This window comes from Salmo salar, chromosome ssa24 (assembly GCF_905237065.1).
Source record: "Salmo salar chromosome ssa24, Ssal_v3.1, whole genome shotgun sequence".
Lineage (NCBI taxonomy): Eukaryota > Metazoa > Chordata > Actinopteri > Salmoniformes > Salmonidae > Salmo > Salmo salar.
This window is the reverse complement of record NC_059465.1, coordinates 39,500,031-39,633,061: the sequence shown is the minus strand read 5'-3', so window position 1 is coordinate 39,633,061 and position 133,031 is coordinate 39,500,031. Positions and strand designations below refer to the sequence as shown.

At 43.0% G+C, this 133,031-nt stretch overlaps 4 protein-coding genes across 10 annotated transcripts; 2 read left to right on the top strand and 2 right to left on the bottom strand.

Moving 5' to 3' along the window:
• Positions 1-5,468: 5,468 nt before the first annotated feature.
• LOC106585907 (zinc finger protein 771) lies at positions 5,469-7,348 on the bottom strand. Its single transcript, XM_014172645.2, has 2 exons — positions 7,035-7,348; positions 5,469-6,800 (listed from the first exon to the last, which is right to left on the bottom strand). The coding sequence occupies exons 1-2, from the start codon at positions 7,246-7,248 to the stop codon at positions 5,494-5,496; spliced, it is 1,521 nt and encodes a 506-aa protein (XP_014028120.1). The 5' UTR covers positions 7,249-7,348; the 3' UTR covers positions 5,469-5,493.
• A 13,011-nt stretch (positions 7,349-20,359) lies between these two features.
• On the top strand, positions 20,360-47,713 carry lifra (LIF receptor subunit alpha a). Its single transcript, XM_014172648.2, has 18 exons — positions 20,360-20,586; positions 25,319-25,470; positions 25,677-25,813; positions 26,042-26,195; positions 30,703-30,978; positions 31,183-31,312; positions 32,029-32,159; positions 32,309-32,454; positions 33,095-33,248; positions 33,854-33,918; positions 34,154-34,376; positions 35,102-35,287; positions 35,423-35,524; positions 40,811-40,960; positions 41,639-41,776; positions 42,900-42,993; positions 43,491-43,557; positions 43,687-47,713. The coding sequence occupies exons 2-18, from the start codon at positions 25,407-25,409 to the stop codon at positions 44,341-44,343; spliced, it is 2,874 nt and encodes a 957-aa protein (XP_014028123.1). The 5' UTR covers positions 20,360-20,586; positions 25,319-25,406; the 3' UTR covers positions 44,344-47,713.
• Positions 47,714-48,035: 322 nt separating this feature from the next.
• Positions 48,036-111,694, top strand: spef2 (sperm flagellar 2). 3 transcript variants are annotated; one of them, XM_045706893.1, is made up of 38 exons: positions 48,036-48,213; positions 48,802-48,904; positions 48,993-49,245; positions 49,819-49,989; positions 51,291-51,431; positions 56,089-56,171; positions 56,421-56,601; positions 56,988-57,176; positions 59,144-59,331; positions 60,626-60,794; positions 61,104-61,323; positions 62,043-62,125; positions 62,307-62,397; positions 62,662-62,711; positions 65,312-65,415; positions 65,543-65,793; positions 71,282-71,399; positions 71,891-72,045; positions 72,200-72,373; positions 72,576-72,650; positions 72,880-73,019; positions 84,653-84,780; positions 90,465-90,603; positions 90,803-90,940; positions 96,077-96,240; positions 96,743-96,811; positions 97,058-97,187; positions 97,314-97,473; positions 97,898-98,023; positions 98,686-98,824; positions 98,976-99,205; positions 100,899-101,005; positions 108,145-108,327; positions 108,725-108,817; positions 109,124-109,294; positions 109,971-110,165; positions 110,828-110,950; positions 111,273-111,694. In XM_045706893.1, exons 1-38 carry the CDS (start codon positions 48,156-48,158, stop codon positions 111,336-111,338), a joined length of 5,358 nt encoding a protein of 1,785 aa, XP_045562849.1. In that variant the 5' UTR covers positions 48,036-48,155; the 3' UTR covers positions 111,339-111,694. The 3 variants fall into 3 exon arrangements, with proteins under 3 accessions (XP_045562849.1, XP_045562848.1, XP_014028124.2); XM_045706892.1 differs by having other exon boundaries at positions 56,394-56,601; positions 72,576-72,626; XM_014172649.2 differs by having other exon boundaries at positions 56,394-56,601.
• A 1,858-nt stretch (positions 111,695-113,552) lies between these two features.
• LOC106585919 (G-protein coupled receptor-associated protein LMBRD2B) lies at positions 113,553-130,261 on the bottom strand. 5 transcript variants are annotated; one of them, XR_006761735.1, is made up of 18 exons: positions 130,115-130,261; positions 129,591-129,858; positions 129,165-129,265; positions 127,152-127,250; positions 126,862-127,029; positions 126,500-126,710; positions 125,981-126,055; positions 125,732-125,845; positions 125,390-125,573; positions 124,645-124,826; positions 124,212-124,345; positions 123,859-123,964; positions 119,353-119,450; positions 119,020-119,126; positions 118,577-118,778; positions 118,382-118,481; positions 117,701-117,797; positions 113,553-114,858 (listed from the first exon to the last, which is right to left on the bottom strand). XR_006761735.1 is itself a non-coding variant. In XM_045706706.1 (18 exons), the coding sequence occupies exons 2-17, from the start codon at positions 129,762-129,764 to the stop codon at positions 117,694-117,696; spliced, it is 2,004 nt and encodes a 667-aa protein (XP_045562662.1). In that variant the 5' UTR covers positions 129,765-129,858; positions 130,115-130,261; the 3' UTR covers positions 113,553-114,858; positions 117,669-117,693. The 5 variants fall into 5 exon arrangements, 2 of the variants coding, with proteins under 2 accessions (XP_045562662.1, XP_014028136.1); XM_045706706.1 differs by having other exon boundaries at positions 117,669-117,797; positions 118,732-118,778; XM_014172661.2 differs by having other exon boundaries at positions 118,732-118,778.
• Positions 130,262-133,031: the final 2,770 nt, after the last annotated feature.

The following is a 133,031-nucleotide window of genomic DNA, read 5'->3' as shown; positions in this document are numbered from 1 at the left end:
TCAGCGGTCAAACAACCTCCACTCATCACTGTCAAACGCTCCCTGAAACACTTCAGCGAGCAAGCCTTTCTAATCGACCTGGCCCGGGTATCCTGGAAGGATATTGACCTCATCCCGTCAGTAGAGGATGCCTGGTTATTTTTTTTAAATGCCTTCCTCACCATCTTAAATAAGCATGCCCCATTCAAGAAATGTAGAACCAGGAACAGATATAGCCCTTGTTTCTCTCCAGACCTGACTGCCCTTAACCAACACAAAAACAACCTGTGGCGTTCTGCATTAGCATCGAACAGCCCCCCGTGATATGCAACTTTTCAGGGAAGTTAGAAACCAATACCACAGGCAGTTAGAAAAGCCAGGGCTAGCTTTTTCAAGCAGAAATTTGCTTCCTGCAACACAAACTCAAAAAAGTTCTGGGACACTGTAATGTCCATGGAGAATAAGAACACCTCCTCCCAGCTGCCCACTGCACTGAGGATAGGAAACTCTGTCACCACCGATAAATCCACTATCATTGAGAATTTCAATAAGCATTTTTCTACGGCTGGCCTTGCTTTCCACCTGGCTACCCCTACCGCGGTCAACAGCACTGCACCCCCCACAGCTACTCGCCCAAGCCTTCCCCATTTCTCCTTCTCCCAAATCTAGTCAGCTGATGTTATGAAAGTGCTGCAAAATCTGGACCCCTACAAATCAGCCGGGCTAGTCAATCTGGACCCTTTCTTTCTAAAATGATCTGCCAAAATTGTTGCAACCCCTATTACTAGCCTGTTCAACCTCTCTTTCGTGTCGTCTGAGATTCCCAAAGATTGGAAAGCAGCTGCGGTCATCCCCCTCTTCAAAGGGGGGGACACTCTTGAACCAAACTGCTACAGACCTATATCTATCCTACCCTGCCTTTCTAAGGTCTTCGAAAACCAAGTCAACAAACAGATTACCGACCATTTCGAATCCCACTGCACCTTCTCCGCTATGCAGTCTGGTTTCAGAGCTGGTCATGGGTGCACCTCAGCCACGCTCAAGGTCCTAAACGATATCGTAACCGCCATCGATAAGAAACAATACTGTGCTGCCGTATTCATTGACCTGGCCAAGGCTTTTGACTCTGTCAATCACCACATCCTCATCGGCAGACTCAATAGCCTTGGTTTCTCAAATGATTGCCTCGCCTGGTTCACCAACTACTTCTATGATAGAGTTCAATGTGTCAAATCGGATGGCCTGTTGTCTGAGTGTCTGGCAGTCTCTATGGGGGTGCCACAGGGTTCAATTCTTGGGCCAACTCTTTTCTCTGTATACATCAATGATGTCGCTCTTGCTGCTGGTGAGTCTCTGATCCACCTCTACGCAGACGACACCATTCTGTATACTTCTGGCCCTTCTTTGGACACTGTTAACAACCCTCCAGAGGAGCTTCAATGCCATACAACTCTCCTTCCGTGGCCTCCAACTGCTCTTAAATACAAGTAAAACTAAATGCATGCTCTTCAACCGATTGCTGCCTGCCTGTCCAGCATCACTACTCTGGACGGTTCTGACTTAGAATATGTGGACAACTACAAATACCTAGGTGTCTGGTTAGACTGTAAACTCTCCTTCCAGACTCACATCAAACATCTCCAATCCAAAGTTAAATCTAGAATTGGCTTCCTATTTCGCAACAAAGCATCCTTCACTCATGCTGCCAAACATACCCTCGTAAAACTTACCATCCTACCGATCCTCGACTTCGGCGATGTCATTTACAAAATAGCCTCCAATACCCTTCTCAATAAACTGGATGCAGTCTATCACAGTGCCATCCGTTTTGTCACCAAAGCCCCATATACTACCCACCACTGCGACCTGTACGCTCTCTTTGGCTGGCCTTCGCTTCATAATCGTCGCCAAACACATTGGCTCCAGGTCATCTACAAGATCTCTGAAACTGGAAACACTTGTCTCCCTCACTAGCTTTAAGCACCAGCTGTCAGAGCAGCTCACAGATCACTGCACCTGTACATAGCCCATCTATAATTTAGCCCAAACTACTACCTCTTCCCTACTGTATTTATTTATTTTATTTATTTTGCTCCTTTGCACCATATTATTTATATTTTAACTTTGAACTTTCTTCAAATAACAAATCTACCATTCCAGTGTTTTACTTGCTGTACTGTATTTACTCTGCCACCATGGCCTTTTTTACCTTTACCTCCCTTATCTCACATCATTTGCTCACATTGTATATAGTCTTGTTTTTCTACTGTATCATTGATTGTATGTTGTTTTACTCCATGTGTAACTCTGTGTTTTTGTATGTTGTCGAACTGCTTTGCTTTATCTTGGCCAGGTCGCAATTGTAAATGAGAACTTGTTCTCAACTTGCCTACCTGGTTAAATAAAGGTGAAATAAAAATAAAAATAAATAAATAAAAAGAAACGTCATTGAAACCAGGTGATGTCATAGCATGTGTGGGTGGTGGAACTGAAAGGTTGGATAAGGTATAATGAGCAGGGCTAGATGCTCTACAGTGAAATAAGCCAATAAACACTAACCAGAACAGCAATGGACAAGGCATATTGACATTAAGGAGAGGCATGCTTAGCCGAGTGATCATAAGGGTCCAGTGAGATTCAGACAGCTAGCCGGGCCATAGGTAGCAAGCAGGCAGAAGATGGAGGGAGGTCTGTTTTTAGCCACCTCGTCCGTTTCCGTCGGTAGATTAGTGGGGTTCCGTGTGGTAGAGGGGACCAATCCAATAGTTATAGTTATAGTGGCCCTAGAAAATTGTCCGATAGACCTATTCAGATAGCAGCCGATAAGACAGCTAACGATTAGCGGGCCGCAGATGGGCGTTCAGGTTACGTCGCGACGGAGGGGCCAGTTGGATAACTCCCTAGGGCAGATAACGTCGGTAGTCCAGTCGTGAAGGCCCGGTGGGGCTCCGCATCGGCAGTAAAATGGGTCCGGATAGGTGATTGTAGGAGTGGCTGATGGAACTCTTCAGCTGGCTAGCTCCGGAATAATTGATGTTTGCTCTGGGACCGACGTTAGCCAATAGTCACTCGGATAGTAGCTAGCTAGCTGCAAGATCCAGGTGTAAATGTCCAGAGCTTGCGATAGAAATCCGGGGATATGGAGAGAAAAATAGGTTCGGTATGCTCTGGTCTGAGTCGCGTTGTACAAAACTGGTGATAGATATTTGAGCTAAGGGGTAGCTGATGACCGCCAACCGTGGTTAGCTGATAATGCTAGCTTCTGTTGTGGATTTCAGATTTGAGGTGAATAATACGTTGTTTTTTTTTATTGGTGAGGCGGGTTGCAGGAGAGTGCTTTGAAGTTGAGTTTTTAGAAAAAAATATATATAAAAAGATATGCGAAGAAAATAAGTAAAATATATATATATACACGGGACACGACAAGACGAGGACAAAGGACGTCTGACTGCTATGCCATCTTGGTAATAATAGTATCTGGAGCATCAGCATTTAATGGTTCCATTACAGGCTCAAAATGGCCAGAAACAAAGACCTTTCTTCTGAAACTCATCAGTCTATTCTTATTCTGAGAAATGAAGGCTATTCCATGCGAGAAATTGCCAAGAAACTGAACATCTCATACAACGCTGTGTACTACTCCCTTCACAGAACAGCGCAAACTGCCTCTAACCAGAATAGAAAGAGGAGTGGGAGGCCCCGGTGCACAACTGAGCAAGAGGACAAGTACATTAGAATCTAGTTTGAGAAACAGACGCCTCAGAAGTCCTCAAATGGCAGCTTCATTAAAATAGTACCCGCAAAACACCAGTCTCAACGTCAACAGTGAAGAGGCGACTCCAGGATGCTGGACTTCTAGGCAGAGTTGCAAAGAAGAAGCCATATCTCAGACTGGCCAATAAAAATAAAATATTAAGATGGGCAAAAGGACAATGACCCAAAGCTCAGCTCCAAACTAGGCAATAACTATTTATGGAAGTAGCAGTCAGCTGGTATTCTGTCTATAATGGAGTGGCCAGCACAGTCACCAGATCGCAACCCTATTGAGCTGTTGTGGGAGCAGCTTGACTGTATGGTACATAAGAAGTGCCCATCAAGCCAATCCAACTTGTGGGAGGTGCTTCAGGAAGCATGGGTTGAAATCTTTTCAGATTACCTCAACAAATTGACAACTAGAATGCCAAAGGTCTGCAAGGCTATAATTGCCCCCACCAAATGTTTTTCCAACCAAAATGGGGATAGGGAAATGTAACCCTCTTACATTCATAGACAGCACTCTAAATACAAAGACTGACAGCCCTAACATCCACATGATAGTTTAACATTTTGAAGATATTGTTTGTTTACATTCTAGTTGTTAGTAAACAACACAGTAATATATTATTTTCTGAGTTTCAATTGTGCATTACAAAGTTACATATTTGTCAGAAATCAATGGGTAGGCTGTATTAATTAAAATACCATTGAACAGATTCCAAGATTGCAGGCTGTTCTTTTAACCAAGAGCAGTGACCACCTACCTGATGGGTATGTCCTCTTGATAGTTGTCTCTTCTATCTTCGAACAAACACATTTTACACAAAGGGCATTGTTACGTGTTCTCAGACATTAACATTAGCAGACAGTCTTATCCAGAGTGCATTCGACTTAAAGCTAAAGTCCTTAGTTGCTACATCCATTTTTGGATTTATAAATTATTTAGAAATACCCATTGATTCTTGAAGAATATAACTATAAATACCTCATAAGGCTCCCGAGTGGTGCAGCGGTCTAAGGCACTGCATCTCAGTGCTAGAGGCGTCAGTCCAGACCCTGGTTCGATCCCGGCCTGTATCACAACCGGACGTGATCGGGAGTCCCATAGGGTGGCGCACAATTGGCCTAGCGTCGTCCGGGTTAATAGAGGGTTTGGCCGTCATTGTAAAATAAGATTTTTTCTTAACTGACTTGCCTAGTTAAATAAAGGTTAAATAAAACATTATTTAAAAAATTGGCTTAGTTCAACTGTCATACCACTTCAGAACCCAAAATATAAGCTTGTTTTACTCCAATGTTTGTAAACAACTTAAATATGAACACTGCATAGACTCAAAACATCCTTAAATATTAACACTGCATAGACTCAAATCATGGTTAAATATGAACACTGCATAGACTCAAAACATCCTTAAATATTAACACTGCATAGACTCAAAACATCCTTAAATATTAACACTGCATAGACTCAAATCATGGTTAAATATGAACACTGCATAGCTCGGTCTATGAATCTGACTGGTTACATTTCTCCAGGCCCTTCCCTTGTTTACCAAAACAGTGGTAGGGTGAGGCTTTGTTATTGTTTCAACTGCTGATTATAGCTTTAAGACAGCTCAGTGAGACAACCACATATCAGTCTTAGTAAGTACATTTTACCTCAAAGTAGTCAGCAAGGTCAGTGCTAGAAAAGACAAGTGCAAATGTTTTTGTTATTGTTTTTATTTGGGGGGGGGCTGTGGGATTTAATCAAGATACTTAGTGAAGAAGTAGGTTTTCAGTCATTTTCATTTGGGGGAAGCTTGTTCCACCATTTGGGTGCCAGGGAAGAGAAGAGCTTTGACTGGTATGAGCGGGAGCCAGCCCCTCATAGGGATGGGGGGGCCAAGAGACCAGAGGTGGCAGAATGGAGTGCTCGGATTGGGGTGTAGGGTTTGAGCACAGCCTGAAGGTAGGGAGGGGCAGTTCCCCTTGCTGCTCCGTAGGCAAGCACCAGGGTCTTGAAGAGGAGGTACGCGTCGACTGGGAACCAGGGGAGAGTGCGTTATTGTGAATATTCCCTCTGTGAGTTTGTAGATGTCTTTTCAGACTTGATGCTAATTTCAAGTGAGTTCCACACAGATGACATTGAACTCCCTCCCCTGTGTGAGTCCTCATATGCACTGTCAGGTTTCCCTTCAGACCGAAGCATCTGCCACATTTGTTGCAGCGGTGTGGTTTCTCCTCTGTGTGAGTCATCATATGCTTTGTCAGGGTTCCCTTCTCAACGAAGCATCTGCCACATTCTTTGCACCGAAATGGTTTCTCCCCAGTGTGAGTTCTCGTGTGCTTTATCAAGTCTGACTCACGGTAGAAGGCTTTGTCACATTCTTTGCATGGATGCGATTTCTCCCCAGTGTGAATTCGCCGATGCAGTTTCAGACTTGCTTTTGTCGTCACACATTTTCCACAAAAATCACATTTAAAAACTAGCCCTTTATGAGTATCCATGTGATTTCTCAGGCTTTTCTTGTGAAAAAAACGCTTGCCACATTCGGTGCAGCCATGTTGTCTCTCCTCCATGTGAATCTTCATGTGCCTCCTCAGGGAGCAGTTCATGGCAAAACAGTGTCCACATGTGTCGCACATGTATGGTCTGTCTTTACTGTGCCGGCTTTGCCGATGCCTTTTCAGACTACGTTCATTCGCCAAGCATTTCCCGCACACGTCACATATCAGATCAGGCAACTCACTGGTTTCTTTTCTTGGCCGTCCTCTTCCTCGCTTTGTTTTAGGAGGCTTTAACCCTGACAGTGATATTCTCTTCTCCACTCCATCCATTTCTCCTTTATGACTTCCACTGTTGTCACTGTCTGCATTTACTTCAGAGGGGGGCTCATAATCGCTGGTTGATTCGGACTCACCGTAGCTCTCGCCATCAGACTCTGTTTGGTTCTCTTGAGTTATGATGTTGAAAGAGTCCCATATAGACTCTTCTGCATCAGACTCCACTGGACCCAGACCAGGGCTCCATTCCTGCTGCTCTGGGTTAATCTCCTCTTCAGTGAGACTGAGCTGCTGGAGGACTGGAGGGAACAAGAAAGGATGACATTTGATTAAACCATAAACACTGAAGAGACAAGAAATAGGTCTAGTGACTTCCATTTCTGCTTTACTTCCGGTGTCCAGTACCACTGTTTTGAAAAGGCTTCAAAATATCATGAAATTCATGAATAACGCGGTCATTTAAGATGTATATCTAAAATGTAAATGACGACAATTAGGCTACATTGTATAATGAATGACAAATAGACACAAACCTGCTAATCTATGCAACTTTATCTCTGGTTTAAAAACCAAATCCAGCAGTTTTCGTAGACGTGAATTCGCCCGTTTCAAACGAGAGATTTCTTCTAGGTACTCTGCCATCGTTTTTTGGACTGCCACGGATATCTCCAATGGAACTGAGGTCAATTTTTCTTTGAGAAGCACATTAAGCAGCTGTAGTTTAGACATTTTGAGGGTGAAATGCATTGAAGGTGGAATAAGTTATAAATACTGGCGATACCGTTGTGAAGACTGATGAATCCAGATTGGATCAGCGTCTCGTCAGTAACACTTAAAAAGTACTTCCGGGTAACGGAATTTGGAAAATAGAGAAGTATCAATAACCTGTATTTATTCATGATATGAACAATAATTGTCTAAACATTAAAGGAAAAATCCACTCATTCCTATACTTTACAGTGTTACATAACACTAATATGTGAGAACAATATTTTTTGTGAACACATTTTTAATTTTGTCGTTATAATAAGGTTGGTAGCAACATGTGAAAATAGTTGCTGAAATATCTTGTAGCTGAAGTGTCGACAACAAAACCCATAATGCAATGTTCTCTCTATGGGCTGGTTGGCTTTTTAGGAGTCTACAATCTCATCACGTTCAACTTGCAGGTCGATGTGGCTCCAAGAGTGGAGTCTGACATTTGCGACGGCACTATGCAATGCACAAATATATGTTAGACCCTCTGTTAAGTTACACATTTCTAGAGGTAGGAATATCGCAAAAATATGATCAATGTGTCATTCGAGAGAAGACAACCTCCCGCGTTATGACATCGACCAGTATTGAAATCTGATGTGTTTGATAGACGTTTTCATATTCATTTCCAGTGTACTGAAGACATGACTCTGTCATTGTGCTGTAGAATTTGTGTATTTTGTCTCTTGTATAATACATTTTATAGATCGGTTTATAATGGATTAAGCGTACCTTTTCGTTAACTAATTGTGTTAGTTAACTTCCAACTCCCTCCAATCAGAGCAGAGCCCCACCTTTCTAGCTAGCTATAAAAACAAAAAACATGCCTGTTTTGCATGTTATTTTGGCGTTAATACGTGTCACATATCAGTTTGCAAAGAATGTAAAAAAAATATATATACAACAATTTAGTTAATAAAGCCGCATACAAACGAAGGTTTTTGCTTTCATGAGTAAGGCAGCTCCAAAATGCAGGTGTTTCAGCCTAGCTCAGTGCTTTCTGTGGTGGTGGGGCAGCCAGTGGAAATAAGGAGTGTAAGCGTTGGTAATGTTCTCTTGTTGCGTGGGGACACGACGTCACCACCAAATCTAAGGGTAGAGCTTGAAAATCAAATCAAATTTTATTAGTCACATACACATGGTTAGCAGATGTTAATGCGAGTGTAGCGAAATACTTGTGCTTCTAGTTCCAACAGTGCAGTAATCTAACAATTCCTCAACAACTACCTAATACACACAAATCTAAAGCGGTGAATGAGAATATGTACATAAAAGGATGAGCGATGGCCGAGCGGCATAGACAAGGTGCAGTAGATGGTATAAAATACGGTATATACATGTGATATGAGTAATGTAAGATATGTAAACATTAAAGTGGAATTATTGAAAATGTCCTTGTTTAAAGTGACTAGTGATCCATTTATTAAACTGTCCAGTGATTGGGTCTCAATGTAGGCAGCAGCCTCTCTGGGTTAGTGATTGCTGTTTAGCAGTTTGATGGCCTTGAGATGGAAGCTGTTTTTCAATCTCTCGGTCTCAGCTTTGATACACCTGTACTGACCTCGCCTTCTGGATGATAGCGGTGTGAAAAGGCAGTGGCTCGGTTGATTGTTGTCCTTGATGATGTTTTTGGCCTTCTTGTGACATCAAGTGCTGTAGGTGTCATGGAGGGCAGGTAGTTTGCCCCCGGTGATGCGTTGTGCAGACCGCACCACCCTCTGGAGAGCCTTGCGGTTGAAGTTGCGGGCGGTGCAAATAAAACGTAACTGAGCTAAATCACTACCACCCTGTAGCACTCACTTCCGTCATCATGAAGTGCTTTAAGAGACTAGTCAAGGACCGTATCACCTCCACCCTACCTGACACCCTAGACCCACTCCAATTTGCTTACCGCCACAATAGGTCCACAGACGACGCAATCGCCATCACACTGCACACTGCCCTGACCCATCTGGACAAGAGGAATACCTATGTAAGAATGCTGTTCATCGATTACAGCTCAGCATTTAACAACATAGTACCCTCCAAACTCGTCATTAAGCTCAAGACCCTGGGTCTCGACCCCGCCCTGTGCAACTGGGTCCTGGACTTCCTGACGGGCCGCCCCCCAGGTGGTGAGGGTAAGTAACAACATCTCCACCCCGCTGATCCTCAACACTGGGTCCCCACAAGGGTGCGTTCTCAGCCCTCTACTGTACTCCCTGTTCACCCATGACTGCATGGCCATGCACGCCTCCAACTCAATCATCAAGTTTGCAGACGACACTACTGTGGTAGGCTTGATTACCAACAACGACGAGACGGCCTACAGGGAGGAGGTGAGGGCCCTCGGAGTGTGGTGTCAGGAAAATAACCTCGCACTCAATGTCAACAAAACAAAGGAGATGAGGGAGCAGCCCCCTATCTACATTGACAGGACAGTAGTGGAGAGGGTGGAGAGTTTTAAGTTCCTCGGCGTACACATCACGGACAAACTGAAATGGTCCACCCACACAGACAGCGTGGTGAAGAAGGCGCAGCAGCGCCTCTTCAACCTCAGGAGGCTGAAGAAATTCGGCTTGTCACCAAAAACACTCACAAACTTTTACAGATGCACAATCGAGAGTATCCTGTCGGGCTGTATCACCGCCTGGTACGGCAGCTGGTCCGCCCATAACCGGAAGGCTCTCTAGAGGGTAGTGAGGTCTGCACAATGCATCACCGGGTGCAAACTACCTGCCCTCCAGGACATAACTTTACAGTGGGTCCTCCAATTTTGGGGGGGGATCTAAAGCTAATATCCTGCATTTCTACACTAATATGTAATATATACTGCTCAAAAAAATAAAGGGAACACTTAAACAACACATCCTAGATCTGAATGAAATAAATAATCTTATTAAATACTTTTTTCTTTACATAGTTGAATGTGCTGACAACAAAATCACACAAAAATAATCAATGGAAATCCAATTTATCAACCCATGGAGGTCTGGATTTGGAGTCACACTCAAAATTAAAGTGGAAAACCACACTACAGGCTGATCCAAATTTGATGTAATGTCCTTAAAACAAGTCAAAATGAGGCTCAGTAGTGTGTGTGGCCTCCACGTGCCGGTATGACCTCCCTACAACGCCTGGGCATGCTCCTGATGAGGTGGCGGATGGTCTCCTGAGGGATCTCCTCCCAGACCTGGACTAAAGCATCCGCCAACTCCTGGACAGTCTGTGGTGCAACGTGGCATTGGTGGATGGAGTGAGACATGATGTCCCAGATGTGCTCAATTGGATTCAGGTCTGGGGAACGGGCGGGCCAGTCCATAGCATCAATGCCTTCCTCTTGCAGGAACTGCTGACACACTCCAGCCACATGAGGTCTAGAATTGTCTTGCATTAGGAGGAACCCAAGGCCAACCGCACCAGCATATGGTCTCACAAGGGGTCTGAGGATCTCATCTCGGTACCTAATGGCAGTCAGGCTACCTCTGGCGAGCACATGGAGGGCTGTGCGGCCCCCAAAGAAATGCCACCCCACACCATGACTGACCCACCGCCAAACCGGTCATGCTGGAGGATGTTGCAGGCAGCAGAACGTTCTCCACGGCGTCTCCAGACTCTGTCACGTCTGTCACGTGCTCAGTGTGAACCTGCTTTCATCTGTGAAGAGCACAGGGCGCCAGTGGCGAATTTGCCAATCTTGGTGTTCTCTGGCAAATGCCAAATGTCCTGCACGGTGTTGGGCTGTAAGCACAACCCCCACCTGTGGACGTCGGGCCCTCATACCACCCTCATGGAGTCTGTTTCTGACCGTTTGAGCAGACACATGCACATTTGTGGCCTGCTGGAGGTCATTTTGCAGGGCTCTGGCAGTGCTCCTCCTGCTCCTCATTGCACAATGGCGGAGGTAGCGGTCCTGCTGCTGTGTTGTTGCCCTCCTACGGCCTCCTCCACGTCTCCTGATGTACTGACCAGTCTCCTGGTAGCGCCTCCATGCTCTGGACACTAAACTGACAGACACAGCAAACCTTCTTGCCACAGCTCGCATTGATGTGCCATCCTGGATGAGCTGCACTACCTGAGCCACTTGTGTGGGTTGTAGACTCCTTCTCATGCTACCACTAGAGTGAAAGCACCGCCAGCATTCAAAAGTGACCAAAACATCAGCCAGGAAGCATAGGAACTGAGAAGTGGTCTGTGGTCCCCACCTGCAGAACCACTCCTTATTGGGGGTGTCTTGCTAATTGCCTATAATTTCCACCTGTTGTCTATTCCATTTGCACAACAGCATGTGAAATTTATTGTCAATCAGTGTTGCTTCCTAAGTGGACAGTTTGATTTCACAGAAGTGTGATTGACTTGGAGTTACATTGTGTTGTTTAAGTGTTCCCTTTATTTTTTTGAGCAGTGTATATGTAATACTAATATATTATTTCTAATATGACCCATTTAGAAGTCTCTATTTAGAACAAGAAAAAAGTAAGAAAAAAGGCCCACAGTCAGCAAGCTAGGTAAGAGATCATTATTAAATATGTTTAAGTGATTGAATTCAATAATCCTTGCCAAACTGAGCAATCGGTCAAGAAGGGCCTTGGTCAGGGAGGTGACCAAGGACCTGATGGTCACTTTGACAGAGCTCCAGAGTTCCTCTGTGAAGATGGGAGAATCTTCCAGAAGGGCAACCATCTCTGCAACACTCCACCAATCAGGCCTTTATGGTAGAGTGGCAAGATGGAAGCCACTCCTCAGTAAAATTTACATGACAGCCCGTTTGCGGTTTGCCAAAAGGCATGGAAAGGACTCTCAGACCATGAGAAACAAGATTATCTGGTCTAATGAATCCAAGATTGAACTTGCCCTGAATGCCAAGCGTCGTCTGGAGGAAACCAGTCACCGCTCATCGCCTGGCCAATACCATCACTACGGTGAAGCATGGTGGTGGCAGCATCATGCTGTGAGGATGTTTTTCAGCGGCAGGGACTGGGGGACTAGTCAGGATCGAGGGAAAGATGAACAGAGCAAAGTACAGACATATCCTTGATGAAAACCTGCTCCAGAGCGCTCAGGACCTCAGACTGGGGCAAAGCTTTACCTTCCAACAGGACAATAACCCTAAGCACATAGCCAAGACAATGCAGAAGGGCTTCGGGACAAGTCTCTGAAGGTCCTTGAGTGGCCCAGCCAAAGGCCAGACTTGAACCCGATTGAACATCTCTGGAAAGACCTGAAAATAGCTGTGCAGCCACGCCCCCCCACCCAAACTGATAGAGCTTGAGAGGATCTGCATAGAAGAATGGGAGAAACTCCCCAAATACAGGTGTGCCAAGCTTGTAGCGTCATACCCAAGAAGACTCGAGGCTGTAATTGCTGCTAAAGGTGCTTCAACAAAGTTCTGAGTAAAGGGTCTGAATTCTTATGTCAATGTGGTATTTCATTTTCAATACATTTGCAACAATTTTTACACCTGTTTTTGCTTTGTCATTATGGGGTATTGTGTGTAGATTGATGAGGAAAAATGATTTAATACATTTTAGAATAAGGCTGTAACAAAACATGGAAAAAGTGAAGGGGTGTGAATACTTTCCGAATACACTGTATTTCATAGCATAAGCCTAATAGTACTGTAGAGCTCTTTTAACTTGATAACAGTCCCCAGTATCAACATTTCCAAGCAAACAAAAACAGGGTGAAGGGAGAATCTGTAGACATGCTGAGATAAAAGATCATACTCTTTGCCAGAATTCAGCCAGCCTTCACAAATGTAGGCAATATGTCCCCTTTTGTGTTTTACACCTCCAGCAGCAGAATTAAATGATATTCAGTTTCACTGGCATATAGTACATTCTATGGGTGGTCTTAAACTGCAGTAATTTATGTGAGATTATATGAACTTGACTGGACATTCTAACATATCTGTATCCATTCTTCATCATCTTCCAGGTCTTTTTGATACAGTTTGGAAATCAACTTTGGAGGTTTGTCAGACTGCCTTAAAATAGTTGCAAACATTGGTGCGCTCGCTAGATAGCTAACTTAAGACAACTTTCGGCTAGCTCTTGCTAATGGTACAGTGGTACATCATTAAATGTACTTCTGTTGAAATGGGACAAAACAAAGGCTACAAAACATTTTCATATACACAACATCTGTTTGGTACTACTACCTGACAGATAGCTAGCTAGAGCTGAACTGGGTGTGGTAGCTACTAGCTAGCTAACTACCTGCTAGTAGTTAATTCACTTCAGTTGAGAGGGGATGAAACATTAACTAACATAACATGTCAGTTACACTACTAGCTCAGCACTGTGAATATTTTTTTATTTTTCTGTCAAACAGCTGTTACCTTGTCAGCTAGATCAGTCAACTAAAGAGTAGCCAGTTTCTGCTCTGCTTTCTTTTACAACTCATAGTAAATGTGCAACACAGACAGCAGCTGCCTCTAACCTCTGCTGTGCTGGTCCTAAACTCCAGCCTTTCAGCCTCTTTGCCTTCACACAGCCTGTCTGCATGCTCTGTGGTGTCCGTGTAGTTGCAGTCCTTAATCCAGCCAGCTGAAACTGGAAAACAGCCTACCCAACTGTTCTGAGGCATCCACATGGTCCTAAAGCACACAGGCGCTGCGTTTTGTATCACAGTGCAATGATAAAATTGGGGGGGGGGGACAAAAATGCTATTTCAGAATGTGGGGGGGTCATGTCCCCCCCGCCCCCAGTGAAAGTTGCGACCCTGTGTGCGAATATCAGTTATTTTTAAGTCTTGGTTCCAATAGTTTATATTTTTTTCTAAGAGATTGTCAGTTGGATAGACAAGGTTTTGTGTATCTTAACAATCATATGAATATCCTTTTATGACTCAAATAGGATTACCTCAAGATTGCTCTGATGTCCAAAAGATTTAAAATCAAGATTTCGTGATATGAACATTTTTAATTGCATGTATTTGAAAATACCTGCATTGGTTTGTCCAAAATTGCTTTTAATTCTGTCATGGAAATTAATGTATTTCATATTAACAAGTAATTTACGGTTTCTTTGCCTTTAGTTTTTCATGTGTGCCAATTTATTTGTTCATTCTGAAAATCTATCCATGGATTGTTCCATAGGGTTGTGTTTTAGGGAGTGATATTGGTTCTTGTAGAATCCGTTTCATTTTATTCCATATTGTTATAGTGTTCTTAACTATGAATTTATTAATGTTCTTAGCTTTATCCTTTCAAATAAACATGTGAAAAGATTTTTAGGGGTGAGCATGTACATCTTCAATAATTACTCATTGTTGTCACGTCCTGACCAGTAAAGGGGTTATTTGTTATTGTAGTTTGGTCAGGACGTGGCAGGGGGTGTTTGTTTTATGTGGTTCGGGGTTTGTTGGGCTATGTGTTTATATAGAGGGGTGTTTGTTTAGAGTGTTCCGGTTTTTTTGTTAATGTTCTATGTTCGTATATTTCTATGTGCTAGTCTAGTCTTTCTATTTCTATGTTTAGGGTTTTTGATTGACCTTCAATTGGAGGCAGCTGTTCCTCGTTGCCTCTGATTGAAGGTCCTATGTATAGGGATGTTTTGCTATTGCGGTTTGTGGGTAGTTGTTTCCTGTTTTGTGTCTGTGCACCTGACAGGACTGTTGTATGTCGTTTGTTGTTTTTGTATACGTGATTTGTTTGTTTTTCCTTCTTTTAAACTTAATGAAGAAGATGAGTATACACGTTCCCGCTGCACCTTGGTCCAATCCTTACGACGCCCGTTACAATTGTTCCTCTTTAGTGCATTAAACTATATGTCTCAAGTAAAAGCCTTGGGTGGCGAGTTGATACAATTCCAAGTCTGGGAGGCTAAAAAGCTTTCCTTTTTATTCTATGAATTCTATGTGCCCATATAAAGTCTGTTATGGTCGAGAACGTCTTTGGTGGGGTAATTGGTATTATCAATGTGTATTTTTCACCATGTAAGTTACAATTCAACATTGGAAAATGTCCTTCTTGATCTGTGTGCTGCGATATTAAGGGAAATGTGTATTCTTATTCATCAAAACGCCTACACCTCTGCAGTTACAGTAGGTGGCAGCATAGGCCTCACCAACCCAGCTCCTCTTTAAATATTCCATTTCTCCTTTTTTTAAATGTAATTTTTGCAGGAAAGCCACATCTGCTGACAATCTCTTGAAGCTTTCAAGAAACTTGTGTTCTTTTTTTTTTTTTTGGGCATTCCATGTAAGGAGTTGAATTTTGTTGGTCTTTACTTGTATAGAATCAAAGTCAACCTTGTCTGTTTTGTTAATCATTGAAGAACCAGATAAAACATTTTAGCAGACATGTCATATGAGGACGGTGAACATTCCATGGAATGGGAGAATCATAGTATGAATACATAATTATAATATTCATTACCTATATAGAGCGTGTGAGCAAGCCAATATGTAATTCATAAGCCTACAATGTATTGCATTCTACCCCCAAGCTAATAGACTGCTGTAAAATTAATCAAATGGCCACCGGACTATTTACATTGAACCCCCAACCCCCACACACTTTTTTTTGTTTTTAAACTGCTGCTACTCGCTGTTTATTATCTATGCATAGTCATTTTACCCCTACCTACATGTACAAATGACCTCGCTTAACCTGTACCCACACATATTGACTCTATTGACCCCGCATATTGACCCGCATTCTTAACTCTATTTCTTGAACTGCATTGTTGGTTAAGGGCTTGTAAGTAAGCATTTCACGGTAAGGTTGTATTCCTGTTGTATTCGGCGCATGTGACAAATCAAATTTGATTAGATATATAGATTCTACAGACCCTACTGAGTAATTCTAACCCCACTGTTACATCGGCACATAGAATATATGTTTTTCTCTATAAACCAATATGACATTTTAAAGGCCTACAATACAGTGGTGTTCCATTGGGACCAATGGAATGGGTGGAGTAAAAAGTGTTGCTGGGTATTTAGACCACAGTCCCCCATGATATAACACCATATATAGATTCTAGTGCTAGATCAATAGGGTCTGTAGAATATTATGTTATTTACATTCATTTTCTTAAGCTCCAACCATTTCTCATGGAATATATGCTGTCACTGCAGCTTCAGAATGGGTGGAAGATTAATTGTCAATTTCATTGTTGTCGTGATCTCACAACAGGTAGTTTTATCTTTTTGTAAATATTATAAGCACATTGTGAATATGAAATACATGTTGTTTTAAATGTTATACTCTATCCATGGATTTGGAAGTTAGAGGTGCTCCTGAGTAGAATGTATCAGATCTCCTAAGCCTGTGTTAACCTCAGACCTTATTTTCGGCGTTTATCCCAAAACCCTATTCGTTCCCCATGAATTTTCCACATAGGAATGGCTGAACGAACCAGAGGTAACTCATTTCCAGGTTTTAGGACTACAAACTGGCGAGCTCTATTCTTGCTAGGTCTTGCTTATTCTTGCTGGCATAATGGAGGTCAGATTGGCACTACTGCTGCAAAGCCAGCAAAATAATTAGGGACTTCTGAGTCACAGATTTTTGGAATCCTTCAGAATAAGAGTCCTGTCTCATGTTTTTTTTTTTTGTGTGTGTATGTACCTGGGTCTATGATCTAGATCAGGGGGTATTCAACTCTTACCGTACGAGGTCCGGAGCGTGCTGATTTACTGTTCTAACCTGTCATTTATTGCACTCACCTGGTGTCCCAGGTCTAAATTAGAGGGGAACAATGAAAAAATGCAGTGGAACTGTCTTCGAGGTCCAGAGGTGAGTTTGAGGAACTTAAATATTTGTTCAAAACTGGATACTGTGGACTCTAATGAGTAGACTGAACCTTGGATTTATAGACCCACAATCAATATATTTTCCTGTAGTGCAATATTTGTATCACATTTATATTTGTATTTATTTATTAGAGATCCCCATTAGCTGCTGCCAAGGCAACGGGGAAAATCGGAGTGTGGTGGAGTGTGGTGTCAGGAAAATAACCTCATACTCAAAGCCAACAAAACAAAAGAGATGATCGTGGACTTCAAGAAACAGCAGAGGGAGCAGCCCCCTATCTACATTGACGGAACAGTAGTGGAGAGGGTGGAGAGTTTTAAGTTCCTCGGCGTACACATCATGGACAAACTGAAATGGTCCACCCACACAGACAGCGTGGTGAAGAAGGCGCAGCAGCGCCTCTTCAACCTCAGGAGGTTGAAGAAATTCGGCTTGTCACCAAAAACACTCACAAACTTTTACAGATGCACAATCAAGAGCATCCTGTCGGGCTGTATCACCGCCTGGTACGGCAGCTGCTCCGCCCACAACCGCAGGGCTCTCCTGAGGGTAGTGAGGTCTGCACAACGCATCACCGGGTGCAAACTACCTGCCCTCCAGGACACCCACACCACCCGATGTCACAGGAAGGCCAAAAAGATCATCAAGGACAGAAACCACCCGAGCCACTGCCTGTTCACCCCGCTATCATCCAGAAGGCGAGGTCAGTACAGGTACATCAAAGCTGGAACTGAGAGACCGAAAAACAGTTTCTATCTCAAGGCCATCAGACTGTTAAACAGCCATCACTAACATTGAGTGGCTGCTGCCAACATACTGACTCAGCTCAAGCCACTTTAATAATGGGAAAATTGATGTAATCAATTCATCACTTGCCACTTTATATTATGTATATTAGATAATGTTTACATAACCTACATTATTCATCTGATATAATGTACGCTATACCATCTACTGCATCTTGCCATCTTGATGCATCACTAGCCACTTTAAACAATGCCACTTTATATAATGTTTTCATAACCTACATTACTCACCTCATATGCATATGTATATACTGTACTCTATGCCATCCTGATGTAATGTGTACGAATATGAACATAAGCCACCTTAAACAATGCCGCTTTATATGTTTTCATACATTACTCTACTCATATGTATATACTGTACTCCATACCATCTATTACATCTTGCTTACGCTGTTCAGCCATCAGTCATTTATATATTTTTATGTAGATATTCGTATTCATTCCTTTACACTTGTGTGTACAAGGTAGTTGTTGTGGAATTGGTAGATTACTTGTTAGATACTACTGCATGGTCGGAACTAGAAGCACAAGCATTTCGCTACACTTGCATTAACACCTGCTAACCATGTATACAGTGCAAGTGTGACAAATAAATTTGATTTGATTTTGACCTACACTAGCCAAACCCAGATGACACTGGGCCAATTGTGCTCTGCCCTATGCAACTCCCAATCACGACCGGATGTGATGCAGTCTGGATTTGAACCAGCGACCACAGTGATTCCTCTTGCACTGAGATACAGTCGGGAGCCAAACAAATAAAATAAAATTGTATTTCCGACATCACAACTAGGAAATAGAGCTCTGACAAGCAAGTGAAGCGTTTAGTTTGTGTACACAGGAAGCGTAGTTCTGATATTTTGCCAAATTATAGTCAAAAGACCAGTTAGTAGCAAACAATCAAAATTGTGCCGCATTCAAATGCTAGTCGGAGCTATGAAACTCTGACATTTCGACTTGCTAACTCGATTTATAAAGATGATCCCGAGTTTACCACTTGGAAAGTATCAGAATCAACCAATATGAAGCTCTAAGCAAATAGCTTATTTTCATTTTTACTCGGAGGTTCCGAGTTTCCGGTAGCAAGTAAACATGGCATTGGACTGCCTGTGTAAACGAAGCGGAAGGTCTGAAGAATGCAAAAAATAACTTGCACTGTATTAATTTAACGAGAATTATCTCTGTAATTTGGTCTGATAAAGCAGTGAAAGCCCTAGTCGCGCGGGACTAGTATTACTGGAGAACGTTGGTTATGTAATTATTACTACATAATGCCCATTATTCCAAAATTAATATTGATATGTAATACCCCTCCCTGTCTGTTAGGTTTTGTACTCTTGTTTGTATATTCCAGTCGACGATTCTTTTTTTCTTTTTTTAAAAATTGCCTCCTGTAATAAGTAATAATAATAATTAAAAAAATGGACAGTTCTGACTGAAGCCTGGACGTTTTTATCTAGACATTAATATATTTCAACATGTCTAAATCATAACAGGCAACACTGATAACTCCAGTTTGGCTCCCAAGTTTCTAAACCACACCAAAGCATCCACGGTATAGTGTCGCCATAATATGTGGATTGAGGAAGTGTAATCATTAGGATAGTTTAGCGCTCTGCAGTACAGGACTTCCTAAATGGCCCCAGCCTGCAGATGTGAGCTAAACAGCGCACTTGCACTTGAGATGCATTTTTAGGCTGTGAATGAGAAAGTGCACTTGATACATAGGCTTTTCATATATTGGCTATGCGCAGCACTTCGTTTTAAGTAGCAAATGATTGAATCAGTTACTGTTTTCTTGCTGAAACCGCGAGAAACACATGAGAGAAATGTAAAGCTCAGACATTTCAGTCAAAACACATGGATGTCGATTTGCACGGGACAAGTATTATCTGAGGACCGAGGTGGAGTTAGTCGATAAACTGTTGTTTTTTCCGGCTGCAATTATTACTCTCCTGCTATGTAAAAATGACCGACATTACAGATAAGGACGACATTTAAATGACAGATGTGGTGATTTGTGCTCGTGCACATAATTCCATAACCTATATCCATCAGTAATAACCAATCCCGTGCGACTCGTGCTTTCCTTGACCTGCATGGCACAGCAGGGGTCCTTGAGAGGGAGCTGTGTTTCTTTTTACACTTCCTTACATAAAGCTCTCTGAATTCTTTCAAACATATACAAATATATTTGTACTTCTTTGCAAATATATTTATTGGCCACTGTGAAATACTACGGCAAAGGGAAATGATCTAACGTCAGCAAAGTGGATGGTCAATAACATTTTTCAATACAGGCGAGACCGGAAATGTTGTCCAGTTGTTGCCAATTTGACGTTTTCAGGCCCAGTTCCAATTCAGTCTCTAGTCTCTTATACTTCAATCCCTTTGATGCACTGGACATGAAAGCTCTTAATACATCAAATTAATTCGATGGCCTATCAAGATAATGTATGTATCCATCACCATATTGATCTTACCTTTCAAATAGCTTCAGATTTGCAAACAGCTAAGGAATAAAGCAGTAGGGAAGGGAGGCTCGTTACCGAAATGGAATGGGACGTGTATCGTACGCCTTTTCCAGTAAATCCGACATTCTGGAATTCTGAATTCTCTATACTCACGGCGGACCAACGACCAGACAGTTAGCTCGTTGAAACTCACATTTCAACTCTCTTTAGATTTGTTTTATATCTAATATCCACCGGTTGTTGATCATTAAAAGGTTAATTGTTATAAAATACGATCTACTACGTGATCCCAGGTCGGCGTAAGGTAATTTCGGATATTTTTTTATTATTGGGTTAACTGAAGCGCTCTCCAAAACATGAAACAACATCATGTCTGCGTGTAACGGAGTTAGCTAGAAAGACAAATATAGCTTGCTGGCAAGTAGCCTAGTAGAATTTGGTTAAACTATAAACTAGTTAGCTAACGTTATAGTGAGGTTGTTATTATTATGGTATTGGTCTAGATACATTTTTGTACAGAATCATTGGTGTGTAGGTAGCATCAAGGCCTAACGTTAGCTACTTATCTAAAATCAACCAAATTATAAAACGTTAACGTTAGCTAAAGTAAAGGCCATGGCATGTTTTGAAATACAATGTGCATTATAATCATAACTAACCTTACTGGCTATCATGAGTTTGATAACTATTTACTTCTATTCATTTATGGTTAGCTATTTGAATATGAACATAGCTAACGTTAACTAACGTTAGTTTAGTAAACCAGGTATCAAAAACAGATTTTGCTAATTTTAATAGGCAGGTAACGTTAGATGGCTAGGTAGCCCCCCCACCATACAATTGCATTAATGTCCTTAATACCTAATATTCAACCATTATTTATATTTTAAAAATCTCCAGAAATTACATTTATTTTAACTAAACTAAGTTACGAAATACATTGTTAACAGTACTCACTGGTGTTTTGGATTGTCAATGGAATGGCCCGTTACTACCTCTCTGTACATGAACACATGCTAGCTACCTCAATATGTGTTGATTTACAATAGTTATTTATCACTGAATAGTGTCAACTAACAAGCTAGTGCATGTAGGCTACATAATAATATTAAGTGGATCTAGAATGGGAGGTACGGATCACTTGACTCAAAAACAATCTTTTGGTATCTTGTTCAATGGTACATTTTGCATTTTAGCACAGTTTTCAAGATGGAGTACTTTCAGTACACAGCTTAAACTGTGATCATAAGGCTTTCCTCTAGCATCCCAGCTCTGACTCAACATGACTTAAAATGCATCAAAAGGATGCGGTGTGAATTGTTCGACTTGTGTATATAAAAATGCAATGACCATGTTCCTTTTCTCACTCGGCTGATTATTTACACAAGTGGAAGAATAGTTCTGTGTTCAAGTGAGGTGCTGCTGCAAGCTTTTGAAGTTATAGCCCTTTTCATTTAGGATACGTGCTAGCCTTATTATTCTGTCTGTCTCTCATTGTACTGTATATTTTGATAGTGAGTTGTATTTTCCCCAGAAAGAGAACAGATAGAAAGACAGTGTTAATCTCTAATTAGTTGGTTATGTTCCTAAGACTGCCAAGGACTCGATCTGCGCCTTCCAGTAAAACAGAAGCATACTGCTTCACATCCTTGGTTCCACAGAAATGCATTACTGACCATGTTTTTTATCGAAAGCAATCAGTTGTGGTGTTTGTGGTCTCTAGGGATTTGATGCTGTAGACATAGTAGACATAGCAGCCAATATTGGTTCCTCTACTCTGGATTTGTACTTCCTTCTCCTTATGGGACTTTGCACTTGTGTGTTTTATCACTTCTGTCTTCAGTGTGAATTCTGAGGTTGTTTGGATGTGAAGGGTCACTTTATTATACACATCATTTCTGGGGGATGTGTGGAGCCAAACCATGCAATGCATGAAACAACTGTCTTTTTTTTTTCACCTTCATTTAACTAGGCAAGTCAGTTAAGAACAGATTCTTATTGTCAATGTTAACTGCCTTGTTCAGGGACAGAACAACAGATTTTTATCTTGTCAGCTCAGTGATTTGATCTTGCAACCTTTCGTTTACTAGTCCAACGCTCTAACCACTAGGCTACCTGCTGCCCCATGTCTTTCTCATTTTTTTTTTTGTCATTTTAGCAGACGCTCTTATCCAGAGCGACTTACAGTAGTGAATGCATCCATTTCATGCATTTTTTTTGTTGTACTGCCCCCCCGTGGGAATCAAACCCACAACACTGGCATTGCAAACACCATGCTCTACCAACTGAAGGGAGATCTGCTTTAGGGCTGGGCTCTATTTTTCCTCACCTGTAGACTCTTTTATTTTCTCATAATAGCAAACCCAGTTAACTGCCTACAATGTTCCTTTAATGGGTTTGGTAGAGATGGACACTCCTTTAAGTTACGGTTGTGTTATCATTGTAATGCAGGTTGATAGGCCTGCTCAAGCTTGTCCCAGGGAACTGGACCGACTGGAGTGGCGTCATGACAACATCACAACACGATGTTACATCTAATTTGATTTAACCCCAAATCTCGAGCACATAGATGTGTCACACCTAAGGGCATTTTATAGCCTGCTCCCAGAACTGTTTCTGCTATCATGTCAACTCCTTGTATGTTTGGTATGACAGTGAATTGACATGATAGGACCAACAGATCTGGGACCAGGCTACATTTAACAGCAGTCGGATCTTAATTTGAGCCAGTTTGCTACAGCATGAAAATAATCCTGGAGCAATAGGAAATGTGAATTAATATGTGGATTATAATTAATGGCAATTTTTGGGGGGATGGGTTGATACATTTTTTTTATTTATTTGGGGTCATTCCACCTCAAAGTACAAAAACCATGATTCTGACACCCACCATCTCAGATTGTTCTGAAATTGTTTCCCTTGTTAGAAACAGATAAGATTAACATTCCTGCAACATTATTTGTGGAAATATAATTTGATCTCTGAGAAATTAAGCTAATTGATGCACCCAAATTGGCCCTTTTAAATTGATAGGATTCATATAATATTCAATAAATAAAGTACCTAACATCCGATTTGGATCAAACCTTTTTATAACAATGAGTTAGACACGAGGAATCCAAAAAACTGGTCAAAAGCCACCCACGGACACACCACGCCAATTAGTAATTGAAGCTGTTGGGTTTACAATGCCTTCAGAAAGTATTCACACCCCTTTACTTCTTCCACATGTTGTTGTGTTACACCCTGAATTTAATATGTATTAAATTGAAACAAAATACCCCATAATGTTTAAGTGGAATTATGTTTTTAGACATTTCTACAAATTAATTAAAAACGAAAGACTGAAATGTCTTGAGTCAATAACTATTCAACCCCTTTGTTACGGCAAGGCTAAATAAGTTCAGGAGTAAAAATGTGCTTAACAAGTCACATAATATGTTGCATGGACTCTCTGTGTCCAATAATAGTCTTTAACATGATTTTTTGAATGACTACCTAGTCTCTGTACCCCACACACACATACAATTATCTGTAAGACCCCTCAGTCGAGCAATGAATTTCAAACACAGATTCAACCATAAAGATCAGGAAAGTCCACCTATTGGTAGATGGGTATATATTAAAAGAAATAAAAAAATAAGACATTGGTTATTCCTTTGATCATGGTGAAGTTATTAATTACACTTTGGATGGTGTATCAATACACCCAGTCACTACAAAGATACAGGCGTCCTTCCGAACTCCGTTGCCGGAGAGGAAAGAAACCGCTCAGGGATTTCACCATGAGGCCAATGGTGACTTTCAAACAGTTACAGAGTTTAATGGCAGTGATAGGAGAACTGAGGATAGATCAATAACATTGTAGTTACTCCACAATACTAACCTAATTGGGAGTGAAAAGAAGGAAGCCTGTACAGAATAAAACATATCCCAAAACATGCATCCTGTTTGCAACAAGGCACTAAAGTAATACTACAAAAAATGTGACAAAGCAATTCACTTTTTGTCCAGAATACAACGTGTTATATTTGGGGCAAATCTAATATGACACATTACTGAGTACCATTCTCCCTATTTTCAAGAATAGTGGTGGCAACACCTCTATACTTGAAAATATGGAGAGTGGTACTCGGGCACACACTTTCTGAAGACACTGTATGTCCCATTCAACATCCTGATAATACCAGGTTCTGACCACTAGATGGTGGTGTTCCAGAGAAATAAAATAATTATCACATGGAAAAGCATCATCTAGTGCTCAGAACCTGGTAATATCACGATGTAGGCTGGGGCATAAACCTAACAACTTAATAAGATTCTACATATGTACCACTGCACTAAACACATCTGGCTATGTTCATGTGTAATGGAATAATGAAGAATCTGATCTTCATAGGCCTATCACTGTCTACTAAAAGCTCACTTCAACTTATTCACATGCATGTAATTACAGTCTGACGTTTCTCAAAACAAATATAGCAATTGAATGACATTTTAAGCAGAAGCAAGTCAAGTCATCCAAAATGTTGTGGCTCCATGTAGGAGGCTAATCATAACATCTTGTACCTTGTTAATTATTAGGCTATAGCAAGCGCTTACGAGTTCCCTCTGCTCTCTTTGTAAAGGGATGTGCACTAAGGCCTTGTGCCAGAGTTAGGCTACTGCAGGCAAATCTACTTTAGGGGAAATGGGAACAATTTGTCCGTGACATTTTTTTACTAGTGCAGCTGCTCGTTGTATATTTATGCCAGTCACAGCATTTTTTTGTAGACTTTAAATAAAACATTACATTCTCTTGTACATAGTAGTCTAGTATTTGTTGCTACTCTTTCTCGAAATTGAAGTGGCTCTGCTGAATTCAAGTCGGAACAACCACGCCGACTTGTGTCACGTCATTATAGGGTGTCTGTAACTGGCATTGTAATTTTAGGGTCTCAGGTAAATCACATGATAAATTACGTGATGGAGAGACTAAGGCTCTTTTATTCATATTTTAATTTAGTCTAATATTATCTTATTGTGTGTGTCGACAGGGAGTGCTGTTGTCTCCCATTGCCATGTATCAACTGCTGTTGCAGTAAACCACAGACTGCATCACCTGGAAGGATCTAACTAACCACCATGCCAAGTCTGTACTTCTGCATTCTGCTCCTGGGCCTGAGGGTCACAGAGAGCCAGGCCAGTGGTAAGTCTATCCAGTGAGATGGGATTAGTGTTTATAACATATTATATAAGCCTTCTAATAAGACTTTATAAAAGGTTACATGCACATAACAAGTAATAAAGCAGCATAACGTTTTATTATCAGATAATATTGATGCTCAGGACTTGATAGAGTCACTAACTGAACCGTTCTGTATTTGGGTTTTGAAACTGTCGATGGGTCTGCAGGACTCGCACCTCCACAGCAAGTGAGGCTGGATGCAGACAAGGAAACACAAAAGCTGTCGGTCACGTGGGAGGACGGCCACGCCTCCACCTTTGACGTGGAGATTCTACGCACTGAACTCATGGAGATTGTGTTGAATGTAAGTGAAGTATTACGTTTGATCAAGACTGTGTTTTAATTGAAAAGTATATTGTAACAGATCCTTATGCTTTCTTAGCGTCGGTAGGCTACATGTTCACTTGTAGTGTCTTGCTCTTCAGTCGTGTCTCTTGACTGGAGCACGTGCTATTGTCGTTGGTGGGATCTGAACCCTGGTCTCCCGCTCAGGAAACCAACGTCTTAACAATTCCACTATTTGTTTTGGTAGGAGACAGTGGGTGTAACAGAAGACCAGAGCACAGGGAAGCACCAATGGAACTGGACCTCTCCAGTACCCCTGGAGTGTACCTCTCTGTCGGTCAAAGTGCGCTCCAGAGACGGCCAAGATGTCAGCGAATGGAGTTCTCAACAGATACTTCCAGGTTGGTCTCTCTCTGCACACAGGGGGGGCTTGCAACACTCTCTATATGTTGTTCTTCCTAGAGGAGGGTAAGATTCACACAATCAGACGGGAATGAGCACATATCCGGAATCCTCCAATCAGAATTTCTGGAAAACCTGGGGATTTTGGGGAAAGTTCCTGGAATTTTGCAAAAAAAACCAGGAATATCACATTTTCACCATTATGCATTATGTACTCAGAAAACAATAGGTGTGGTGAGCTGTACATGTCCTTTGTATGGAGAGAATTGTTTTGATGCCTTTTTAGATGCCAGTAATGTCTGGTGGTTTAGGAGGATTTGATGACGATGTGAGTGGATGGGTGTGGTATGGTGTTGTGGTTGTTGCAGACCTACTGAAACTAATTGTCCCTCTGGAATAAATAAAGTCTTTTTACAGTGGGGCAGGCCTATGCCGCCAAAGTCAGGGTTTCTTCTGCATAGAAAAGTATTGGGCGTGTCGCCTAAGTGTTTTTTTTGTGGCCGCCTATGTCCAAACAGTAAAAAAAACATTCAGTGTGTGTGTGTGTGTGTGTGTGTGTGTGTGTGTGTGTGTGTGTGTGTGTGTGTGTGTGTACACACACATATATACAGTGGGGGGGAAAAGTATTTCATCCCCTGCTGATTTTGTACGTTTGCCCACTTACAAAGAAATGATCAGTCTATAATTTTAATGGTAGGTTTATTTGAACAGTGAGAGACAGAATAACAACAAAAAATCCAGAAAAACGCATGTCAAAAATGTTATAAAATTATTTGCATTTTAATGAGGGAAATAAGTATTTGACCCCTCTGCAAAACATGACTTAGTACTTGGTGGCAAAACCCTTGTTGGCAATCACAGAGGTCAGACGTTTCTTGTAGTTGGCCACCAGGTTTGCACACATCTCAGGAGGGATTTTGTCCCACTCCTCTTTGCAGATCTTCTCCAAGTCATTAAGGTTTCGAGGCTGACGTTTGGCAACTCGAACCTTCAGCTCCCTCCACAGATTTTCTATGGGATTAAGGTCTGGAGACTGGCTAGGCCACTCCAGGACCTTAATGTGCTTCTTCTTGAGCCACTCCTTTGTTGCCTTGGCTGTGTGTTTTGGGTCATTGTCATGCTGGAATACCCATCCACGACCCATTTTCAATGCCCTGGCTGAGGGAAGGAGGTTCTCACCCAAGATTTGACGGTACATGGCCCCGTCCATCGTCCCTTTGATGCGGTGAAGTTGTCCTGTCCCCTTAGCAGAAAAACACCCCCAAAGCATAATGTTTCCACCTCCATGTTTGATGGTGGAGATGGTGTTCTTGGGGTCATAGGCAGCATTCCTCCTCCTCCAAACACGGTGAGTTGAGTTGATGTCAAAGAGCTCCATTTTGGTCTCATCTGACCACAACACTTTCACCAGTTGTCCTCTGAGTCATTCAGATGTTCATTGGCAAACTTCAGACGGGCATGTATATGTATTCTTGAGCAGGGGGACCTTGCGGGCGCTGCAGGATTTCATACCTTCATGGCGTAGTGTGTTACCAATTGTTTTCTTGGTGACTATGGTCCCAGCTGCCTTGAGATCATTGACAAGATCCTCCCGTGTAGTTCTGGGCTGATTCCTCACCGTTCTCATGATCATTGCAACTCCATGAGGTGAGATCTTGCATAGAGCCCCAGGCCGAGGGATATTGACAGTTCTTTTGTGTTTCTTCCATTTGCGAATAATCGCACCAAATGTTGTCACCTTCTCACCAAGCTGCTTGGCGATGGTCTTGTAGCCCATTCCAGCCTTGTGTAGGTCCACAATCTTGTCCCTGACATCCTTGGAGAGCTCTTTGGTCTTGGCGGAGAGTTTGGAATCTGATTGATTGATTGCTTCTGTGGACAGGTGTCTTTTTTACAGGTAACAAGCTGCGGTTAGGAGCACTCCCTTTAAGAGTGTGCTCCTAATCTCAGCTCGTTACCTGTATAAAAGACACCTGGGAGCCAGAAATCTTTCTGATTGCGAGGGGGTCAAATACTTATTTCCCTCATTAAAATGCAAATCAATTTATAACATTTCTGAAATGCGTTTTTCTGGATATTTTTGTTGTTATTCTGTCTCTCACTGTTCAAATAAACCTACCATTAAAATTATAGACTGATCCTTTCTTTGTCAGTGGACAAACGTACAAAATCAGCATGGGATCAAATACTTTTTTCCCCCACTGTATATATATATATATATGTATGTATGTATGTATGTATGTATGTATGTATATATACATATATGTATGTATATATGTATGTATGTATGTATGTATGTATGTATGTAACCGATGTGAAATGGCTAGCTAGTTAGTGGGGTGCACGCTAATAGCGTTTCAATCGGTGACGTCACTCGCTCTGAGACCTTGAAATAGTTGATCCCCTTGCTCGGCAAGGGCCGTGGCTTTGGGTAGCGAGGCTTCGTGGGTGTCAGTTGTTGATGTGTGCAGAGGGTCCCTGGTTTGAGCCCAGGTAGGGGCGTGGAGAGGGACCGAAGCTATGCTGTTACATATATATATATATATATATATATATATGTATGTATGTACAGTTGAATGTGTGTGTGTGTGTTATATATATATATATATATATATATGTGTGTGTATGTACAGTTGAAGTCGGAAGTTTAGAATGATTTATTTCAGCTTTTATTTCTTTCATCACATTCCCAGTGGGTCAGAAGTTTACATACATTCAATTAGTATTTGGTAGCATTGTCTTTAAAATTTTTAACTTGGGTCAAACATTTTCGGTAGCCTTCCACAAGCTTCCGACAATAAGTTGTGTGAATTTTGGCCCATTCCTCCTGACAGAGCTGGTGTAACTGAGTCAGGTTTGTAGGCCTCTTTGCTTGCTTACACACCTCTTCAGTTCTGCCCACACATTTTCTATAGGATTGAGGTCAGGGCTTTGTGATAGCCACTTCAATACATTGACTTTGTTGTCCTTATGCCATTTTGCCACAACTTTGGAAGTGTGCTTGAGGTCAATGTCCATTTGGAAGACATATTTGCGACCAAGCTTTAACTTCCTGACTGATGTCTTCAGATGTTGCTTCAATATATCCACATAATTTTCCTACCTCATGATGCCATCTATTTTGTGAAGTGCACCAGTCCCTCCTGCAGCAAAGCACCCCCACAACATGATGCTGCCACCCCCGTGTTTCATGGTTGGGATGGTGTTCTTCGGCTTGCAAGCTTCCCCCTTTTTTCTCCAAACATAACGATGGTCATTATGGCCAAACAGTTCTATTTTTGTTTCATTAGACCAGAGGACATTTCTCCAAAAAGTATGATCTTTTGTCCCCATGTACAGTTGCAAACCGTAGTCTGGCTTTTTTTATGGCGGTTTTGGAGCAGTGGCTTCTTCCTTGCTGAGCGGCCTTTCAGGTTATTTCAATATAGGACTCGTTTTACTGTGGATATAGATCCTTTTGTACCTGTTTCCTCCAGCATCTTCACAAGGTCCTTTGCTGCTGTTCTTGGATTGATTTGCACTTTTCGCACCAATGTACGTTCATCTCTAGGAGACAGAACGCGTCTCCTTTCTGAGCGGTATGATGGCTGTGTGGTCCCATGGTGTTTATGCTGATGAACGTGGTACCTTCAGGCATTTGGAAATTGCTCCCAAGGATGAACCAGACTTGTGGAGGACTCTAATTTTTTTCTGAGGTCTTGGCTGATTTCTTTTGATTTTCCCATGATGTCAAGCAAAGAGGCACTGAGTTTGAAGGTAGGCCTTGAAATACATCCACAGGTAAACCTCCAAATGACTCAAATGATGTCAATTAGCCTATCAGAAGCTTCTAAAGCTATGACATAATTTTCTGGAATATTCCAAGCTGTTTAAAGGCACAGTCAATTTAGTGTATGTAAACTTCTGACCCACTGGAATTGTGATACAGTGAATTATAAGTGAAAAAATCTGTCTGTAAACAGTTGTTGGAAAATTACTTGTCATGCACCAAGTAGATATCCTAACTGACTTGCCAAACTATAGTTTGTTAGTTTTCATGACTCCAACCTAAGTATATGTGTGTGTATGTATGTGTGTGTGTGTGTGTGTGTGTGTGTGTGTGTGTGTGTGCGTGCGTGCGTGTGTGTGTGTGTGTGTGTGTGTGTGTGTGTGTGTGTGTGTGTGTGTGTGTGTGTGTGTGTGTGTGTGTGTGTGTGTGTGTGTGTGTAGGAAAGATAAAAGCTCGACAGGCAGGAGTATTTTTTTTGTCATGGCTTGGTGCCCATATTGATTTTGTTATGTTCAAGTCATTCAGATACCATGGCAAAAGGTGTAGAATTGCAGGTAGGCCTAATTTGCTTTAAAACAGCTATATGTTATTTCCACCGCATGGCAAAATGTGTAGAATTGCAGGAAATTTGCATTAAAACAGCTAAATAAGAGGGCCTCTTCAGTGTTCAGTCAGCGACCGTACCATTGGTGATGCCCACCACTCCATTTTGATCTCCATTTTTTTTCTTCTCCCAGGGTTTGACCTCCCGGACAACACAGACTCACAAATGTACCCAGAGGGGAAAACAGTTCCCGTGGGCAGCAACATGACGTTCTGCTGCATCGTGGAAGAGGGTCAACAGTTTGGAAGCCTGTGTTACAAAGACACATGTGTGAAAGAGAACATGCTGAGTAGGCGGACCTACGCTATCACGATGACCAATCAGGGCCCGTCCAACCCCTCCGGGACCAATGTGGTCTGCAGCAACGAGAAGAAAATGATTATCACCGGCGCTGTTGTGTTTGTGGGGTGTAAGTCCACTTTGTAGTGTTGCTTCTACTTTCTCGTACTGTCGTGTTCAATGTAGAATTCTCTACATGCAAACCCTCAAACTTTCACTAGTAGTGAATCAATCGCGGCTAAGCTGCATTGTATGTCTTATCTATTCTATGTGAATGTCTATTGGGTAAACATGTTAAGATTGTCCTTGACCATATCCCCCCCACCATCTCTAGACCCCCCTCTGCCCAGTGACTTGGTGTGTGAAACCCATGACCTGATCTCTGTGGACTGTCAGTGGTCAAAGGGCCGAGATACCTACCTGTTTGGAAAGACCCGTCAGACGTACTACACCCTGAATGGAAGGTACAGTCTTACAAGCATTCACATTTCATCCTCTATGTTTCCTGAAGGTGCAATTTTCAGAAATCACTCTGCCATTTCCTGGTTGCTAAAATTGGAATAATTCCCCTAATTTCAGTTTATGTGAGAAAACAAGCACTCGGAGTGTAGAGAATCATTGTATCATCTAAACCGCTGTGAAATATATTTTCAATAACCAAAATATTTTATTTTCAGCTGTTTGAAACTGGTGTACAAAACTGAAAGTAAAAGACGCAAAAACTAAACTTAAGCATGGGAAGCAGAGAAATAGTGCACATAGATTCTTAGACTTGTTTTCAATGTGAATAACAGATCTATAACTCACATTTCTATGTGAATTTGGTTGGGTCGCCCAAAAAAGTTACATATTGCAGCTTTAGATATGTCTGTGTTGCAAATGGCCTCTAGTCAAAAGTAGTACACTGTATAGGGAATAGGATGTATTTTAGGACTTGTACCTATTGCATAACTTGGCTATTAGAGGGGGGGGAAAAAATTACATTTACATTTTAGCAGATGCTCTTATCCAGAGCGACTTACAGTAGAGTGCATACATTTTTATTACATTTTAAATACTGGCCCCCCGTGGGAATCGAACCCACAACCCTGGCGTTGCAAGCGCCATGCTCTACCAACTGAGCTACATACTTCCAATAATGTCTACTTTCATCCCTTTTCATTGCCATTGGAATGTTCAGGAACTGCCCAAAAGCCAGGAACAGCAACATGCGTTGTGGTTTGGAGCAGTGGGATGGGAACTGGACCCTAGTCGCACGCAACCTTCTGGGCGAGTTCAGGCTTACAGACGCAGCCGAGCTGGGTCACAGAGGTCAGTGCTGCTGTTCGATACAGTCTCATTATTACTAAATATTATTAATATTAGATGACTATGTAAACCTCAATACAACAAGTCCACAGCATCAGCAGTGCTGCAGAGCAAGGTTTTATACACTCTTTTGAATGTGATGTTTTTGCCAGTCCGCCCAGTAGCCCCTGTGAATTTGACCACCCCAGAGGTCTATAGCTGGAATGCCAGTGTGGGTTGGCTCTGGAAGTATAATGGTTACGAGAGGCTGTCCCTTATCTGCCAGGTGCAACGGACCAGCCACTTGAACAGCAGCACGGTGAGTGGACTTAAAGGGGATTATTTATCCAATATACATGTTTGGGTTACATTAAAGGACAAGTTTGTTGGTTTCTTTTTTTGCGAATTCACTTGGTTTTGAGAAACTTACCCCACCAGCTAAGTGAAATCACAAAACAGGTGTCTGTCTGGGCACTTTTATAACATGCCATTTACATCAAATGAAGATTTGGTTGAAAAAAGCAAACAGGTCCTTTTAATCTTACCTTGAGTTGTGTCTGTAAGCCAGTAGTGACAGCATCCACAATAATATGTTGTTTACCTTTGCTACAGGCAGTATCTAGCATGATTTAGCATCATCCTCAAAAATGGATGTAATCCAATATCCCTGATGTTACCAAACGTCCTCACAAATGTGTGTGATCCATTTTTGGAATGTTATTTAAATGATAAGGGAGTACAGAGAGTAAGGAAGTTAAGAGTTAGACATTTAAGGGGGAAATTGGAACATCTCAAACGATTCGACCACTACCGCCTTTATTCAGTTCTATTTGAACAAGGCAGTGACCATGAAAACATGTAGGAAAGGATCATGTGAATAGGTATATGACATTTAAATAATTTATTGTATGCTTATGGCTTTGTGTTGTCTTAAAAAAAAAAACATAAAACGAATCTAGCAAACCTACACTGGTTACGGACTGAACACAGTGGTACTGAAGGACCTGCAGCCCGATGAAAAGTACAGCGTTAAGGTTCGCTGTGGATCCCAGAAGAACTTCTGGAAATGGGGAGAGTGGAGTTTGCCGCTGAGTTTCCATACCAAAATGGACCGTAAGCACACACCCCTGTCATTGGAGATATTTTTGTGAACATTATTTTATTTAAATATAAATAGTGGTATTGAGATGAAATGCTATACAGAGGTATACACTGACAGAGATTATATATAAATCATACAAAACATCTATAAGAAATGCAACAATCGCAGTAACATTTAACTCTGAAATGAGACTTGACATTCCATTGACTAGGAGCTGCCTTTGACCTAGTCATGACGCATTGATATGTTTGGTTACATGGCATTGCTGTTTCCACACATACTGCTTTCATTAGACAATAAGGAAAACACTGAAATACAGAACTAAACACTTTTTTTAAAGATGGAATTCTGCAGTGGGGGAAACGACGCCACTAGTGGCTCCACTACCGTTGTTATTGTTTTTGTTTTGTTGAGGAAGCAGAGCTGGGGAGCATGGTGCATCATGGTAAAACATGTTGCAGTACATATACTGCTGTTCTGTCACGCATGTCAGAGGGGAAAAAACAGTGTTCATTATTTGCAGTAACTTCTGTGTTGTAATGTCGCCAACGGCCGTGGCAGTTTCACCATTAAGGATTACCAGCTTTAAAGCTCTGTTTGTTTTCTCCTGCGCCAGGCCCGGTGGCTCCTGACATATGGCTGTGGATGGACAGCGACAACCTAGGCCGTGTTTTGTGGAAAGTGAGTACTACCTAGCTGCTTATCATAATATTCTGGGTTTCTGTGTGTGTGAGTGGTCATGTGAGAAAGTAGCTACAATACTAAGGGCCTTTTTCTAGACTAGTCCTGGATTTAAAAGTACTTTCAATAGAAATACTCCATTAAGCATATTGTTTTTGTCTAGCACGAGCCTTAATCTGTGTCTGCAAAACTGTTCCTAAATGTACTTCTCACCGGCTATGCATTTCTCCTTAAGCCTCTAACAAAGAGCGAGAGCCACGGCCAGATCAGCGATTATGAAGTGATCCTGTGGAGCCCCGAGGAGAACAGCCAACAGACTCTCACCCTCCCCCAGAGCGTGTATAGTCTCCCCATCAACGTGACTGACCGCGGGAGTAAAGTCACGGTCACGGTCACCGCTCGGAATCCTGCAGGAGTCTCCCCCCCAGCGAACATTGTCATCCCCAGACACTTGCCAGGTAAGAATGGGGGGGGAAACGGGTCGTCATCCCCAGACACTTACCAGGTAAGAATGGGGGAAAACGGGTCGTCATCCCCAGACACTTACCAGGTAAGAATGGGGGGAAACGGGTCGTCATCCCCAGACACTTACCAGGTAAGAATGGGGGGGGGAAACGGGTCGTCATCCCCAGACACTTACCAGGTAAGAATGGGGGGAAACGGGTCGTCATCCCCAGACACTTACCAGGTAAGAATGGGGGGGGGAAACGGGTCGTCATCCCCAGACACTTACCAGGTAAGAATGGGGGAAAACGGGTTGTCATCCCCAGACACTTACCAGGTAAGAATGGGGGGGAAACGGGTCGTCATCCCCAGACACTTACCAGGTAAGAATGTGGGAAAAGGGTCGTCATCCCCAGACACTTACCAGGTAAGAATGGGGGGGGAAACGGGTCGTCATCCCCAGACACTTACCAGGTAAGAATGGGGGAAAACGGGTCGTCATCCCCAGACACTTACCAGGTAAGAATGTGGGAAAAGGGGGGCCGAATTCAGCGTCTCAGAATAGGACTCCGGATCTACGATCAGTTTGGCTTTTGAAATCATCAATGATAGGGCACTCGTGCTCTGAGCCGCTTTATGAATACTTACCTTGGCTCCTTTACACATGTAACTTTAAAAGTGATGCATGTTGGGAAAACTAGGGCTCTTGGACTGAGACTGAACTCTGACTATCTTTTAGATGCAGAGGACACCACCATCTCCAAGGTCGCATTCAATGGCAGTGGGTTTCCCCTGTCCTGGGTGGCCCATGCTAACGCTAGCTGTGGCTACGTGGTGGACTGGTACAACACTAGCTGCACACAGGACTGCAACGTGGAGTGGACCAGGGTGGCAGCGGACAACACCAACACCATGGTTCAATCCGGTGAGTCTGGGATGAGAACCTTTTTTTTTTCAAGTTTACATAATCGATGTAGTGTGTGACTGGCCCATCTGCATTTGCCAGAAAGCCAGTGTATCACGGAGTGTGTCTCAATAAATACTTTTTTCTCCTTCGCAGGTAACTTTTTTGCAGGAGTGAGATACACGTTTTCTTTGTATGCCTGTTCATCGGAGTCCACTGTGTTGCTAGAGAGGTGGCATGGGTACATGCAGGAACTGGGTAGGTTGGCTGGCAATTGAATGACTGCAATTGAGCATATTGTATTTGTCTTTTCTGGGAAATTTTACTCCAAAAAACACATTTCAGTATTTTGTTCGTTAATACACTATGCTTGGTTAAAACCTCTTTGCGCTAGACGTGTCTCAAGCGCCCCACCTCGACAACATCCGGTGAAATTGCAGAGCGCCAAATTCAAATGACAGAAATTGTAATATTAAACTTTCATGAAAATACAAGGGTCATACATCAATTAAAAGATAAACTTCTTGTTATTCCAGCCGTGTTGTCAGATTTCAAAAAGGCTTTACGGCGAAAGCACACCATGCGATTATCTGAGGGCAGCGCCCCGCATACAAAAGTATTAAAAACATTTTCCAACCAAGCAGATGCATCGCAAAAGTCAGAAATAGCAATAAAATAAATCCCTTACCTTTGAAGATCTTCATCTGGTTGCAATCACAAGGGTCCCTGTTACATAACAAATGGTCCTTTTGTTCGATAAAGTCCTTCTTTATATCCCAAAAAGGTATGTTTATTTGGCGCGCTTCATTCAATAATCCACCGGTTTCCCCTCGTTCAAAATGCATACAAAATGAATCCCAAACGTGACCAATAAACTTGGTCCAAACTAGATGTCGACCGATTAATCGGAATGGCCGATTAATTAGGGCCGATTTCAAGTTTTCATAACAATCTGTAATCGGCATTTTCGACACCGATCATGGCCGATTACATTGCACTCCACGAGGAGACTGAGTGGCAGGCTGACTACCTGTTATGCGAGTGCAGCAAGGAGCCAAGGTAAGGTGTTAGCTAGCATTAAACGTATCTAATAAAAAACTACCAATCTTAACATAATCACTAGTTAACTACACATGGTTGATGATATTACTAGTTTATATAGCTTGTCCTGCGTTGCATATAATTGATGCGGTGCCTGTTAATTTATCATTGAATCACAGCCTACTTCGACAAACGGGTGATGATTTAACAAGCGTATTCGCGAAAAAAAAGCGCTGTCGTTGCACCAATGTGTACCTAACCATAAACATCAACGCCTTTCTTAAAATCAATACACAAGTATATATTTTTAAACCTGCATATTTAGTTAATATTGCCTGCTAACATGAATTTATTTTAACTAGGGAAATTGTGTCACTTCTCTTGCATTCTGTGCAACAGAGTCAGGGTATATGCAGCAGTTTGGGCTGCCTGGCTCATTGCGAACTGTGAAGACTATTTCTTCCTAACAAAGACAGCCAACTTCGCCAAACGGGGGATGATTTAACAAAAGCGCATTTGCGGAAAAAGCATTATCGTTGCACGAATGTACCTAACCATAAACATCAATGCCTTTCTTAAAATCAATACACAGAAGTATATATTTTTGAACCTGCATATTTAGTTAAAAGAAATTCATGTTAGCAGGCAATATTAAACTAGAGAAATTGTGTCACTTCTCTTGCGTTCATTGCACGCAGACTCAGGGTATATGCAACAGTTTGGGCCGCCTGGCTCATTGCGAAGTAATTTGCCAGAATTTTACGTAATTATGACATAACATTGAAGGTTGTGCAATGGGACAGGAATATTTAGATTTATGAATGCCACCCGTTAGATAAAATACGGAACGGTTCCGTATTTGAATGAAAGAATAAACGTTTTATTTTCGAAATGATAGTATCCGGATTTGACCATATTAATGACCTAAGGCTCGTATTTCTGTGTGTTATTATGTTATAATTAAGTCTATGATTTGATATTTGATAGAGCAGTCTGACTGAGCGGTGGTAGGCAGCAGCAGGCTCGTAAGCATTCATTCAAACAGCACTTTCGTGCGTTTGCCAGCAGCTCTTCATTGCGCTGTTTATGACTTCAAGCCTAATCAACCTCCGAGATTAGGCTGGTGTAACCGATGTGAAATGGCTAGCTAGTTAGCGGGGTGCGCGCTAATAGCGTTTCAAACATCACTCGCTCTGAGACTTGGAGTAGTTGTTCCCCTTGCTCTGCAAGGGCCGCGGCTTTTGTGGAGTGATGGGTAACGATGCTTCGAGGGTGGCTGTTGTCGATGTGTTCCTGGTTCGGGGCGAGGAGAGGGACGGAAGCTATACTGTTACACTGGCAATACTAAAGTGCCTATAAGAACATCCAATAGTCAAAGGTATATGAAATACAAATGGTATAGAGAGAAATAGTCTTATAATTCCTATAATAACCTCAACCTAAAACCTCTTACCTGGGAATATTGAAGACTCATGTTTAAAGGAACCACCAGCTTTCATATGTTCTGAGCAAGGAACTTAAACGTTAGCTTTCTTACATGGCACATATTGCACTTTTACTTCTCCAAAACTTTTTTGCATTATTTAAACCAAATTGAACATGTTTCATTATTTATTTGAGGCTAAATTGATTTGGTTGATGTATTATATTAAGTTAAAATAAAAATGTTTATTCAGTATTGTTGTAATTGTCATTATTACAAATAAATAACTAAAATGGGGGAAAAAATTGGCCGATTAATCGGTACCATCCTGTTTTGGTCCTCCAATAATCGGTATCGGTATCGGCGTTGAAAAATCATAATCGGTCGACCTCTAGTCCAAACATGTCAAACAACATTCGTAATCAATCCTCAGGTACCCCAATATGTAAATAAACAAAATTTAAGACGGAAAATAGTATATTCAATTCCGGAGATAAATAACCAAGTGCGCGCCCTCACCGGAGTGCTTCACAATCATTTTCCAACCAAGCAGATGCATCACGAAAGTCAGAAATCGCTTACCATTGAAGATCTTCATCTTTTTTGCAATCCCAAATGTCCCAGTTACACAATGAATGGTGGTTTTGTTCGATAAAGTGCTTCTTTATATCCCAAAGATGTCAGTTTATTTGGCGCGTTTGATTCAGAAATACACCTGTTCTAACTCGCCCAACATGCCTGCAAAGGAATGTAAAAAGTAACCTGTAAACTTGGTCCAAACATTTCAAACCGTTTCTAATCCAACCTCAGGTACCCTAATATGTAAATAATTGATCAAATTTAAGACGGAATAAACTGTTTCCAATACCGGAGAAAAACACATTCACGTGCACCAAAATACTAGAGTCCTTCTGAGTGACACTTAGAAAGAATACGAATACTTCTTCATTTAAAAAAAATAAACATTGAACAATTTCTAAAGACTGTTGACATCTAGTGGAAGCCATAGGAACTGCAATCTGGGTCCTAATAATTCTGCTTTCTTATAGAAAAGCATTGGAAAGTCGAATGACCTCAACAACAACAAAAATCTAGGATGTATTGTCCTCGGGGTTTCGCCTGCCAAATCAGTTCTGTTATACTCACAGACATTATTTTAACAGTTTTAGAAACTTTTGAGTTTTCTATCCAATACTACCATGCATATGCATATCCTAGCTTCTGGGCCTGAGTAACAGGCACTTTACTTTGGGCACCTCAGCCATCCAAACTTCCGAATACTGCCCCCTATCCCTAAAAAGTTTAATTATATATTAAATTGCTTAGATCATAGGAATCACTGTGCTGCCATATTTATATACCTATCCAAGGCCTTAGATACTGTCGACCATCCCCTACTCATTCAACGGTTGTCTAAAATGGGCCTCGACCAGTCGTCTTGCAAGTGGTTTGGGAACTATCTGTCAGACAGGAGACCATGTGTGCTTTCTGATGGTGTCAAGTTACCTCGATATTACTAAAGGTGTCCCGCAGGGGTCGATTTTGGGACCTGACCTCTTTACTATTTATTTAAATAATATTGGGCTATTTGCAAAGACCTGTAACATTCCTCAGTATGCAGATCACACTTATGTACTCTATTGTCCCTACGGCTGACTAGGCTATGTTGAAGCTGCACTCAGATTTCGTCTCTTGTTGATTTAAAATTGTTACTTAATGCGGGAAAAATGAAATGTTATGTTTTTTCATACGAATGAGCTAGTTAAGAAGCAGAGATTTAAAGTAGGCTTCTTTTATAGAAATAGATCGTGCCTCTCCCTAAACAGCAGGAAGCAGATTGTACAGTCAACTTTCCTGCCTGTTCTTGACTATATGGTGACACTATTTATTGGAATGCAGAAGCCACTACTCTTAAACCTTTGGATGCCGTCTACCATAGTGCCCTTCGTTTTATCACAGGAGACAGTTTTAATATGCATCACTGCATCCTGTATCAAAAGATTGACTGGTCATCATTAATGTCCCGTAGAGCGTTCCATTACTCCATTTTTGTTTACAAAGCTCTACTACCCAAGTTTCCAACCTACCTCACTTCACTGTTAAAATATAAAAACATGAGTTATCAAACACGTTCACAGGGATGGTTAACTCTCAAGGTTCCACTAGTTAGTATTGATCTACAGTGGCAAGAAAAAGTATGTGAACCCTTTGGAATTACCTGGATTTCTGCATAAATTTGACATAAAATGGTGTTCATGGGAGGACACCATGGAAAAAGCCACTGCTGTCCAAAAATAACATTGCTGCACGTCTGAAGTTCGCAAAAGAGCACCTGCTGGCAAAATATTCTGCGGACAGATGAAACTAAAGTGGAGTTGTTTGGAAGGAACACACACCACTATGTGTGGAGAAAAAAATGTACAGCACACCAACATCAAAACCTCGTCCCAACTGTAAAGTATGGTGGAGGTAGCACCATGGTTGGGGCTGCTTTGCTGCCTTAGGGCCATGACAGCTTGCTATCATCGACGGAAAAATGAATTCCCAAGGTTATCAAGACATTTTGCAGAAGAATGTAAGGCTGTCTGCCAATTGAAGCTCAACAGAAGTTGGGTGATGAAACAGGACAGTTTGGGCAGTTTAGGACTTCGATGTTGAGTGGATTTAATGAGAATTCATTGTATTTGTGGTGTTTGAAGTTGTAGTATTGATTCTGTATGTCATTTTTATGGATAATTTAGAATTTGTGGAATTGATCTCCTCAGGGTAGCATTGTAAATGAGACCCTGGTCTCAATGGGTTCCCCTGAATAAATAAAAATAAAATAAAAAACACATATGGTCTCAACAGTTTAAGATTAATTAAAAAGTGTGCTGATGAAGGGTTTTGCGTCATATGATGCATTTTCTATTACCACACTTTCCTTCTATGTACTAAAAGTGCTCTATCTACCGTAGCAAACCTGACGGCTGACATGTACAAGTGGACTAATGAACAAAATACTCAAATATGTTTTGAGTGAACTATTCCTTTAAATATCTCCTTGTCACATCTGACCCTCCCTCTCCCCTCCTTTGCAGTCCCATCTCGGACCGTCCCCAGGCTGTCACCCAACCAGGAGGGCTCTGACGTCCAGCTGACCTGGGATCAGATTCCACTGGAGCATCAGAGAGGCTTCATCCTGGGATATACCGTCTACCTGACCAATGCATCCCACCTCACACTACTGGGTAACCCTTCAGACTTACCCTACTGGGTAATTCTTCGAAATAGCCCCAGGGCCTGGATTTATAAACGTCTCAGAGTAGGAGTGCTGATCTAGGATCAGACCCCCCCCGTCTAATGTTATTCATTACGATATAAATCAAATAAATATAAAAGGCTAAACTGATCCTAGATCAGCTCTCCTACTGTAGGACACTTTAGGAATTTGTGTCATTCAGTTAAATCATTGACAGAATGCTGGTCTGAGCTAGCTAGGTCCCAAGGCTGTAATCAGAAAAACTCTGCCTCACACTATGGATTACAGAGCTGGGCCATATGGACAAAATCGATATCGCGATAAATTGACACATTTATGGCGATAAGGATAAATCTGCGATAAATCTGCGAGCAAATAGAATGGCATCAAACCATGTGTTTGATTCCGCTCTAGTCCAGTCCTCCCCAATTAAGGTGCCACCAACCTCCTGTGACATACATACATACATACATACATACATACATACATACATACATACATACATACATACATACATACATACATACATACATACATACATACATACATACATACATCTCTCCCTCAACAAGGACATATCAGTGGGCTGTGTTTAAGCCTCTCATCTAGAGGAACTCACCAGTGTTAACCATGGACAACATCTATGTTTCCTCTCTCTGATTGACAGCCAACATCACAGATCCACAGCTCACCAACCACACAGTCAGGAACCTGGTCCTAGGTTCCTACAAGTTCACTGTCAAGGCCTACACCGCAGCAGGGGAGGACGGAGGCGCCATAGTGTCCATCTCACTGGAGCCCTACAGTATGTTCTGTCAACATTCTCTCACAGTTCTCACAGCCGTTTTAAGGCTTCACTGTATGTTCTGTCAATGTTCTCACAGCCGTTTTTAGGCCTCACAGTTTTACAGTATGTTCTGTCAATGTTCTCACAGCTGTTTCTATGCCTCAGTTTTTTACAGTATGTTCTGTCAATGTTCTCACAGCTGTTTCTATGCCTCAGTTTTTTACAGTATGCTGTCAATGTTCTCACAGCTGTTTCTATGCCTCAGTTTTTTACAGTATGCTGTCAATGTTCTCACAGCTGTTTCTATGCCTCAGTTTTTTACAGTATGTTCTGTCAATGTTCTCACAGCTGTTTCTATGCCTCAGTTTTTTACAGTATGCTGTCAATGTTCTCACAGCTGTTTCTATGCCTCAGTTTTTTACAGTATGCTGTCAATGTTCTCACAGCTGTTTCTATGCCTCAGTTTTTTACAGTATGCTGTCAATGTTCTCACAGCTGTTTCTATGCCTCAGTTTTTTACAGTATGCTGTCAATGTTCTCACAGCTGTTTCTATGCCTCAGTTTTTTACAGTATGCTGTCAATGTTCTCACAGCTGTTTCTATGCCTCAGTTTTTTACAGTATGCTGTCAATGTTCTCACAGCTGTTTCTATGCCTCAGTTTTTTACAGTATGCTGTCAATGTTCTCACAGCTGTTTCTATGCCTCAGTTTTTTACAGTATGCTGTCAATGTTCTCACAGCTGTTTCTATGCCTCAGTTTTTTACAGTATGCTGTCAATGTTCTCACAGCTGTTTCTATGCCTCAGTTTTTTACAGTATGCTGTCAATGTTCTCACAGCTGTTTCTATGCCTCAGTTTTTTACAGTATGCTGTCAATGTTCTCACAGCTGTGTCTATGTCTCACTGTTCTACAGTATGTTCTCTCACATTTGTTTGTTGTACTCTTGGATTAGAATTGATCAGTGCTGTAAGTAATGTGTTATTATTTGACTGCTAGTATGTGTAGCAGTCATTCTGTGAGTTTCATGGCAGTGGTTTTAGTCTGCTCCGATTGAACCAGGATGCAAAGATATGTAAAAAGAGTTTTATTTCTCCAGCACAGCACCATGGCATCTCTAATATTTCCCTTTCTTTCCTGTAGCCTATTGGCTGATCATGGAGATCCTGGTTGCTCTGGGCGCCATGACCTGTCTCCTCATCGTCATCACCATCGCTTGCTACAGGAAGAGGAAATGGTAGGCTCGTGTTTCTCACTGCTTTGGCAGAGTCAAAAGGAGTAAGTTGAAGTTGCCCATAGAGACGCTGATCTTGGGTCACCTTTGCATTTACCGGCCATTAATGGTTATAAAGCCATCGGATTGTGGGAGGGGAAGCTGATCCCATATCTGAACCTAGAGGGAACTTCACCCCGGAGCCAGTAAAAACTAAATCACCAACACCAGATTGTCTGTTATAATTAAGCAATAAGTCCCGAGGAGGTGTGGTATATGGTCAATATACCACGGCTAAGGGCTGTTCTTATGCACGGCGCAAAGCAGAGTGCCTGGGTACAGCGCTTAGCTGTGGTATATTGGCCATATCACAAACCCCCGAGCAGTAAAAATAAATGTTTTACATACCCATGGTATACGGTCTGATATACCACGGCTTTCAGCCAAATCAGCATTCAGGGCTCGAACAACCCAGTTTATAAACAGAGAATAACGTTCTGTTTTTTGTTTTTCATGAAAAGGGTGAAGAAGGCCTTCTACCCTGAGATTCCAGAACCCAAGCTACCAGGAGAATGGGGGATAACACAGGTAAGCTCTCTGTTCTTATCCTATCAGTGTGGCCTAATCCCTTCTAGTCACTGGGTTCTCTTTCTCCATCTTCACCATCTTGTGGAAAACATGATGCCAGGCACAGGACTAATGTGTGTTTGTTTCCAGGGGACGTTGGACGTGAAGCCCTCGCCCCACAGCATGGTGCACATCGTGGAGGACTCTGTGTGGGACTCCAGCAAGGAAGCTCTAGTGACCGTTCCCGAGGAGGATGAGGAGGGTACAGGCGACGAGGCGGCCGACACCGACGAGCCCGCCTCGCTTCGCTACTACAACCAGGTGGTGGAGGAAGGCTCCTCCTCCCAGCGTCGTCCTCATGCTTCCGACTCCTCAGCCTCCTCCACCGGCTCCATGGATTCAGGACACACCGACGTTACCTACACCGGCATCCAGACCTCGGCCTGCTCCCTGGCCCCGATGGCCCATTTCCAGCCTCAGCCTGATGCATCCCAAGGCGTTGGCGGTGGAGGTTACCGGCCCCAAATGCAGTCTGCATCATGCCCCGAGGAGCCCCAAACTGGCCCTGAGGAGCACCTTCAGCCCCCTGAGGGCTCTTTTGGAGGGTACCAGCCCCAGTGCTCCTGGAAACAGGACTCTCCCGAGGCTGATGGCGACGGCGGCGGCTTGGACCAAGCCTGCCTGGGCAGCCCTACCTCTGTCACCTCCTCCCAGTTCCTGCTCCCTTATGATACCTCAGAGGAGGGCAAGGAGCACCCGTCATCAGCAAGCACCTGGTTCCACAATCTCCTGACGGGCAAACCCTGAGGCAGCCCAGTGTCATGACGACGAGTCATGAGCTTCACGCCCAATTCGCCACTGCCTTCTCTCACCTTCCCAACCGGCATTTGTTGATGTTACAATACACATTTCAATGTTATGTTTCTAAGCTCATGTTGGTGTGAATTTACAAATGGACACTTAAGAGAACACTAATTACACTAATCCTAGTTTTGCTGGACTGCATTTGTGGAGATTGAGCAGTTTGTGCTACTGAAAGGCATTATCGTTCAAAGAAAGTTGACAGCATTTTCTAAAACATATGCCCTGAAAATCACCGTGACGTCTGCTACACATACTAGCAGTTAGATTCTAACATTATTAATGAAAAGGTCTGAATTACTTATTGTTGTCCTCTGGAACTTTCTGGAAATAGCAAATATTCACTGAAATAAGCTAGTAGTATATGGAAAAATGTACTATCGTGTTATATTTTGTTGTGTATTTTTGTGTTTTCGTTCCAAGCCAGGGGCATCAGAAGGTGCCCTTGCTAAATGTGGAAGATAAGTTAGTTCCCCCCCATTGTTTTAAGTATGCATTTGAAAAACACCACTTTTCACTTGCACATTCTAAGATATAACACAATTTTTTCTGTGTTTTGCATGGTTGTATTGTTAGATATATTCCAGATCTGTTGGGCCTCCACCATTGAACTGTTGATTGTTCTACAGCCCTTTACCAAATCACGTCTTGACAGTTTAAACAAACATAAGTGTTGCCTTGAAAATGTTGTGCTTCCAATCATTTTGGCCTGTTTCGACAAACCTTTTTTGCCTTGTAAATAGATAGATATGGGGTATCAAAACAACTGAACACATTATGCAGAATTGCATCATGGGATCTGGAGTTTACCCTCCAATGGAGTGGGATATGGATATAGAGGTAGTCCTCCATAATAGTGCATTGCAGGCTTGGGGTCAATTTCAATGTAGTCAATTCAGGAAGTAAACTCAAATTGCAATTAAAACATTTCCTCAATGCTTTTCAACAAAAAGGAATTGGACTTTTCTGTTTACTTCCTGAATTAAAGCGGAATTGACCCCAAGCCTAGCGCAGTTTAAAAATGGATTATTGGCCAACGGTTTTACTTTGAAATAGTGATTAACACTATTTTTGGCATTATTCAGACATACTACATATGCCTATGGAATTGTTACTGTGAAGTGAAGACACATGCCCTACGTAAATACAGGCTTGGGAGTTATTGTTGGTAGAGGAACAGCTGTTCTAAGTTAGCCTGGATCGCTAGTTGAAGTGGTTGCAGTGGATTTGCTGTGAGTGCCTGTTGATGTGTTTCAGGGAGATCCAGATGAACGTGTGTATAGTGTATTATAAACTGGGTGGTTCGAGCACTGAATGCTGATTGGCTGAAAGCCGTGGCATATCAGGTTATGACAAAACATTACTTTTCACTGCTCTAATTACGTTGGTAACCAGTTTATAATAGCAATAAGGCAGCTCGGAGGTTTGTGGTATATGACCAATATACCACGGCTAAGGGCTGTGTGCAGGCACTCCGCGTTGCGTCGTGCGAAGAACAGCCCTTAGCCGTGGTACATTAGCTACCCCCTGGGGCCTTATTGCTTATAGTATAGTATTTCCTGGGTTGTTGTCAGAGAATACAGGACAATCTGGGAGCTGGTGTCAAACTTTCCAGCGAACATTGATATCTTGTCGTAGCCTGGTCCCAGATCTGTTTATGCACTTGCCAGCTCCATTGACAAGGAGCTTGGCATGATGTCACTCTTCCATTTTCTGAGCACCTCCAGCAACAAAGCTTTGAGTACTACTGTGACATATGTAGAAGGTTAATAGATTAACCATAATGAATGGTTTTAATAGACACGCTCCTCTGAAGTTGTCTTCAGTGTTAGAGACTAACCTAATGCTATGCGTTAACATTTTGTTGATTTTGTTTAACTCTGCACTTTTCCTCTTTCTCGGAAGTTAGTTACTTTTCTTTTTATATATCGTAAATTGTGTATTTCCTATCTTCTGTCTCGACTCTGTTCTGGAGTTCTAGAAGTCTAGGTTTTTGTTGGGGGGGGTCAACAGACAATGTATCCATCTTGTTAGGTCTGTTACGTTACAGGGTTTGAATCAAGCCATATCACTCACTCTGATGCAAGATATGTATTTGTCCAAACAGTCCTTGTAATGGCATTACTGACAGCTTCAGCTTGCTTGGGTTGTGTTGTAGGGATTTATAGTGATAGGAATGGTGATGTCTGCTAATGGCTTCTTGTTTTGCCTGTAAGTTTGTGCATGTTGTATAAGCTATTAACCATTTAAGAGTGGAATTTCCTTCAACATCAATATAAGGAAGATATATACTAAATATGTACACACTAATAATGACATTGTGCTTGACTCATGTCTTTCAGAAAAGGATGCAGCTCTTATTCTTAACACTGAAAATGCTTGGTTTGGTTATGCCCCAAATGGTACCCAATTCACTATATAGTACACTGCTCTACATAGGGAGTAGAGGCACACAGTGGAGGTTTCATAATACCCATAAAACCTAGCAGTAAAACAGGGAAATAGTTCTAATCGTTTTTCCACCATTCATTTTTCCCGTAGTGGATTTTAGAAACAATTAAAATAAGGGCTGTGTTTAACGTAGGCTTACCCTGGTGTGACGTTTTAATAACCATGCAAATCTCTGTCGGACAAGGTGACTCATCAATATATTCGTCAAAATGTACTCTCAGATTTCGAAAATACTAATTAGCATCAAAGTAGATATCATACAAAACTACAAATCCCTGCAAGCTCTTGCATGTCGTCTCTATAAAAGTGGCACAAGACAGTTCACAGAATTTACCATTTAAAGAAATGTAGCAAATTTATTCATTACTACATTTGGCTTAATCCAGAGATTCTTAACTTTGCCTCGATTCGGCGGTCTCGTCCAGATCATCATGGCATTTGTAGTTAGCCACATTAGCAGCTAATTAGCATTTCATTTTGGGTGGGTGAATATGTTGATAAAAGTCACCTTGTCCTAAAGAGATTTACACAGTTATCAAAACGTCCCACAAGGGTAAGCCTACACGAAACACAGCCCTTATTTTAAGTGTTTCTAAAATCTACCATGGGAAAAATTAATGGTGTAAACATGTTTGGAACCATTTCCCTGTTTTGACCGCCAGGTTTTATGGGTATTATGACTCATAATGTGGTACTCTATAGGGTCCCATTTTGGGAAGCAGCCTTGGTTTATTGGAGAAAAACACTGAACATTTCTTCAGGAAGATTATCAACTGATCAAAATTAGAACACTACTTGTAAACACTGCTAAGTGCTAACACTGCAATGTAACCTGTTTTTAAGGCAATAAAGAAATTAAAACCTCTCTTACTGTCAATTATTTTACAACAAGAAACTCAGACATATATATTGTATTTCAGAAAGGTACAATTGGGTGTAATACTGAAGTATGTATCAAAGGTCACCGTTTCTACCTGTTGATTTATCAGTTTAAATGGCTTCCTTTTGCAAATGTTTACCTGTATGTTACATGCATGGCTACATATTGCTATTGGTGCAATCAATCACTACAGGGCAGCTTTGGCAGGCTATTTTTTGTGAACAAAACAATGATTACTCAAGGAGCTGCTGATTCAGTCACAAGCACAACCCACAAAAACCCTGCTTTTAGTTGGTATATCACTATGGCAACGACACACCTTGTGGTTGTTGTCAATTCTCCCCTAGCTAGCCAGAACAAGTTAAGAGCTATCATGTAGTTTAATACTTATAATACTTAGCTACACAACAATAACGAAAACGTCAAAATGTCGGATATATTATGCAGGTGGCTAAACGTAGAGCTCCGGCTATCAAAAACCGTTGGTAAGTGTGAACAGCTAACGTTAACGTTAGCAACTGTAGCTAGGTAATGTATTAACTTTAAATTAACAATTTATCTAGCCAGCCTGTAGACAATTATATTTTGATGCAATAAGTCCAACTTGTGGTTTGCATTGTACGTTTTGTGTATTGTGTTGTGTAGTATTTATAGTTAACAACAACAAAAACAGAATTAAAGCCATAACGTCAGTCTGCAATATTTCCTGCTGTTCAATAATGATAAATTATAATGTCACTCCGGGATAAACGTACTTTTAAATGAATTATATATAGTCATTGATTCTTGAAGAATATAACTAAGAAATGCCTCGTGAGCATAGTTCAACAGTCTTACCCCATCAAAAGCACAAATATAAGCTTATTTTACTCTTTTGTTTGTAAACAATGTAATACTTAGCACAGGGTATTGAAATTGCAACATGTGACTTTAATAAGCTAGTTTGTTGGTTAGCTTTTTTTCCTTCCTTCTCATCTCAAAATCAAGTGTAGCTATAGGAGTTCCAGTTGTTGGTAGCCTAGATGCCTATTGCCTAGGGTGGCCCTAAATGTTACACTCTTGTCTTTTTGCAGACCCCAGGTCCATCTCTAAAGATTTTGCAAATGGCTATCTTATTGGAGAGGTCCTGCATAAATATCAACTGCAGGGGGATTTTGACCTGTTCTTAAAGAGCAAGTAAGTTAATCAATTGATATTTCTTTAATCAACAATGTTCCACTATCTTATTATTTTGCCTAGGTTACAAAACAATTGTCTCTCCTAGCACTGCAAACTCAAAGCTGAATAACTTCACACTCATGGAACCCACATTGCAACTGCTCGGAGTTTCCTTCGACCTGAGCATGGCCCAAGCAGTGATGCGGGAGCAGCACGGTGCTGCCACGCGGCTGCTTTATCAGCTCTTCATACTGCTGCAGAAGAAGAGGAAAGCCGGCCTGACAGGCACAGCTATGGAGGCTATGCAGCCAGCTGCCACAGCTTGCCTCCACCGTGTGGAGAATGACATCTACTCTGAGGTAAGTGGAATAAGGCTCCCTCAACCCCTCACATCTTCTTCATTCATTTGTTGTCGCCTGGGTGGTCTAGCGTTGTAATTTTTTTTATTAAACCTTTATTTTGACAGGGTTATATTCAGTTATACTGAGACTAAGGTCTCTTTTTCAGATTATCCCTGCATCACTACATGAAACATATATACAATATACAAAATTACAAAACATTAAGAAAAACAGACATTTATCAACATAGAGATCTCTAATTATTTTTCTGAACTGACCAAGGATGACCAGAACATCTGATTTCAGAGATCTCTGTGAGTTGTTCCACATAAAGGGTGCAAAAAAATGTGATTTGATTTGAAAACTAAGAGCAGCTTTACCCAACTCTGTGGAGATCGAAGGGACCTCCAGCGTTATCCAAGCCTGTGACCAGGTTTGCCTACAGTACACGTTTGCCAGTGTCGACGTGGCTTTGAATCTGACCCACTGCCTTTGTGACAAATACTGTCTATATTTTCCACAATCTCTCCTTTGACCAATAAGAATACGTTTTTTATTTAAAAAAAATGGTATCTGTCTTTATTATCCCAGCGCCTGAGGACAGTCGTCAAGAGAGAGGCTGATCTGAAACTCCAAAAAATCGCTCTGAAGTACGAAATGAAAGGTCGAGAGATATATGACAAGTCTGTCATGGCCCACTTTGTGGAGGAGCAGAAACGGCAGAAAGTGCAGGAAGAGATGAGACTCCAGGACATTGAAAAGGTATCAGAAAGAATCCATGTTCACACTACATTTAGTCCTGGGCTAACAGCCTCCTAACCAGTGATGTGTATAAACCCAGGATGACGGGGTGCTGTATTATAGCGCAGCCATCTTGTTACTCCTCCTCCGTTTAAAAAAAAGAGGGAAGCTATAGTAATACATTTATTAATGTCTACATTTGTTTTTGACACTTGTATTCTATTACAGACACCTTAATGCATAATTTTACATTATATTATGTGAGCTAAACATAAAAATGAAAAAAAATATATATTTTTTTAAATCATTAAAATATATTTTTTTAGAGCCTGCCAATGTTACTGCCCCACTAACAACAAAATACTCAAATATAACACATACGGTGCCTTGCAAAATTATTCACCCCCCTTGGCTTCTTTCCTATTTTGTTGCATTACAACCTGTAATTTAAATAGATTTTTATTTGGATTTCATGTAATGGACACACACAAAATAGTCCAAATTGGTGAAGTAAAATGAAAAAAATAACTTAAAATAACTTAATAAATGTTTTTATTAAAAACGGAAAAGTGGTGCGTGCATATGTATTCCCCCCTTTGCTATGAAGCCCCTAGATAAGATCTGGTGCAACCTTCATAGGTTACATAATTAGTTAAATAAAGTTCACCTGTGTTCAATCTAAGTGTCAACTGATCTGTCACATGATCTCAGTATATATACACCTGTTATGAAAGGCCCCAGTGTCTGCAACACCACTAAGCAAGCGGCACTACGAAGACTAAGGAGATCTCCAAACATGTCAGGGACAAAGCTGTGGAGAAGTACAGATCAGGGTTGGGTTCTAAAAAAATATCTGAAACTTTGAACATCCCACGGAGCACCATTAAATCCATTATTAAAAAATGGAAAGAAAATGTGCATCACAACAAACCTGCCAAGACAGGGCCACCCACCAAAACACACAGACCAGGCAAGGAGGGCATTAATCAGAGAGGCAACAAAGAGACCAAAGATAACCCTGAAGGAGTTGCAAAACTCCACAGCGGAGACTGGAGTATCTGTCCATAGGACCACTTTAATCCGTACACTCCACAGAGCTGGGCTTTACGGAAGACTGGCTAGAAAAAAGCCATTGCTTAAAGAAAAAAATGAAAAGCTGCTCCTGTCCAATGTCAAACGGTGCTTACTGCATACTGAACTGCTCTGGTCACATACATATAGTAAAGTGAATGAATGATGTGAGACGTTTTGATACTCAATGTGCTACTTGATGCCTAGCTACTATGCATATTAACTACATTGACATAATATTGTCGTTGCAGCACCGACATGTACGCAGAAAGCAGCATGAGATGATGACTCGAATTCAGACTGCCATCATCCAAATTCCCAAACCCCCGCCCAACCGGACATTAAAGGCCCTGGAAAAACAACAACAGAACCGGAAGCAGCAGGAGGCTCAGGTGAAAGAAGAATGTCTATATTGTAAAGTGTCAGGCTATGTAAAAAAGGGTTTGGAGTGTAAGGCAATGAGAGGATAATTTAACATATTAACACTCCAGGGTGAAGTTTCCCCTAGCTACAGATCTAGGATTAGCTTCCCCTCCCCAAACCATTAGTGGGGGAAATGGAAAACTGACCCAAGATCAGCGTCTAGGGGTAACTTCACCCTACCTCCACTATGTTTTGGCTTCAGTGGGGTAGGGTCAGGTAACGGGCCAGATCTGCGGAGCCGCGGGAACTCTATGTAACTTGAATACCGCCCCACCATGCTCGAGTATAATTTGTTGATGTGGGTCTATCACGTTTACAATTTAACAAGAAAGTCTTTCTTTAATTTATGCTATATGATCAATGATTCAAATGATGGTTTCACCAACAATATGTTTTTTTGCCACTACATAAGTCAGCATTATATTTTAGTGTATTGATGACAATAAATCGAATTAATTTGCAAAATAAATCATATTATTCAATAGTTTCAATATCATGTTAAGATAATGAAATGCATTCTGGGATTTATTGTGCAAATACTCTCCAAAGCGTTGTTTCTGTCATTGTTTTAAGCAACAGTTGAGCTAGCTATCAAGAGACAACGGCCAAAAAATAAATAGAGAAAGTCGAGATTAGAAAAGTACAGATTTAAAAATCAGCAATGTATCAACACAAAAGTGGAGCCCAAAAGAGGAAGGCCAAAAATGAGAAAGCAAAGGAGGTATCAAAATGTGTTAAATTAGATTCATTTTTCAATGCAGTTCAAGTGCAGCCATTGCTAGCACAAGCAATGTAGTGGGACCAGAAGAGGATGTAGGAATTATCATCGCCAGCAGCAGCTTTTAGCGGGTCAAGTGAGCCAAGGCCAAGCTGTTCCATCGTGCCAGAAGAAGCAACTTTGACATGTTGTCAGGTATCGGCGGATACGACCCCTGACAAGCCAGGCTGGACAAGCTATCTATCCCCTGGGAGGAAGAGGAGCAGGGCGAGGCTAGAATCGTGGCGTCTGAGGAAACAGACGGCCGTTTTACTTATCCTTTGTCTATTATGCAACAAATGTGTATGCAAAAGTTAAACGGCACGTTATTGCGTTAGGCTCGTGTATGCCTGCCGGCCCATTCCCATGAGATAACGAAGGGCGGTGTTTTTCCGAGTCGTGTTACACATTTACATTTACATTTACGGAATTTAGCAGACGCTCTTATCCAGAGCGACTTACAAATTGGTGCATTCATCTTATGATATCCAGTGGAACAACCACTTTACAATAGTACATCTATATCTTTTTTGGGGGGGGAAGGGGTTAGAAGGATTACTTTATCCTGTCCCAGGTATTCCTTAAAGAGGTGGGGTTTCAGGTGTCTCCGGAAGGTGGTGATTGACTCCGCTGTCCTGGCGTCGTGAGGGAGCTTGTTCCAACATTGGGGTGCCAGAGCAGCGAACAGTTTTGACTGGGCTGAGCGGGAACTGTGCTTCCGCAGAGGTAGGGAGGCGAGCAGGCCAGAGGTGGATGAACGCAGTGCCCTTCTTTGGGTGTAGGGACTGATCAGAGCCTGAAGGTACGGAGGTGCCGTTACCCTCACAGCTCCGTAGGCAAGCACCATGGTCTTGTAGCAGATGCGAGCTTCAACTGGAAGCCAGTGGAGTGTGCGGAGGAGCGGGGTGACGTGAGAGAACTTGGGAAGGTTGAACACCAGACGGGCTGCGGCGTTCTGGATGAGTTGTAGGGGTTTAATGGCACAGGCAGGGAGGCACAGGCAGGGAGCCCCGCAAACAGCGAGTTGCAGTAATCCAGACGGGAGATGACAAGTGCCTGGATTAGGACCTTTACACCACTACAACCAAGGCTGGAATCAAATTACCACCTACATGGCTATGTTATTCGGCCAAGCTGGATTGCGCGTATTGTGAGCCTTGCTGGTGAGCCTTGCTGCTTGTTCGGAGATCGGAGTTCCCCTTTCTTATCTGATGCGTGAGTGAATGGGGTGAGAGATTGGCGCCATCTAACATCCAAAATAGCATGTTATGAGACATCCCAGATTCACATGGGTGACTGTTTGGTATATGAGCAATGGAAGCTCAATGGCACTATTGACGCAGAAATGGAGAGAGGCGTGCTTAACGCAGCACATTTCTGGCGACAGGTGTTGGAGCGCATAGTTAATGTTATTCTCACACTTGCATCATGTCATTTGGCGTTCAGAGAGCACCGTGAAAAGCTGGGGCAGGCCAACAGTGGGAATTTTCTCAGTATAATTGAACATTTTACGACCCAGTTCTTAAATAACTTTTAGGACGCCCCGCAGGATCCGTTAACTATCTTAGTCCTCAAATCCAAAATGAGCTGATTTATATCTTAGCCGAGCGAGTGAAGTGTGACATTCAGGGAGAGATGCAGGAAGCCCCATTTAAAAAATATTTATTATGGACACCGGATGTATCCAAAGTAGACCAGTTAAGCCAAGTTTATTGCTATGTGAGAGTGATAAGGGATGCAAATAATGTCGCCACAAATCTGACCATCACAGAGTCGTTTTGGGGATTTCTGGAGCTTCAACATAAAATCCTGGGCAGCATAGAGGATAAGGGGCTGGATATTTCAAAATGTCGTGGGCAGGGGTATGATGAAGCTGCTAACATGTGCGGGGTCTATTCGGGTGTGCAGGCCAGAATATACGAAAAATAGCCGCTTGCTGTTTATGTGCATTGCGCAGCGCACAATCTTAACCTGGCTCTCAACGACTCTGTCAAACATGTGCCAGAGATGAAACAGTTTTATAATACTGTTGAACTGTTATACACCTTCTTCGGGCATAGCATAAATAGATGGTTAATGTTGAGTGGTATATTTGATTTTGCATCAGAAAAATTAAATATAACTCTAAAACGACTGTGTCCCACCCGCTGGTCATCTAGATATGAGTCCCTTGCCGCCCTGAGATACAGATATGTGGACGTAATGAAGGCCCTCACCAAGATTGTGCTTTTAAGTGACAAGAAGGACGAGAGGGATGATGCAGCAGCACTGAAAAAGAAAATTGATTTAATTTTTTTTTTTTTATCGTTCTGCAGACTTAGGTTTTAGAAAATGTGAACATCGTCTCCAAAATGCTCCGTATTCCGACAGGATTTTGAGAAGGCCAAAGTCACTGCAAAGACCCTTGCCGACAAATGGGGAACTCAGAACGCATTTGAAGACACTCGGAGAAGGAAAACGAGGCGTCATTTTTTATGAGCTATGTGAGGACGAGCGACTGTCTGATGGGGAGAGTAGTTTTAAAGTCAACGTCTTTAATGCAAACCTTGACATCGTTATTCACCAGCTGTCAAACAGATTTAAAAGTCTGCGGGCAACATCGAGTCTGTTTGACTCCATCCATCCCACTACCCTGGCCAACTCAGATGATGATGCGCTCTGCGAGACCGCTAGCCGGCTGGCAGAACATTACAGCAAAGATATATCAGCTACCTTCCCTGACAATTACTCTCTTTCAGGGCCTGTTTTAAGAAGGAAATAGCAAAGCGCACTACAATGGGAGACCTGGACAAGATGCTCATTGTGGATTACAATTCAGTCACTGCTACATTTGGGGAAGTAGTTACAGCGATGCTCCTTTTCCAAACTGAAAATAATGAAATCATACCTGAGGAGCAGCATGGGACAGGAGAGACTGAGTGTGTTGGCCGTTCTGTCCATTGAAAACACCAGGGCCAGGACCATGGATTTGAATGCCTTAGTCAACGACTTAGCAGAGCGCAAGGCCCGTCGAATACCAATCAAAAGACTGAGTAAGCTTATATTTTTACAGGGCAGGCTACCCAGACAGCCTATATAAATCAAGCTTTATTGAGATTAATTGACATTGCTTGTCAATCTACGAGTATGCTCAATCTGTCTTTGGAAACCATGTTCTGGCAGCTGAGCCATTTCATTGTCATCATTGTCATCATAGCCAATACGTTTAACTAGGCTATAAGAATAATAGTAAGCACATACACATCATATACTGTTAAAAGGCATGCTGCCATTTAAGCAATCTGTTTGAATAGTCCACTTGATTGATTTGCTGGTGTTTTTGCTATAGGCCTCTGCGGGAGGCAGATCATTTGAAAAAGCGGTATGTCAGTTTTGCCGCCGTGCATAACTTCAGCGATCATGTACTGGGTCATTAGCTGTGTTTCTGTCAAGATATTGATCTATATATTTATGTTTTATAATATTGGCTATTGTCTATTATTTGCAGATAAAATAGGGTGTTTTTTGACCGCTTTATTCTTTCGTGGTGCTGATCGACTTACATGTATACGGGTTCATTTCTGACCGTCGTCCATGGTGCTGAATGTATTGGCTATATTGCTTCTCTGGTAACAGCTTCAAATGTGCCCTTAGATTAGGTTCTGCTCTGCTGTTACAATGCTTAGTAATATTAACACACAGCCTTACCAACAAAATTATTTACATTTGAAGGGAAATATGGGTGGTGACAGGGGCATGTCATTTTTTGGGGCACTTGGGCCCATCAACTGGTTGGCTTCACATCATACCCCTCCGCTGTGGATTATTTCCATAGAACTTCACAGGCCCTTTTTGACATGACCAAACTCTCCATTGTGGTTTCCTTACAGAAGGTTCACATGGAAATCGCCCAGTTTGAGAAGAACAGGAAGAAGTTGTCACCTGCTGGCGCCTTTGGCACCTCTTCTTTGAGGTACGTGTTGGAAAAATCCCAACCACAAATCTTCCCAAATAGTTCCCCTAAAAATGAGTGTCAACTGTTTCAGAGTAGGGGTGCTGATCTAGGATCAGATTCCCCCTTTCCATTTGCTTGTATTCATTATGATCTAAAAGGCAAAGCTGATCCTAGATCATCACTCCTACTCTAAGAAGCTTGATATATGCAGCCCTTGACTACCATCCATCCTCCCCACAGTGCCCAGCAGATGTCCTCTTTCCACAGTGAGGCCCCCAGAAGCCATGGCTCCCAGTTGCAGAGGCCTGAGGAGCTGGCTCAGGCCAACAGCGAGTACATCCAGAAAATCCGCCAGAGGCTGGAGGAGGATGCAGCAGCTCGTCAGCAGAGGGAGAAACGCCGCCGCCGCGTCTTAGTGGAACAACTGAAAGCCCACGAGGCCCAAGAGGTGAGCAGCAACCCACAGACAGTGTATGACCTCTCATATTACATGATGATGATGTTATTAATGATGATCCATGTTCAGCACTGGTAACAAGTCACATAGTCATTTGTGAACAGGTGTAAAACCTACACATGTCATTTCAGCTAAGACATTGGTAGCTACTTCCACGATTATAAACAAATAAAATGTAAATTTTGACCTGTTCGATCGTCCCGTCATTGGTCATTGTGTCGCTCCGTGGTGATGTTTCCCCTAGGTACAGATTTGGGATCAGTTTCTCCTCTCCCAATACCTAACCTTAACCACTAGTGGGGTAATTAAAAACAGACCCAAGATCAGCGTCTAGAGCCAACTTCACCCTACACAAATTGTGTCCTTTTGCGGTGCAGGAGGCCCTTCGAGAGGAGCAGCTGGTGGAGCGTCTGACCCGTCAGTCCCAGCTGGAGAGACGCCTGGCCGTCCAGCTCATGCAGCTCCGCCAGCAGAAGGACGTTCTCCGACAGAACCGAGTGTTCCGCGAGAGACAGTACCAAGAGCAAAGGCTGAGGGATTTCCAAGAGGCCTTGGAGAGGGAGGCGGTGAGATCCATGTAGTCCATCGCTCCATAGGATGGACCATAGATAGACTATAGACCAGCGTTTCCCAAACTCTGTCCTTGGGACCCCAAGGGGTGCAAGTTTTGTTTTTTGCCCTAACACTACACATGATTAGTTGATTATTTGAATCAGCTGTGTAGTGCTAGGACAAAAACTAAACCGTGCACCCCTTGGAGTCCAGAGGATAGACCATAGATAGACCATAGAAAGGCCATAGATAGACCGTAGGCCATAGATAGACCATAGATGGACCATAAATAGATCATAGATGGACCATAGACGGACCATAGATGGACCGTAAATAGACCATAGATGGACCGTAAATAGACCATAGATGGACCGTAAATAGACCATAGATGGACCGTAAATAGACCATAGATGGACCGTAAATAGACCATAGATGGACCATAGACCATAGATGGACCGTAAATAGACCATAGATGGACCGTAAATAGACCATAGATGGACCGTAAATAGAGCATAGATGGACCATAGCCCATAGATGGACCGTAAATAGACCATAGATGGACCGTAAATAGATCATAGATGGACCATAGACAATAGATGGACCATAGACAATAGATGGATCATAAACAATAGATGGATCATAGACCATAGACAGACCATAGGTCAGCAGCATACCACCCTGCATCCCACTACTGGCTTGCTTCTGAAGCTAAGCAGGGTTGGTCCTGGTCAGTCCCTGGATGGGAGACCAGATGCTGCTGGAAGTGGTGTTGGAGGGACAGTAGGAAGCACTCTTTCCTCTGGTCTAAAATAAAATATCCCAATGCCCCAGGGCAGTAATTGGGGACATTGCCCTGTGTAGGGTGCCGTCTTTCAGATGGGACGTTAAACGGGTGTCCTGACTCTCTGAGGTCATTAAAGATCCCATGTCACTTATCGTAAGAGTAGGGGTGTTAACCCCAGTGTCCTGGCTAAATTCCCAGTCTGGCCCTCAAACCATCATGGTCACCTAATAATCCCCAGTTTACAATTGGCTCATTCATCTCCTCTCCCCTGTAACTATTCCCCAGGTTGTTGCTGCAAATGAGAACGTGTTCTCAGTCAACTTACCTGGTAAAATAATGGATAAAGTAAAAATAGAAGGATCATAGATGGACTATAGACAGACAAATAGATCATAGATGGACCATAAATAGACCATAGATGGACCATAGACCAATGTGTGACCATAGATGGACCATAGGCCATAGACAGACAAATAGATCATAGATGGACCATAGACAGACAAATAGACCATAGATGGACCATAAATATAGATGGACCATAGATGGACCATAAATAGACCATAGGCCATAGACAGACAAATAGACCATAGATGGACCATAAATAGACCATAGACAGACAAATAGATCATAGATGGACCATAGACCATAGATGATCTGCTTGAGCAATGCCCTGCTTTAGTCAGTCATCAGCAGCCAACATGTCAGAAGAAGTAGTGTGTAGGATTTCCACTTCAGTGAGACCCTGACCTCGGCAAGTAGAGGATGTATTGCACCTGCACATTGTACATATATACCTAGAATCAGCATATCATCATGCATGGAAAGTAAAGCCTCATCTAGTTAAGCTACTTAGTTGTTCAAAATTGTAATGATATTATTATTAACAAACAAAAGGTTTGCATTTGTTTCATGTACAGCCATGCTTCAAAAGAAATACAGTGTAAAGCCAAGTATAGTTTTGGGTGCTTTCAGGAGAATATGACTATTTTCAATTTCTTAGTGTTACTAACAATATGTTTTTGGAGTGGCTGGATTCTGGTCACGAGGGGCGATTGAACTAAGGTTCTTACTATCCGATAAAGGTAGGGGTTATGGTTAGGGTTTAGTTTAGGATGTCCCAAGGATCCCGGATAGCACTAACTATTCAACTAAAAGCTGATGTGAGGTTTGACCTTTGACCTGCCACTGGTGTAACAGGCTCTAGCACGCCAGGCCAGTTTGGATCACGCCGAGGAAACTCGGAAGGAGATTGAGGTACATGACAGGATAGCGACGGAGCGCGCCCAGGCTCGCTACAAGAAGCACTCTGACAGCTGCCGAGAAATACTGGAGCAGATAGTGGACCTGGCCACGAAAGCTGGAGAGTACCGCCTCCTCACTGGAAAGTACGTGCCACCGTTCGAGAGTGTTATTCATTTCTACAAATTGAAAGTTTGATGTTTTTATGTCATTGACATTTGGAGCTATTGAAATGTTTGAATATTGTCCCATGTACATTATGTAATTTACTGATGTCCCAAACTAGCCCCATACGGATAACCAAAGTCAAACCAAATTGACCATGGTCAGTGTGATGGGCGTTACAATCTGGTCACGTGCAACTGTGCTCCGAATTGATGATGGCTTGGGTGCTGCCAGCTGTGGGCATGTGGGCAGGATTGAAATGAACCCAATCCAAGGAAAACTGTTATGTACCCTTCATTACTTGACATACCCTTTTGTCCTAATAATCTCGCACATCTCTGTTCTGGACAAGACTGACTTAATGACCAAAATTATCCTATTTACACTTTGTAAGTCAATTGTGACTGTAGAATAAATGTTTCTGACTCACATCGATGCCACATAGGCTGTTTTCAACCAGATCCATTTTTATTTTATTCAGTAGTACAGTTTACATGACGTTCTGTACAAATGTTTGATAGAATCGGAAAGACAAGGGTGTTTGTAGTTTGTTGAGATATAAAATAATGAAAGTGAAAAGGCTGCTATATCCATTTAATAATACTAAAAGCACTCACAATATCATAAGCCAGCTATAGATTTTGAGGAGCTAAGACAATCTAAGAGTGTTAACCCACGTAGAAATTAACAATGTGTCAGAATGTGAGTATTTCACTACCCACTGGGCACACACTGGTTGAATCAACGTTGTTTCCACGTCATTTCAATGACATTATGTTGAACCAACGTGGAATAGACGTTGAATTGACGTCTGTTCCCAGTGGGAAGTTGTTTACTCATACCGTTATAGCTTTGCTTGTGGAAAATCGTTAGGTTAGCTCAAGGCACGACATGACGGAATCATGTATTATTTTGCTTGTCAAATGACTTGACCAACAAAATCAAATAAAGAAAACAACCTAAAATTCTGTCTCATTCTTCTCGTAAAAGTTTTAATGTAACTTGTTCACTTGTACTGGTTCAAACAACAATTAGAATGTACTTGGAGGGAAGAGAATTAGAAATGATATGTAAAGGCAAAGCAGAAGACAAGTAGACACGGGTGGGAGAGCAACCTTCCCTTTTTGGGACTGTTTTTGTAAAAAAAAAAATATCTTCAAGACCTTAATCATTAATTCAGTAGAGTGATACTCCAGCAGGACTGGCACAGTATTCTAACGGCATCATTTTAGATGCAACACAGCTCTGAGTGTACTTTGCTACTCTGTCCTGCAGTCTTATCCCTGGGAAGTTGATGCGGGAATGGAAGGAGCTCATGTTTTGCGGGAAGCTCCTGTATGACAGTGGCAGTCTGGAGGAGCTACCTGCCGACCCCACCCCAGAGCAGTTCATTGAGGTTGAGAAACAGGAGATCCTTAACAACCAGGACTATGATGAGTATATGGTGAGTCCATTAGTGTGAGGTCATGCCCAAGAAATCCTGTTCAGAATTGTCCATGAAATGCTGTTCGGTGTGTAACTGGAATTCAGTGGTTCTCAAATTGTCTTGAAATGGTGTCGCAAGTCAAGAATATGACTTCACTGATATGTTGAATTTCACAATGGTGCAGGTTTATAGCCTGGTCCCAGATTTGTTTGTGCTATCATGATCATTCTTTGTATGCCTGGTACCCAGGCTAGCAGGTTCAGCGTTATTGTTGGCAGTAATCCCAGTGTCTTTAGGTGTGTTCTATGTGTTGATTCTGTGTGTTAGAGCATGACTGGTGAGTGGACCTGGCCAGAGGAGGGGGAGACAAAGCCCCCCCCATCCAACAACAATATCCTGGGACATGTGGTGCTCCGCCTGCAGACTATTGTGAACCCCCCCAAACCAGACACCCTTCCTCCCTCCTTCCCTCGGTTCACACTGAAAGCCTGTGTGCTGGGGAAGCTTTTCTCCGGGAAGACCACATGCTTAACCAGGATTTACAAAGGTATCCCTCCAACCATATGATGCAGTATTGTGCATTACCATGCTACTTCATTTCTGGCAAAAGATTAGGTAACAGATTAGGTGTTGTCGTGTGTCTTGCCTCGTGAGAGTCGTCTATGTTCTTTGGCTAAAACATCCATAGAATAACATACAGGTAACTGCCAAAATAAAGGAAACACTAAATGAGGGATACAAACTATATTGAATGCTGGTGCTTCCACACAGGTATGGTTTCTGAGTTAATTAAGCAGTTAACTTCCCATCACGCTAAAATGCTGACCAGGTGAATCCAGGTGAAAGTTATGATCACTTATTGATGTCACTTGTTAAATCCACTTCAACCATTTTTAAGCCTTGAGACAATTGAGACATGGATTGTGTATGTGTGCCATTCAGAGGGTGAATTTAAGTGCCTTTGAACGGGGTATGGTTGTAGGTGCCAGGCGCACTGGTTTGTGTGAAGAACTGCAACGCTGCTGGGTTTTTCCACACTCAACAGTTTCACGCTTTCGACACCTTGTAGAGTCCATGCCCCGACAGACTGAGGCTGTTCTGAGGGCAAAAGCGGGGATGTGCAACTCTATATTAGGAATTTGTTCTTAATGTTTTGTACAGTCAGTGTAGGTATACAATATATATGAATATATATATATATATATATATATATGAAAATGGGACCTCTCTGCAAACCACCATCTATTCTCTCGTCTTCTAACCTAGCCCATCACATCCACATCCTGTCAGCTAATGTTCTGATCCAGGAGGCCCTGGCTGCACATCAGCTTGGAAAGCTTGGACGTGAGGTCAGAAAACCGGTTTAAAATAAAATCTAAAACGTGTCTGAAAGGTTTTGAAGTGAGTGAATTGGAATAACACATATATAAAACTGTCATAAGAATGGATGAATGACAGCTGTATGCAGTTGTATATTCCCTTTTTTATCTGTATTTAAATAAAAACATGAACCTTTTTATACTGTATAAGAGCCCAGAGAGCTGTGAAACATTGCCCGCTAAAGACATCGACCAGGTGGAGACGGATACTGAGATGGAGGAGGAGTCGTCACAGGATTCAGGTGAAGTTGCCCCTAGACGCTGATCTTGGGTCGTTTTTTTTCTTCATTTTCCCCACTAATGGTTAAGGTGACGATTGGGGGAGGGCAAGCTGATTCTAGATCTGTACCTAGGGGAAACATCACGCCAGAGCGCAATATTAGGAGAATCAGCAGCACATGTTTAAGCCAATGAGAAATGTAACTTGTGAATTCCAGGTATTTTCTTACTTCATTTGCCCGTCTGTAAACAAGCGTTTTGTCTGATTTGGTCTTATTGTTTGGTAGGTCCACTCGCTCAGGAGCCTCAGCAGCAAGGAGCTAAGAAAAAACCCAAGGCAAGTACAGTACAGAGGTATTTTAACATGACCATATATCTCTTATACCTACAAACTGACACAGAGAAACACATACAGTGTATTCAGAAAGTATTCAGACCCTTTGACTTTTTCCACATTTTGTTATGTTACAGCATTATTCTAAAATGGATAAACAAATAATCATCATCATCAAGCTACACACAATAACCCATAATGACAAAGAAAAAACAGTTTTATTTGAATTTTTTTTAAATAAAAAACTGAAATATAACATTTACATAAGTATTCAGACCCTTACTCAGTACTTTGTTGAAGCACCTTTGGCAGCGATTACAGCCTCGTCTTCTTTGGTATGACGCTACAAGCTTGGCACACCTCTATTTGGGTAGTTTCTCCTATTCTTCTCTGCAGATCCTCTCAAGCAATGTCAGGTTGGATGGGAAGCATCGCCGCACAGCTATTTTCAGGTCTCTCCAGAGATGTTCGATCGGGTTCAAGTCCGGGCTCTGGCTGGGCCACTCGAGGACATTCAGAGACTTATCACGAAGCCACTCCTGCGTTGTCTTGGCTATGTGCTTAGGGTCGTTGTCCTGTTAGAAGGTGAACCTTCACCCCAGTCTGAGGTCCTGAGCGCTTTGGAGCAGGATTTTCATCAAGGATCTGTCTGTACTTTGCTCTGTTCATATTTCCCTCGATCCTGACTAGTCTCCCAGTCCCTGCTGCTGAAAAACATCACCACCGCATGATGCTGCTACCACCATGCTTCACCGTAGGGATGGTGCCAGGTTTCCTCCAGACATGACACTTGGCATTCAAGCCAAAGAGTTCAATCTTGGTTTCATCAGACCAGAGAATCTTGTTACTCATGGTCTGAGAATCCTTAAGGTGCCTCTTGGCAAATTACAAGCAGGCTGTCCTGTGCCTTTTACTGAGGAGTGGCTTCCGTTTGGCCACTCTACCATAAAGACCCGAGTGCTGCAGAGATGGTTGTCCTTCTGGAAGGTTCTCCCATCTCCACAGAGGAACTCCAGAGCTCTGTCAGAGTGACGATTGGCTCCCTGACCAAGGCCCTTCTTTCCCGATTGCTCAGTTTGTCCGGCCAGCCAGCCCTAGGAAGGGTCTTGGTGGTTCCAAACTTCTTCCATTTAAGAATGATGGAGGCCACTGTGTTCTTGGGGACCTTCAATGCTGCAGAAATGTTTCGGTACCCTTCCCCAGATCTGTGCCTCGACACAATCCTGTCTCTGAGCTCTACTTTCAATTCCTTCGACCTCGTGGCTTGGTTTCTGCTCTAACATGCACTGTCAACTGTGGGATCTTATATGGTGTAACAGCTGTCTTTAGGAATGGACCAAGGCGCAGCGGGAATGTGGATACTCATAGTTTTTTAATAAACAAAAGTAAAGCATCCACAGGGAAACAACAATAACTGATACTCACGACAGGAACAGTCTTGCAGGCACACAAAACGCAATGCAAGAACAACTACCCACAACCCCAAAGAAAAACACACACTACTATATAGGACTCCCAATCAAAGGCAACTAAACACACCTGCCTTCAATTGGGAGTCCAATCACCAACACAACACTTAACACACACAAAAACCCTGCCACATCCTGACCAAAACTAACACAATTACGCCCTCTGCTGGTCAGGACGTGACATATGGACAGGTGTGTGCCTTTCCAAATCATGTCCAATCAATTGAATTTACCACATGTGGACTCCAATCAAGTTGTAGAAACATCTCAAGGATGATCAATGGAAACAGGATGCAGCTGAGCTCAATTTTGAGTCTCATAATAAAGGGTCGGAATACTTATGTAAATAAGGTAGTTCTGTTTTTTATTTGTAATAATTTTGCAAAAATTTCAAAAACCCTGTTTTGCTTTGTTATTGTGTGTAGATTGATAAAAATAAACATTTTTAATCAATTTTAGAATAAGGCTGTAATATAACAAAATGTTAAAAAAGTCAAGGGGTCTGAATACTTTCCAAATGCACTGTAGGTGCATAGGTGTTCTATTTTAGCAGTAAGGCCTGAGGAGGTGTGGTATTTGGCCAATATACCACGGCTAAGGGCTGTTCTTAGGCACGATGCAACGTAATCAGAACAGTAAAAATAAATGTTTTGTCAACCAGTTTATATTTCTACTTAATACCTAATACTGTATATACAGTACCAGTCAAAGGTTTGGACATACCTACTCATTCCAGGGTTTTTCTTAGTTTTTTACTATTTTCTACATAATAGAATAATAGTGAAGACATCAAACTATTAAATAACACATATTTCCATGTATTAATCAATTAAGTGTTAAACAAATCAAAATATATTTTATATTTCAGATTCTTCAAAGTAGCCACCCTTTGCCTTGATGAAAGCTTTGCACACTCTTAAATATATTTTGATGAGTTAATTTTTTGGGGGGTTACTACATGATTCCATATGTGTTATTTCATAGTTTTGATGCCTTCACTATTATTCTACAATGTAGAAAATAGTAAAAATAAAGAAAAACCCTTGAATGAGTAGCTGTGTCCAAACTTTTGACTGGTACTGTATATATTACTTGGATACTTGTAATGGGAATAACAAAGAACATCCTTCCCAGCTCTCTGTGAGGGCCCAGCATGGAGCAGCAGTGGAAAAGTTTCTCAGAAAAGGGAAATCCGTCCCAGACGAGCTGCTTGTGGACATTGTAGTCGAAGCTATCAGGTTTAAACACAAACAAAATCCTATTCTGTTCTATAGAAGTAATAAATCGAATCGAATGCTAAATTAAACTAATAGCCCTTTCGTGTTGAACGTGTATTGACCCTAATCTCTTTACTCTTTATCCCAGGGCAATCCCAGCAGACTCAGGCTGGATTCTGGATGGCTTCCCGGTCGATCTGACCCAGGCCAAGCTTCTGGAGAAGGCCCTGGGGGGCTCGGACACAGGGAAGGAGAAGAAGAGGAGGAACAAGCGGTCCAACCTGTCTGTGGATAGCAACGCGCCTAAGGAGGCCCCTCCTCCCTCTCCTGTGCTGGACCTAGCTCTGCTGCTTGACGTGTCTGATGACCACGTTTTGGACAGGGCGGCCAAGCAGGCCTGTGAGTTTCATAGCCCCGGTCCCAGATCTGTTTGTGTTGTCTTGCCAACTCCTATGGTGATTGTCACGCAGCGTTACCTTGACCATAGGGGTCGGCATGACAACACAAACAGTAGTAGGTATCCAGGCTGTATGTTTCAAGTTTTCATGTTTATTCACCACAACAGTACAGGATACAACAGGTGTATAACAGTACAGGATACAACAGGTGTATAACAGTACAGGATATAACAGGTGTATAACAGTACAGGATACAACAGGTGTATAACAGTACAGGATACAACAGGTGTATAACAGTACAGGATATAACAGGTGTATAACAGTACAGGATATAACAGGTGTATAACAGTACAGGATATAACAGGTGTATAACAGTACAGGATACAACAGGTGTATAACAGTACAGGATACAACAGGTGTATAACAGTACAGGATACAACAGGTGTATAACAGTACAGGATACAACAGGTGTATAACAGTACAGGATATAACAGGTGTATAACAGTACAGGATACAACAGGTGTATAACAGTACAGGATACAACAGGTGTATAACAGTACAGGATACAAAGGTGTATAATAGTACAGGATACAACAGGTGTATAATAGTACAGGATACAACAGGTGTATAACAGTACAGGATACAACAGGTGTATAACAGTACAGGATACAACAGGTGTATAACAGTACAGGATATAACGTGTATAACAGTACAGGATACAACAGGTGTATAACAGTACAGGATATAACAGGTGTATAACAGTACAGGATACAACAGGTGTATAACAGTAAAGGATATAACAGTACAGGATACAACAGGTGTATAACAGTACAGGATACAACAGGTGTATAACAGTACAGGATATAACAGGTGTATAACAGTACAGGATATAACAGGTGTATAACAGTACAGGATACAACAGGTGTATAACAGTACAGGATACAACAGGTGTATAACAGTACAGGATACAACAGGTGTATAACAGTACAGGATACAACAGGTGTATAACAGTACAGGATACAACAGGTGTATAACAGTACAGGATACAACAGGTGTATAACAGTACAGGATACAACAGGTGTATAACAGTACAGGATACAACAGGTGTATAACAGTACAGGATACAACAGGTGTATAACAGTACAGGATACAACAGGTGTATAACAGTACAGGATACAACAGGTGTATAACAGTACAGGATACAACAGGTGTATAACAGTACAGGATACAACAGGTGTATAACAGTACAGGATACAACAGGTGTATAACAGTACAGGATACAACAGGTGTATAACAGTACAGGATACAACAGGTGTATAACAGTACAGGATACAACAGGTGTATAACAGTACAGGATACAACAGGTGTATAACAGTACAGGATATAACAGTACAGGATACAACAGGTGTATAACAGTACAGGATATAACAGGTGTATAACAGTACAGGATATAACAGTACAGGATACAACAGGTGTATAACAGTACAGGATACAACAGGTGTATAACAGTACAGGATATAACAGGTGTATAACAGTACAGGATACAACAGGTGTATAACAGTACAGTGAAATGTTTATCTTGGGATCTCTTTCCCAACAATGCAGTGATAGTAATAATATAGATAGTAATAATATAGATAGTAATAATATAGATAATACTATAGATAGTAATAATGCAGATAATAGTAATAATATAGATAATAATATAATATTTTTATAGTCAGAACACACTGAACAAAAATATAAGCGCAACATGTAAAGTGTTTGTCCCATGTTTCATGAGCTGAAAAAAAAATCACAGCCATTTTCCATAAGCACAAAAAGCTTATTAAAATGGTGTACACAAATTTGTTTACATCCTTGTCATTTTTCCTTTTCTAAGATAATGGATCCACCTGACAGGTGTGGCATATCAAGAAGCTGATTAAACAGTATGATCATTACACAGGTGCACCTTGTGCTGGGGATAATTAAAGGCCAATCTAAAATGTTCAGCCCAGGACCTCCACATATGGCTTCTTCATCTGCAGGATCGTCTGAGACCAGCCACCCGGACAGCTGATGAAACTGTGGGTTTGCACAACCGAAACATTTCTGCAATAACTGTCAGAAACCATCTCAGGGAAGCTCATCGGCGTGCTCGTCGTCCTCACCAACGTCTTGACCTGAATGCAGTTGGGCGTTGTAACTGACTTCAGCGAGCAGATACTCACCTTCGATGGCCACTGGCACACTGGACAAGTGTGCTCTTCACGGATGAATCCCGGTTTCACCTGTACCGGGCAGATTGCAGACAGCGTGTATGGCGTTATGTGGGCGAGCGGTTTGCTGATGTCAACGTTGTGAACAGAGTGCCCCATGGTGGCGGTGGGGTTATGGTATGAGCAGGCATAAGCTATGGAGAATGAACACAATTGCATTTTATTGATGGAAATTTGAATGCACAGAGATACCGTAACGAGATCCTGAGGCCCCTTGTGGTGCCATTTATCTGCCGCCATCACCTCATGTTTCAGCAAGATAATGCACATGTCACAAGGATCAGTACACAATTCCTGGAAGCTGAAAATGGTCCGGTTCTTCCATGACATGTATACTCACCAGACATGTCACCCATTGAGCATGTTTGGGATGCTCTGAATAGACATGTATGACAGCGTGTTCCATTTCCCGCCAATATCCAGCAACTTCACACAGCCAAGAGGGGTTTGACAACATTCCACAGGCCACAATCAACAGCTTGATCAACTCTATGCGAAGATGTGTCACACTGCATGAGGCAAATGGTGGTCACACCAGATACTGACTGGTTTTCTGATACACACCCCTACCTTTTTTTAAGGTATCTGTGACCAACAGATGCATATCTGTATTCCAAGTCATGTGAAACCCATAGATTTAGGCCTCATTTATTTATTTCAATTGACTGATTTGCTTATATGAACTGTAACTCAGTAAAATCTCTGAAATTGTTGCGTTCATATTTTTGTTCAGTGTCAATCTAAACATGAGTAATAGTGACCAGTAGCAGGATAAGTAGATAGATACTAATGGTAATATATAAATGTAAACAGGAGTAATCGTGACCAGTAGCAGGATAAATAGATAGATACTAATGGTAATGGCAATCAATAATCAATGGACAGCAGTTTAGAGGAGTAACACATTGAATCAATAATCATTTTAGCTGCAGCGTAGGTTGTGTCTGAGTGGGTAGAGACCTGGGGATGGGCATAGGGTCAGTATGGATAGTCTGTGGGAGAGGGAGAGCACTAGTTGTTAGCCATTTAACAGTCTTATGTTCAGGGCATTGAAGCTGTTTAGGAGTCTGTTTTGCTGTTTAGGAGTCTGTTGGTCTGAGCCCTGATGCACCAGTACCGCCTGCTGGACGTGAGCATGGAGAACAGTCCATGTCTTGGGTGGCTGGAGTCCTTGGCATTTTTTCAGTCCTTTCTCAGACACCGCCTGGCATGTACAGTGCATTCGGAAAGTATTCAGACCCCTTTGACTTTTTACACATTTTGTTGCTTTACAGCTTTGTTCTAAAATTGATTAAAAAGAATCCCTTATAAATCTACACACAATACCCCATAATGACATCACAATACCCCATAATGACAAAGCGAACAAACAGGTTATTAGAAAAAAATAGCACATTTATGAAAAATAAAAAACAGAAATACCTTTACACAAGTATTCAGACCCTTTGCTATGAGACTCGATATTGAACTCAGGTGAAACCCGTTTCCATTGATCATCCTTGAGCTGTTTCTACAACTTGATTGGAGTCCACCTGTGGTAAATTCAATTGATTGGACATAATTTGGAAAGGCACACACCTGTCTATTTAAGGTCCCACAGTTGACAGTGCATGTCAGAGCAAAAACCAAGCCATGAGGTCAAAGGAATTGCTCGTAGAGCTCCGTGACAGGATTGTGTCGAGGCACAGATCTGGGGAAGGGTACCAAAAAGTTTCTGCAGCATAGAAGGTCCCCAAGAACACAGTGGCGTCCATCATTCTTAAATGGAAGAAGTTTGGAACCACCAAGACTCTTCCTAGAGCTGGCTGTCTGACCAAACTGAGTAATCAGGGGAGAAAGCCCTTGGTCAGGGAGGTGACCAAGAACCCAATGGTCACTCAGACAGAGCTCCAGAGTTCCTCTGTGGAGATAGGAGAAGCTTAGAAGGACAACAATCTCTGCAGCACTTAGGCCTTTATAGTAGAGTGGCCAAACGGAAGCCACTCCTCAGTAAAAGGCACATGACAGCCCACTTGGAGTTTTCCAAAAGGCACCAGAAGGATTCTCAGACCATGAGAAACAAGATTCTCTGGTCTGATGAAACCAAGATTGAACTCTTTGGCCTGAATGTCAAGCGTCACGTCTGGAGGAAACCTGGCACCATCCCTACAGTGAAATGTGGTGGCAGCATCATGCTGTGGGGATGTTTTTCAGTGGCAGGGACTGGGATGCTAGTTAGGATCGAGGGAGATATGAACGGAGCAAAGTGCATAGAGATCCTTGATGAAAACCTGCTCCAAAGCACTCAGGACATCAGACTGGGGTGAAGGTTCACTTTCCAACAGGACAACGACCCTAAGCAGAATGAGAAACTCCCCAAAAATAGGTGTGCCAAGCTTGTAGCGTCACAGCCGAGAAGACTCGAGGCTATAATCGCTGCTAAAGGTGCTTCAACAAAGTACTGAGTAAAGGGTCTGAAAATGTATGTAAATGTCATATTTCAGGTTTTTATTTTGAATAAATTTGTACAAATGTCAAAACCTGTTTTTGCTTCATCATTATGGGGTATTGTGTGTAGATTGACGAGGGGAATAAACTATTTAATCAATTTTAGAACAATGCTGTAACGTAACAAAATGTGGAAAAAGTCAAGGGTGTGGTGAGTGTGGTGTACTTTCCGAATGCACTGTATGTCCTGGATGGCAGGGACCTCGCCCCGAGTGATGCGCTGGGCCATCCGCACCACACTCTGTAGAGCCTTCTGGTCATGGGCATTGCAGTTACCATACCAGATGGCGATACAACCAGTCAGGATGCTGTCGATAGTGCAACTGTAAAAGTTCCTGAGGATACCAAATCGTTTCAGCCTCCTGAGGGAGAAGAGGCGTTGCCGTGCCTTCACGACTGTTCTGGTGTGAGAGGACCATGTTAAATCCTCAGTGATGTGGACACCGAAGAACTTGAAGCCTTTGACCAGGGATGGGCAATTCCAGTCCTTGAGCGCTTGATTGGTGTCACAGTTTTGCCCCAGCCCCAGCTAACACACCTGACTCCAATAATCACCTAATCATGATCTTCAGTTTAGAATGTAATGTGATTAATCAGCTGTGTTTGCTAGGGATGGAGAAAAAGTGTGACACCAATCAGGCCCTCGAGGACTGGAGTTGTCCACCCCTGCTCTCAACACTCTCCACATGTCAAATGAGTTGCATGTTTATAATGAATGACACAGACGTACTGTGTTTGTAGATGAGGAGGAGAGCTCTGGCCCGGCTGGGGCTGGTGAGGAGTGCTGTGCCCCAGGTAGAGAGCACAATGTTGTCATCGCCAGGGACAAGAGCCTGGAGAAGAGACAGATCCAGCACAGGTACAGTTAGTACGATGACCACAAGATGCAGATCTGGGTTCAAATAGTATTTGTTTTCCTTCGAATAATTTGAGCCTTCGATCGAGACTGCCTTAGGTGACAAAGTGGGTGAGCATTACACTTTTGGGACGACTCCGTTGGTGCCATTGTGCCAGTCAAGAACAATCGAATAGAGCTAACTGGTTTGAAAGAAAAATAAATACTATTTGAACCCAGGTCTTATTATTGAGTACATCATCTCATCTAACATTGTTGTAAGTGATTTTCAGGGCTCTGAGTGTGTCTTTGAACTTTTAAACTAGCCCACTGACACACCATTGTTCTCTTCACACATTGAGTGTATTCACTAGGAACCAAACAGAAGCAAAACAGGCCAAAACGGGGAGGGACCCACCTTAATTTGTCCAATAACAAACACTATTTTTTTCCATTGCAAAACATTTAGCTATGGTGTGCGCTAATGAATAGTGCCTTTGTTATTATCACTGCAGGATCACAGCCTTCCAGGATACCTGGCCCAAGCTGGAGAAGTGGTTCTCTGGTAAACAGAACATTCTGATGAGACTGAATGCTGAGATGTCGGAGGACATGCTCTTTAGAAAAGTGGAATCCATCCTGTACCAGGCCATGATGCAGTCAGAAAAAGGTACAGACCACTAAGGGAATGGTTGATTTTAAGATAAGATATTAATTCTCCAAAATGGGAGATTTGACTTAATGCTACTTTGACTCTAAAATTGCCCAGTGAGATGCCTACTGTATCTAAAGTTGTTCTATGTGTAATTATTTTGACCCACCAGGTGAGGAAGTTGTTTTGGACAGTGGGAAGGCACCAGCGGTCTCAACTGCTCTCGTCCAGGTAACTCCGGTTGCAGTCCCAGCTCCCACTGAGTCCACCTCCACCCTCACCCAGGAGGGCCTGACTCCAGCTGTGAAATGCTCCAGCTCCAAGTCCAACTCTCGTTCCCCCAAAGGTCGGCTAACAACCACGTAGTGTATTAAATGGCACCCTATTCCCTACATTGTGCACTACTTTTGACCAGAGTCCTATGGGCCCTGGTAAAAAAAAAAAAGAAAGTTGTTCACTATATAAGGCATAGGGTACCATTTGGGACAGATTGAAACAAACTAAGACAAGAGAACCATATCGTCAAACAGTTCTGTTCCATTCTGTAGGTTCACAGAGCAACGTCGAGAAGAACACATCCGAAGGGAAAGATGTCCATCGTAAGCTGTCCAAGTCTGGATCAGGTCCATTACTGATATCAGCCTAGCTATTAGTAACATTCTACAACAAACAACAGTTGCTCTCACATTGTTTTTAAACCACATTAAAAAAAGAGGTATGGTGGCCTAGGGTCTTTGGAAGACACTCATTTTCCTTTCTATATCCGATCCAATAAACAATTAATATGAGAGTGGGACTGCCCCGCTCCTTTAAAAAATCAAATAAAATATCCCTTTTTCCCATTGCTTCCAGGAGGAGCTGTGGGGCGTTCTAGGAAGTTGTCCATAGCCTCCTATGAGAATTCCCATGGTGGGAACACCAGTCCTACAGAGCCCCTTGATCCCACCCCTGGAACTGCACACTGGGTGTACGTGGACGAGCCCCTTCCCAAGGTACAGTAGGAGTAGGGTGTTGTTTCCTATAGATGCTAATCTTGGATCAGTTGTGCAATTTCCCCACTAGTGGTTAAGGTTAGGATTGGGAAAAACAGAAGCTGATCCTAGATCTGTACCTAGGGGGAACTTTACCCTGTACTGGTGCATACTGGTGGAAGACAAGATAACCATTATAGGTTTGCATGGGCTTTTTCTCTTCCCATTAGCTCTCAGTCAGAATGTACAGTCTCATTAGCTCTCAGTCAGAATGTACAGTCTCATTAGCTCTCAGTCAGAATGTATAATCTCAATAGCTCTCAGTCAGAAATCATAATCTCATTAGCTCTCAGTCAGAATGAAGAGTCTCATTAGCTCTCAGTCAGAAATCATAATCTCATTAGCTCTGTCAGAATGTATAATCTCATTAGCTCTCAGTCAGAAATCATAATCTCATTAGCTCTCAGTCAGAATGCATGGTCTCATTAGCTCTGTCAGAATGTATAGTCTCATTAGCTCTCAGTCAGAATGTATAGTCTCATTAGCTCTCAGTCAGAAATCATAATCTCATTAGCTCTCAGTCAGAATGTATAGTCTCATTAGCTCTGTCAGAATGTATCATCTCATTAGCTCTCAGTCAGAATGCATAATCTCATTAGCTCTCAGTCAGAATGTATAATCTCATTAGCTCTCAGTCAGAATGTATAATCTCATTAGCTCTCAGTCAGAATGCATAGTCTCATTAGCTCTGTCAGAATGTATAATCTCATTAGCTCTCTGTCAGAAATCATAATCTCATTAGCTCTGTCAGAAATCATAATCTCATTAGCTCTCTGTCAGAATGCATAGTCTCATTAGCTCTCAGTCAGAATGTATAATCTCATTAGCTCTCAGTCAGAATGCATAGTCTCATTAGCTCTGTCAGAATGCATAGTCTCATTAGCTCTCAGTCAGAATGCATAGTCTCATTAGCTCTCAGTCAGAATGCATAGTCTCATTAGCTCTCAGTCAGAAATCATAATCTCATTAGCTCTCAGTCAGAATGCATAGTCTCATTAGCTCTGTCAGAATGTATAGTCTCATTAGCTCTCAGTCAGAATGCATAGTCTCATTAGCTCTGTCAGAATGCATAGTCTCATTAGCTCTCAGTCAGAATGCATGGTCTCATTAGCTCTGTCAGAATGTATAGTCTCATTAGCTCTCAGTCAGAATGTATAATCTCATTAGCTCTCAGTCAGAATGTATAATCTCATTAGCTTTCAGTCAGAATGCATAGTCTCATTAGCTCTGTCAGAATGTATAATCTCATTAGCTCTGTCAGAATGTATAGTCTCATTAGCTCTCAGTCAGAATGCATAGTCTCATTAGCTCTCAGTCAGAATGCATAGTCTCATTAGCTCTCAGTCAGAATGTATAATCTCATTAGCTCTCAGTCAGAATGCATAGTCTCATTAGCTCTGTCAGAATGTATAGTCTCATTAGCTCTCAGTCAGAATGCATAGTCTCATTAGCTCTCAGTCAGAATGCATAGTCTCATTAGCTCTGTCAGAATGTATAGTCTCATTAGCTCTCAGTCAGAATGCATAGTCTCATTAGCTCTCAGTCAGAATGCATAGTCTCATTAGCTCTCAGTCAGAAATCATAATCTCATTAGCTCTCAGTCAGAATGTATAGTCTCATTAGCTCTGTCAGAATGTCAGAATGTATCATCTCATTAGCTCTCAGTCAGAATGCATAGTCTCATTAGCTCTCAGTCAGAAATCATAGTCTCATTAGCTCTCAGTCAGAATGTATAATCTCATTAGCTCTCAGTCAGAATGTATAATCTCATTAGCTCTCAGTCAGAATGTATAATCTCATTAGCTCTCAGTCAGAATGTATAATCTCATTAGCTCTCAGTCAGAATGTATAGTCTCATTAGCTCTGTCAGAATGTATCATCTCATTAGCTCTCAGTCAGAATGCATAATCTCATTAGCTCTCAGTCAGAATGTATAATCTCATTAGCTCTGTCAGAATGTATAGTCTCATTAGCTCTCAGTCAGAATGTATAATCTCATTAGCTCTCAGTCAGAATGTATAGTCTCATTAGCTCTCAGTCAGAAATCATAATCTCATTAGCTCTGTCAGAATGTATCATCTCATTAGCTCTCAGTCAGAATGCATAATCTCATTAGCTCTCAGTCAGAATGTATAATCTCATTAGCTCTCAGTCAGAATGTATAGTCTCATAGGCTCTCAGTCAGAATGTATAGTCTCATTAGCTCTGTCAGAATGTATAATCTCATTAGCTCTGTCAGAATGTATAATCTCATTAGCTCTCAGTCAGAATGCATAATCTCATTAGCTCTCAGTCAGAATGCATAGTCTCATTAGCTCTCAGTCAGAATGTATAATCTCATTAGCTCTCAGTCAGAATGCATAGTCTCATTAGCTCTCAATCAGAATGTATAATCTCATTAGCTCTCAGTCAGAATGCATAGTCTCATTAGCTCTCAGTCAGAATGCATAGTCTCATTAGCTCTGTCAGAATGCATAGTCTCATTAACTCTCAGTCTGAATGCATAGTCTCATTAGCTCTCAGTTAGAATGCATAGTCTCATTAGCTCTCAGTCAGAAATCATAATCTCATTAGCTCTGTCAGAATGTCAGAATGTATCATCTCATTAGCTCTCAGTCAGAATGCATAATCTCATTAGCTCTCAGTCAGAATGTATAATCTCATTAGCTCTCAGTCAGAATGTATCATCTCATTAGCTCTCAGTCAGAATGTATCATCTCATTAGCTCTCAGTCAGAATGCATAGTCTCATTAGCTCTCAGTCAGAATGCATAGTCTCATTAGCTCTCAGTCAGAAATCATAGTTTCATTAGTTCTCAGTCAGAATTTATAGTCTCATTAGCTCTCAGTCAGAATGTATAATCTCATTAGCTCTCAGTCAGCAATCATAGTCTCATTAGCTCTCAGTCAGAATGTATAATCTCATTACCTCTCAGTCAGAATGTATAATCTCATTAGCTCTCAGTCAGAATGTATAATCTCATTAGCTCTCAGTCAGAATGTATAATCTCATTAGCTCTCAGTCAGAAATCATAATCTCATTAGCTCTCAGTCAGAAATCATAATCTCATTAGCTCTCAGTCAGAATGTATAGTCTCATTAGCTCTGTCAGAATGTATCATCTCATTAGCTCTCAGTCAGAATGCATAATCTCATTAGCTCTCAGTCAGAATGTATAATCTCATTAGCTCTGTCAGAATGTATAGTCTCATTAGCTCTCTGTCAGAATGTATAGTCTCATTAGCTCTCAGTCAGAATGTATAGTCTCATTAGCTCTCAGTCAGAATGTATAGTCTCATTAGCTCTCAGTCAGAATGTATAGTCTCATTAGCTCTCAGTCAGAATGCATAGTCTCATTAGCTCTCAGTCAGAATGCATAGTCTCATTAGCTCTAAGTCAGAATGCATAGTCTCATTAGCTCTCAGTCAGAAATCATAGTTTCATTAGTTCTCAGTCAGAATGTATAGTCTCATTAGCTCTCAGTCAGAATGCATAGTCTCATTAGCTCTCAGTCAGAATGCATAGTCTCATTAGCTCTCAGTCAGAAATCATAGTTTCATTAGTTCTCAGTCAGAATTTATAGTCTCATTAGCTCTCAGTCAGAATGTATAATCTCATTAGCTCTCAGTCAGAAATCATAGTCTCATTAGCTCTCAGTCAGAATGTATAATCTCATTAGCTCTCAGTCAGAATGTATAATCTCATTAGCTCTCAGTCAGAATGTATAATCTCATTAGCTCTCAGTCAGAATGTATAATCTCATTAGCTCTCAGTCAGAAATCATAATCTCATTAGCTCTCAGTCAGAATGTATAGTCTCATTAGCTCTGTCAGAATGTATCATCTCATTAGCTCTCAGTCAGAATGCATAATCTCATTAGCTCTCAGTCAGAATGCATAGTCTCATTAGCTCTCAGTCAGAATGCATAGTCTCATTAGCTCTGTCAGAATGTATAGTCTCATTAGCTCTCAGTCAGAATGCATAGTCTCATTAGCTCTCAGTCAGAATGCATAGTCTCATTAGCTCTCAGTCAGAATGCACAGTCTCATTAGCTCTCAGTCAGAATGCATAGTCTCATTAGCTCTCAGTCAGAATGCATAGTCTCATTAGCTCTCAGTCAGAATGCATAGTCTCATTAGCTCTCAGTCAGAAATCATAATCTCATTAGCTCTCAGTCAGAATGTATAGTCTCATTATCTCTGTCAGAATGTATCATCTCATTAGCTCTCAGTCAGAATGCATAGTCTCATTAGCTCTCAGTCAGAAATCATAGTTTCATTAGCTCTCAGTCAGAATTTATAGTCTCATTAGCTCTCAGTCAGAATGTATAATCTCATTAGCTCTCAGTCAGAAATCATAGTCTCATTAGCTCTCAGTCAGAATGTATAATCTCATTAGCTCTCAGTCAGAATGTATAATCTCATTAGCTCTCAGTCAGAATGTATAATCTCATTAGCTCTCAGTCAGAAATCATAATCTCATTAGCTCTCAGTCAGAATGTATAGTCTCATTAGCTCTGTCAGAATGTATAGTCTCATTAGCTCTGTCAGAATGTATCATCTCATTAGCTCTCAGTCAGAATGCATAATCTCATTAGCTCTCAGTCAGAATGTATAATCTCATTAGCTCTGTCAGAATGTATAGTCTCATTAGCTCTCAGTCAGAATGTATAATCTCATTAGCTCTCAGTCAGAATGTATAGTCTCATTAGCTCTCAGTCAGAATGTATAGTCTCATTAGCTCTCAGTCAGAATGCATAGTCTCATTAGCTCTCAGTCAGAATGCATAGTCTCATTAGCTCTAAGTCAGAATGCATAGTCTCATTAGCTCTCAGTCAGAAATCATAGTTTCATTAGTTCTCAGTCAGAATGTATAGTCTCATTAGCTCTCAGTCAGAATGCATAGTCTCATTAGCTCTCAGTCAGAATGCATAATCTCATTAGCTCTCAGTCAGAAATCATAGTCTCATTAGCTCTGTCAGAATGTATAATGTCATTAGCTCTCATTCAGAATGTATAATCTCATTAGCTCTCTGTCAGAATGTATAATCTCATTAGCTCTCAGTCAGAATGTATAGTCTCATTAGCTCTGTCAGAATGCATAGTCTATTTAGCTCAGTCAGAATGCATAGTCTCATTAGCTCTCAGTCAGAATGCATAGTCTCATTAGCTCTCAGTCAGAATGCATTGTCTCATTAGCTCTGTCAGAATGCATAGTCTCATTAGCTCTGTCAGAATGCATAGTCTCATTAGCTCTGTCAGAATGCGTAGTCTCATTAGCTCTCAGTCAGAAATCACAATCTCATTAGCTCTCAGTCAGAATGTATAATCTCATTAGCTCTCAGTCAGAATGTATAATCTCATTAGCTCTCAGTCAGAATGTATAATCTCATTAGCTCTCAGTCAGAATGCATAGTCTCATTAGCTCTGTCAGAATGTATAATCTCATTAGCTCTCAGTCAGAATGTATAGTCTCATTAGCTCTGTCAGAATGCATAGTCTATTTAGCTCAGTCAGAATGCATAGTCTCATTAGCTCTCAGTCAGAATGCATAGTCTCATTAGCTCTGTCAGAATGCATTGTCTCATTAGCTCTGTCAGAATGCATAGTCTCATTAGCTCTGTCAGAATGCATAGTCTCATTAGCTCTCAGTCAGAAATCACAATCTCATTAGCTCTGTCAGAATGTATAATCTCATTAGCTCTCAGTCAGAATGTATAATCTCATTAGCTCTCAGTCAGAATGTATAATCTCATTAGCTCTCAGGCAGAATGTATAATCTCATTAGCTCTCAGTCAGAATGCATAGTCTCATTAGCTCTCAATCAGAATGTATAATCTCATTAGCTCTCAGTCAGAATGCATAGTCTCATTAGCTCTCAGTCAGAATGTATAATCTCATTAGCTCTCAGTCAGAATGTATAATCTCATTAGCTCTCAGTCAGAATGCATAGTCTCATTAGCTCTGTCAGAATGCATAGTCTCATTAACTCTCAGTCTGAATGCATAGTCTCATTAGCTCTCAGTTAGAATGCATAGTCTCATTAGCTCTCAGTCAGAAATCATAATCTCATTAGCTCTGTCAGAATGTATCATCTCATTAGCTCTCAGTCAGAATGCATAATCTCATTAGCTCTCAGTCAGAATGTATAATCTCATTAGCTCTCAGTCAGAATGTATCATCTCATTAGCTCTCAGTCAGAATGTATCATCTCATTAGCTCTCAGTCAGAATGCATAGTCTCATTAGCTCTCAGTCAGAATGCATAGTCTCATTAGCTCTCAGTCAGAAATCATAGTTTCATTAGTTCCCAGTCAGAATGTATAGTCTCATTAGCTCTCAGTCAGAATGCATAGTCTCATTAGCTCTCAGTCAGAATGTATAATCTCATTAGCTCTCAGTCAGAAATCATAGTCTCATTAGCTCTCAGTCAGATATCATAGTCTCATTAGCTCTCAGTCAGAATGTATAATCTCATTAGCTCTCAGTCAGAATGTATAATCTCATTAGCTCTCAGTCAGAATGTATAATCTCATTAGCTCTCAGTCAGAATGTATAGTCTCATTAGCTCTCAGTCAGAATGTATAATCTCATTAGCTCTCAGTCAGAATGTATAATCTCATTAGCTCTCAGTCAGAATGCATAGTCTCATTAGCTCTCAGTCAGAATGCATAGTCTCATTAGCTCTCAGTCAGAATGTATAATCTCATTAGCTCTCAGTCAGAATGCATAGTCTCATTAGCTCTGTCAGAATGCATAGTCTCATTAGCTCTGTCAGAATGTATAGTCTCATTAGCTCTCAGTCAGAATGCATAGTCTCATTAGCTCTCAGTCAGAATGCATAGTCTCATTAGCTCTGTCAGAATGTATAGTCTCATTAGCTCTCAGTCAGAATGCATAGTCTCATTAGCTCTCAGTCAGAATGCATAGTCTCATTAGCTCTCAGTCAGAATGCATAGTCTCATTAGCTCTCAGTCAGAATGCATAGTCTCATTAGCTCTCAGTCAGAAATCATAATCTCATTAGCTCTCAGTCAGAATGTATAGTCTCATTAGCTCTGTCAGAATGCATAGTCTCATTAGCTCTCAGTCAGAAATCATAGTTTCATTAGTTCTCAGTCAGAATTTATAGTCTCATTAGCTCTCAGTCAGAATGTATAATCTCATTAGCTCTCAGTCAGAAATCATAGTCTCATTAGCTCTCAGTCAGAATGTATAATCTCATTAGCTCTGTCAGAATGTATAATCTCATTAGCTCTCAGTCAGAATGTATAATCTCATTAGCTCTCTGTCAGAATGTATCATCTCATTAGCTCTCAGTCAGAATGCATAATCTCATTAGCTCTCAGTCAGAATGTATAATCTCATTAGCTCTGTCAGAATGTATAGTCTCATTAGCTCTCAGTCAGAATGTATAATCTCATTAGCTCTCAGTCAGAATGTATAGTCTCATTAGCTCTCAGTCAGAATGCATAGTCTCATTAGCTCTCAGTCAGAATGCATAGTCTCATTAGCTCTCAGTCAGAATGCATAGTCTCATTAGCTCTCAGTCAGAATGCATAGTCTCATTAGCTCTAAGTCTGAATGCATAGTCTCATTAGCTCTCAGTCAGAAATCATAGTTTCATTAGTTCTCAGTCAGAATGTATAGTCTCATTAGCTCTCAGTCAGAATGCATAGTCTCATTAGCTCTCAGTCAGAATGCATAATCTCATTAGCTCTCAGTCAGAAATCATAGTCTCATTAGCTCTGTCAGAATGTATAATCTCATTAGCTCTCAGTCAGAAATCATAGTCTCATTAGCTCTGTCAGAATGTATAATCTCATTAGCTCTCAGTCAGAATGTATAATCTCATTAGCTCTCAGTCAGAATGTATCATCTCATTAGCTCTCAGTCAGAATGTATCATCTCATTAGCTCTCAGTCAGAATGCATAGTCTCATTAGCTCTCAGTCAGAATGCATAGTCTCATTAGCTCTCAGTCAGAAATCATAGTTTCATTAGTTCCCAGTCAGAATGTATAGTCTCATTAGCTCTCAGTCAGAATGCATAGTCTCATTAGCTCTCAGTCAGAATGTATAATCTCATTAGCTCTCAGTCAGAAATCATAGTCTCATTAGCTCTCAGTCAGATATCATAGTCTCATTAGCTCTCAGTCAGAATGTATAATCTCATTAGCTCTCAGTCAGAATGTATAATCTCATTAGCTCTCAGTCAGAATGTATAATCTTATTAGCTCTCAGTCAGAATGTATAGTCTCATTAGCTCTCAGTCAGAATGTATAATCTCATTAGCTCTCAGTCAGAATGTATAATCTCATTAGCTCTCAGTCAGAATGCATATTCTCATTAGCTCTCAGTCAGAATGTATAATCTCATTAGCTCTCAGTCAGAATGCATAGTCTCATTAGCTCTCAGTCAGAATGTATAATCTCATTAGCTCTGTCAGAATGTATAGTCTCATTAGCTCTCAGTCAGAATGCATAGTCTCATTAGCTCTCAGTCAGAATGCATAGTCTCATTAGCTCTCAGTCAGAATGTATAATCTCATTAGCTCTCAGTCAGAATGCATAGTCTCATTAGCTCTGTCAGAATGCATAGTCTCATTAGCTCTGTCAGAATGTATAGTCTCATTAGCTCTCAGTCAGAATGCATAGTCTCATTAGCTCTCAGTCAGAATGCATAGTCTCATTAGCTCTGTCAGAATGTATAGTCTCATTAGCTCTCAGTCAGAATGCATAGTCTCATTAGCTCTCAGTCAGAATGCATAGTCTCATTAGCTCTCAGTCAGAATGCATAGTCTCATTAGCTCTCAGTCAGAATGCATAGTCTCATTAGCTCTCAGTCAGAATGCATAGTCTCATTAGCTCTCAGTCAGAAATCATAATCTCATTAGCTCTCAGTCAGAATGTATAGTCTCATTAGCTCTGTCAGAATGTCAGAATGTATCATCTCATTAGCTCTCAGTCAGAATGCATAGTCTCATTAGCTCTCAGTCAGAAATCATAGTTTCATTAGTTCTCAGTCAGAATTTATAGTCTCATTAGCTCTCAGTCAGAATGTATAATCTCATTAGCTCTCAGTCAGAAATCATAGTCTCATTAGCTCTCAGTCAGAATGTATAATCTCATTAGCTCTGTCAGAATGTATAATCTCATTAGCTCTCAGTCAGAATGTATAATCTCATTAGCTCTCAGTCAGAAATCATAATCTCATTAGCTCTCAGTCAGAATGTATAGTCTCATTAGCTCTGTCAGAATGTATCATCTCATTAGCTCTCAGTCAGAATGCATAATCTCATTAGCTCTCAGTCAGAATGTATAATCTCATTAGCTCTGTCAGAATGTATTGTCTCATTAGCTCTCAGTCAGAATGTATAATCTCATTAGCTCTCAGTCAGAATGTATAGTCTCATTAGCTCTCAGTCAGAATGTATAGTCTCATTAGCTCTCAGTCAGAATGCATAGTCTCATTAGCTCTCAGTCAGAATGCATAGTCTCATTAGCTCTAAGTCAGAATGCATAGTCTCATTAGCTCTCAGTCAGAAATCATAGTTTCATTAGTTCTCAGTCAGAATGTATAGTCTCATTAGCTCTCAGTCAGAATGCATAGTCTCATTAGCTCTCAGTCAGAATGCATAATCTTATTAGCTCTCTGTCAGAAATCATAGTCTCATTAGCTCTGTCAGAATGTATAATCTCATTAGCTCTCAGTCAGAATGTATAATCTCATTAGCTCTGTCAGAATGCATAATCTCATTAGCTCTCTGTCAGAATTCATAATCTCATTAGCTCTCAGTCAGAATGTATAGTCTCATTAGCTCTCAGTCAGAATGTATAGTCTCATTAGCATTCAGTCAGAATGTATAATCTCATTTGCTCTGTCAGAATGTATAATCTCATTAGCTCTCAGTCAGAAATCCTAATCTCATTAGCTCTGTCAGAATGCATAGTCTCATTAGCTCTGTCAGAATGTATAATCTCATTAGCTCTCAGTCAGAATGCATAGTCTCATTAGCTCTCAGTCAGAATGTATAATCTCATTAGCTCTCAGTCAGAATGCATAGTCTCATTAGCTCTCAGTCAGAAATCATAATCTCATTAGCTCTCAGTCAGAATGTATAATCTCATTAGCTCTCAGTCAGAATGCTTAGTCTCATTAGCTCTCAGTCAGAAATCATAATCTCATTAGCTCTCAGTCAGAATGTATAATCTCATTAGCTCTCTGTCAGAATGCATAATCTCATTAGCTCTCTGTCAGAATGCATAATCTCATTAGCTCTCTGTCAGAATGTATAGTCTCATTAGCTCTGTCAGAATGTATAATCTCATTAGCTCTCAGTCAGAATGCATTGTCTCATTAGCTCTCAGTCAGAATGCATAGTCTCATTAGCTCTCAGTCAGAATGTATTGTCTCATTAGCTCTCAGTCAGAATGTATTGTCTCATTAGCTCTCAGTCAGAATGTATAATCTCATTAGCTCTCAGTCAGAATGCATAGTCTCATTAGCTCTCAGTTAGAATGCATAGTCTCTAGCTCTGTCAGAATGCATAGTCTCATTAGCTCTCAGTCAGAAATCATAATCTCATTAGCTCTCAGTCAGAATGTATAATCTCATTAGCTCTCAGTCAGAATGCTTAGTCTCATTAGCTCTCAGTCAGAAATCATATTCTCATTAGCTCTCAGTCAGAATGTATAATCTCATTAGCTCTGTCAGAATGTATCATCTCATTAGCTCTGTCAGAATGCATAATCTCATTAGCTCTCTGTCAGAATGCATAATCTCATTAGCTCTCTGTCAGAATGCATAATCTCATTAGCTCTCTGTCAGAATGTATAGTCTCATTAGCTCTGTCAGAATGTATAATCTCATTAGCTCTCAGTCAGAATGCATAGTCTCATTAGCTCTCAGTCAGAATGCATTGTCTCATTAGCTCTCAGTCAGAATGCATAGTCTCATTAGCTCTCAGTCAGAATGTATAATCTCATTAGCTCTCAGTCAGAATGCATAGTCTCATTAGCTCTCAGTTAGAATGCATAGTCTCTAGCTCTGTCAGAATGCATAGTCTCATTAGCTCTCAGTCAGAATGCATAGTCTCATTAGCTCTCATTCAGAATGCATAGTCTCATTAGCTCTCAGTTAGAATGCATAGTCTCTAGCTCTGTCAGAATGCATAGTCTCATTAGCTCTCAGTCAGAATGCATGGATATGTTCAGCATAAAGGTTCAGGCCAATTACGAATCAATTAACAAAGAGAACCAGTCACTGGTCCTTCTTACGCTCATACTTGAAATCAATGAGGTCTAGAACTACAAGGTTGAGTTGAGTCATTTGCAATAGCCATGGATGGCCACTAGAGGGACCTCCCAAACTTCTATTTACACTCATTGGCCTGGTCTCTGTCTATGTTTGAGCCTGCATTTCCCCATTCTACTTTCTTTTGTGGAGTAGGGTGAAGTTGCCCCTAGACGCTGATCTTGAGTCAGTTTTGCATTTCTCCCACTAATGGTTAAGGTTAGGATTGGGGAAGAGAAAGCTGATCCTAGATCTGTAACTAAGGGAAACTTCACCCCAGAGCATCTTTTGTCTCTCTTCCCCAGGAGATACCAGAGTACCTGGTTCCATACTGGGAGAATGTGTGTAACTCCTATGTGACTAACGTCAAGGCCGTGATGCAGAACCTCCGCAGAGAACGCATCTTGATCATTCACCATCTGTTTAACATCAGGTGAGGATAAAGGATTCGTGTCCCGCTAGTGGGACAACTTCCGGTAAAACTGGAGGGCGCGCAATTCAAATAAATAATCATAAATATTATGGATTTTAAACATCTAGGTACATATAAGTGTCTTATATTGGCTGAAAGCTTAAACTGTTGTTAATCTAATTGCACTCTCCGATTTACAGTAGCTATTACAGTGAAAACATGCCATGTGATTGTTTAAGGACGGCGCCCCACATCAAAATATTTTCCACCGGCACAGGTTTCATACATTCACATATAACGATTAAATATTCACTTTTTGAAAATCTTCCTCTGATTTGTCATCCAAAGGGTCCAAGCTATAACATGTAGTGTCGTTTTTGTTAGATAAAATTCTTCTTTATATCCAAAAAAGTCAGTTTAGTTTGGGCCATCAAGGAAGGAGGAATCCGAAAATCTACCCCTAAACTTTGTTTCAACAAGTCAAAAAACTTTTCTATTTACTCCTCACCCTAAAATGTAATCAAACTATAATATTTATTTCGAAAAGAAGTATGTTTAATAGGAAACCGATTTTAGCGGGTGCATAATGTCTTCATGGCGCGCGCAAACACGAATTTCTAAGACTGTCCTACTAAAACTGTTATTTCTTATTTGTTTTTGAAGTTACAAGCCTGAAACCTTGAACATAGACTGCTGACACCCTGTGGACGCCATAGGAATTGCATCCAGGGAGCTAATTTTCAATATGACCTTTCTCTTGCATTTCTAAGAGGATGGTCTCTCAAGAAGAAAAAAAATATGGTTGGTTTTTCTTTGGATTTCCTCCTACCATATCTATTGTGTTATATTCTCCTACAATATTTTAACATTTCTACAAACTTCAAAGTGTTTTATTTTCAATGGTACCAATTATATGCATATCCTGGCTTCAGGGCCTGAGCTACAGGCAGTTTACTTTGGGCACGTCATTCAGGCAGGAAGTGGAGAAAAAAGGGGCCTAGCCCTAAGAAGTTTTAACAATGGCGCCGGAGAAGAAGGCTGACGTTTTACGTTTTCCCAACCGATTGTTTTTTTGTTTGTTTATTTGCATTGTTTGTAACTTATTTTTTAAATTATTTTGTACATTATGTTGCCGCTGCCGTCTCCTATGACCGAAAATAACTTCTGGACATCAGGACTGTGGTAACTCACCACGGACTCACCAGAATACTTTTTTTCATTTAAAACCTCTTTGGGCTAGGTGGGGCGCTAGTGACCCACCTCGACAACATCCGGTGAAATTGCAGAAATCGGAATATTAAACATTCATGAACATACAAGTGTCCTACATCATTTAAAAGCTTAACTTCTTGTTAATCCAACCGCGTTGTCAGATTTCAAAAAGGCTTTACGGCGAAAGCATACCATGCGATTATCTGAGGACAGCGCCCCGCATTTACCAGCATTAAAACATTTTCCAAACCAGCAGATAATCAGAAATAGCGATAAAATAAATCACTTACCTTTGAAGATCTTCCTCTGTTTGCAATCCCAAGGGTCCAAGCTACACAACAAAGGGTCATTTTGTGCAATTAAGTCCTTCTTTATATCCCAAAAAAGTAAGTTTAGTTGGCGCGTTTGATTCAGTAATCTACCCGTTCCACTCGTTCAACAGGCAGACAAAGGAATTCGAAAAGTTACCAATAAACTTTGTCCAAACAAGTCAAACAACATTTCTAATCAATCCTCAGGTACCCTAATATGTAAATAAATGATACAATTTAAGACAGAATGTAGTATGTTCAATACCGGAGATAAATAACGAGGTGCGCGCCCCTCATCCACGCTCGCCACAAGACTACAGTCAAAATGAGAGCCACCTTGGAAAAACTACAACTACTAATTCATTTTTCAAAAAACAAGCCTGAAACCCTTTCTAAAGACTGTTGACATATAGTGGAAGCCATAGGAACTGCAATCTGGGAGGAATTCCTTTGAATATCCCATAGACAAGCATTTGAATGGACTGTGACCTAAAACAAAAAGAATCCAGATGGATTCTCCTCGGGTTTTCGCCTGCCATACCATTATTTTAACAGTTTTAGAAACGTCAGAGTGTTTTCTATCCAATGCTACCAATTATATGCATATCCTAGCTTCTGGGCCTGAGTAACAGGCTATTTACTTTGGGCACGTCAGTCATCCGAACTTCCGAATACTTCCCCCTAGCCTTAAGAAGTCTGAATGAGCCTGACGTGAATGATTTACTGCTTTCTCGGGAATGAGTGTATCAACAAACAGCTGGCTGGTTATACGCTGTACCGGCAGGATAGAACAGCGGCGTCTGGTAAGACAAGGGGCGGCGGACTGTGTATTTTTGTAAATAACAGCTGGTGCACGATATCGAAGGAAGTCTCGAGCTCTTGCTCGCATGATAAGCTGTAGACCACACTATCTACCTAGAGAGTTTATCTGTATTTCTTGTAGCTGTTTATATACCTCCACAGACGGAGGCTGGCACTAAGACAGCATTGAATGAGCTGTATTCCGCCATAAGAAAACGCTCACCCAGAGGCGGCGCTCCTAGTAGCCTGGGACTTTAATGCAGGGAAACTTAAATCCATTTTAGAAATGTTCTATCAGCATGTTAAATGTGCAACCAGAGGGAAAGAAACTCTGGACCACCTTTACTCCACACACAGAGACGCATACAAAGCTCTCCCTCGCCCTCTATTTGGCAAATCTGACCATAATTCTATCCTCCTGATTCCTGTTTACAAGTTAAAATTAAAGCAGGAAGCACCAGTGACTAGATCAATAAAAAAGTGGTCAGAACAAAAGGAACACCTATGTGAGAATGCTATTCATTGACTACAGCTCAGCGTTCAACACCATAGTGCCCTCAAAGCTCATCAATAAGCTAAGGACCCTGGGACTAAACACCTCCTTCTGCAACTGGATCCTGGACTTCCTGACGGGCTGCCCCGAGGTGGTAACGGTAACAACACATCCGCCACGCTGATCCTCAACACAGGGGCCCCTCAGAGGTGGGTGCTCAGTCCCCTCCTGTACTTCCTGTTCACTCATGACTGCATGGCCAAGCACGACTCCAACACCATCATTACATTTGCCGATAACACAACAGTGGTAGGCCTGATCACGGACAACAACGAGACAGTCTATAGGGAGGAGGTCAGAGACCTGGCCGTGTAGTGCCAGGACAACAACCTCTCCATCAACGTGATCAAGACAAAGGAGATGATTGTGGACCACAGGAAAAAGAGGACCGAGCACGCCCCCATTCTCATCGACGAGGCTGCAGCGGAGCAGGTTGAGAGCTTCAAGTACCTTGGTGTCCACATCACCAACAAACTAACATGGTCCAACCACACCATGACAGTAGTGAAGCGGGCACGACAAAACCTATTCCCCTTCAGGAAACTGAAAAGATTTGGCATGGGTCCTCAGATCCTCAAAAGGTTCTACAGCTGCACCATCGAGAGCATCCTGACTGGTTGCATCACTGCCTGGTATGGCAACTGCTCGGCTTCCGACCGCAAGGCATTACAGAGGGTAGTGCGAACGGCCCAGTACATCACTGGGGCCAAGCTTCCTGCCATCCAGGACCTCTATACCAGGCGGTGTCAGAGGAAGGTCATGAGAATTGTCAGACTCCAGCCACCCTAGTCATAGACTGTTCTCTCTGATACCGCACGGCAATCTGGAGCACCAATTCTAGGTCCAAGAGGGTTCTAAAGAGCTTCTACCCCCAAGCCATAAGACTCCTGAACATCTAATCAAATAGCTACCCAGACTATTTGCATTGCCCCCCCCCCCCTTTTACACCAGTGCTACTCTCTTGTTATCTATGCATAGTCACTTTAATAACTCTACCTACATGTACATATTTCCTCAACTGGTGCCCCCGCACATTGACTCTGTACCGGTAACCCCTGTATATAGTCTCGCTATTGTTATTGTACTGCTGCTCTTTAATTGCTTGTTACTTTTATTTCTTATTCTTATCTGTATTTTTTTAAACTGCATTGTTGGTTAGGGGCTCGTAAGTAAGCATTTCACTGTAAGGTTACGCCTGTTGTATTCGGTGCAGGTTACTAATAAAATCAAATTTGACATTGTTTAGTGCACAATGGACGTAAGAAAAAAGGGTATACCTAGTCAGTTGTACAACTGAAATGTATCTTCCGCATTTAACCCAACTCTGACAAACCCATATTAATCGCCTGGTCCCAGATCTGTAAACTCCTATATCACAGACAGATCTGGGATCAGGCTACGGTATTATTACCTCCTTTCTTGGAACTGTGACGTCTGTTAAATATACTTAAAATATATTTGACTTGACATACCATCTCACAACATTTCATCTGTGCTGATCTCTAACCAAATTGTATTGGTCACAAACACGTGTTTAGCAGATGTTATTGGTCACATACACGTGTTTAGCAGATGTTATTGGTCACATACATGTGTTTAGCAGATGTTATTGGTCACATACACGTGTTTAGCAGATGTTATTGGTCACATACACGTGTTTAGCAGATGTTATTGGCCACATACACGTGTTTAGCAGATGTTATTGGTCACATACACGTGTTTAGCAGATGTTATTGGTCACATACACGTGTTTAGCAGATGTTATTGGTCACATACACGTGTTTAGCAGATGTTATTGGCCACATACACGTGTTTAGCAGATGTTATTGGCCACATACACGTGTTTAGCAGATGTTATTGGCCACATACACGTGTTTAGCAGATGTTATTGGCCACATACGTGTTTAGCAGATGTTATTGGTCACATACGTGTTTAGCAAATGTTATTGCGGGTGTAGCAAAATGCTTATTTTTCTAGCTCCAACAGTGCAGTAACATCTAACAATTTCACAACAATACACACAAATCTAAAGCAAAGGAATGGAATTAAGAATATAGAAATATTTGGACGAGCAATGTCAGAGCGGCATAGACTAAGATACAGTAGAATAGGACCGAATACAGTATATACATATGAGATGAGTAATGCAAAAATATGTAAACATTATTAAAGTGGCCAGTGATTTCAAGTCATGTCTGTTGTTTTTTGATCTGATCTCGCATCAGTGAGGATGCGTTGATGACTTGGATCTATACTACTGCTGTAAAAAGATCAAGGGTGTGGGGTTTCCACGTCACCAAGTTCAATAACAAAACAGGCACCAGTAGCACAAATAGAATGCAAAGGGGAAGTTTATTAGGGATTTTGGTACACAGGGAATTCACCAATCACCTCACGATCCACAAGTTGTTCTCTTTGTCCATTCCGTTTTCCAGGGGTAATCCTCACGCTCGGGTCCTCAGCCAATCCAGTACACAAGGGGGGTAATCCAACAGTCCAGGTCACAACGGGCAATCACAAATTGTTTTTTTTACTCTCGTTTCTCTCACCCTTCATACTCTCTTGTCTCTCACCTCCTCTGCCCCTTTGTGCAGGCTGCTTCCTCCTTTATCCCCAAGCACTCCCTGGTTTAACGATTTATAGTCTTGCCTCGTTGGGTCAGGAAGTCCATATAAGGCTTTGGGGTGGAGCCAGCGACCTGTAAGATATCTCTCCTCGATTACCACTCCCCTCACCTCTTCCTGCCGTCTGCCACACTGCATTTGGGATATGTACAGTGTGAACAGAGAGAAGTAACTCTAACTCTCTTATCTTGTGACGCTTGCAGAGAGGAGTTTAAGCAGTACCTCCGACGGCCCGACCTGAAGCAAGAGTTCGTGTCCCAGTGGCAGCAGAACTATAACAGCATCCCCAAGGACATGAGAGATGATGAGGAGACCAAGGCAGAGCTGCACCAGCGTCTGGATGTAGGCTAAAGTAACACAAACGCCATCAAAGCCGTGTCTGTGTGACATTTGCTCATGTCTGTTTTTCCCATTGCCTGTCAATACTGAGAGTCTGTCTGTCGCTATGTTGGTCCGTCTGTCTATCCGTCCTTCTGTCTCGTCGGTCTGTCCTTTTGTCTGTGTTTGTCTATCTGTCTCGTCTGGTGTTGTGACACTGCAGGACCTGCGCGAGCGTCTGTGGGACATCTGTGATAAGCGTAAGGAAGAAGCGGGGCAGGAGCGGGCGGCGATCATGTGCGACGGCTGGCTGGAAGACCACACGGCTGTGCTCATCAACCATTTCTCCACACTAATGCAGGTGATGCTCCTCCCATCCTGCTCATGAACAAGTTATCTCGGCATTACCCAGAACCAAATATCACATGCGTTTGCCAGCTGACAATAAAAAGCAAGTTGAAATGAGAATCTCCATCTTAAATTTGCTCCAGGGGCGCCATACTACTATGGCCGACCCTTTAAAACAACACATATCACTGCACTTTAAAACAACACATACGTATCACTGGTGTATGTGACAATAAAACATTTTTAAAATATTTTATATATATATATATATATATATATATATATATATATATATATATATATATATATATATATATATATATATATACACACACACACAGTACCAGTCAAAAGTTTGGACACACAGGGTTTTTCTTTATTTTTACTATTTTCTACATTGTAGAATAATAGTGAAAACATCAAAACTATGAAATAACACATATGGAATCATGTAGTAACCAAAAAAGTTTTAAACAAATCAAAATATATGTTATATTTGAGATTCTTCAAAGTAGCTACCCTTTGCCTTGATGACAGCTTTGCACACTCTTGGCATTCTCTCAACCAGCTTCATGAGGTAGTCACCTGAAATGCATTTCAATTAACAGGTGTGCCTTGTTAACCTCACTAGGGTAGGGGGCACTATTTTCACCTCCGGATGAAAAGCGTGCCAAAAGTAAACTGCCTGCTACTCAGGCCCAGAAGCTAGGATATGCATATAATTAGTAGATTTGGATAGAAAACACTCCAAAGTTTCTAAAACTGTTAAAATAATGTATGTGAGTATAACAGAACTGAAATGACAGGCGAAAACCTGAGGAAAATCCATCCAGGAAGTGCAATTACTTTGAAATGGCTGTTTTTCCAATGAAAGCCTATCCACCATTTAAAGGGATAGGACCCAGATTCCGTTCCCCATGGCTTCCACTAGTTGTGAACAGTCTTTAGACATTGTTTCAGGCTTTTATTCTGAAAAATTAGGGAGAATGACAACATTGAGTGAGTGGACCCTGGGATGTCCTCAGAGCTCTTTCTGCGCACGACCGAGAGCGCGCCTTTCTTGTTTTCCTTTTATATTGACGAAGCTTTTGTCCGGTTGAAATATTATTGATTATTTAGGCTAAAAACAACCTGAGGATTGATTATAAACATCGTTTGACATGTTTCTACGAACTTTATGGATACCATTTGGAATTTTCGTCTGCCCCTTGTGACCGCATTTGAGCCATTGGATTACTGAACAAAACGCGCCAACAAAATTGAGTTTTTTTTTATGTAAAGAGGGACTTTATCAAACAAAACAAACATATATTATGTAACATGGAGTCTTGTGAGTGCAACCATACGAAGATCATCAAAGGTAAGTGATTAATTTTATTGCTATTTCTGACTTTCGTGACTAATCTACTTGGCTGGTAACTGTACGTAATGTTTTGTGTGCTGAGCGCTGTCCTCAGATAATCGTATGGTTTGCTTTCGCCGTAAAGCCTTTTTTGAAATCTGACACGGCGGCTGAATTAACAAGAAGTTAAGCTTTATTTTGATGTATAACACATATTTTCAAGAATGTTAAATATTTGAATTGAGTATTTTTGAATTTCACGCTCTGCAATTTCACTGGATGTTGGCCAGGTGGGACGCTATCGTCCCACACCCCCTAGAGAGTTTAAAAGTTAAGTTAAGGAATTTATTTTCTTCTTAATGCGTTAGATCCAATCAGTTTTGTTGTGACAAGGTAGCGGTGGTATACAGAAGATAGCCCTATTTGGTAAAAGACCAAGTCCATATTATGGCAAGAACAGCTAAAATAAGCAAAGAGAAACGACAGTCCATCATTACTTTAAGACATGAAGGTCAGTCAATGCGGAAAATTTCAAGAACTTTTAAAGTTTCTTCAAGTCTAGTCGCAAAACCCATTAAGCGCTATGATGAAACTGTCTCTCATGAGGACCGCCACAGGAAAGGAAGACCCAGAGTTACCTCTGCTGCAGAGAATAAGTTCATTAGAGTTAACTGCACCTCCGCTTGCAGCCCAAATAAATGCTTCACAGATTTCAAGTACAGACACATCTCAACATTAACTGTTCCAAGGAGACTGTGTGAATCAGGCCTTCGTGGTCGAATTGCTGCAAAGAAACCACTTCTAAAGGACACCATTAAGAAGAAGAGACTTGCTTTGGCCAAGAAACACGAGCAATGGACATTAGACCGGTGGAAATCTGTCCTTTGGTCTGATGAGTCCAAATTTGAGGTTTTTGGTTCCAACCACTGTGTCTTTGTGAGATGCAGAGTAGGTGAACGGATGATCTCCGCATGTGTGGTTCCCACGTGAAGCATGGAGGAGGAGGTGTGATGGTGTGGGGGTGCTTTGCTGGTGACACTGTCTGTGATTTATTTAGAATTCAAGGCACACTTAACCAGCATAGCTACATGGCATGGCATTCTGCAGCGATACGCCATCCCATCTGGTTTGCGCTTAGTGTGACTATCATTTGTTTTTCAACAGGACAATGGCCCAACACACCTCCAGGCTGTGTAAGGGCTATTTGACCAATAAGGAGAATGATGGCGTGCTGCATCAGATGACCTGGCCTCCACAATCACCTGGCCTCAACCCAATTGAGATGGTTTGGGATGAGTTGGACTGCAGAGTGAAGGAGAAGCAGCCAACACGTAATCAGCAAATGTGGGAACTCCTTCAAGACTGTTGGAAAAGCATTCCTCATGAAGCTGGTTGAGAGAAGGCCAAGAGTGTGCAAAGCTGTCATCAAAGCAAAGTGTGGCTGCTTTGAAGAATCTAAAATATATTTTGATTTGTTAAACACTTTTTTGGTTACTACATGATTCCATATGTGTTATTTCATAGTTTTGGTGTCTTCACTATTCTACAATGTAGAAAATAGTAAAAATAAAGATAACCCTTGAATGAGTAGGTGTGTCCAAACGTTTGACTGGTACTGTATATACAGTTGAAGTCAGAAGTTTACATACCCTTAGGTTGGAGTCATTAAAACTCATTTTTCAACCACTCCACAAATTTCTTGTTAACAAACTATATTTTTGGCAAGTCGGTTAGGACATCTACTTTGTGCATGACACAAGTAATAATTTTTTTTTTTTTACTAGGATTAAATGTCATTGCAAACACCATGCGTTGCAAACACCATGCTCTACCAACTGAGCTACAGGGAATCACTAAGCCTAGTCCTGGATTTTTTTTTTATATACACTGCTCAAAAAAATAAAGGGAACACTTAAACAACACAATGTAACTCCAAGTCAATCACACTTCTGTGAAATCAAACTGTCCACTTAGGAAGCAACACTGATTGACAATACATTACACATGCTGTTGTGCAAATGGAATAGACAACAGGTGGAAATTATAGGCAATTAGCAAGACACCCCCAATAAAGGAGTGGTTCTGCAGGTGGGGACCACAGACCACTTCTCAGTTCCTATGCTTCGTGGCTGATGTTTTGGTCACTTTTTAATGCTGGCGGTGCTTTCACTCTAGTGGTAGCATGAGACGGAGTCTACAACCCACACAAGTGGCTCAGGTAGTGCAGCTCATCCAGGATGGCACATCAATGCGAGCTCTGGCAAGAAGGTTTGCTGTGTCTGTCAGCGTAGTGTCCAGAGCATGGAGGCGCTACCAGGAGACAGGCCAGTACATCAGGAGACGTGGAGGAGGCCGTAGGAGGGCAACAACCCAGCAGCAGGACCGCTACCTCCGCCTTTGTGCAAGGAGGAGCAGGAGAAGCACTTCCAGAGCCCTGCAAAATGACCTCCAGCAGGCCACAAATGTGCATGTGTCTGCTCAAACGGTCAGAAACAGACTCCATGAGGGTGGTATGAGGGCCCGACGTCCACAAGTGGGGGTTGTGCTTACAGCCCAACACCGTGCAGGACGTTTGGCATTTGCCAGAGAACACCAAGATTGGCAAATTCGCCACTGGCGCCCTGTGCTCTTCACAGATGAAAGCAGGTTCACACTGAGCACGTGACAGACGTGACAGAGTCTGGAGACGCCGTGGAGAATGTTCTGCTGCCTGCAACATCCTCCAGCATGACCGGTTTGGCGGTGGGTCAGTCATGGTGTGGGGTGGCATTTCTTTGGGGGGCTGCACAGCCCTCCATGTGCTCGCCAGAGGTAGCCTGACTGCCATTAGGTACCGAGATGAGATCCTCAGACCCCTTGTGAGACCATATGCTGGTGCGGTTGGCCCTGGGTTCCTCCTAATGCAAGACAATGCTAGACCTCATGTGGCTGGAGTGTGTCAGCAGTTCCTGCAAGAGGAAGGCATTGATGCTATGGACTGGCCCGCCCGTTCCCCAGACCTGAATCCAATTGAGCACATCTGGGACATCATGTCTCGCTCCATCCACCAACGCCACGTTGCACCAGACTGTCCAGGAGTTGGCGGATGCTTTAGTCCAGGTCTGGGAGGAGATCCCTCAGGAGACCATCCGCCACCTCATCAGGAGCATGCCCAGGCGTTGTAGGGAGGTCATACAGGCACGTGAAGGCCACACACACTACTGAGCCTCATTTTGACTTGTTTTAAGGACATTACATCAAAGTTGGATCAGCCTGTAGTGTGGTTTTCCACTTTAATTTTGAGTGTGACTCCAAATCCAGACCTCCATGGGTTGATAAATTGGATTTCCATTGATTTATTTTTGTGTGATTTTGTTGTCAGCACATTCAACTATGTAAATAAAAAAGTATTTAATAAGATTATTTCTTTCATTCAGATCTAGGATGTGTTGTTTAAGTGTTCCCTTTATTTTTTTGAGCAGTATATATATTTATCCACCATTTTATAGCTCAGTTAGTAGAGCATGGTGTTTGCAACGCATGGTGTTTGCAATGCCAGGGTTGTGGGTTTGATTCCCACGGGGGACCATGTATGAAATGTATGCATTCACTACTGTAAGTTGCTCTGGATAAGAGCGTCTGCTAAATGACTAAAATGTAAATATGTGTCTGGGAAACCACCCCTAATTTTTAAATCTGTCATGAGCGACTGTGCAATTGCTTACGCGCATTAGTGAAAACAGGAATGTTTCAGGTTTGGTTTCTATCTCCATTTCGAGGTTGGTTAGCTCCTTGGCTGAAATGCACACTGATGTTGTCCTCCTCCAGGTGGAAGTGGACCGATTCCAGGACTCTTTACGTCTCCTGCGGGATTACTACACAGGCATGTACAAACAGGTGCTGTCTGAGGCGGGGCCTGAATTCACCTGTATACCACTGCTAGACATCGTGGCGCTGGAGGAGCCAGGAACCCAGACAGACAAATCCAAGAGGCAAGCAGAAGGCTGCTGCTCTGGGGAAGGGATTCGTCCAGATTCATTCGAAATACATTGGGTGTATTCATTAGAAACCATACTGAAGCAAGGAGGGAGGGACCTATCTATATTTGTCCAATAATAAAACTCTTGTTTTGGTTGCAAAAACTTTTTTTCCATTGAAAAATGTTTGCTATGGTGTGCCCTAATGAATACACACCTGCTTTTCTTAGTTATTCTCCATTGATGTATTATAGAAACTGACCTAGCTAGCTGCTATCCTCTAGCCCAAATCCTGGTTTTCTGTCAGTTATTATCTGTTTATACAGAGCCTAATGAAGTGGCCTTTTGTGCAGTCAATCACATCATGGACCCATTTGAACTGGTATGCCAATGCCAGTCAGGGAGAGTCACAGCTATTTCAATAGTTAATACCTTTGCTTATTTAGGGGAATTCACAGTATAAGGTTTTTGTCAATTGTTCCTGTCGTCTCACCATCAAACACTCCTGTCCCTCCAGTTCTGAAAGAGTCACCAAGAGTGCTGGTAAAAGAGACTCTGAAGGAGATGAGAAGAAGAAAACCAAAGTGTAAGAGAAAGCCTGGCACTACCCAATTTACCTCTCACCGTGGTAAAATATAGACATGTTAAAGGGGTATTTCATACAAAAACAATATTGTTGAACTTTGTTCACATAAGTCCACTGTTAATGCAATCCCATTTTTGTTTGCATGTCAGCGGTCAGGTTTTCGAGATAAGGCACTTTCAGTACAGAGCAAAAACTTCCATTGATGATGTGTTTTGCATCATGTGATTGTGTTGTCTGTTATTGCAGTGTTCCACTGATTCCCCGGAGACCTCCCTCTACTGAAGTGGCCTCTATGAAACAGAAAGGCTTCCAGGACCCTGACGAGAAGCTGCTGCATGACATCTATCAGACTGCTCTGACAGCCATCAACAACATGGTGAAGAAATGTGTGTGTGTGTGGTGTGTGTGTGTGTGTGTGTGTGTGTGTGTGTGTGTGAGCGTATGTGTGTGTGTGTGTGTGAGCGTATGTGTGTGTTTCTCATGGGTAGTTGTGTGTGTCCAGGTGTCAGTGGAGGCGGCGCAGCGCGAGGCAGAGGAGAATGAGGAGGCTCAGCAGCAGATGGATAGAGAACGGCTACAGAGAATGTCCCAAGCTTCCGCCTGCGCCGCCGCCGCAGCCAACTCTGGCAAGGACAAGAAGAAAGCTGGAACCAAGAAGAAAGGTTGGACTTATTCTACCCCAGTGGTATTCAATTCCAAGCCTGGAGGTCTGGAGTAATGCTGGTTTTCTGTTCAACCTGAAAAATAATTGTACCCAACTGGTGTCCCAGGTCTAAATCAGTCCTTTATTAGAGGGGAACAATGAAAATCAGCAGCTTCAAGGTCCAGATTTGGATTTGCCCCGTACTCAATCTCACTCCACAATCGTCTCCTCTCACCATTCACAAGAAATGTCCCTCTTTAAATTGAGTACATGATTTAAAGTCAACAGTTAGGAAAATATCACATACTGTCACAAGTTACTATGATCAGCATTGTTTGTTTGATGGGACTGGGATCCCTGCACATCAGTATGTGTCAAGCGTATTTATTTTTGTGTCAACAGGCCTTATTTTGAAGTGTAAACTGGATGACTTCCTTTTTTAGGCCCCCCCTCCCCTGCTCAGGAGCCCAGCCCACCCCCTGCCCCAGAGGAAGATTCAGAGGAGGTCTGCAAGAGGGTCATACGGAACAAAATCAGACAAGAGTATGCTGCAGCCCTCGACCATGAAGGTACCTAACTACAGCATTGGCTGAGCCCAAATGCCACCCTATTCCCTACATAGTGCACTACTGTTGACCAGGGCCTTGCTATAACCTACATAGTGCACTACATTTGACCAGAGTCCTTTGGGCCCTTATCACATTAGTGCCCTATATAGGTAATAGGGTGCCTTTTGGGACGCAGCTTTCCCCAGCTGAGACAACCATGCATACCCCACAAGACATGCCACCAGAGGTCTCTTCACAGTCCCCAAGTCCAGAACAGACTATGGGAGGTGCACTGTACTACATAGAGCCATGACTACATGGAACTCTATTCCACATCAGGTAACTGATGCAAGCAGTAGAATCAGATTTAAAAAAAAACAGGTAAAAATACACCATATGGACCAGCGGGGACTGTGAAGCAACACAAACATAGGCACAGACACATGAATACACACACATGATAACATACGCACTATACACACACGTACACATGGATTTTGTGTTGTAGATATGTGGTAGTGAAGTATGGGCCTGAGGGCACACACTTAGTGTGTTGTGAATTCTGTAATGAATGTATTGTAATGTTTTTAAAATTGTATAACTGAAGAGTAGCTGGCAGCAGCTAATGGTGATCCATAACAAATACAAATGCTTTTACTTGCCCCTCCACCCCACCCTCCCAGACAGTGCAGTGAAGGTGCGTATGGAACTGGTCAAGGCATGTGCTCTGTGCATGGTGAGGGTTCTGCACAGACAGGCAGAGCAGGCCTTCAGGACCATGGAGGAGTGGCTGGGAGCCCGCTTCCTGTCTGAGATGAACAGGTATACTCCGGCGATGAAGTTCCCCCTAGGTACAGGTCTAGGATCAGCTTCCCCTCCCCAATCCTAGCCTTAACCATTAGTGGGGAAAATGCTAAACTGCCCCAAGATCAGCATCTAGGGTCAACTTCACCCTACTTCTCTGTCCCCCCAGCATTGACCAGCTGGCTGAGGTGGTGCGTCACCACATCGAGTCGGCCGCCAAGCTCCAGAGTGAGCTGATGCTAGTATGCACCGACTTCTTCCTGAACGGGGACATGCGGGTTGTTGTCAGCCCCCCTCCCCCTCCCCGCCCCGCCCCTTTGGAGCTCCCCACAGACAGCACTCTCACCATCCTGCAGTTGGAGGCCTTCTACCGCCAGCTATGCAAGGTGGCGCCCACAGGTCTGTAACAATAATATATGTACACAGTATTACCCAAGTATATGTACTAATCTATGTAATTATCAGTGGTGGAACAAGTACTCAATTGTCATACTTGAGTAAAAGTAAAGATACCTTAATAGAAAATGACTCAAGTAAAAGTAAAAGTCACCAAGTAAAATACGACTTGAGTAAAAGTCTAAAAGTCTTTGGTTTTAAAAATACTTAAGTATTAAAAGTAAATGGAATTGCTAAAATGTACTTAAGAATCAAAAGTAAAAGTATAAATCATAAATTCCTTATATTAAGCAAACCATTAGGGATGACCAGGGATGTTTTCTTGATAAGTGTGTGAATTGGACAATTTTCCTGTCAAAATATAACGAGTACTTTTGGGTGTCAGGGAAAATGTATGGAGCAAAAAGTACATTTATTTCATTTTGGCATGTAGTGAAATAAAAGTAAAAGTTGCCAAAAATATAAATAGTAAAGTACAGATACCAACAAAAAATTCTTAAGTAGTACTGTAAAGTATTTTTACTTAAGTACTTTACACCACTGGTAATTATATATTTATAGTATCATTAAATAGTACCCTCAAAACACTAGTCTCAACGTCAACAGTGAAGAGGCGAATCCGGGATGCTGGCCTTCTAGGCAGAGTTCCTCTGTCCAGTGTCTGTGTTCTTTTGCCCATCTTAATATTTTATTTTTATTGGCCAGTCTGAGATATGGCTTTTTCTTTGCAACTCTGCCTAGAAGGCCAGCTTCAGAGTCGCCTCTTCACTGTTGACGTTGAGACTGGTGTTTTGCGGGTACTATTTAATGAAGCTGCCAGTTGAGGACTTGTGAGGCGCCTGTTTCTCAAACTAGATTCTAATGTACTTGTCCTCTTGCTCAGTTGTGCACCGGGGCCTCCCACTCCTCTTTCTATTCTGGTTAGAGACAGTTTGCGCTGTTCTGGGAAGGGAGTAGTACACAGCGTTGTATGAGATCTTCAGTTTCTTGGCAATTTCTCACATGGAATAGCCTTCATTTCTCAGAACAAGAATAGACTGAGTCTCAGAAGAAAGGTCTTTGTTTCTGGCCATTTTGAGCCTGTAACCGAACCCACAAAGGCTGATGCTTCAGATACTCAACTAGTCTAAAGAAGGCCAGTTTTGTTGCTTCTTTAATCAAGACAACAGTTTTCAGCTGTGCTAACATAATTGCAAAAGGGTTTTCTAATGCTCAATTAGTCTTTTAAAATGATAAACTTGGATTAGCTAACACAATGTGCCATTGGAACACAGGAGCGCTGATAATGGGCCTCTGTACACCTATGTTGATATTCCATTAATCTGCCGTTTCCAGCAACAAAAGTCATTTACAACATTAACAATGTCTACACTGTATTTCTGATACATTTTATGTTATTTTAAAATTAGCTTTTCTTTCAAAAACAAGGACATTTCTCAGTGACCCCAAACTTTTGAATGGTAATGTACGTGGGTCATTGGATTCCCCTGATTGGGTGAATCTCAATTGTATTTCTTTGATTCCTCATGTCCTTTTTTCTCGCTTCCTTCTCAAAACGCATTGGAGGAGAAGATCCGAGGTTCCTCCCCTCTGACCACCTCCAATGCATTTTGATAAGGAAGTGAGGAGAAAGGATGCGAGGAATCAAGGATTTATCAATTGATATGCTTGAGATTCACCCTGCGTGTCCCGTCAGGTGTGCAGTGCAGTACTGACTTCTGGGAGATCCTGCAGGAGCTCACCTCTCTGAACATGGGGACCAACGCTCTGCCAGACCCCTGGATGCACATCTCAGAGTCTCAGGTACACTCACTGACTGACTGGCTGGCCGACTCACTGACTGACTGACTGGCCGACTCACTGACTGACTGACTGGCCGACTCACTGGCTGACTGACTCACTTACTCACTGGCTGACTGACTGACCCACTGGCTGTCTGGTTGGCTGACTCACTGGCTGACTGACTGGCCGACTCACTGGCTGACTGACTCACTTACTCACTGGCTGACTGACTGACCCACTGGCTGTCTGGTTGGCTGACTGACTGACTCACTGACTGACTGACTCACTGACTGACTGGCCCACTGACTGACTGGCCGACTCACTGACTGGCCGACTCACTGACTGGCCGACTCACTGACTGGCCGACTCACTGACTGGCCGACTCACTGACTGGCCGACTCACTGACTGGCCGACTCACTGGCCGACTCACTGGCTGACTCGCTAACTGACTGACTGACTGACTGACTGACTGACTGACTGACTGACTGACTGACTGACTGACTGACTGACTGACTGACTGACTGACTGACCGACCCACCCGCTGGCTGGCTGACTGACTGACTGACTGACTGACTGGCTGACTGACCCACTGACTGGCTGGCTGGCTGACTGACTGACTGGCTGACTCACTCAATGGCTGACTCACTCACTGACCCGCTGACTGACTCACTGGCTGGCTGACTGACCCAGTGGCTGGCTAGCTGACTGGCTGACTCACTCACTGACTGGCTGACTCACTCACTGACTGGCTGACTCACTCACTGACTGGCTGACTCACTCACTGACTGGCTGACTCACTCACTGACTGGCTGACTGACTCACTGACTGGCTGACTGACTGACTAACTGACTGACTGACCAACTCACTGACTGACCCGTTGGCTGACTGACCCGTTGGCTGACTGACCCACTGGCTGACTGACTGACTGACCCACTGACTGACCCGCTGGCTGACTGTCCCGCTGGCTGACTGTCCCGCTGGCTGACTGTCCCGCTGGCTGACTGTCCCGCTGGCTGACTGTCCCGCTGGCTGACTGTCCCGCTGGCTGACTGTCCCACTGGCTGACTGACCCACTGACTGACTGACTGACTGACCCGCTGACTGACTGACCCATTGGCTGACTGGCTGACACACTGACTGACTGACTGACCCATTGGCTGACTGACCCGCTGGCTGACTGACTGACTGACTGGCTGACTGTCCCGCTGGCTGACTGTCCCACTGGCTGACTGTCCCACTGGCTGACTGACCCACTGGCTGACACACTCACTGGCTGACTGGCTGACTCACTCACTCACTGACCCGCTGACTGACTGGCTGACTGACTGGCTGACTGACTGGCTCACTGGCTGGCTGGCTGACTGACCCAGTGGCTGACTGGCTGACTCACTCACTGACTGGCTGACTCACTCAGACTGGCTGACTGGCTGACTCACTGATTGGCTGACTCACCCACCCACTGGCTGGCTGACTGACTGACCCGCTGGCTGGCTGACTGACTGACCCACTGACTGACTGGCTGACTGACCCGCTGGCTGACTGTCTGACCCACTGACTCACTGACTGACTCACTGGCTGACTGACTGACTGACCCGCTGGCTGACTGACCCACTGACTGACTGACTGGCTGACTCACTGACTGACTGGCTGACTCACTAACTGACTGACTGACTCACTGGCTGGCTCACTCACTGACCCACTGACTGACTGGCTGACTGACTCACTGACTGGCTGACTGACTCACTGACTGGCTGACTGACTGACCAACTGACTGACTGACCAACTCACTGACTGACCCGCTGGCTGACTGACCCACTGGTTGGCTGACTGACCCACTGACTGACTGACCCACTGACTGACTGACCCACTGACTGACTGACCCACTGACTGACTGACTGACCCGCTGGCTGACTGTCCCACTGGCTGACTGTCCCACTGGCTGACTGTCCCACTGGCTGACTGACCCACTGGCTGACTGACCCGCTGGCTGGCTGACTGACTGACCCGCTGGCTGGCTGACTGACTGACCCGCTGGCTGACTGACCCACTGGCTGACTGACCCACCCACTGGCTGACTGACTGACTGACTGACCCACTGGCTGACTGACCCGCTGGCTGGCTGACTGACTGACCCGCTGGCTGGCTGACTGACTGACCCGCTGGCTGACTGACCCGCTGGCTGACTGACCCACCCACTGGCTGACTGACTGACTGACTGACCGGCTGACTGACTGACCCATTGGCTGACTGGCTGACACACTGACTGACTGGCTGACTCACTGTCCCGCTGGCTGACTGTCCCGCTGGCTGACTGTCCCGCTGGCTGACTGTCCCACTGGCTGACTGTCCCACTGGCTGGCTGACCGACTGACTGACCTGCTGGCTGACCGACTGACCCACTGGCTGGTTGACTGACCCGCTGGCTGACTGACCCGCTGGCTGACCCGCTGACTGACCGACCCGCTGACTGACCCATTGGCTGACTAACTCACTGACTGACTTACTGACTGACTCACAACATGGCTACTAGGGTGTCATCACGGCCACAAACAGTCATGTTTTCATGAACAGACATCACTGACCCACTGACTGACTGGCTGGCTGACTGACTGACCCACTGGCTGGCTGGCTGGCTGACTGACTGACTGACTGGCTGGCTGACTCACTGACCCACTGGCTGGCTGACTGACTGACCCACTGACCCACTGGCTGGCTGACTGGCTGACTGGCTGACTGGCTGACCGACCCATTGGCTGGCTGACTGACCCACTGGCTGACTGACTCACTTACTCACTGGCTGACTGACTGACCCGCTGGCTGGCTGACTGACTGACCCGCTGACTGACTGACCCGCTGGCTGACTGACCCGCTGGCTGACTGACCCGCTGGCTGACTGACCCACTGGCTGGCTGACTGACTGACTCGCTGACTGACTGACCCATTGGCTGACTGGCTGACACACTGACTGACTGACCCATTGGCTGACTGGCTGACACACTGACTGACTAGCTGACTCACTGACTGACTGGCTGACTGTCCCACTGGCTGACTATCCCACTGGCTGACTATCCCACTGGCTGACTATCCCACTGGCTGACTGTCCCACTGGCTGACTGACCCACTGGCTGGCTGACCGACTGACTGACCCGCTGGCTGACCGACTGACTGACCCACTGGCTGGCTGACCCGCTGGCTGACTGACCCGCTGGCTGACTGACCCGCTGGCTGACTGACTGACCCGCTGACTGACTGACTGACCCGCTGACTGACTGACTGACCCGCTGACTGACTGACCCGCTGACTGACCCATTGGCTGACTAACTAACTGACTGACTGACTGACTTACTGACTGACTCACAACATGGCTACTAGGGTGTCATCACGGCCACAAACAGTCATGTTTTCATGAACAGACATCACTGACCCACTGACTGGCTGGCTGGCTGACTGACCCACTGGCTGGCTGGCTGACTGACTGACTGGCTGGCTGACTCACTGACCCACTGGCTGGCTGACTGACTGACCCACTGACTCACTGACCCACTGGCTGGCTGGCTGGCTGACTGACTGACTAACTGACTGGCTGACTCACTAACTGACTGGCTGACTCACTGACTGACTGGCTGACTGGCTGACAGACCCATTGGCTGACTGGCTGACTGACTGGCTGACTAACTCACTGGCTGACTGACCCACTGGCAGACTGACTCACTGACTCACTGGCTGACTGACCCACTGGCTGACTGACCCATTGGCTGACTTACTGACTGACCCATGGGCTGGCTGGCTGACTGACTGACCCATTGGCTGACTTACTTACTGACTGACTGAATGGCTGACTGACCCATTGGCTGGCTGACTGACTGACTGACTGGCTGACTGACTCACTGACTGGCTGACTGACTGACCAACTGACTGACTGACCAACTCACTGACTGACCCGCTGGCTGACTGACCCACTGGTTGGCTGACTGACCCACTGGTTGGCTGACTGACCCACTGACTGACTGACCCACTGACTGACTGACCCACTGACTGACTGACTGACCCGCTGGCTGACTGTCCCACTGGCTGACTGTCCCACTGGCTGACTGTCCCACTGGCTGACTGTCCCACTGGCTGACTGACCCACTGGCTGACTGACCCGCTGGCTGGCTGACTGACTGACCCGCTGGCTGGCTGACTGACTGACCCGCTGGCTGACTGACCCACCCACTGGCTGACTGACTGACTGACTGACTGACCCGCTGACTGACTGACCCATTGGCTGACTGGCTGACACACTGACTGACTGGCTGACTCACTGTCCCGCTGGCTGACTGTCCCGCTGGCTGACTGTCCCACTGGCTGGCTGACCGACTGACTGACCTGCTGGCTGACCGACTGACCCACTGGCTGGTTGACTGACCCGCTGGCTGACTGACCCGCTGGCTGACCCGCTGACTGACCGACCCGCTGACTGACCCATTGGCTGACTAACTCACTGACTGACTGACTGACTTACTGACTGACTCACAACATGGCTACTAGGGTGTCATCACGGCCACAAACAGTCATGTTTTCATGAACAGACATCACTGACCCACTGACTGACTGGCTGGCTGACTGACTGACCCACTGGCTGGCTGGCTGGCTGACTGACTGACAGACTGGCTGGCTGACTCACTGACCCACTGGCTGGCTGACTGACTGACCCACTGACTCACTGACCCACTGGCTGGCTGGCTGGCTGACTGACTGGCTGACTGGCAGCCCGACCCATTGGCTGACTGGCTGACTCACTGACTGACCCACTGACTCACTGACCCACTGGCTGGCTGGCTGGCTGACTGACTGGCTGACTGGCTGACCGACCCATTGGCTGGCTGACTGACCCACTGGCTGACTGACTCACTTACTCACTGGCTGACTGACTGACCCGCTGGCTGGCTGACTGACTGACCCGCTGGCTGACTGACCCGCTGGCTGACTGACTCGCTGACTGACTGACCCATTGGCTGACTGGCTGACACACTGACTGACTGACTGACCCATTGGCTGACTGGCTGACACACTGACTGACTAGCTGACTCACTGACTGACTGGCTGACTGTCCCACTGGCTGACTGTCCCACTGGCTGACTGTCCCACTGGCTGACTGTCCCACTGGCTGACTGACCCACTGGCTGGCTGACCGACTGACTGACCCGCTGGCTGACCGACTGACTGACCCACTGGCTGGCTGACTGACCCACTGGCTGGCTGACTGACCCACTGGCTGGCTGACTGACCCACTGGCTGGCTGACTGACCCGCTGGCTGACTGACCCGCTGGCTGACTGACCCGCTGGCTGACTGACTGACCCGCTGACTGACTGACTGACCCGCTGACTGACTGACCCGCTGACTGACTGACCCGCTGACTGACTGACCCGCTGACTGACCCATTGGCTGACTAACTGACTGACTAACTGACTGACTGACTGACTGACTTACTGACTGACTCACAACATGGCTACTAGGGTGTCATCACGGCCACAAACAGTCATGTTTTCATGAACAGACATCACTGACCCACTGACTGACTGGCTGGCTGACTGACTGACCGGCTGGCTGGCTGGCTGACTGACTGACTGACTGGCTGGCTGACTCACTGACCCACTGGCTGGCTGACTGACTGACCCACTGACTCACTGACCCACTGGCTGGCTGGCTGGCTGACTGACTGGCTGACTGGCTGACCGACCCATTGGCTGACTGGCTGACTCACTGACTGACTGACTGACCCACTGACTCACTGACCCACTGGCTGGCTGGCTGGCTGACTGACTGGCTGACTGGCTGACCGACCCATTGGCTGGCTGACTGACCCACTGGCTGACTGACTCACTGGCTGACTGACTGACCCGCTGGCTGGCTGACTGACTGACCCGCTGACTGACTGACCCGCTGGCTGACTGACCCGCTGGCTGACTGACCCACTGGCTGACTGACCCACTGGCTGGCTGACTGACTGACTCGCTGACTGACTGACCCATTGGCTGACTGGCTGACACACTGACTGACTGACTGACCCATTGGCTGACTGGCTGACTCACTGACTGACTAGCTGACTCACTGACTGACTGGCTGACTGTCCCACTGGCTGACTGTCCCACTGGCTGACTGTCCCACTGGCTGACTGTCCCACTGGCTGACTGACCCACTGGCTGGCTGACCGACTGACTGACCCACTGGCTGGCTGACCGACTGACTGACCCGCTGGCTGACCGACTGACTGACCCGCTGGCTGACTGACCCGCTGGCTGACTGACCCGCTGGCTGACTGACCCGCTGGCTGACTGACCCGCTGGCTGACTGACTGACCCGCTGACTGACTGACTGACCCGCTGACTGACTGACTGACCCGCTGACTGACTGACTGACCCGCTGACTGACTGACTGACCCGCTGACTGACTGACCCGCTGACTGACCCATTGGCTGACTAACTAACTGACTGACTGACTGACTTACTGACTGACTCACAACATGGCTACTAGGGTGTCATCACGGCCACAAACAGTCATGTTTTCATGAACAGACATCACTGACCCACTGACTGACTGACTGACTGGCTGGCTGGCTGACTGACCCACTGGCTGGCTGGCTGACTGACTGACTGGCTGGCTGACTCACTGACCCACTGGCTGGCTGACTGACTGACCCACTGACTCACTGACCCACTGGCTGGCTGGCTGACTGACTGACTGACTAACTGACTGGCTGACTCACTAACTGACTGGCTGACTCACTAACTGACTGGCTGACTCACTAACTGACTGGCTGACTCACTGACTGACTGGCTGACTGGCTGACCGACCCATTGGCTGACTGGCTGACTGACTGGCTGACTAACTCACTGGCTGACTGACCCATTGGCAGACTGACTCACTGACTCACTGGCTGACTGACCCACTGGCTGACTGACCCATTGGCTGACTTACTGACTGACCCATGGGCTGGCTGGCTGACTGACTGACCCATTGGCTGACTTACTTACTGACTGACTGAATGGCTGACTGACCCATTGGCTGGCTGACTGACTGACTCACAACATGGCTACTAGGGTGTCATCACGGCCACAAACAGTCATGTTCTCATGAACAGACATGGAGTTTGTGTGAAATGTGTGTGTGTGCAGCTGGTGGAGCTGGTGTCGATGCTAACCCAGAACACAGAGATGCTGGACTGGCGTCAGTTCCTTCTGAGTGCCGCCCTCCCCTGGCCCACCCCCACTCTGCCTCAGCTGCTGCAAGTGTTGGCCCGTTTCAAGATGGCGGACGCTGGGGCCACAGGGTCTTTGACTGAGGAGCAGTACTTAAAGGTACCTTCCTACGCTATGGGGTGAAGTTTCCCCTAGGTACAGATCTAGGTTTAGCTTCCCCTCCCCCAATCCTAACCTTAATCATCAGTGGGGGAAATTATAAACTGACCCATGATCAGCATCAAGGGGAAACTTCACCATATACTACCTACAGTACACTGCCAGCTCTTCAACAAACTCTACTATCACCATCACGTTTTCCATTACACACAATGATATTAGCACTTTTGAAACATATGGTGCTCAAATCTTTGTCTTGGTTAGCATCAAATGATGGCTGCCAAAATCCATGAATTACATCATTACAGGTGGTAGGCGAAGACTTGACATTGTCGCTCATACTGTGATACCTGGTCGATATGTATGAATGAATCATATTTTCTTGCTTCATTATTAGGTTGAGTTGTGGTTCCCCAGTGAGCGGACACTGTCCATTCCCGAAGACCTGTCTGAGCCACTTCCTTACGATCGCTTGGCTAATCTACGGAAGGTACACATAGCAACAACATCCAGACCTGGGTTCAAATGCTATTAGAAATCTTTTAAATACTTTTAGTGCTTAGTTAAGCCGCCTGCCTGGAGTGTCAGATGGGCAGGGTTTGCAGTTTTGTGACTACTCTATTATTTCCATTGTGCCAGGCAAGCTCAATCAAGCCCAAATAAGGTATTTGAAATGATTTTAAATAGTATTTGAACCCAGGTCTCACAACAACCAACTGCTTGAATTTATAAATGGAATAATACAAATCATCACACAATGTTGCATTGATAACTCATCTGCAAATATTTCTTGCAGTTTTTCTTTCTGCTTTTCTCCGACCCCAATTGCTCGCCAGCTCGTGTCGACTACGTGACCATGCTGCTGTACTTCGCCGCCCACCCTGACCCTATGCAGGGCTTTGTCCGAGCTCTCAGTGTCGTCATGGGACAGCCACTTCGACACCACTCTAGCAGTAGACTTCTCAAGGTTGGCTACGTCACTCTGCATCCAAGGCTGCATGTGAAGCGGCATCCTATTCCCCTATATAGTGTCTCGGCTCTAGTCAAAAGGAGTGTACTATATAGTGTCCCAGCTCTAGTCAAAAGGAGTGTACTATATAGTGTCCCAGCTCTAGTCAAAAGGAGTGTACTATATAGTGTCCCAGCTCTAGTCAAAAGGAGTGTACTATATAGTGTCCCAGCTCTAGTCAAAAGGAGTGTACTATATAGTGTCCCAGCTCTAGTCAAAAGGAGTGTACTATATAGGGGAATATGGTACCGTTTTGTCTAAACTACACCTCATAGTCCCTATTAGATGAATCATGTGCATATGTTTCAAGTCCAGTGTCATCAACATACTGTATGGTATGTTGATAACTAAGTAGCAGTAGTAGTGGTGGTAGTAGTAGTAATAGTAATAGCAGTAGTAATAGCAGTAGTAGTAGTAGTATCAGTAGTAGCAGTATCAGTAGTAGCAGTATCAGTAGTAGCAGCAGCAATAGCAGTAGTAGTAGCAGCAGTAGTAGTTGTAGTATCAGTAGTTGCAGTAGTAGTAGTAGTTGTAGCAGTAGTACCATTAGTAGTAGTAGCTTGGCCTTGGTGGGATAGCTCAGAGCATATACTCATTTCTATCCATTGTTTGATGACTAACTGTGAATTTGTAGTCGGTGCCTTACATGGAGGAGGGGCTGAGTGAGTCGACCGAGCTAGAGGAGGAGGTGGAGACTCAGGGGGGGCCAAGAGGGGAGGAGGGGGTGTCCATCCCTGCCCTCCTCAGAGCTATCTGTCACGGGGGAGCCTGGGGGGCATGCCACAACCGCTTCCATCCCAACTGGAAGAGTCCTGATGAATATAAAGAGGTACAGGACAGGAGTTTCACTCTCTTCTGTAAGAGATATATATATATAAAAACCTGGTCCCAGATCTGTTTGTGCTGTCATGACAACTCCCTGTCATGACAGTGAGTGACAAGGAGTTAGCAGAAACAGATCTGGGACCAGGCTAAGAGACATATGAAACACTACTTCCCACTTAATCATATTGCTTATGTTGCTGTTTTTTGCCATATGATGATGCCACTCTTATCCACTCCTACCTAACACTTTACAGTGATCGGTAGCATTTTGGAAATGCATTTGTAAAAATAAAAAATAACCTAATTTTCATTTACTGGGATGAACTGAACTATCTGGTTAATTGATGAACGATTTCAACAATCAATCAATCAAATGTATTTATAAAGACCTTTTTTACATCAGCCGATGTCACCAAGTGCTGTACAGAAACCCAGCCTAAAACCCCAAACAGCAAGCAATGCAGATGTAGATGTAGAAGCACGGTGGCTAGGAAAAACTCCCTAGAAAGGCCGGAACCTAGGAAGAAACCTAGAGAGGAACCAGGCTCTGAGGGGTGGCCAGTCCTCTTCTGGCTGTGTCGGGACATCAATCTGTCTTTTGAACGAAAATGTGTACATGTTGTTTTGGAGCTGCTTGTTAAGTCTAGGATTGTTCTTTACCCACAGGACTTTGTGAAGGTCTACAGAGAACTGGGGTACAAGGTTGAGGACAAGATTCCATTCTCCATCCTATCCCAGCATCCGGTCATACAAGATCTGATCGAGGGCTCCTCTCAATACCAACTCATTGTTAGTATGGACCAATAGAAAACTTCACTCAAAATATAAACACACTGTATAGTATTCACAATACGATACCTAGGTTCAAATAGTATTGGCTTTCTTTCACATACTTTGAATGTTTGTTTGAGTCTGCCGAATGGGTGGGATCTGTGTGCTTTTGGGACTGTTTCATTGGTCCCCAAGATTGATCAAGCACTGCTCAAATATTTGAAAGAAAACTATACTATTTGAATCCAGGTCCAAGCCCATAAAGAAAGACAATCCCTCTTCACGTTCTTATTAAACAGTGATCAAGCTAACCTCTCCATGCTCTCCCTCTCATTCCCAGGATATTCACCGAGCTCTGCAGGTCCAACAGAGCGAAGGGGAGCCTCTGTCTTTGATGGTGTCTTAAGATAAATATACCTCATTTATCACGCAGTTAACTCTCACAAGCTAACCTGAGATTCCCATCCACTTAGAAATGCAGTTGACTTAAAATAATTCAGCAAATTATACAGTGCATTATAAAGTAAAATAATTTGAATTAATTATTTCAAAATGTTAACCTTCAGTTTATGAATTACATGCCTCTTTCATTGTCAACAAACTATTCAGCTGTCAACTATTAGATTTAAATATGTGGCTAAACCTAACCCTAGCAGCCTAAGTTAACCCTAAACCTAACCCTAGCAGTCTAAGTTAACCCTAACCCTAGCAGTCTAAGTTAACCCTAAACCTAACCCTAGCAGTCTAAGTTAACCCTAAACCTAACCTTAGCAGTCTAAGTTAACCCTAACCCTAGCAGTCTAAGTTAACCCTAACCCTAGCAGTCTAAGTTAACCCTAACCCTAACCCTAGCAGTCTAAGTTAACCCTAACCCTAGCAGCCTAAGTTAACCCTAACCCTAACCCTAGCAGTCTAAGTTAACCCTAACCCTAACCCTAGCAGTCTAAGTTAACCCTAACCCTAGCAGCCTAAGTTAACCCTAACCCTAGCAGTCTAAGTTAACCCTAACCCTAGCAGCCTAAGTTAACCCTAAACCTAACCGTAACTTTAGCAAGCTATTGCTTATCAACAGTGTTGCAACAGTTTAAGCATCTACAGATCATCTATTGGGGACTGTCCAAATCAAGTGTGGCCCAATTGGCTAACCATGGAACTGATTTGAACCTGGATGTGGGATGGAGTGATAGAGGGAGGGGAGGAGGGAGGGAAGGACGCAGTAGGGGAGGAAAAGGTGGTGAGGACCGTTAGTCATGTTTCCTGCCTGCCCGACATAACTTTCCCAAATGGCACCCTATTCCCTATATAGTGCACTACTTTAGACCCCAATTTCTCCTCATCCCTCCAACCCCCAAGAGACAAAAGCAACACTCCCCATCCTTTAGATCAGTGTGGTCACTGCCCCTCCCCATCCTCTAGCCCCTCCCCATCCTTTAGATCAGCATGGTCAATGCCCCTCCCCATCCTCTAGCCCCTCCCCATTTTTTAGATCAGTGTGGTCACTGCCCCTCCCCATCCTCTAGCCCCTCCCCATCCTTTAGATCAGCATGGTCAATGCCCCTCCCCATCCTCTAGCCCCTCCCCATTTTTTAGATCAGTGTGGTCACTGCCCCTCCCCATTCTCTAGCCCCTCCCCATCCTTTAGATCAGCATGGTCAATGCCCCTCCTCATCCTCTAGCCCCTCCCCATTTTTTAGATCAGCATGGTCACTGCCCCTCCCCATCCTCTAGCACCTCCCCATCCTTTAGATCAGCATGGTCACTGCCCCTCCCCATCCTCTAGCACCTCCCCATCCTTTAGTGCAGCGTAGTCACTGCCCCTCCCCATCCTCTAGCACCTCCCCATCCTTAAGATCAGTGTGGTCACTGCCCCTCCCCATTCTGTAGCCCCTCCCCATCCTTGAGATCAGTGTGGTCACTGCCCCTCCCCATTTTCTAGCCCCTCCCCATCCTTGAGATCAGTGTGGTCACTGCCCCTCCCCATTCTCTAGCCCCTCCCCATCTTTTAGATCAGTGTAGTCACTGCCCGGCCTCAGTCCCCTTAAGAACCAGAGTGGGACTTGACCCGTCCCCACCTACTTTGAAGAATCTCAAATATGAAATATATTTTGTTTAACACTTCGTTGGTTACTACATGATTCTATATGTGTTATTTCATAGCTTTGATGTCTTCTAGTATTCTACAATGCAGAAAATAGTAAAAATAAAGAAAAACCCTTGAATGAGTAGGTGTCGCCAAACTTTTGACTGGTGCTGTAGATTAGGGGAAATAAGCGATTAGAGAGGGCTGTCAGGCAGATGAAGGTGCCAGTGCTTCTCTTCTCAGACAGGCCCGTCTCGCACGCAAACATGGCGAAGAAGGGAACAGACTGTACAGAGCGTGGCCGGTCGGGATCGGCTGAAGTCATTGAAGTTTGTTATGGATTTTATTAGAGAATACAGAATGGGTTTCTCTGGGTCAGTTCCCATGAAACATGGGTAATCCCTGCCCTGCCTCAGGGCTACATTTAACCCCTACAGAGAAGAACACTGGAGAGTCTGGAGCCAAAGGACCTATCCACTGTCGGGGTAGGTTCCTTGTCAATCATTTGCTTATTGGTGAAATCAGCAATCAGACAATATCTTTAAGTAAATCAATCAAAAACCTTTATTAATGCAATTGCAGACAGAAGTTGACAACAGGAACATGGCACGCATGTTTCCCCGTAAATTCTGCACCCCACCTAAGGGCACAGCTGATTTCATACATGTGATCCCTCCCTAGTGGTATGATCACCTACGTCAATGTATGTGTGTATCAATAAGCTGAGGCTACCTTATAAGGCAGCCTAGTACAGTAGCTTCTCTGAATTTATTAGCATTGTCTACTGTCACACAAGATCAACATGTCAAAACCAGACAGCAGTTACTTCTCTTGATCTAGTTTCAGTCTGACTCAGGCCCAGCCTGCAGCTCACTCTCACAGCAGCCAGGGCTTAACCACAAAGACTAATATAGATGCTTGTTCAACGTATAGTGGCAGAGTTTTTAGACACATAGCAACAGTATCTTACTATAAGGCCTGCAGCAAAACATATAGATCTTAAGGTCCCCTTAATCAATAATGGGGAAGGTCTTTGGGACCCACCCCCGTACGGGGACCACACATATAGGCTGTGTGCCAAATGGCACCCTATTCCCTTTATAGTGCACTACTTATGACCTGAGCCCATTGGAATGCAGTCATAGAACCATAGTAGCCTTCACACATACTGTATGACCCACTAGGCCTAAAGTCTCCCATTAGCAGGTATGAGGAGGTCAAATCATCCCTTCATCACCATAAACCATCAATAATAATGCTCTCATTAACAGGTATAATAATGTAGATCAAAGTTAATTTACAAATTCATACCTTTTATTTAATTGATATTTGGCAAAATAGTTTGAAAGGTGAAAAGGTGAAACGGTACAAATCTGTTGTTCTGCCCCTGAACAAGGCAGTTAACCCACTAGGCTGTCATTGAAAATAAGAATTTGTTCTTAACTGACTTGCCTAGTTAAATAAAGATAAAATCACTGAGTAGTTGTTACAGAATGAATGGGTTCTAAAAACGGAAATCAATGCATCCCTTGTTCCTGAGGTCAGACAATGTTTTGTTCTTGGGGGACTACTGAAGCCAGTCCTGATCTCGGATCAGGACCCCCTGGTCCATGTTATCGTATTCATTATGATCCCAATGTGCATTAAATAAATATCTCTCTCCAGACAAACAGGCTAAAGGACAAAAGAGAAGAAGACAATATCCATGGAACTCTAGCAACTCTAGTGTGGGCAATGAGGAAAGGTTAGTTCAGTCCCACAGCCTCTGAGCAGGGGCTCCTCTCAGACATCGTTGAAAATGTGTGTCCGAGAGGACGCCATGGAGAGGTAACGTCCTCCTGCATACCTGGAGAGGGACAGACCAAGGAGAAATAATATCAGATCAGTCATTCCCCTTTCTCTTTGTCTCTTCTACTGCCATTATAATACAACAATGTTTTCCCACCATGCTCTGTAATCCACTAGCCTGGGTGCCAGTCTGTAATCTACTAGCCTGGGTGCCAGTCTGTTTCTGCTCTCTTGCCAATTCTTTATGGAGTTTTCATGGCTTGACAATGAAAATTGAAGGCAAAAGCACACTCAGATCTGTGACCAGGCTAGTATTTAGTATTCGCATTAAGCTAGATTCAATCCAATATCATGGAAGATCTGCTCTTTAGTGCGATTAAAATTTAAAGGAAATGTTCGCGCGTTTGTGGAGACTGCATTCACGGTAAACGCTGCATGTCGGCTCAATCACCTTTAAATTTCATTCACACTATAACACGGATCTTCCGCGACACCGATTAAATCTAGCCCTAATACACTGCTCAAAAAAATAAAGGGAACACTTAAACAACACAATGTAACTCCAAGTCAATCACACTTCTGTGAAATCAAACTGTCCACTTAGGAAGCAACACTGATTGACAATAAATTTCACATGCTGTTGTGCAAATGGAATAGACAACAGGTGGAAATTATAGGTAATTAGCAAGACACCCCCAATAAAGGAGTGGTTCTGCAGGTGGTGACCACAGACCACTTCTCAGTTCCTATGCTTCCTGGCTGATGTTTTGGTCACTTTTGAATGCTGGCGGTGCTTTCACTCTAGTGGTAGCATGAGACGGAGTCTACAACCCACACAAGTGGCTCAGGTAGTGCAGCTCATCCAGGATGGCACATCAATGCGAGCTGTGGCAAGAAGGTTTGCTGTGTCTGTCAGCGTAGTGTCCAGAGCATGGAAGCGCTACCAGGAGACAGGCCAGTACATCAGGAGACGTGAAGGAGGCCGTAGGAGGGCAACAACCCAGCAGCAGGACCGCTACCTCCGCCTTTGTGCAAGGAGGAGCAGGAGAAGCACTGCCAGAGCCCTGCAAAATGACCTCCAGCAGGCCACAAATGTGCATGTGTCTGCTCAAACGGTCAGAAACAGACTCCATGAGGGTGGTATGGGGGCCCAACGTCCACAGGTGGGGGTTGTGCTTACAGCCCAACACCGTGCAGGACGTTTGGCATTTGCCAGAGAACACCAAGATTGGCAAATTCGCCACTGGCGCCCTGTGCTCTTCACAGATGAAAGCAGGTTCACACTGAGCACGTGACAGACGTGACAGAGTCTGGAGACGCCGTGGAGAACGTTCTGCTGCCTGCAACATCCTCCAGCATGACCGATTTGGCGGTGGGTCAGTCATGGTGTGGGGTGGCATTTCTTTGGGGGGCCGCACAGCCCTCCATGAGCTCGCCAGAGGTAGCCTGACTGCCATTAGGTACCGAGATGAGATCCTCATACCCCTTGTGAGACCATATGCTGGTGCGGTTGGCCCTGGGTTCCTCCTAATGCAAGACAATACTAGACCTCATGTGGCTGGAGTGTGTCAGCAGTTCCTGCAAGAGGAAGGCATTGATGCTATGGACTGGCCCGTCCGTTCCCCAGACCTGAATCCAATTGAGCACATCTGGGACATCATGTCTCGCTCCATCCACCAACGCCACGTTGCACCACAGACTGTCCAGGAGTTGGCGGATGCTTTAGTCCAGGTCTGGGAGGAGATCCCTCAGGAGACCATCCGCCACCTCATCAGGAGCATGCCCAGGCGTTGTAGGGAGGTCATACAGGCACGTGGAGGCCACACACACTACTGAGCCTCATTTTGACTTGTTTTAAGGACATTACATCAAAGTTGGATCAGCCTGTAGTGTGGTTTTCCACTTTAATTTTGAGTGTGACTCCAAATCCAGTCCTCCATGGGTTGATAAATTGGATTTCCATTGATTATTTTTGTGTGATTTTGTTGTCAGCACATTCAACTATGTAAAGGAAAAAGTAGTTAATAAGATTATTTCTTTCATTCAGATCTATGATGTGTTGTTTAAGTGTTCCCTTTATTTTTTGGAGCAGTATACTATTTCAAATAAAGACTGGGGCATAGTACCTCTGGGTTGGAGAATGACTGGGACATAGTATCTCTGGGTTGGAGAATGACTGGGGCATAGTACCTCTGGGTTGGAGAATGACTGGGGCATAGTACCTTTGGGTTGGAGAATGAGTGGGGCATAGTACCTCTGGGTTGGAGAATGACTGAGGCATAGTACCTCTGGGTTAGAGAATGACTGAGGCATAGTACCCCTGGGTTGGAGAATGACTGAGGCATAGTACCTCTGGGTTGAGAGAATGACTGGGGCATAGTACCTCTGGGTTGGAGAATGAGTGGGGCATAGTACCTCTGGGTTGAGAGAATGACTGGGGCATAGTACCTCTGGGTTGGAGAATGACTGAGGCATAGTACCTCTGGGTTGGAGAATGAGTGGGGCATAGTACCTCTGGGTTGAGAGAATGACTGGGGCATAGTACCTCTGGGTTGGAGAATGACTGAGGCATAGTACCTCTGGGTTGGAGAATGACTGGGGCATAGTACCTCTGGGTTGGAGAATGACTGGGGCATAGTACCTCTGGGTTGGAGAATGACTGGGGCATAGTACCTCTGGGTTGGAGAATGACTGGGGCATAGTACCTCTGGGTTGGAGAATGACTGGGGCATAGTACCCCTGGGTTGGAGAATGACTGAGGCATAGTACCTCTGGGTTGAGAGAATGACTGGGGCATAGTACCTCTGGGTTGAGAGAATGACTGGGGCATAGTACCTCTGGGTTGAGAGAATGACTGGGGCATAGTACCTCTGGGTTGGAGAATCACTAGGATCTAGTACCTCTGGGTTGGAGAATCACTAGGATCTAGGCTTGTGGTGTCCACGTCCTGAAGTAGCCCATTGTGATCCCCGCTCTCTCTCCAGGTCAACTGGGCAGCTGAAGAGAACACACATTTAAGTTTACGTCCCAAATGGCAACATATTCCCAATGTAGTGCACTACTTTTGACCAGGGCCCATAGGGAAAGTAGTGCACTACATAGGGAACAGTGTTCCATTTGGGACGCAAAATAACATTTGATTGACGGCTATAATGCATTAGTGTCACAGCTGTTTGAATGATCGGACCAAAATGCAGCGTCTGTTTCGTTCCACATATTTATTAAACGGTGAAACTTAATGCAATGCAAAAAATAAACTGAAGGACAAAACAACAAACCGTGACGCAGGAGAAACAAACACTACACACAAAATATAATCACCCACAAAAGACAATTGGGACAAACATCAACTTAAATATGACCTCCAATTAGAGACAACCGGCTGCCTCTAATTGGAGGTCATGCCAAACAAAAACCAACCTAGAAATACAAAACTAGAAACTGAACTTAGAAATACAAAAAACAGACAAACACCCCCTGTCACGCCCTGACCTACTCTACCATAGAAAATAACAACTTACTATGGTCAGGACGTGACAATTAGGTCTGTTGAAAATGATCATCATAAACTTCATACTCACTGTCACTGCTGTCTGAGGGAGAGTCGTTGTCCTTTAACTCGGAATAACCATTTCTGTTCCTCCTCACATTTCGCTGTTCTCCATAGCGCTCTCTCCATCCCTGAAAAATAGTTATTTTACATGGTGTAGGGTTACGTTGACCCTAGACGTCCGTTCTTGAGTCAGTTTTTAGGGAAGCTGATCCTAGATCTGTACCTAAGGGAAACTTCATGCCGGAGCATTTTACACAGACAGTGAACCCAATGAGCTGGCAGGTGGTTCATAGTTTGGTAATGCGGTGGTGTGAACATTGATATGGGGTCTTCTCCAGTGTTCAGAGAAGACTCAAAATAAGAAAGGACCGTGCTCACTCGTTTCCGACTCTCCCCATCCTCGCTTCTCTGTCGGTTTCTTCTTTCTGCAACAACAACAAGCAGAGATAGTGGCAACATTGTCCCAGACTTGGTCTTATCCACACTGGACTCCAAAAGGAGAGCTTCTCAAATGGCATCCAGGCTGAGTGTACAACAATGCTCTGGGGTGAAGTTTCCTTTAGTTACAGATCTAGGATCATCTGCCCCTCCCACAATATTAACCTCAACCAATGCTAATCTGATCCAAGATCGGAGTCCAGAGGCAACTTCACCCTACAATAGTACCTCTTCTGATAAGCTCTCTGCCCTCTTCCACCAGCTCAGAGGTCAAGTCATCGCTCTGACTAATATACTGTGGGAACCCCAGGAGGTTGAGACAGCGGGTACCCAGGCTGGAAATACACAAGGGAGGGGAGGAAGAAAAACACACTGCCATGTGTTAGTTAAAGGAGGCAATCTGGGGTTCCATTTCTGGACTTTAAATGAATATAGCCATTGATTGTTAAAGCATATAACTTCTAAACTGATCCTATGAGACAAATGTCAATATAGACCCTGTTGTCTTATGATGGGAATCCCCTGGAGAGGATGTCAAATAGATCTGCAGACAAGACTTACCTGCAGTAGGTGGCGATGCAGAGGAGGACTATGAGCATGGGGTAATAGATGTAGAAACCATCTGCTATGAAGGAGAGGAGACGCATAGAGCCCATGATCTGGTAGACACAAGAAAGATGGAGTTGAGAAAATGGTGGCTCCAATACCTAGAAAGTCTAGCTGATTAAATAAATCCCAGTAGGGTCATGTTCATTATTCAGTAGCATGCCAAGTGGGTTCCTCACGACTTGACTAGTTTTCCTTTACAATGAGAGAGCCCATGTGACCGAGGCTGCGTCCCAAATGGCACTGTATTCCCTATATATGGGCATAGGGCTCTGGTCAAAAGTAGTGCACTATATAGGAAATAGGGCTCTGGTCTAGAGTAGTGCACTATATATGAAATAGGGTTCTCATCTAGAGTAGTGCACTATATATAGGAAATAGGGCTCTCGTCTAGAGTAGTGCACTATATAGGAAATAGGGCTCTGGTCTAGAGTAGTGCACTATATAGGAAATAGGGCTCTGGTCTAGAGTAGTGCACTATATAGGAAATAGGGCTCTGGTCTAGAGTAGTGCACTATATAGGAAATAGGGCTCTGGTCTAGAGTAGTGCACTACAGACTACCACAGTATGAGTCATAATACTCATAAAACCTAGCGGTCAAATTCAATAAATTTCCCACCATTCCTTTTTCCCACAGCCCTTATTTTAATTGTTTCTAAAATCCACTCTGGGAAAAATGAATGGTGGAAAAACGATTGGAACCATTTCCCTGTTTGACCGCTAGGTTTTATGGGTATTATGACACCTCCACTGTGGGGTCTATACTGCCCTACAATGGCAAAACGCAGAAACTACACTTTTGGTCAAAATGTAGTTAAGACTGAAATCAGGCTTGGCAGTATCTGTTTTAGTGTCCTGGTTGAATTATGTTCCGTTTCAGAGAAAATAGAGTGTGAAATTTGCAGTAACTAAGTGAAGTTACTGCACTTTAGCTTTTTTACACCATGTTTTGACTCCTGTTACCCACTCTGCCATGCAAAGGCAAAGAGCAGTAAGTACGCAAACAATGAAAGTGAGAAAAATGTCTTTAAAATGTATTTGCTGTCCAGCCAAATATGTTGTAGGTAGATAAGAGATACACTGATGTATCATCCGATTATGAAGTCCTTTTTATGCATATAAACCATGATTTGATTTGACCTATGACCCCTAAGTCAAATAAATTACCATACAAAGTCAAACAGAAAAAACAGGAAAGTTGAATAAACACATTTCGATTGTAGATGCTGCACAAACACAAATATTTAGTATAAACATTCTGCGTGATGAAATAGTCCTATGGTGAGAAGATTATTGAGGGTTACTACAATATAACGTTCAAAACACAACTACATATCATCATTAAATACAGTTGGAATGTAGTTAGAACTCTCAAACAGTTCCCATCAAACAGAAAAACAACAAGAAAATTGAATCAACACATTTAGATTGTAGATACTGCACTTTTCCTTTGCATTAAGCATATACAGTGCCTTCAGAAAGTATTCACAGCCCTTGACTTTTTGCACATTTTGTTGTGTTAACAGCCTGAATTTAAAATGGATAAAATTTAAATTGTGTCACTGGCCTACACACAATACCACATAATGTCAAAGTGGAATTATGTTTTTAGAAATGTTTACAAATTAATAAAAAATGGAAAGCTGAAATGTCTTGAGTCAATAAGTATTCAAACACTTTGTTATGACATGCCTAAATAAGTTCAGAACAAAAGAATGCTTAACAAATCACAATAAATTGCATGGGCTTACTCTGAGGGCAATAATCGTGTTTAACATGCATTTTTAATGACTACCTCATCTCTGTACCCCACTCATACAGATAATTGTAAGGTCCCTCAGTCGAGCAGTTAGTTTCAAACACAGATTCAACAAAAAAGACCAGGGAGGTTTTCCAAAGTATCGCAAAGAAGGGCACCTATTTGTAGATGGGTAAAAAAAAAGCTGACATTGAATATCCCTTTGAGCATGGTTAAGTTATTAATTACACTTAGGATGGTTCATCAACACACCCAGCCACTACAAATATACAGGCATCCTTCTTAACTCAGTTGCCGAAGAGGAAGGAAACCGCACATGGATTTCCCCATGAGGCCAATGACGAATTTAAAATAGTTACAAAGTTTAATAGCTGTGATAGGAGAAAATTGAGGATAGATCAATAACATTGTAGTTACTCCACAATACTAACCTAAATGGCAGAGTGAAAAGGAGGAAGCCTGTACAGAATAAAAATATTTTAAAACATGCATCCTGTTTGCAATAAGGCACTAAAGTAAAACTGCCAAAAAAATGGCAAAGAAATTAACTTTATGTGCTGGAGACAAAGCGTTATGTTTGGGGCTAATCCAACACAACACATCACTGAGTACTACTCTTCTTTTCTTTCTTCTTTTTTTACCCTTTTTTTCTCCCCAATTTCATGGTATAAAATTGGTAGTTACAGTCTTGTCCCATCACTGCAACTCCCGTACGGACTCGGGAGAGGCGAAGGTCAAAAGCCGTGCGTAATCCGAAACATAACCAAACCACACTGCTTCTTGACACAATGGCCACTTAACCCAGAAGCCAACCGCACCAATGTGTCGGAGGAAACGCTGTACACCTGGTGACCGTGTCAGCGTGCACTGCGCCCGGCCTGCCACAGGAGTCGCTAGTGCGCGATGGGCCAAGACATCCTTGCCGGCCAAACCCTCCCCTAACCCGGACGACGCTGGCCAATTGTGCACCGCCCCATGGGTCTCCCGGTCGAGACCGGCTGCGACAGAGCCTGGAGTAGAACCCAGAATCTCTAGTGGCATTCCTAGCACTGCGATGCAGTGCCTTAGACCACTGCACCACTGGGGAGGCCTGTTCATATGTTCAAGCATGGTGGTGGCTGCATCCTGTTATGGGTATGCTTATCATTTACAAGGACTAAGGAGTTTTTTAGGATAAAAAAATCCTAGAGGAAAATCTGGTTCATTCTGCTTTCCATCAGACACTGAGTGACAAATTCACCTTTCAGCAGGGCAATAACCTAAAAACACAAGGCCAAATATATACTGGAGTTGCTGAAGACGTGAATGACGATTAAGGCAGCCCCCCCCCCCACCTCTCTGATTCAGAGGGGTTGGCTTAAATGTGGAAGACACATTTCAGTTGAAGGCATTCATTGTACAACTGACTAGGTATCCCCCTTTCCCTTTCCCTTAGCAAGACGATTTTGAATGTTCCTGAGTGGCCTAGTTAGTTTTGAATTAAATCGTCTTGAAAATCTATGGCAAGAGTTGAATTGTCTTTCTAGTAATGATAAACAACCAACTTGGCAGAGCATGAAGAATTTAAAAAAGAATAATGTGCAAATATTGTACAATCCAGGTGTGGAAAGCGCTTAGAGTTACCCAGAAAGACTCGCTGCCAAAGGTAATTCTAACATGTATTGACTCAGGGGTGTGAATATGTATGTAAATTATTGTCAAAGGAATTATTCTGTTCCAATGATAATAATTAACAATCAATAAGCCTTGACTAATTCCCAAGGTTTGTAAGACAATGGGTTAATAATTAGGCAAGGACTCAGTTTTCTGCAAAATGTTCGTACGGTTTATTCAGAGAACGTTCTGCCCAACATTAACAAAGAAGTTCATTTTATCCTCTCTCTCCGCTTACGCACACACCTCCACACCAAAAGTAGATAACCTACGCACACACATACACACAAACAGTAGGTGAACAGTATCTCTCCCTTGACTTCCCACCACTGTTAATCACTATCCAGCGCTGTCTGTGCCTTCCCCCGAGATTACTGAGACCTTGAGAGTTACTCCCATATTTCCTCCAAAGCCTCTCAAAGTTGCTAAGTCAGGTAGAACAAATGTCTACAGTCCTCTTAGGTCCATCAATACGCAGACACATTTCTCTCCCTTTCCAGCCTCTACTAGACTTTATGGGACTAACGTTCAGTACATTCATTATTCATTATCCATGCTACATAACTACTAATTAATAATGAATTATTGATTCATTTACCTTTATTAGATCATTCTCTTATCAATTATATATCTCTTTCATTTGCAAAAATTTTCAAAAACAATATTTTGAGGGCTCATAGGTGAAATTATATTTTAGTCATTTAGCAGATGCTCTTATCCAGAGCGACTTACAGTAGTGAATGCATACGTTTCATTTCATGCATTTTTTATTTTTTTTTGTACTGGCCCCCCGTGGGAATCAAACCCATAACCCTGGTGTTGCACACACCATGCTCTACCAACTGAGCCACAGGGAAGCTAATCAGTGGTCATGTTTATATGCATAACAATTACTTCATAATAATATGATACATCAGTTAATCTACCTACAACCTATTTGGCTGGTTAGGAACAAAATATATATATATTTTCATTTTGACTGTTGCCGTAGTTACTGCGTTTTGCGTTTGTAGGGTGGCATTTGGGATGCCCACCGGGTGTGACTCACTGTGGTGTATGCTGTCTCTATTCTCTGCTGGTGAGAAATGGAGGCGTCCATGTGGATGAGACCCAGGAAGTTGAGACACAGCGGAGGAGTCAGTCGACAGAACAACCTGCGTTTTAAAGGTATACACACGGTACTCAAAGTGATACTCAGACAAACATGTTGACTGAAATGTTGTAGAGTTCTAAAGCTCTAGAACCAAGCTCAAATAGTGACATCTATGGTGTCCATATTAGGACAGCCGCAGTCTCAGCTTCTTTCAGTCTCAGCAAGACTTCTTTTTGAGGCTGTCCTAAAATGGACACCATAGACACACCTTCACAAAACATGGTATATTTTAGCGGTGAGAGACGTACATTCCGCTGAACAGTAGGCTGTAGGCGTCTGTCTGATGGTGAGGTACCAGGTAGTAGTAGTTGAAGACTCGGATGCGGAACACGGTGGAGTAGACACAAACACACAGGAACAAAATAGTGACGAAGCACGCCATCTGGTGGTGGACAGAACATCACAACGATCATTTGGCTCGTTGGTACTCAACGGAAAAACCTTTCTCCATATTTCCTGTTATACTTACACATTTTCCTGTATGTAATTTATCCACACTGTGTTTGCAACTATGCTATCCTAAACATCTAGTAGTAGTAACAGTATTAGTTACTTTATTGTCGCAGTTAAGACATTTTTCGGATCAACATGCCAATAAACTAGCCCGGTCCCAAATCAGCTTGTGCTGCAGACTGGCACCCAGGCTAACTATACACACAGAATCCCAAAGATAATATCTACCTCTATGTACAAGTAGCTGTAGTCCCTCTCTGCTAACTGGATGAAGATGGCGAAGAGAGAGAGGACAGGATGTGTGCTGAAGAATGTGCATTCAGACCACACCACAGCCACAGAGAGTAGAGACAGCAGTAGTGCCAGCAGCCGGTAGCACCACTGTCGCAGCACACACTCCCAGTACCACTCTATAGAAAAACACCACACCAAATGTTGCTAAATAGATCCATTCAATTGTTGGAAGCGTTAAGATTACTGGTGTGAAGAGTTTTGCTTCTTTTTAATAAGTATACTTTTTGCTCCATGCACCGGGTAAATTAAGGTGTGTGAGTTTACTCTTTTGAAAAGTTCACATTTCAGTCAGATATTGCAATGAGTATTGGGGCAGGGAGGGACACACACGAGGATAGATAATAATACATTCATACACACACAATTGATGAATATCAAGAGCCAATCTGTTGAAGATACTGAATAAAGTCGTTCTCTGTGTACATTTGATAAGTGGATTTTCTAAAGGGGCTGATACAGCTTTCACAACACAGTCCTTTCACGGCAGCCAGAGTTCAACGTGTTCACAGGTCAGCTGACCGTGGCTAGACAGTAGGCATACAGTAAATTATATCCCAAATAGCATCCCATTCCCTGTAGGCCCTGGTCAAAAGTAGTGCACTACATAGGGAATAGGCTGCCATTTGGGACACAGCCATAGGACTATTGAAGAAATCAGTCGTCCCCTACTTGAACTCACCTATGGTGGGAGTGTACAGGTATTTGCCGAGCCAGCCGGGTGGCTGGGAGGAGAGGAAACTATGGACAAACTGATGGGAGGCACTGGTCTCATTCTTACACACGTCCTCTAAATGGAAGGCCTCTTCCAGAAGGATCGCCCACTGGACCTGTGTTTGACTGTGTCTCTGGCCAGCATAGATCACCTGGCCAACACACAATACTAGGATCACCCCACTCATAGACACTATGTACATCATGGGTTACTTTCACAGCAACAATCTGAGCCTAATTCAATCACCGTCCGACCATATAAAGGGACATTTCAGAACGTTTCATTAGGGGGTGGTTCAACCATAATTACTTGCTTATGAAGCTTCACTAGGCTCCTTTTGGAAGGATAGGTCCTCTGTGTGCTTTCATCCTCACTGTCCTCCGCGTTCAGCCTCACCATTTTCTCCTGGATTTCCATGGGACACTAAAATGGATGTGCTTAGTTGAGATTTTAGACTTAGTCGTTCATATTAATAGTTAACATGATTCATTATCATTATTATAGACTATACCGCTGGTTTACACACGGATGTATTCAACTTTGTTCTAACATTCTTACCTTTCTCAAAATAGTGTCAATGTTGTTCCTTAGGGGGTGACTGTACCCAACTGATTCGTTGACATTTGCCACCTCCTGTCAAAGAGAAATTCATTCAATGGCCCAAAACAATGCATTGATTTGTCCTACTTTTTACTCAGCGATATGACTGTCTCTATAAAGGGTGGTGTAAACACCAGAGAGAGTGCAAAGCAAGAGGCTGATCTGATATGAACTGCCTCACAGATAATGGTGGCGTCAGAAATGGTCACCCCATTCCATAAATAGTGCACCACTTTTAACCAGGGCCCACAGGGAGCCATTTTGGACGCAGACAATATTTACCATCTGCACAGGAGTCCGCTCCTCTCTCGTACAACGTGAGAACAAATGCTGCCAAGATTAGCCCCTTGCGTCGTACTGTCTTTGTTTATATTGGAGGTCTGCCCCGCTATACTTACGGACACGCCATATCGCTGAGTGGACCTTTGAAAACCATCGTACTTTACTACTTCCTTTAGTTCTTCTCATCCATCTCACCTCCATGGCGTCATCCATGTTTTCCTCAGCGTCTGACTTTTCCGTCGCCAGCTTGGCCACCTTGAAGTAGGTCTTGGCCAACAGGTAACCGTGGCGAGAGGAGTTCCAGTACAAGCACGGGATCTCCACCAGGCCGTAACCTAGCAACAGCACCAAGAGGAAAAGCCCCCAGGTGTTTGCTGCTGCGATGCTAATGGTTTGCAGGCCCTGCCTGGAAGAGAAGACAGAGACACTTACATGCTGATCTAGGGTCAGATTTGCATTTTCCCTACTAATGGATAATGTTTAGATTGGGTTGGATTGAGGCAGGAGGGGGGACGGGACAGGACAGGGATGCAGAAGGTGTGATGGGGTTTACTCACCAGGTTAGCTGCCACTGGGGATGGACAGCCACGTAGATAAGCAAGGAGCAAAAGATGATCAGGTAGGTGCCATAGTAGATGGCGTTCTCGATAAGGGCCGTCTTAATCTTACCGAGGATAGAAAAGCCCCCAGAGCGTGCATAGGACTGCATGAAGGGGAGCAACAGCCTGAGTAGACAAACAGACGGACAAATAAAAACAACAAAAACACATTAGCCAAAAATAGAGTGGAAATCTCCTCTGGTAAATGGTTGCTATTGCAGTCAGGGTGGGTGGACAGTGGAGCTCACCAGGTCAGACACTGAGAGGTCCAGTAGACCACACGCCAGAACACTGGCAGAATTCCATCAGGAATATAGCTCCATGGCTTGTGACATACTTTAGGTGTGCTGTAATTAAAGAGACACCAGCACAGGTCATCCTCATAAGAGACAACACTATGTACACATTGTAAAGGAAACCACATGAATACAGGACAACCGTTACATAACCACAAGTCATAAAGTTGTCAGCAGACAGTCCAGTGGGTACTTACAGTTGAAGTCGGAAGTTGACATACACAGCCAAATACATTTAAACTTAGTTTTTCAAAATTCCTGACATTAGATCCTAGTAAAAATTCCCTGTCTTACGTCAGTTAGGATCACCACTTTATTTTAAGAATGTGAAATGTCAGAATAATAGTAGAGAGAATTATTTATTTCAGCTTTTATTTCTTTCATCACATTCCCAGTGGGTCAGAAATGTACATACACTCAATTAATATTTGGTAGCATTGTCTTTAAATTGTTTAACGTGGGTCAAACGTTTTGGGTAGCCTTCCACAAGCTTCCCTCAATAAGTTTTGTGAATTTTGGCCCATTCCTCCTGACAGAGCTGGGGTAACTGAGTCAGGTTTGTAGGCCTCCTTGCTCACACACGCTTTTTCAGTTCTGCCCACAACATTTCTATAGGATTGATGTCAGGGCTTTGTGATGGCCACTCCAATACCTTGACTTTGTTGTCCTTAAGTAATTTTGTCACAACTTTGGAAGTATGCTTGGAGTCATTGTCCATTTGGAATATCCATTTACGACCAAACTTTAACTTCCCGACTGATGTCTTGAGATGTTGCTTCAATATATCCACATAATTTTCCTCCCTCATGATGCCATCTAGTTTGTGAAGTGCACCAGTCCCTCCTGCAGCAAAGCACCCCCACAACATGATGCTGCCACCCCTGTGCTTCATGGTTGGGATGGTGTTCTTCGGCTTGCAAGCCAACCCCTTTTTCCTCCAAACATAAAGATGGTCATTATGGCCAAACAGTTCTATTTTTGTTTCATTAGACCTAAGGACATTTCTCCAAAAAGTACGATCTTTGTCCCCATGTACAGTTGCAAACCATAGTCTGGCTTTGTTATGGCGGTTTTGGAGCAGTGGCTTCTTCCTTGCAGAGTGGCCTTTCAGGTTATGTCGATATAGGACTTATTTTACTGTGGATATAGATACTTTTGTACCTGTTTCCTCCAGGTCCTTTGCTGTTGTTCTGGGATTGATTTGCACTTTTCGCACCAAAGTACGTTCATCTCTAGGAGACAGAACATGTCTCCTTCCTGAGCGGTATGACGGCTGCGTGGTCCCATGGTGTTTATACTTGCGTACTATTGTTTGTAAAGATGAACGTGGTACCTTCAGGCGTTTGGAAATTGCTCTGAAGGATGAACCAGACTTGTGGAGGTCTACCATTTTTTTCTGAGGTCTTTTGATTTTCCCATAATGTCAAGCAAAGAGGCACTGAGTTTGAAAGTAGGCCTTGAAATACATCCACAGGTACACCTCCAATTGACTGAAATGATGTCAATTCGCCTTTCACAAGCTTCTAAAGCCATGACATAATTTTCTGGAATTTTCCAAACTGTTTAAAGGCACAGTCAACTTAGTGTATGTAAACTTCTGAACCAGTGGAATTGTGATACAGTGAATTATAAGTGAAATAATCTGTCTAAACAATTGTTGGAAAAATTACTTGGGTCATGCACAAACTAGATGTCCTAACCGACTTGCCAAAACTATAGTTTGTTAACAAGAATTTTGTGGAGTGGTTGAAAAATGAGTTTTAATGACTCTTCCGACTTCAACTGTAGCTCTGGTCCAGGTACTTAATTAGCGAGTTCCTCTACTAGCTCCCTCTTACGCTACGTTGAAGCCAGTCACTACACAAATTGGTCATGAATTTAGTCAATGGCGTTCAGTGCATAGCATAACAGGGTGTTAGTTGAGGAACGCGGTAAGGTCCTGGACCAGATCTGTTGGTACTGTACCTTGTAGGGAAGACAGAGGAGTTGGATGTCTGATTAAAGGGGTCTGAACTGGTCAGATCCCTGGGTTTCTCGTTGTCAATCTTACACTGGTTATATATGGTCTGAAATAAGAATGTGTGCGTGCGCAAACACACACGCACGCACACACACATGCACACACACGTACACGCACACACACGCACACGCACATGTAATGAAGCCAATATAGTAATTTAATGTACTACTATTTTGCATGACAGAATAACAGTTTTTCATCACTTTAACACCCCTACTGTACATCTCCCTACATGAGCAGATTTTCATACACTCTGGGGTGAAGTTTCCTCTACAGATGTAGGATCAGCTTCCCTTCCCCAAATACCAACCTTAACCAATACTGGGGGAAATGCTAAACTGACTCACGATCGGCGGGTAGGGGCAACATACCGTGCTGACATCCAGGGGAAGGATGAAGACGATGAGGAAGCAGAGATACCAGGACAGGAGGGTCCCGAACAGCACCAGTGGGTGTTGCTTGCGGAAGTGTCCATAGCGATGCAGGAGAAATAGTGGCAGGAAGAAAACCAGCACAATCTCGATACCCAGGGCTCCACCGCTCATCCTGTTGCTGCTATAGCCACATACTGTGCATCACCTTCACACACTGTCTGTCTGTGTGTCTGTGTGAACCCTGCACAGACTGGGGGGCGGGTACCTAGGTAGCAATACAAACACATTGACAATGCTACGGTACAAATCCAAAGGGCTGTGTGGGCTAAATGCAAATATGACTCATGTGTTTTACCCGTTATATAACATTTTCCTGATAGGCTGAAAATGTAATGTTGTAATCTAGCCTATAAGGACTAGTAGCCTATAAATTAACGTTAGCGATATTTTTGGTCGATTTAATTAATTAAGATTAACAATATTGTTAATATCAGGCCACAATACAAGTATAATAAGTTTACCTCGATCCTTGAACCCCAGCTGAAATTATCCGAGCCGGTCTCTTTTCTCACGTATAATAACCTGATAATAACATAGTGTTCCGAAAAGTGGTGTACGCAACCTTTGAAACAGTTACGCAACAATGCGCGTGTCTGGACCAACTTGGCATGTCGGGAAATGTAGGCTATGTGCCTACACCCTCTAGCTCACAGAGGTGTCAAACTCATTCCACCGAGGGCTGAGTGTCTGCGGGTTTTTAGTTTTTTCCTTTCTATTAAGACCTAGACAACCAGGGTGTTCTTTACTAATTAGTGACCTTAATTCATCGATCCAGTACAAGGGAGGAGCAAAAACCCGCAGACACTCGGCCCTCAGTGGAATGTGTTTGACACGTGTGTGCTAACGTCATATTGTTTTTTTTTTTAGCAGAGAATACTTTTGAATGGGTAGGCCTAATCTGCTTTTCAAACAATAACAGAGTGGACACTCCGCCATTGTTTTGGAAAAACAGCTTGAGGGATGGCTGGAGAAATGTACTGTACCTTCTCTCAAATTAATGGACAGAGCCAAGGATGCATGTAGGTCTACTGAGATCAACATTTTATAGTTTTAACCATCTTTTGAGGCTTGTACAATGTTTGTTTACAAACAAAGCTTATGTTTTGGGATCTGATGGTGTACTCAGTTGAACTGAACATGAGACATGTATATGTTTTAGCCTATTCCCCAAGAATCGATGGATCTACAGTATATCATTAATATCAAAGTCCAAAAATGTATTTACCAATCGGAGATTGCCCCTTAAACCTTAAAAGCAACACTCCAAGGGGTCAAAAAAACGATTTAAAAAAATAAACTTAAAAAAAAATCTTTCTGAAATTGTAGGACTTTGTCAAGCTGCTAGTTACCGACATAAAAACACAATTTAAGATGATTTCTGTGTTAATGTGGAGGAATTAAAAATAATCTATCTTTTGTACACTAGTGGTGTGCTGCTAAACTGAAAATTTGGACTCAAAATTTGTGATAAAATCACAAAATCTAGGACAGCGGTAGATGTATGTACCCTGAAAATATATAGATATGGAGCCACCCCAGATTTGGTCCCTGGGGGTGTGGCAGCCACTATATATTTTAAATTCCAGTCAAAATCTCTATACCAAGTTGAGAGTCTCATCTTTCAGATACATTTGGAACTAAGTGGAAAACTTAAGTGTGATGACACTGGTGGCTATATCGCCTGTAAGGCATATCAGTGGCTATTTTAGATCGTACTGGTACATAAAATAACCTCAGTTGCCAATTTCTCAGCCTCTGAGTATCACAGAAACACAACACTTTAAATGAATAACAGAAATATGCTTATGACAAGTTGCTATGGATTGATCAAAATAACTGTTAAAAACATGAAAAACATACAAAAACGTATGTTTTTATTAAACATCAAATTTGGCCAAATATATGCTCATTGTCTCACAAAAGGTTCTAAAAAGTAAACGTGTTATGGTTTGACAGGAAGTGTAATTTTGCCATCATTTCCAATTTGAGGTAAAAAAAAATGACACCCTTAGTGCTTTTATAGAGATGACTGTCTTCATGAATTTCAATGGACAATCTAAAACCACAACAAAACAGTGAGGCCGCCACTTTTTAGGGGATAAACAGTTGAGGCTAATACTGTAGGCTAATTCAATTATGTAGGCTATCTAATATTCTGTAGGCTAATTGAATTATGTAGGCTATTGTCACGTCCTGACCAGTAAAGGGGTCTATTTGTTATTGTAGTTTGGTCAGGTTTTTGTTTTCATGGTTTTGTGTATGTGTTTAGATAGAGGGATATTTTGTGTAGAGTGTTTCTGGGGTTTATTGGTGTAAGTGTCGATGTAGAGGGGGTAGTTGATTTAGGATGTATCAATTTATCCCAGCCTCAGACACTTGCATTGGGATACAGACCTACTGAGAGTTATGTAAACTGAGGCTACATCTCTACATGAGACACTCATTGGGACAGCGCAAGGGGTTTACACTGTCTAGGGGGGTCAGGCACGGGAAATGACTCAAAGGTAAAGACACAGGAGTGTAGTGCAAACAAAAGGGCTTTTATTAAGAAAAATACTAATTTAATCCTGGCTCTTCCAGAGCTCTACAGGGTCACAAAAATACATCTCCAAGAAAATGATCAGGTGGTTGAGGAACTCATTTCTATGCAGTCACCTACATTGAGATACTATTTGAGCCTCTATTCCACCTGAGACAGCCTCATTTCTTTGATCTGATTTCAATCTGTGCATTCCTTCCCATTTGATGTTACATTCAGGTGGAATGTAATTTTGTATAAATTTAATCAATGAACTTGGAAGATTATATGAACGCTTACACGACTGGTTGTTTTAAGGTCTTCTGGGACATTTTCATGTATACGCCATGTAGACAGGCGCAGGCCTGCTGTCATGACACATAACATTCAAGTCAGCAATGTGAAAACATCCAAACGTAGGCATCCTCAGAGCCTAGAGGCCCTAGAAAGTTAAAACACACCATTCTGTCCTCCAGGAGAAAGTCTAGTTGTCCAATGAGGTCCAAGCTGAGATGTTCCAGCAGATGCAGACAGACACTCCAGTCGTCCACCCTCTCTGGACCTCCGAGTAAATTCAACCATAATGATCCAAAAATGTCCAGAGATTGTGGCCAATCTTCAAGTAGGTCATCCATTGCTTGTGTCCTGTATAACCGTGAGCACAAATCCAGTCAATTGGTAGGTCTGTGTGTTTGTGCAGTTTGGTTTCAATCAGACTCCATGGTAGTAGTAAATGTGGTCCATACTGCCAATGATGGTGTGGCAAAGTGCACTCTCTCTCTCTCTCTCTCTCTCTCTCTCGCGCGCTCTCTGTCTCTCACTCACTCTCTCGCTCTCTCTCGCTCTCTCTCTCTCGCGCT

What these genes read in the sequence shown, in the direction of transcription:
- LOC106585907 (XM_014172645.2), bottom strand. Translation starts at nt 7,248, where the DNA reads ATGCATTTCACCCTCAAAATGTCTAAACTACAGCTGCTTAATGTGCTT. An exon ending in AAAGTTGCATAGATTAGCAG is followed by an intron (nt 6,801 to 7,034) that starts GTTTGTGTCTAT and finishes TGTTCCCTCCAG; the next exon opens with TCCTCCAGCAGCTCAGTCTC.
- lifra (XM_014172648.2), top strand. Translation starts at nt 25,407, where the DNA reads ATGCCAAGTCTGTACTTCTGCATTCTGCTCCTGGGCCTGAGGGTCACA. An exon ending in TAGGCCGTGTTTTGTGGAAA is followed by an intron (nt 33,919 to 34,153) that starts GTGAGTACTACC and finishes TTTCTCCTTAAG; the next exon opens with CCTCTAACAAAGAGCGAGAG. An exon ending in TGCTACAGGAAGAGGAAATG is followed by an intron (nt 42,994 to 43,490) that starts GTAGGCTCGTGT and finishes TTTCATGAAAAG; the next exon opens with GGTGAAGAAGGCCTTCTACC.
- spef2 (XM_014172649.2), top strand. Translation starts at nt 48,156, where the DNA reads ATGTCGGATATATTATGCAGGTGGCTAAACGTAGAGCTCCGGCTATCA. An exon ending in CAGACAGACAAATCCAAGAG is followed by an intron (nt 96,241 to 96,742) that starts GCAAGCAGAAGG and finishes CTGTCCCTCCAG; the next exon opens with TTCTGAAAGAGTCACCAAGA. An exon ending in TGCACATCTCAGAGTCTCAG is followed by an intron (nt 101,006 to 108,144) that starts GTACACTCACTG and finishes GTGTGTGTGCAG; the next exon opens with CTGGTGGAGCTGGTGTCGAT.
- LOC106585919 (XM_014172661.2), bottom strand. Translation starts at nt 129,764, where the DNA reads ATGAGCGGTGGAGCCCTGGGTATCGAGATTGTGCTGGTTTTCTTCCTG. An exon ending in TTCCCCTGGATGTCAGCACG is followed by an intron (nt 129,266 to 129,590) that starts GTATGTTGCCCC and finishes TTCTTATTTCAG; the next exon opens with ACCATATATAACCAGTGTAA. An exon ending in CCCCAGTGGCAGCTAACCTG is followed by an intron (nt 126,711 to 126,861) that starts GTGAGTAAACCC and finishes CTTCTCTTCCAG; the next exon opens with GCAGGGCCTGCAAACCATTA.